This window comes from Megalobrama amblycephala, linkage group LG4 (assembly GCF_018812025.1).
Source record: "Megalobrama amblycephala isolate DHTTF-2021 linkage group LG4, ASM1881202v1, whole genome shotgun sequence".
Taxonomy (NCBI): Eukaryota; Metazoa; Chordata; class Actinopteri; order Cypriniformes; family Xenocyprididae; genus Megalobrama; species Megalobrama amblycephala.
In genome coordinates this window covers 11,689,736-11,833,914 of record NC_063047.1, presented here as the reverse complement: position 1 = coordinate 11,833,914, position 144,179 = coordinate 11,689,736, and the positions used below count along the sequence as shown (strand labels likewise).

The following is a 144,179-nucleotide window of genomic DNA, read 5'->3' as shown; positions in this document are numbered from 1 at the left end:
TCACAACCATTTTACCATCTCAAATTGTTGTTTTCTTGGAGTAGAGTAATATTTGTATATGTCTGATATTTCAAATCATCCTGTACTTTAATATATGTATGTGCTTAAAAAGATGAATAATCACTTCAGACTCATCTTATTTCCATAGTAAATGGAGAAAAATTAGTTCCTTCTTGTTCCATGTGCCCACACAATAATCATATTCAGCTATTTTTACCAACCTGACTTTAATCTGCATAAATATTCATAGGAAAGACAAGGGAAATACATGAGTAGAGGCTTAGTCTATTAACCACCATTCAGAATTGAATTTAGAATTCCTTTTAAATTTTCAATTCCATTTCAATTCCATTCCATTTAAGATAGATACGATGGATGGATGGATACAGTGGATTGAAGGATGGATGGATACAGTAGATAGATGGATAGATGGTAAGATTTGGATGGATGGATGGATGGATGGATGGATGGATGGATGGATGGATGGATGGATGGATAGATAGATAGATAGATAGATAGATAGATAGATAGATAGATAGATAGATAGATAGATAGATAGATAGATAGATAGATAGATAGATAGATAGATAGATTCGGATGGATGGATGGATGGATGGTGGAAGGATACAGTAGAGAGATTAATAGATGTTAGATTCGGATGGATGGATTGGTTGGATGGATGGATGGATGGATGGATGGATGGATGGATGGATACAGTGAATGGATGAATATAGTGGATGGAAGGATGGATCGATACAGTAGATAGATAGATAGATAGATAGATAGAATGGATGGATGGATGGATGGATGGATGGATGGATGGATGGATGGATGGATGGATGGATGGATGGATGCAGTAGATAGATGGGTGGATGGTGGAAGGATACAGTAGAAAGATTAATAGATATATGTTAGATTCGGATGGATGGATGGGTAAATGGGTGGATGGAAGGTTACGATAGATAGATAGATAGATAGATAGATAGATAGATAGATAGATAGATAGATAGATAGATAGATAGAATGGATGCATGGATGGATGGATGCAGTAGATAGATGGGTGGATGGTGGAAGGATACAGTAGAAAGATTAATAGATAGATGTTAGATTCGGATGGATGGATGGATGGATGGATGGGTAAATGGGTGGATGGAAGGTTACGATAGATAGATAGATAGATAGATAGATAGATAGATAGATAGATAGATAGATAGATAGATAGATAGATAGATAGATAGATAGATAGATAGATAGATAGATAGATGGGTGGGTGGAAGGATACAGAAGAGAGATTAATAGATAGATCAATACGATGGATGGATGGATGGATGGATGGATGGATGGATGGATACAGTGAATGGATGAATATAGTGGATGGAAGGATGGATCGATACAGTAGATAGATAGATAGATAGATAGATAGATAGATAGATAGATAGATAGATAGATAGATAGAATGGATGCATGGATGAATGGATGGATGGATTGATGCAGTAGATAGACGGGTGGATGGTGGAAGGATACAGTGGAAAGATTAATAGATATATGTTAGATTCGGATGGATGGATGGGTAAATGGGTGGATGGAAGGTTACGATAGATAGATAGATAGATAGATAGATAGATAGATAGATAGATAGATAGATAGATAGATAGATAGATAGATAGATAGATAGATAGATAGATAGATAGATAGATAGATAGATAGATGGGTGGGTGGAAGGATACAGAAGAGAGATTAATAGATAGATCAATACGATGGATGGATGGATGGATGGATACAGTGAATGGATGAATATAGTGGATGGAAGGATGGATCGATACAGTAGATAGATAGATAGATAGATAGATAGATAGATAGATAGATAGATAGATAGAATGGATGCATGGATGCATGGATGAATGGATGGATGGATGGATGGATGGATTGATGCAGTAGATAGACGGGTGGATGGTGGAAGGATACAGTGGAAAGATTAATAGATATATGTTAGATTCGGATGGATGGATGGGTAAATGGGTGGATGGAAGGTTACGATAGATAGATAGATAGATAGATAGATAGATAGATAGATAGATAGATAGATAGATAGATAGATAGATAGATAGATGGTTAGATTCAGATAAATGGATGGATGGATGGATGGATGGATGGATGGATGGGTAGGATTTGGGAGGGTGGAAGGATACAGCGGATGATGAAGGTTACGATAGATAGATGTCAGGATGATGATGATGATGATGAATATTGCTGTAACAAGCGTTTTAGAGAACGTGTAACTGATTATCTTTGGCCTGACGATGGCACTTGGTGTGGACAAGGAATGCTGGTTGATTCTGATGTGTTTATCACACTTGTGCTGGTAACGTGTAGGGGCTGTGGAAGCAGGTCCGATCTGATGTGTAGGATAATGGGAATGTGTCTGTGTCTGCCTTTGTCTGATGGGTTGAGTTGTGACAAGCTGCCAGCTCATATGGCGTTGAAGCAGAGTCACCACCGCCTCACCCCTGGCTTCACTCCACTGCTCTCCCCTCCACCTCGTTTGGGCCATTACGGCGGTGGCAGCAGAAGCCCGCAGACCTCTCTCATCCCCATCTCATCCCCCTCTCTTTCCCCCTCATTGCTCCCACTGTTCATCCCCTTCCTCCCTCCCTCCGCCATGTCCTGTCCCTAAATCACAGCGTTTCTCACTTACCCCTGCCTCCCGGTGACATCACTGCACATTCTTTGCTCAGAGTGTGGAGCGGGATGTTCATCGGACCACAGCAGCGTGATTCAAAATACTATTTCTCTTCGCTTCATCGGGCCGACCATTGTGGCGAGTCCGGCTTGGGAAATACAGGCTAAAGGGTGCTTTTCAGTGGCGTTCATTAAATGCAACTGCTGCAAACTAGATGTGACATTTCACAGAAATGTAATTATTTTTTATTTTGAAGTTAATTTTTAACGTTGAAAGATTATACATATATATTATTTTATTGTTGTTCATTTTCCATGCATTTTCAGTAAATAGGGAGTGAAGTTTATAAAGAGTGCAAACATAAAAACAGTCATCATTTACTAAAAATCTTGACAAGTCCATAACTAGTAGTGATGTCCAATTTGAGGACAAATCATTCTTTTCAGTCATTTATTCAGTTCACATTTGTGTACCACATAAGGAATATGTCACATAAGTCATATGGGTTTGAACAACATTATGTTGAGTAATTTTTAAGGTTGAGCTATCCTTTGAAGAAATTGAATCTGTTGTCATATTCATTGTCATTAAATGAGCAGAATCTTGTGACACTGAGAGAATGTGTTTTTCCATTTGGCCGTAGGGATTGCTGTGCTAGTGGGATAAAGCTGCTCAAGTTTCTTCTAATCTTCTAATAACATCTGTAGAAAAGGTTAGGTATTACCCGTTTAACAATACAGCCCAATTAGTCACAATAATGTGTCATTTAAACCTCCATTATTGCATACTGAATCAGTGAATGGCCCGAATTTTATCTCCTTTCATAAAACACTGTATAGATTACTGCAGTTTTGAATTGGTATTCCAAAATTCTTTACAACTTCTTTAAAATGCTTGACCTTTCTAACAGCACAAAACATTTTATCCTGCTACAATGTCCTTTTCTGAACACATAAATGGACCTCGTTGTCTGTTTCTTTAACAGCCAGATTGTGGGTATGTGAGAGGAATGCAGCACTTGACTTTCTAAAGTGATGACCCAAAAGATGTACCAATGAATGTGAAGGTGTATCCTTGGATTTAATTGGATACTGATCCACAGACGTGTTTGGATGATGAGATGGAGGAATCTGTGTCTCAGTGATTATAGGATGGCCTTGCCAAAGTCGCTGGTTTTATTTCATTGGCATAATTCCTTCCAAAGTCAAAAGGCGATGATAAATCAAAACAGTGCTGCATGACTTATGCTTATCCTTCAGTGCTGAATTTATGAATTTAATTTTGTTCCATGCTTAAAAATGTATGATTGTAACTACTGAAAAACAAATATGAGGGTCAAGAGAGTTCACCCAAAAATAAAAGTCCTGTCAACTTCATTTTGTTCCAAACCCAAATGATTTTCTTCTGTATAGAACAAAAGGATACATTTTGAATGATGCAACTCTTTCTTTTTTTCCATATAATTACAAATAATGGGGAGCTTTTTTAAGCTTTAAAAAGGATGCACAATCAGCATAAAATATTAAAGCATACTAGTCCATACTTATGCACTATATTCCAAGTCTTATATCCTCCATCCTTGATTCTTCTCTCATGAACTCTTGTGATCATAGCAACAAGATTTTCAGTGAATCAAGAATTCAATTTTAGCCTGTTCCTCAAATATCGTGATTGTAAGGCTTCATAGGACTTGGAATATTTTGCACAAGTTTTATAGACCACTTTATGATGCTTTTTAGTCATTTTGGATCTTGATAGCTCTGGTCCTCATCACTTTTATGATATTGTAAAGAGTGACCAGGATATTCTTCAAAACAAAATTCACAGATATTTAAGAAATGAAGGGCCCTATTTTAACAATCTAAGCTCATGGTCTAAAGTGCACGGCGCAAGTGCACTTAGGGTGTGTCAGAATCCACTTTTGCTAGTTTAACGACAGGAAAAATGGTTGCCGCCTGGTGCATGGTCTAAAAGGGTTGTCCAATTGTCCAAAATTACCAATTGTAAAAGCGCTATATAAATAAATTTGACTTGACTTGACTTGTCCCTATTCTCATAATGAGTAAGGGGTGTGTTTTGGGCATAACATGCAATAAACCAATCAGAGTCTCATCTCCCATTCCCTTTAAAAGCCAGATGCGCGTCCCTGTGTGTGTAATAAGCAGAGTATACGCGCATTGTGAAGCCGCCTATAGGCGCATATTACTAACGCGCTCTTTAAATAACATTAGAAAAAAAAACATTGCGCCATTGACTTTAGACCAAGTTTCAGTTGGTCAATGACGTAGTCTGTTTCAGTTGCCTCAAAATAGCAACACGCTAACAATGCGCCTGAACACACCTCATTTTCAGACCAGCATGCCCATGAGTGCACAAATAGGTGCAAATGCATTAAAACATGGCACAGGACGTGAAAATGATAATTGTGTCGGGCTGAAACTAGCAAAAAACACTTGCGTTGCGCCTTGAGCCTCATTGCGCTGGGTGTATGATAAGGCCCAGTATTTAGAGTATACTGTTATATTTTATTTTTAAGTCATTAATCAATCATTTTAAAATGTTTTGCAAAACGCAACAAAAAGCTCCCTCTGCTTTGTCTGTTTTTTTCACTGCTGACCTTTAAAAAGTGTAGCAGTTAACAACATTTCAGATGAAGTGAATTAGGATTAGTTTTAGGATGAACCAGTACAGGTTAAGACCTGGCTTACACAGGCCTTTGTTTCCTCAAATCATAACATTATTGGGCAAACGTGGCTTAACTTGTGAAGAGGCTCAGAGCTCTGGCAGTGAGCTGTCTCACTGATACGGTCAGGCTGCAAGAACACAGAGAACTGTCTTACTGTGACTGGAGGTGTGAGGAGTGGAGGTCTGCCCGAAATGACAAACCATGTCCGCTCACCCAGAAGATGAGAGAAACATTTGTCTCTCTATTTGCGTTTCTGGGATGTTTCCGGTTTATTTTGTTTTCTAGTGCTTTATATGGAATAATTTGTACTGAGAGAAGTTCCAGTTGAGCGAAGCCAAGTAAAAGAAAACAATTATTTGACCATATTATTAATTTAATCACCCTGTTGAGTATGATATAGCTGTATAGGGGGCTGGTATTAAAGAGATGTGCTGCTTAAACAAACTGATTTGGACAGTGGCTCTCCTCAGTGATGGGAAGGAGCCTTAATTGGGCTAATCAGAGGGCTTTCAGCGACCTGCTCATTAAGAGAGGGTGTCTTCTTGCTCTTAATGCCAGTCAATAGCCTGCCAAAACTATAAACATGAATCACTCAACTGCATCACTGGACCCAACAGAATCCCATGAGAAAATGCCAGTCATGAAATTCAAACATTAGACTGTGTGGTCAGTCTTTTGTCATCTGTGTCATTTCTCCATTTGAGAAAGTGTCACAGGTTTGGGTGGTGTTATAAGTTGTCAGCAGGCCCACATGGAATCGTTGGCTGTAGATTTCCACAGAACTGAGCCTCCACTAAGCTCCTAATAGGTTTTTTTATGTGCTCATAAATTTATTTGGTAATACTCTCACATTGGCTGGAATAAACTGTAACAAATCATTTTTATCAGCTGTTTTTCTTTAAAGAAATTGTTCAATTACACTACTGTTGGAAATATTTATAGAATTTAAAATAACAGTTATATTTTAATCAGTTTTAAAAATTTTAACATTCCTGTGAAGCCAAAGCTTTTTTTTTTTTTTTTGTTATCAATGTTAAAAACAGTTGTGCTGCTTAATGTTTTTGTGGAAACTGTCCGTGATATATATTTTTCAGGATTCTTTGATGAATCAAAATTTCAAAAGAACAGCAATTATTTGCAATAGGAATCTTTATTATACATTATAAATGTCTTTTTAAAAAAATCTTACTGACCCCAAATTTTTGAATAGAAAAGCTTCATTTGAGAAGAAAAGCTTTGATTGCAGCTGATAACATTAGTCTAACTGTCCCACGATGCATTTACTATTTGTTGCAACCTCCTTACAGAAAAAAACGAAAGCAAAAATATAATAAGGTGAAAAGCAACATTTCATTCACAATTCAATATTTTAAATGTGCCCCTCCCTGTACTTGTTCACTTATTAAATATTTTGACTGTTTTTTCCTTTAGATACCAGTAATAATTTAATCTCAGTATACCACATTTTACCATTTTTGAATCTATTCCACAGATTTTTCCCTAAATTCAACATTGATGCCATCTGGGCCTAGTCATTAGATAAGAAAGCTCTTTCACTCCAATCCAGGTAACTGGTGCGAAAAGCAAAAGCACATTAGCGCACCATAAAGCATTTTATCGAGATTACGGTGACTCGTGATGCGAGCATCGTTATGACGCAACAGGCTATTGGTATTGAATAAGGCAGCCTTTTTGTCTGGTAATGAGAGAGAAAGTGTATCTACAGATTTCTGTCTCTCTCTGTCCTCCACTCACCTCCATCCCATCGCCAACAGTCCCCTCCCCATCTACCCACTCTCATTAGGGCCCTAATTACTCTGTGTTTTTATAAAGTGTTGAGTTTAAAGAGCTCTAACCGTAGCACTTGGGCTAATCTCCTTGTCCATTAGGATTCATTCCTGTTATTTGAAAAAATTATGTCTGATCATGATATTGTGAAATAAAGAAAATATGATATTTTACAATGTTTACAAAGTTTCAATTTGTGCATGATGATGACGCACAACATTTTTACAGTATTTATTAACCTATGTTAAGTTATTAAAATACAATAAAAATGTTCACAGTTGTACTATTCTTCATTCATGTTAGTTCATAATAAGCTACCACTTAAAGTTTGGGGTCAGTAAGATATAATATATATATGTATAGTAAGTCAAACCTCAAATCTTCCCACTTAATTGATAGAAATGTGAGTGTAGTGTAGTACATTTCTATATCCTAATTATTGTTAATATGTAATTCATTTTTCCAGGAGCTCATTGCTTCTACCTTCAGTTAAACTGCTAACAGTGATTGTAAATTAATTGCCTAAATTATTACATTATTTGCTAACTACATTCTTTAAATTGTAATGTTGACATGTATTCTCTGTAAAGCTGCTTTGAAACTAAATGTATTGTGAAAAGCGCTATACAAATAAATGTGAATTAAGTTGAATATATATACAGTATCTCACAGAAGTGAGTACACCCCTCACATTTTTGTAAATATTTTATTATATCTTTTTATGTGACAACACTGAAGAAATGACACTTTGCTACAATGTAAAGTAGTGAGTGTACAGCTTGTATAACAGTGTAAATTTACTGTCCCCTCAAAATAACTCAACACACAGCCATTAATGTCTAAACCGCTGGCCACAAAAGTGAGTACACCCCTAAGTGAAAATGTCTAAATTGGGCCCAAAGTGTCAATATTTTGTGTGGCCACCATTATTTTCCAGAACTGCCTTAACCCTCTTGGGCATGGAGTTCACTAGAGCTTTACAGGTTGCCACTGGAGTCCTCTTCCACTCCTCCATGACGACATCACAGAGCTGGTGGATGTTAGAGACCTTGTGCTCCTCCACCTTCCGTTTGAGGATGCCCCACAGATGCTCAATAGGGTTTAGGACTGGAGACATTCTTTAGCAAGGCAGTGATCGTCTTGGAGGTGTGTTTGGGGTCGTTATCATGTTGGAATACTGCCCTGTGGCCCATTCTCCGAAGGGAGGAGATCATGCTCTGCTTCAGTCAAGTCAAGTCAAGTCAAGTCACCTTTATTTATATAGTGCTTTTTACAATGTAGATTGTGTCAAAGCAGCTTTACATTGATAACTGGTACATTATTTTGGCTGCACAGCAGCTCTTAAAGAATAGTGTCAATGCAGGCAGATCAAAGCACTGTTGAATATCAAATGTCAAGTCAAATGTCAAGTGTCCCCAACTAAGCAAGCCAAAGGCAACAGAGGCAAGGAACCCAAACTCCAACAGGTGACATCAGGTGGCAAACAAGTGGCAAATAGGTGTTAAAATGGAGAAAAAAACCTTGGGAGAAACCAGGCTTAGTCGGGGGGACAGTTTTCCTCTGGCGAACAGTGCTTTGTTATGATTCAGGTAGCTATCATAAGTCTGATAGGATCGCAACATTCAAAGTATTTATTTCAGTTCCATCCAGTTGAGGATAGTATTCATCACGCCGGTATGGACGGTTGTTGAGGAGCAGTATGTCACAGTACATGTTGGCATTCATGGTTCCCTCATTGAACTGTACCTCCCCAGTGCCGGCAGCACTCATGCAGCCCCAGACCATGACACTCCCACCACCATGCTTGACTGTAGGCAAGACACACTTGTCTTTGTACTCCTCACCTGGTTGCCGCCACACACGCTTTACACAATCTGAACCAAATAAGTTTATCTTGGTCTCATCAGACCACAGGACATCAGACCTCAGACCACAGAACACATTCCATGTCCTTAGTCTGCTTGTCTTCAGCAAACTGTTTGCGGGCTTTCTTGTGCATCATCTTTAGAAGAGGCTTCCTTCTGGGACGACAGCCATGCAGTGGTTTGATGCAGTGTGCGGCATATGGTCTGAGCACTGACAGGCTGACCCCCCACCCCTTCAACCTCTGCAGCAATGCTGGCAGCACTCATACATCTATTTCCCTAACACTACCTCTGGATATGACGCTGAGCACGTGCACTCAACTTCTTTGGTTGACCATGGCGAGGCCTGTTCTGAGTGGAACCTGTCCTGTTAAACCACGATATGGTCTTGGCCACCGTTCTACAGCTCAGTTTCAGGGTCTTGGCAATCTTCTTATAGCCTACGCCATCTTTATGTAGAGCAACAACTGTTTTTTTCAGATACTCAGAGAGTTCTTTGCCATGAGGTGCCATGTTGAACTTCCAGTGACCAGTATGAGAGAGTGAGAGCGATAACACCAAATTTAACACACCTGCTCCTCATTCACACCTGAGACCTTGTAACACTAACGAGTCACATGACACCGGGGAGAGAAAATGGCTAATTGGGCCCAATTTGGACATTTTCACTTAGGGGTGTACTCACTTTTGTGGCCAGTGGTTTAGACATTAATGGCTGTGTTTTGAGGGGACAGCAAATTTACACTGTTATACAAGCTGTACACTCACTACTTTACATTGTAGCAAGGTGTCATTTCTTCAGTGTTATCACATAAAAAGATATACAAAAATATTTACAAAAATGTGAGGGGTGTACTCACTTCTGTGAGATACTGTATATACACATATATGTTTGTAATTTATTCACCAAAGATGCAGTAAACTGATTAGGTGTGACAGTAAAGATTTTTACATTGTTACAAAAATTTCTATTTAAACAAAGTTTCCACAAAAATGTTGAGCAGAACTGTTTTCAGCATTGATAATAATAAGAAATGTTTCTTCAGCACTAAATCAGTATATTAGAATGATTTCTGAAGGATTATGTGACACTGTAGACTGGAGTAATGATGCTGAAAATTCAGCTTTGCCATCACAGGAATAAATTACATTTTAATATATATTAAATTAAAAAACAATTATTTAAAATTGCAATAATATTTTATAGTATTACTGTTTTACTGTATTTTTGATCAAATAAATGTAGCCTTGGTTAGCATACAATGCTTTTTTCAAGAACAATAAAAAAATCTTTGCGACCCCAGTTGTTTGAACAATAGAGTACATTAACGATAGTTTATCCCAATATTAATTTGAATCATTTAACTTAAAACGTAAATGTACTGGTTTATGTAGAAATTAACATTGACTAAGATTAATAAATGCTATAAAAGTATTATATTTCATTAGCTATTGCATTAAAGGGTTAGTTCAATGAAAATTCTGTCATTTATAAGACCTTCGTTAATCTTCAGAACACAAATTAAGATATTTTTGATGAAATCTGATGACTCCGTGAGGCCTCCATAGGGAGCAATGACATTTCCTCTCTCAAGATACATAAAGGTACTAAAAACATATTTAAAACGGTTCATGTGAGTACAGTGGTTCAATATTAATATTATAAAGCGACGAGAATATTTTTGGAGCGCCAAAAAATCAAAATAACGACTTATTTAGTGATGGCCAATTTCAAAACACTGCTTCATGAAGCATCGGAGCATAAATGAATCAGTGTGTCATCCTCATTTTGGATATAATTCTGTTGTGTCACTAATAATGCAGTGTTGTTTGTTACAGTCAGAATGGATTTATTTGGCCACTCCCCCTCGTTGACATCATTAGCCTGTTGACTTCTCTGGTCAGTGCAGCAGTCATAGCGAACAGCATCATTCCGAGAACAAGCATTTACTGTACATTTTTGTGGTTGCAAACGTGAAAGACTCAGGAAGCAGTTTTCAGAATTCCCACGTGTGTCGTTTTCCCGAAGACAAAAGAGTATTTCATGTTCTTGCACTGTAGTTGGGGATGTTACCCCTGCTGGTACTAGGTCAATACATTGTTTATGTAAAACAAAAGGATAAATGTGATGTCGCGTCTAGACAAAATGCAAATGAATGTTAATAAACCTTTGTTTGCTAGCGTGTTTTCTGAAGGCACGCAAACAAACTGCATACAAACTTATTTATGATTTTATATGTTCAGTTATGACAATCGTGAATATTACGCAGCAATTTTCAGCTTGCTATTTCTCCTGAAAAACCATTAGGATGAATTTGTTTCGATCCACACACATTCTGTAGATTACCCATGATGCCTAGAAAACATAAACTGGTAAGTCTATTAGTCAAAATGATAACAGCATGCTCTTTTTAATTGCTCTGAACTTTGCCCTTTCTCTTTTTCAGTCTGTCACTGTGACAACTATTACTGCATATCCCTCAAATGCAAGTGGAGGATGTGACGGCCTAATCTGGTCTTTCTTTGGCAAGCTGTCTATCACTCTCAGGTTTCACTATATTGTTTCTTTGTACTCTACACTGATCCTCAAGCCATTAGAGTCTATATCTCTGTCCATCATCTGCTCTGTTTCTTTTGATGGAGCTTTTCACACAGACAGCTTTCACTTCAGGTATAGGCACTTTTTACTTCTAATAATAAATAATGTACTCTGATTCAGCACTGATCATGACTGAAATGATCGCAAACTGAGTCATCAGCAGCTCTTCTTTACTGAGCTGTCTGTTGTTGATGAGGGGGTCGGGAAATGTTAATGGTCGGGATTAAGATGTATGTTCCTGTCCAAATCCTACTTGTCACTTAGACGCTTCATTAATTCACACATGTATAGCAGCTCATTATTAGGGTAGACAGAGGATGGTTATGGTACTTTTTAAGTTTTGGTACTTTTTAAGTTTTTTTTTTTTTTTTTTTTTGGTGACATTTACAAACTTATAGATTTAATGTTGAACTCATCTATATACACCAATCAGACATAACATTATGACCACTGACAGGTGAAGTGAATAACACTGATTATTTCTCTTCATCACGGCACCTGATAGTGGGTGGGATATATTAGGCAGCAAGTGAACATTTTGTCCTCAAAGTTGATGTGTTAGAAACAGGAAAAAGGAGCAAGCTTAAGGATTTGAGTGAGTTTGACAAGGGACAAATTGTGATGGCTAGATGACTGGGTCAGAACGTCTCCAAAACTACAGCTCTTGTGGGCTGTTCCCGGTCTGCAGTGGTCAGTATCTATCAAAAGTGGTCCAAGGAAGGAACAGTGGTGAACCGGCAACAGCGTGAGGAGTGAAGGTTGGCCCGTGTGGTCCGATCCAACAGACAAGCAACTGTAGCTCAAATTGCTCAAGAAGTTAATGCTGGTTCTAATAGAAAGGTGTCAGAATACATAGTGCATCGCAGTTTGTTGCGTATGGGGCTACATAGCGGTAGACCAGTCAAGGTGCCCATGCTGACCCCTGTCCACCACCAAAAGCGCCATCAGTGGGCATGTGAGCATCAGAAATGGACAACGGAGCAATGGAAGAAGGTGGCCTGGTCTGATGAATCACATTTTCTTTAACATCATGTGGATGGCCGGGTGCATGTGCGTCGCTTACCTGGGGAACACATGTCACCAGGATGCACTATGGGAAGAAGGCAAGCTGGCGGAGGCAATGTGATGCTTTGGGCAATGTTCTGCTGGGAAACCTTGGGTCCTGACATCCATGTGGATGTTACTTTGACACGTACCACCTACCTAAGCATTGTCGCAGACCATATACACCCTTTCATGGAAACGGTATTCCCTGGTGGCTGTGGCCTCTTTCAGCAGGATAATGCACCCAGCCACAAAGCAAAAATGGTTAAGGAATGGTTTGAGGAGCATAACAACGAGTTTGAGGTGTTGACTTGGCCTCCAAATTCCCCAGATCTCAATCTAATTGAGCATCTGTTGGATGTACTGAACAAGTCCGATCCATGGAGGCTCCACCTCGCACCATACAGGACTTAAAGGATCTGCTGCTAACATCTTGGTGCCAGATACCACAGCACACCTTCAGGGGTCTAATGGAGTCCATGCCTCGACGGGTCAGGGCTGTTTTGGCAGCAAAAGGGGGGCCAACAATATTAGGAAGGTGGTCATAATGTTATGTCTGATCGATGTATACACACACTACTGTTCAAGATTTTTTTAAAGAAATTACTACTTAATACTAACAATATCAGCTCAACAAAATTGACTTTTTCTACTTGTCCAATTGGGCCAAGTGCTTCATGATTTACTTGCCCATTCACAAAAGAAATTTTGTATTATTTTAGTACAATTTAGAAATATATTTTTATATTTTTTTCATTAAGTGTACTTTACAAAATTCTTTTACAATTACCTGTACATGATACAGCTATCATTGCTAATATATAAAAACTTTTGCAATGGACATACAACGAAAAACATTACTGATTGGTTTTGTAGTTTCCAACACATTTTTACTAATGCTTCGTAAAGTAATTTTTTCAATTTTGAAAATTCTGGATGGCAAGATGTCATAAGTTTTGTTCCATTTGAGGTTAAATTTGAAGATTTTTCAGTGGATTGTAGTTATATTTGTATAACAGCATTGCTGTAATTGATATTCTATGATTGATCTTTATTTATTTATTTGGTGTTCATAATACAACCCAGAAGTAATTTTTGTTTTTGTCTAAATTGTTAGTTATTCCTTAGTTCTGATTGGTTGGAAAATGTTAGAGTTCACACCGTATTACAACCATCCCTGGTCTCCCCTATTTGTGCAGGTCTTCTTCAAAATTTAATGTCTAATGTCAGAATGGGAACAGAAGGTTTAGATGTATTGCAGATGATGAGTGTACAAGAGATACAGTATGACTGGCAGCCTTTTTTAATGAAACATCTGTGCTCATATGTCTTTATATTTCTCATATTTATCATCTGGCCTCACAATTATTTAACACAATTACTGAACAATGGCTGGTCACCTTTAACACCCTAAAGGTTGAATGATCAGGGCTTTGCAGGTGCAGCATTTCAGCCGCACCGGATATTTAAGATTATTCTGTCTGTTTCAGCAGTAAATGTGAAAGTTATCAGTTGGAGAGATGATTGGTCAAGGCATGCTTTATGAGCTTATTTATCATGACATTGAATTATTGATCTGTTTAGAGATGGATTGTTTCAGTGACTGACCGTCTCTTGTCATCCGAGAGCAAAGACAGACAGATGGCTGTCATTGTGTGAGCGCCGTTTTGCACATTCTCATAATGGCGGGAATGAAACGCAACAAACATATGCACTGCCCAGCAGGACCCAGCCACTGTAAGTAATGTCCATGCATCTGAACCCCCAGCACACACACACACACACGTGTGCGGATACACACTCAACGTACACATGCTCAACAAATTAGACAGCCTCCTGAGACAAGAGAACGTGTTTGGATGCAGATTCAGTAGATGATATTTTTAACCCAACATTAATCACCTAGTCTTTTGATAGAGCAAATTCCTGTGATTGAATATGTAAAGACCGACACAGCCTTGATCTGCACATCTCATTTTCTGAGAAGCTGTAGAACATGAACATTTGCAGACACTGATGATGAAAGCTACAGCTTTTATTTCAGGCACATTTTGTATTCGTTAGTTCTTCAGACTGTGATACTGAAACTGATTTTCTCCTACAGTACCTTGAGCTATTGTTCTTGATGGCATTAAAGTTTCCTTCATAAGTTATTTATGAAGCCTATAGTGCATCAGTTAAATGCTCCCCTAGGATTACAACGTCTACTCGCTTGTAAATGAAGAAGCAGGTTGTATGTCAGCATCTGATATCTTTTATAGTTTTGCCACTGAAAGCACATGAACTTCAGTCATGCAACAGTTACTGATGCAACTATTTTGCAATATTTCACATAGTTGAGGTCCAACAATGCAGTGTTTAATACTATATAGGTAAGGATACAGTGTTGAGGAGTAATTATACTAGAAGTAGTGACGCTGCTAACTTAACATGACTGTACGATAGTTTATTTGTTTTCATTTTTACAAGTAGCAAGCTAGTTTTATTGCTTTTTTAAACATGTTTGTCTAATCCACCTACTTTTTACTCTATCATGTTGGGAATTTGATTCATTGAGAAACGGTTTGTTTTGGATGGTTTATGAATCTGTAAATGAACCGATTAAAAAAAAATCACAGCTCTACATTGCATTTCTTTTAATATTAAATTATTTTATTAAATGCTGCTGTTTGTTGGTATGTTTCGGCTATAATGTAGGGTGCATTATGGTATTATGTCTATTTTGGCTAGTATAGTGTATAGGGTGTAAATTTCTCAATACATACTGTATAGAGCTTTAATTTCATTTCATTATCATTTATTACATTTAAAGGTAAATGTATCGGTACACAAATTACAACCTGCTAGTTTTTCAGCTTGACAATAGTTTGACTCATTTAAATTATGAATAGCTTGCTAGTTTAAAAGTAACTTCCCCAACATTGAATTTACAGTATCAGCCTATGGACGAAAGGTCTTGTGGTTGTAACTTAAGGCTGGAATACACTACACAACATTTGACCAGATTTTTCTTTTTTCTTTTTTTTTTTTCAGTCTGGACGAGTCAATGCTAGTTGCCAAATGTGTAGAGCCAGTCTTCAGAATATATAGTCAGAGTTGGCAGCTTTCAGAGAAAATCGTGGTGTATGATGGGCATTGGGCACATAGTCTGATTTTTTTCGTTTCAGACTATGATTCCGTCCAGTCGGAGGATATCAAACATGTTTGATATTTTGCGCTGGATTTTAGAACACATTGTTTTCTGATATAGTTGTTTAGTTTATAATGCAGTTTTATTTCTGTAACCTTTTACAAAGTCAGCATGTGAATGATGCCTAGACTTTTAAAATCTGTTCATATTTTATAAGTCATGTAGTAAATTCCAGCCTTTACCCAGGCCTCCCTCAACAGTGTGCGGGGTTCAAGTAACAAATGTGATTTGATCCACTTTTGGGAATTTTTCTGGTAAGTTTAATTGCAAGAACTGTAGCATTCCTTATTCCATACAAGTGCTCTACCATAGTGACTGTATGTAATGATGAAATTGTTTGCGTTTTCATATACAGTTTCATGACTGGTACATTCGCCATTGGCTGCTGTAACAAAAAGTTAATTTTGGACCCTGAGTATGTGTGAGTGTCTCCAAATAGGCTGATGCAAAATTCATGAGAAAGCATGTCTACGTATCAACACGTGTGCCAGTGTAACGTCCCCCAACAAGAGGCCTTACCCGCCTCTCTCTCTCTCTCTCTCTCTCTCTCTCTCTCTGTTTCTGTTCTGAGTGCCTAACTGTAGCTGACAGGCAGCAGCTCATTAGAGAAGACGCTCATTTTGTTTCTCTGTCCGCCAGCGCCCTGGGACTCTGCTGAAGGGAGGGGCTAGGCTGGGACCGGCTGCCCCAAACAATGCTACTGTTTGTCCGAGACAGGACAACCTTACATCCATAGTTTAGGATTTGGTCAGAGGAAAGGGGGAGTGTTGGGGGGGAAGGGGGAGTGGTTGTGTGAGTGAGTGTGTGTCTGTTTAGGGGGGCTGTTCTGTACTCTTCTGCACAAAGATATAATTAATGAAATGGGCAAATGGTACGAAAAATTGGCTCTTGAACATTCAGTGCTTCACTGACGTTACTATAGAAACGATAGTTTTTGTGTGTGTGTCTGTGTGCATGAGATGTTAGAGACGGCTGAGTGACTGTGTTTTTATAAGTATTTGTCTTTACAGAGAGAGACAACTCTAGACTAATCTGTGGATAACTTGGGAAAAAGAAGGAAAATATGAAAACAGAAAAACTTTAGCAAAGCATCTTTATTTTGATTTATTCAGCTGGTATGAATTCTGGGCCCAGCTGTTGTCTCGCTGTCATAATTAGTTCAGAATTTTATAGGTCATACTCTCAGCAAATGTACAAAAACATTATAGATATTATATAATTTCAAACTAGTGTTGATGTTTTGCAGAATTTACATAGTAGGAGATAACAGTATCAGCTTCACAAAAATTACTTTTTCTACTTGTCCATTTGGTGCCTTTCACAAAAGAACGATCCATTTTTATTTTTTGCAATGTACTTTTATATTTGCTAAAATATTTTCATTTTCATGAATTGTTAAAGGGATAGTTCACCCAAAAATAAAACTTCTCTCATCATTTGCTTACCCTCAAGTTGTTCTAAATCTGTATGACTTTTTTTGTTCTGATGAACATAAAAAAAGATATTTCTGAATAATTTCTGAATAATCTGGAGCCAGACATGTGTTGTGTTTTTAAGTGAGTTGGTGTAAAGTTGTGTCCTTTGACATGATGGGTTTGTCTTTATGCTTCTTTGTGTGTGTGTGTGTGTGTGTGAGAGAGATACTACCATTATAAATTCACATGTTCTGGAAAGCGATGGACATACAATGCAAAACATTACCGTTTTGTATTTCTAATGCATTTTTACTAATGCTTCCACATTACTGAAAAAGTCTCTTTTGCGATTTTGAAAAAACTTGGATGGTAAGAGTTTTGGTTCATTTACAGTTACATTTGAGGCTTTTTTTGTGGATTTTAGTACCATGTTCATAATTGTACAACATCATTGCTGTACCTGAGGTAAGACGTAATATGATTCCACTTTAAAGTGTTATTGAAAGCTAATTTTGGATTATAAAATAGCAGTATACCAGTAGTTTGTTAAATGACCCTCTACGAAAGTAATTAACAGAACAAATGAAGCAAAATTGAACAGAGTTATAGAGTTGTAGAGCATTATAGAGTTCACACCAGAATATAGAGCTATTTTACCATTATATAGCCTATGCTATATCTTACTGAAAATTTGACAATCACACGCACACACACACTCTCTCTCTGTCTCTCTCTTTCTCATTCATACAAACACACTTCTTTATTACCTGAAATGCTTAATATCTGGAGCTGAAAGCTCAACGTTGTGTTTTCAATGTCCCTGAGAGAGCTCTTTGCCCTGCAATTAACATTGATTATAGCCTCTTCACTTCCTATTGCTAGCACACTTTAATTTGTACTTTAATTAATTTTAATGACATAACACTAGGCTCAAAGCACAAGTAAAGAAATGGATTGAACTGTACAAGAAAACAAAAACACAAGTTTTATGTGCTCTGTGTCTCTGAGCATGTTAAATGAATCGGATAATGTTCATTTATACGGTGGAGTTCTTCTCATCTGATGGCTGTTGATGTGCATGGGTTTTAGAGGACAACATCAAAGGGATGTAAAGCAGGCCTTTAATTAACTACTCCATGAGTCAACCTAGCAACAACAGCAGCAACAACAAAAAAAGATATTTTTACAATACCTGAAAAGAGCTGCAATATCTAATCCCTTGCCTGTTATTATCTCAGCTGTAGTGGAGAAACTCTCATTTTGTGATGTGTTAGTAACAAAAGATAATCGATAGAAGATCAATTAGTGGCGATGAGAGATGGACAGATGTCAAGGACAAACCCTGAGAGCCAATCGATTAATGAGGGGGAGTTTCAGCTGGGTTCCATGGAGGGTATTTGTTAGTGTTGATTTATTGCATAATGACTGCAGTTGAATGTGTGTTAGTGGAAATGTACCCAACCCTTCTTCACAATTCAGTTAGATGATTGTTTTCTGCTTGATTTATGTTTATAACATCGAAAACTATGTGCTACTCTCAGTACAAAGTGACTGATGAGTAATTGGCGAAGTCTGGTCAATCTGAAACCAACAAACTTTTGGTTGAGCATCTGGAGCCAGAGATGTGTTGCGTTTTTAAGTGAGTTGGTATAAAGTTGTGTCCTTTGGCATGATGGGTTTGTCTTTATGTGTGTGTGTGTGTGTGTGTGTGTGTGTGTGTGTGTGTGTGTGTGTGTGTGTGTGTGACAGATACTGCACCCTCCTCTGTTCCCCTCTCTTCTCTCTCTCAGCCCCATGAGCCAAAACAACAGGCTCCAAACAGCTTGAGCCTCTCCTTATCAGCAGAAAAAAAAGTGCCCCATTTTCACAGCTTTGAATCTGACATTTTTGGCACATTAAGTATTGGACATTAATAAATTAAATGTAATGAAGTGACATGAAAGCAGAACAAGTCAGATGGTACAATGCAAAAAAGTAGAAAGGAAGAGGGAAAAAAAACTTTCTTTAAGCTGCAATTAGCTAATACTTTTTTAAAGTCATCTGAGAGTGTTTTTCATGTTCATTTATTCAGGCATATAGTGAATAATTAAATGGCCAGAGATGTAAGGAAGAAATACAAGTGAAGTTTGTGCCAGTAAATTCCTATTTGTGGACATAAACCAGGGATCATAAATTCATTTTATTTGTTGTTTATCTTAATTGGTCAACCGGAGGGTATTTTGCAGCGCTGAAATAATCATAGGCATATTCTGGGTTGGATTAATATTTGTTTCTGTTTTGATTCAACCAACAGTGTTTATGTTGATCGTTTATCACTTGTAACCTAATAACCTGAGGAAAGTAAATCATTACTTTAAAAAGATATGCAGAAGGGGATGATTTAAAGGGATAGTTCACCCAAAAATTAAAATTGTGTCATCATTTACTCACCCTCAAGTTGTTCCAAACCTGTATAAATTTCTTTGTTCTGCTGAACTCAAAGGAAGATATGTGGAAGAATGTTTGTGACCAAGCAGATCTCACCCCCCATTTATTACAATAGTAAAAGAAATATGGCAGTCAATGGGGGGCGAGATCTGCTTGGTTGTACAGCAGAACAAAGAAATGTATACAGGTTTGGAACAACTTGAGGGGAAGTAAATGATGACAGAATTTTCATTTTTGGGTGAACTATCCCTTTAAAGGAGCCCACACTGTAAAATATGACCGTGATTTTAACAGTAAAAGACTGTAAAAATGCTGCGGTGAAAAACTGTCAATTGGTTTACAGAAAGTTTCCGTACTATATACGGTGAATAACTGTAATAGATCTAACGGTACATTTAATGTAATTTTACGGTAAAATACCGTTAAATTCACAGTTTTTGGAAGTGAAAAATAACAATTCAATTCCCTGCGTGACACTTCACATTTGATATATTTTCGTTGAACTAACTATGTTTCTTCTTAGTTTTTCTCATTGTTTTCTAATCAGTTATGTACATTAGAGTTTTATGTTACACCTAATGTTGTTAAATTAATGTTTATTGCATTTTTAAAATGTCATGTGTGTTACCATGATGGTGTTTAGTGTGTGTGTGAATGACACTGTGTGCACCTTCTATATGTTAGTATTGTCCTCCTCAGCTTGTGGAAAATCTGCTTGTGATGAACTTTGATTCATCATGTGACTCTTATCACCACTGTGTTTGGTGACTGTCAGTGTATTATAAAGGTACAAAACAGATATTAGTACTTCATTAGGTTGGTAAATTAACATTATTTCAGTTAATGAAATACGTTATTTTACCGTAAATTTAACAGATTTTTTTTTTACGTTGCTACTGTATTTTTTACGGTAAAGTTCTGGCAACCACAGCTCCCGTTTTTTTACCGTAAATTTTACTGGGATTTTTTTTTACAGTGCAGCACAACAAAAATAAACAGATAAATATAGTTCAAAGCAGATGAATGAGTCAGAGTTGTAATCATCTTACTGAAATCATTGTGAACATCAGAATTATAGTCAGAAGCCTGATTATAAATTAGTCAGCAATTTATACCAAAATCCATTTATTTTATATTACTGTTTTATTATATTTTAACATAATAATAATTAATTATAAAATAATAATTGATAAAAAAAAAACAATATAATTTAAAATTAAATGTTTAATAACAGCCCTTCATTAATTCTTCAAAATTGTATTATCCAATTTCCTGAAGCATTATTTCATTGGGAAAAAAACAACAACAAAAAACTAGAAAATCTCAATTTGTTTACAAAGCACAAATTATATCATCTTGCCAAACATGAATTGTTTATGAAGCTCTATAAGCCTGCAGAAGTTTCAGGGCATATGGAGTATGTCAGCTACGCACCGAGGGCGCAAGTTTAGTAGGAAGTGGGTCTAAGCCTTTGGGCCTTTGAATGAGAAGGGTGGATGGAGAGATGCTCTGGTAGAAGGAAAGCAAGAGAGCCAGAGCCAGGACTCTCTGCAGCGGGAGAGCGACTGGACCAGCGGCACGGGGATTAGGGAAGTGTGTTGATGAAAGGATGGGGCTGCGTCCATAGAGGAAGTGGAGGGGCGGAGAGATCAGGTCAGCACTCAAAGCGAGGGAACGGCGCGGAATCAACTTCAAAAAAACAACAAGGAAAAAACAAATAAACAAACACAAAAAGAAGCAGAAAAAAGAAAAGAAGAAACAGAGGCTCCAAGGTCCTTTTGCTAATTACCAGCACTTGCATTTATTAATAAGGTCTAATGAGCACTTTCTCAATAGTTTGTTTTCCCCTAATATGAATATTTCCTTTTCATTAACATGTTACATGCGCATGGATTCTTTCCAATGATCACACCACAGCCTTTTCTTTCCCAAATGTGCGCCTGCATGTGTTAATGTCAACATTAAGTGCGAGACGACACGTGAGAGTTTTTAGACAGATTATAGATCAGTGCTCAGTGTGTTTCAGTGTTTAAGACTGTAGCTGTGCTTGTGCAGCTATGTGCTCAACTTTCCTATAAGTCTTTGCATTATCAGAATTGCGCTGGATCATATTGACAGAGTGTGTGGGGGTGGGGGGCCAATCCAAGTGCCAAGTTCAGGCAGATGGTTTGCCTTTAAACTGCCTGATTGGAAGCATGTAGCCATCATTAAAGGTACTAATTTCAAAAAGAGTCCATATTGTACACATGCTTAATTAATCAGCCCCTGGCTTGCTCACTAAATCACCACTGCTGGTTCTGTACTGATATAAACTATACACAATCACAAACATCTTCTTTTATTGGATCAGGAGGTTGTGGATTTATTTTTGTGTTTTAATGAAGTGACTGGTCTGCACCGCTCATGACAGCAGCATCACTGAAAAGTTTTGTTTTGTTTGTTCCTGTTTGCAGTCTATTCACTGCAAGGGTTCAGTGATATGAAGAAAATTAGGATAAAAGGGTTTTTTTTTTTTTTTTGTACTATCAAACAACCAATCCAAGATAGGGCTTTGGTATTTTCAATATTTTCAACATATCAATTAAAAGAAATAAATAAATAAATAAAATAAAAATAATTAAGTGTTAAAATACTGTGTGGGAGAATCTTCTGTGCAGAATTTGGCTGAACCGCAGTATGACAGTGTTTACTGCTCCTTTAAAATAAAATACAGATTTATCGAAAATATTTTTTCGAGAATATTAACTTATTAATTAGTTAATATTCTCGAAAAATATTTTCGGAAAAAGCCTAATTTGAGATTATTCTCAAAAACGTTTTCTGTGAGTACGTTCATTCAATGAATCACATGTATGCACATCTGAGAAAAGATCGTAAGATCAAATTTAGGATGGTTTCTGCACAACATTTTATAAATGAGGCCCCAGATCTCTCCATATCTCAGCAGAGGAGGATTAAACAACTCCACAAACAGCATTACAGCTTCACATATTATACTAACCATACTGACTTTATTTCTGTCATTTATTTTCTTTTCATTTGTAGTCACCATAATAGTGATTGGTGTTTACATTACTTACATTAACTCATATAATACATAACTCTTATAATAGTCATTACAAAATAGCATGAATTATTGATATTTTCTGCACTTAAAACATTTAAATTGCAAACCCTGTTTTATTGAAACATGAGATCACACTGTATTGAAAAATCAGTTAAAAATGAGTAAAAAATAGTAATCTTCTATGACAAACACAGATGTGAGCAATCAGCGTATGAATCTCAACAATGATGACAACAAAATATTCAGACAAGCTCAATTCTCACAAAAAGCTACTAAAAGACAACAAAAATCACAGAAAAATAAAAGCAAACAGTTAGAATTAAAGAAAATAATAGGACAATTCCGCTGCATAATTTATACATGCTGTGATGCATGCTGGGAGTTTTGTACTATTGTTCCCAGCATGCATTGCGGCATGATGATGAAGAGGTTGACATTATCTAGTAGTTTAATCTTACTGTTTTTTTTAATCATGTAGATGTAATGCAGTTAATTTCAATGTAATAATAGTCTGCTATATAATGAATTGCAGCATGAAGCATGTCACCATTGTTGAGATTTATATTTCTATGTAAGAGGGTCTATGGTTGGAAAGATACTTAAGAAGCCCTGTAGTAGTCAACCTGAAGTTTTCATCTGAAGACTCATAGAAGCTAAGCAGTGTTGAGTCAGCGTCTGGATGGGATACTTTCTGGGTGACTTGGTAGTTGTGGTATTACCGAGACCAGTGGGTTCTAATGCTCCAATACAATAGCAATAAGCTGTACTATATAAAGAGTGTAACCCTGGTGTAAAATAGTCCATACAGCACATCGCCCAACACCTCAGTACAGTTGGCATAAACTACACATAATCTCTACATTATATCACATACCATGCAAGTTAGTGATGCAAAGTCCGATTCATTTCTGTGAACTGGTTCAAAAAGCCGATTCATACGTTCTTAACGTCATCATGCTATGATGCCACTATGCATTTCCTGCAACTCAGTGTCATATCAATGAAACGTTCAAATAAAGTCATTGGTGTCAACGCACATTGAAATATTAAAATAAAAAGTTATTTGTGTGAATGCATATTGCTGATTATTGCCTTTCATTCACTTAAATGAATAGAATTTGTGTTTCATTCACGGATCCTTTGTCTGACCAATATTGAGCAGCCTACATCTTGAATATGATTCGCAACTACAGCACACATTTGATGCACAAACACGGATATGTTCTATATGTCTAAAGAATAGAAAGAATAAACTCATTGATTTCACTTAACAACTTAAAATATAATTTGCATGTATAATAAACCATAGTAAAATTTATTTACATCTCTCGACAAAAGGGTTTTTGCAGGTTTTAATAAAATGTTATTTAATAACAGCAGTCTTTAATAAGCATATTTCCAGCACGTGTCTCAGGCTTGCATTGTATCATCAACTCACTCATCAGACTCCTCGGTAATCCTCGGCAAACTTCGACAGCTGGTTGAACCGGCTCATTCAGTTCTTTTTGAGTCAGATGTGCTACTTCAGCTTGTGAGTCTTGCGTCATCAACCCGGAAATAAAGTTCGATTCAGTTCGATTAGAGAACCGATTACTCGACCGTTTACTTTCTATGAACCGGTTTCAACCGTCTCAAAAGAACTATTCGTTTAAGAACCGAACATCACTAATGAAAGTAGTTAGTTTCACATGACAAATGATTTAGTACTTTATTTAGTTCTCACAATTTACATGGAAGCACTCTATTTTTTTTATTACTATTTTTAGTGTTTTTGAAAGAAGTCTCATTTGCTCATTAAGCCTGGATTTATTTGATCAAAAATACAGAAAAACAGTAATATTGTGAAATATTATTACAATTCAAAATAATGGTTTTCAAACAAAACTGACAGCTATTGAAATCTCGTAACGAAACAAAACTGACCATCATTGAAATCTCATAACAAAACAAAACCAACTGAAAATAACCGAATACATAGAATGTATTGTGGCATGAAGCATGTCACCATTGATGAGATTTGTATTTCTATCTAAGATGGTCTATGGTTGGAAAAATATTTGAGAAGCTCTGCAGCATTCAAACTGAAGCTTTCACCTGCACACCCGTTGAAGCTAAATAGGGTTGAGCCTGGTCTCTATCTGGATGGAAGACATTCTGGGAGGTTGGGTAGATGTGCCCAATGTCCCAATACAGTCGCCATAAACTGTACTGAATAAAGGGTGTAATTCTGGAGCAAAAATAATCCCTACATTACATCACATACCATGCAAGTAGTTAGTTAGTTAATTTCACATATAAAATGATATAGTACAAACAAAACCTGAAGTCTTTCAAATTCAACCATCATTGAAATCTCGTTAAGGAACAAAACCGACTGTCCTTGAGATCTCGTAATCAAACAAAACTGACCATCATTGAAATCTCATTAAGGAACAAAACCGACCGTTATTGAAATCTCATATAAAACAAAACTGATAGTCATTCAGAACTCGTAAAGGAACAAAACTGACTGCTATTGAGATCTACTAAAGGAACAAAACCGACCATCATTGAAATCTCGTAACGAAACAAAACCAAAAAGTCTTTGAAATATTGTAATACAACAAAGAAACAAAACTGACCATCACTGAGATCTCGCAACTGAATAAAACCGACCATCATAGAAATCTCATAACTTAGCAAAACCAACCCATCATTGAAATCTCATAACCCATCAAAACCAACTGAAAATTACCGAATGCTTAGAATGCATTGCGGCATGAAGCATGTCACCATTGTTGAGATTTATATTTCTGCGTAAAAGGGTCTATGGTTGGAAAAATGTTTTTAAAAAAACCCTGTAGCAGTCAACCTGAAGCTAAGTAGGGTCAAGCCCGGTCTCTGGAAAAAACTGGCTATTATTGAGATCTACTAAAGGAACATAACCGACCATCATTGAAGTCTCAAAACAAAAACAAATGGCTTTGAAATATCATAAAAGATCAAAGAAACAAAACTGAATGTCATTGAAATATTGCAATTGAATAAAAAAACTACCATCATTGAGATCTTGTAACTGAATAAAGCAGACCATCATAGAAATCTCATAACTGAATAAAACCAACCATCATTGAAATCTCATAACCAAATAAAACCGACCGTTATTGAAATCTCATAACTGAATAACTCATAACACAGAAACATGCTGGAGTTAATGAGATAATTAGGTGATAACGAGCATAATCACAGAAGAAAGTGAAAAAAGTGTTATGACTTTGTGCTGGACCTTTTCTAGAATAACTAAATAGTTGAGTAAATCAGATCAAAATAATATGTACCCTAAAACTCCTGCAAGATTTATTCACACACAGACATCAAGAATCAGTGTATGAATCTCAACAATGGTGACATGCTTCATGCTGCAACATATCTGTGCTGGCTGGGATGTCACCATTGTTGAGATTTATATATCTATGTAAGAGGGTCTATGGTTGGAAAAATGTTTAAAAAAGAAATCCTGTAGCAGTTAACCTGAAGCTAAATAAGATCAAGCCCAGTCTCTATCTGGAAAAAACTTACTTTTTGAGATCTGCTAAAGGAACATAACAAAAACAAATGGCTTTGAAATATCGTAAAAGATCAAAGAAACAAAGCCGAACATCTTTGAGTTATCGCAATTGAAAAAAAAAGCTACCATCATTGAAATCTCGTAACTGAATAAAGCAGACCATCATAGAAATCTCATATCTGAATAAAACCAACATTTTGAATCATTTCAAACATGACTGTCACTGAAAAAAGCTGTTATTGAAATCTTGAGGAGGAACAAAACCAACCATCATTGAAATCTCATAACTTAGCAAAACCAACCATCATTGAAATCTCATAACTGAATAAAACTGATCGTCATTGAAATCTCATAACCCAGCAAAACCAACCATCATTGAAATCTCGTAATGGAGCAAAACCAACTGCTTTCCAATTAAACAGCCGTTAATGAAATCTCGTAGAGGACCAAAACCGACTGTCATTGAAATCTCATAATTTAGCAAAACCAACCCATCATTGAAATCTAACCCGAATGCTTAGAATGCTTAGAATGAAGCATGTCACCATTGTTGAGATTTATATTTCTTTATAAGAGGGTCTACGGTTGGAAAAAAAATTTAAAAAGCCCTTTAGCAGTCAACCTGAAGCTAAGCAGGGTTGAGTCCGGTCTCTATCTGGATGGGAAACAGATCTTCACAAAAATCTTGTAATAAATCTTGTAAAGTCAGTTTTGTTCCTTTATGAGATTTCGTTTCAGAACTGACAGCCATTGAGATCTCATAAAGAAACAAAACTGACCATCGTTGAAATCTCGTAACAAAACAAAACTGACTTTAATTGAAATCTTGTAAAGTAACAAAACCAACCATCGTTGAAATCTCATAAAGGAACAAAAGTGACTGTCATTGAGATCTTGTAACATAAGAAAACCGCAGTCATTGATAACTGACAGTGATTGAAATCTCATAACCGAACAAATTCGGCTGTCACTAAAATCTTGTAAAGGAACAAAAATGACTGTCATTGAAATCATGTAATGGAACGAAACTGACTGCTATTGAGATTTCATAAAGGAACAAAGTGACCATCATCGAAATCTCATAGCAAAATGAAACCGACTGAGGTCTTGTTCACACTAATACATTTTCATTTGAAAACGCATCTTTTTCGCTCCTTTTTGGCCCTTTGTCTATACGGAGATGCCGTTTTTGTCAAGGAAAACTGAGCTTTTTGAAAATGCTCTCTAAAGTGGATAAATTTGAAAACACTGTTTTTGCATTGTAGTGTGGATGGTGAAAATGGAGGTATTTGAAAACGATGATGCATAGTCATGTGAGACATATTGTACGAATAGATATCTACCCTGCTAGAAAGTTTACGTTCCCAGAACATTCTCAGAACGTCCCCACTGGTGTTAAGGACGTTGTCTAGTCTCATGATATGGAGTTCTTTGGTTTGGGGGACGTTATTTGGTGGACCTTCACAGAACAAGACGTTCTCTGAACGTTTAGGGAACCATATTTTATTTGGAAATGTTCTCAGAATGTCCCTGCTGCCCTTGTCAAAAAATTTAATTGAAAATTAGAGCTAAATTGACTAACAAAAGTGGCTGTTCAAACAAAAACTAACAGAAAAAGCTCTTTACAGGTATTTTCTGGATTACTATTATAAAATCCTTTCTTTAAAATGCAAAACTCTTGCAGTAAATCATTAGTTGATAACAGCACATGCATGAGCTAATATAACTGCTGTATCACTGCATCAACAACTACACAGTTACTGATCTTTAAATAAAGCAACGTGCAACAGAACACCAACGTTTCTGGATCATCACTGATCATCCCTGACGGCACAGGCTCTACTCTTCAGCACAATGGTAACCTCACAAAATTCAGGTAACAGAAACAGAACATTAACCCCTTAACTGTCACGGTCCCGCTGGCCGGACGCTTCCCAACCAGCACACCCATATTTAGCACATGGTTTAGCCCAGATGAAATGAACACTACTCAGTGCGAACACTACAGGCTATTAAAGGTAACACTGAATTGGTGTTGGAGTTAATGAGATAATTAGATGATAACGAGCAGAATCACTGAAGGACAGAGGAACAACAAGAATTACTACTTCAGCCACAGCCTTAGATGAAATCAACTGAAGATAAAAGACATTAAATCTCTCAAGATCTGATCAAACAACTCCACAAACAGCATTACCAGCTTCACTTATTACTAACCAGACTGACTTTATTTCTGACACACGTCTACAGAAGTTCTTATTGAGATTACCAGAGGTTTAGATGTTGATGATTTGTTGAAAATAATAGTTTTGTTTGATGTCACCATTATCGAGGTCAGTCTTTGGCAGTTTGGCAGTTTTACTCTTGGCTTTTTTAGGGTTGGTTTTTCTGTGGCTGTTGTAGCTGTTTGTTATGGCAATAATGACAAGAGAAAATGTGATCAGCTGCTTTATGTTAAGAATATAATTGTCATAGTGGCTTAACTGCAGATCAACATCTCTTCACTGATCAAATGACTGAGCTTTATATGAAAAAAATGTTATGTTTGATATCTTCTAAAAAATAAATGTGTTTTAAAACACATTGTACACTAAACACTTTAAAACTCCAGCAAAATTTCCTCACGCACAGACATCTAGAATCAGCGTATGAATCTCAACAATGGTGGCATCCTTCATGCCACAATTCATTCTGGGTGCATCATGCAAAAAAGAATGCATTGCAGCATTAAGAATGTCACCATTGTTGAGATTCATAGGCTGATTCTTGATGTATGTTTGTGACAATCTGTTTTAAAACTCATTCAGATTTTCTGATTAAAGCTGTGTTGGATCAAAATTAATTACAATAAAAATTTGGGCTAAACCACGTGGGCCCTACATGGGTGTGCTGGCTGGGAGGTGTCCCGCCAACGGGATCATGACAGATAAAAGGTTAAACACTAACAGATCTCTCTGCATCTTCACTTATTACAAACCACTCTGACTTTGTTTCTTTCATATAAATCTTCTTAATGAGGTGTTGATGTTTTATCAAAATTTATAAATGTTACCGTTATGGAGGTAAGAGCTTGCTTTAGCTAGGCTCCTGGCGCTTGATGTTTTAACTTTATTTTTTCTCCAGTTGTTGTAACTGTGTTTCTAAAGTGCATTTCTTACAAAAAAAAAAAAAAATTAGAAAAAAAATCTTATTAAATGGCTGTGGTTGCTTATTGTTGATGATTTTCTCATCAAACAGTGGTCTTATTCACCGATCTCTGAATATTGCATTTCTTTCATCGTGTTGTAGTCCTATAATAATGCATAAAATCCTGTCCTGTTTTGAGAGTTTTCACACAGACATCAAGATTCTGCGTATGAACCTCAACAATGGTGACAAAATTTTCAGATAAACAGTTTAACTCTGAGCATCACAAAACAAGCTACTAAAGTCACAAAAAAGATTTTTGTTTATTGTCACCATTGTTGAGGTTCAAACGCTGATTCATGATGTCTGTGTGAGTCTAAAAGACACAGCTCAAAACTCTGAAATTTATGAAAACCAAAAAAAAAAACTAAAAGGTAACAATCAGAGTTCAGTTTCTGGAGAGGAGATCAGTGAACCACAACCGCAAAATAACCGAATTCATCTGATCAGACGTTCTCTTGCATTTTTTGTGCGTTTTGGAAACACAGTCAAAGCAGGCAGAGAAAACCCAATGTTAAAATATCAAGAATCATGAGCCCATCTGAAGCAAATGCTCACCTCCATAACGGTGACTTCAAACTTGAATACTTTCTATAAAACACACCACGAAGAAGGCGACGTTCTTGTGACCTTGCGCAACGTTCCCTAAAAGTTCTCTAAAGGTGACGAAAATTCTGAACCTTTACAGAACATTTGGGACATTGCTAAAGGGGGACATTCCAATTTGGTTAATTTTATGGTCACATAAGAAGAGGACATTTGGGACATTAACTGAACGTTCCCACACGGTCAGTAATGTCCCAATTATCGTCTTTGAAACGTTCTTTTTTGACCATAAAATAACCAAAATGGAACGCCCCCCTAAAGTCATATAAGGAACCATGTTCTCTTTTAGTAGATTTTTGTGATGTCCAGAGTTGATCTGATTGTCTGAATATTTTGTTGTCACCACTGTTAAGATTCATACGCTGGTTGCTCATGTTTGTCATTGAAGTTTACTATAGAAGTCCTATAAGGCCATGGATTATTGTTTTTTCTGTCATGTTTTCTTGAGATCACAAATTACTTTCTTAAGGCTGTGGATTATTATTTTCTTAATTTTCTTGTTGTCTTGACATAACAAAAGTTGTTGTTTTTTTTGTTTTTTTGAGATCATAACCTAATTTTCTTGTCATTTCAACTTAAAAATTTTTTTTTGCTTTTTTTTAGATCATGGCTTAATTGAGCATTCGCCGGGAGTTTGATTGACAAGCGGTTTAACCAATCATAATGCTGAATCCGCCATTTTGTTTGTGTAAATGTTTCAATTATCAACAGAGCATTCAACACATTCAACACCTCAAGCACAGACAGAGTGCCTTCAGAAGGATGTCAGATTATTTTATAGCTATTCTAAAAACTTTTAGAGCTGCTTGGATTCAGCCCACTTTATTTTCCTCATAAGAAACAACATTTATAGGACAGCTCATTGTAGATTTTGTTGCTGATTTGAAATATGTTATTTAATTGTGAGTTGAGAATATATATGTATATATATTGTCCTAAATGATTAGTACTTTTGAGAATTTAAATATTTTAGTGCATTTAAAAGCATGTTTTGAGTATATTTTGTAATGTAATTAAGTATTTTGTTCACAATGAGTGTGCAGTGTGTGTGTGTTTGGGTCTACAGGGATCAAATTGAATGAATGAATCCATCCATCCATCCATCCATCCATCCATCCATCCATCCATCCATCCATCCATCCATCCATCCATCCATCCATCCATCCATCCATCCATCCATCCATCCATCCATCCATCCATCCATCCATCCATCCATCCATCCATCCATCCATCCATCCATCCATCCATCCATCCATCCATCTCCCTTTCTTTAAATGCTCATGAGTCTGTGGCTGTGCAATACTGGAAATTGGTGAGATTGTACAAAGAGACTTTCCAAGTCTGATTTCAGATTTTACTACTTACATTCTACGTTTGTCCATTAGATATCTTCATTCTTGAGTAAAATATGTGGGAATATTAACATGCCAAATAAATGAATATTTAATCTAATCGCTTACCAGAAAACAGACGATTTATGATGCTGTCAAAGTCAATACAGTATGACTAATGTATGATCTAATATAATCTGGTGTTACAAGGGAAAGTAAGGTAGACAGTACAGTAAATAATCTTTCTGCATGAACAAGCTAGTGCTGGTTTGTACAGTAATTAAATCCCGTCTAAGGGGAGAGTGGGGAGCCAGTGCCAGCAGGGCTGGTTAATCTACTGTGCTCTCTGTCTGTAGGCCGCTTGTAATTAGTGATGAGTTGATTGGTAATCTGGCCTGTCCTGGTGCTTTATCTGTGGCGAGTTAAGACGCTATAATCTGGTCTGCCTAGTGTGTGCATGTATACCAATTGAATTGGCTGAATTTTAATCTCAACCTCCCCCTCGCTGGTGTTTTGTCTGTTGCTGGTGCGTGATGCGATGATCTTGGTGAGATTTGGGCATAATTAGTGATGTACAGTCATAATAAGTGTGTCTGGTGAGTACCCCGCTAGAATTTTTACGTTCCCAGAACATTCCCCACTGGTGTTAAGGACGCTGTCTAGTAACGTTCCCAGTACGTTCAGAGACAGTCACGATGTGGAGCTCTTTTAAGGTTTGGGGGACGTTATTTGGTGGACCTTCACAGAACATTCAAGACATTCTCTGAACTTTTAGGGAACTATATTTTATTTGGAAATGTTCTCAGAACGTCCCTGCCCTTGTCAAAAATTTGAATTGGAAATTAAAGCTAAATTTACTAACAAAATTGGCTGCTCAAACAAAAACTAATTTTTCTTAAATGTCTTACAGAAAAAAGCTCTTTTGGATTATTATGAAACCTTTCCTTTAAAATGCAAATCTCTTGCAGTAAGTCATTAGCTGACAAAAGCACATGCATGAGCTAATGTAACTGCTGTATCACTGCATCATTGCAGTCTTTAAATAAAGCAACATGCAGCATAACATCAATGTATCTGGATCATCACTGACTGAAGCACAGGCTCTACTCTCCAGCACAATGGTGACCTCACAAAACTCAGATAACAGAAACATTAAACACTTACAGATCTCTCTACATCTCTGCATCTTCACATATTACAAACCACTCTGACTTTATTTCTTTCATATAAATCTTCTTAATGAGGTGCTGATGTTTTATCAAAATTTATAAATGTCACCGTTACGGAGGTAAGCGCTTGCTTTAGTTGGGCTCCTGACCCTTCCTTGACATTTTAACTTTACTTTTTCTTCAATTGTTTTAACTGTGTGTTTGTAAAACAAATGGATTTGTTTGCTCGTTGTTGATGATTTCATAATCATACAGTGGTTTTATTGACTGATCTCTGAATATTGCATTTCTTTCATGTTGTTGTTCTAAGAAAGTGCATAAAATCCTGTCCTGCTTTGATATTTTGAAATCTTTTATCATTGTGCAGAAATTATTCAGCCATGATCACGTAGACCCACACAGACATCAAGATTCTGCGTATGAACCTCAACAATGGTGACAAAATTCTCAGAGTATAGGATCAGGCCAGTCCATGATGACTCAATCACCATCACTAAATTCTCACAATAAGAATTTCTCTTGCATTTTTTGCTGTAACGAGCATGCTTTACACAGTTAAACAGAGCAAAACACAGTTAAAGCAGCCAGAAAAAATCTAATATTAAATATCAAGAATCATGAGCCCATCTGAAGCAAATGCTCAAACCTCCATAACGGTGACTTCAAACTTGAATACTTTCTTTAAAACACACACGTAGAAGGCGACGTTCTTGTGACTTTGCGCAACGTTCCCTAAAAGTTCTTAGTAAAAATTCTTAAAACGTCCTCAGCATGAAAGTGCTGCAGTTCAAGGTTCCTTATGACTTTAGGGGGACATTCCAATTTGGTTAATTTTATGGTCACATAAGAACGTCACAAAGAGGACATTTGGGACATAAACCGTTCCTACATGGTCCTCTGTTGGTCATTTAATAACGTTCCCGATATGAGTTTAGGGGGACGTTCTATTTTGGTTATTTTATGGTCATGCGAGAACATTACAAAGAGTTACAGAACGTCCTATAGGAATAGTCCCCTAAACATTCTCAGAACGTCCTGAATGTTCTCTGATGGTCCACCAAATAACGTTCCCCAAATCTTAACTCCACATTTGCTCTAAAAAATGCCGGGTTAAAAACAACCCAAGCTGGGTTAAATATGGACAAACCCAGCAGGTTGGGTTAAAGGGCACCTATTATGCCCTCTTTCACAAGATGTAATATAAGTCTCTGGTCTGGTCAAGTTTCAGCTTAACATACCCCACAAAGTTGACCCTATTTGGGGGTGAGCGAAACATGCCTTTTACTATATTAATATATTGCTGGCTAAAAAAATAAATCCAAAATTGGTTGAAAAAAATGGCTGGGTGAAAACAACCCAATCCCTGGCTTTGTCCATATTTAACCCAGCATTTTTTGCGACCATCTATGAACATACTGGGAACGTTACTAGACAACGTCCTTAACACCAGTGGGGACGTTCTGAGAATGTTCTGGGAATGTAAAATTTCTAGCGGGGCTGTCACCTAGTAACGTTCCCAGAACGTTCAGAGACGGTCACGATGTGAAGTTCTTTTAAGGTTTGGGGCACGTTATTTGGTGGACCTTCAGGGAACATTCAGGACATTCTGGGATTGTTTAGGGGACTATTACTATAGGACGTTCTGTTAATGTCCCAAATGTCCTCTTTGTAATGTTCTCGCACGACCATTAAATGAACAAAATGGAACGTCCCCCTAAAGTCATATAAGGAAACTTAAACTGCAGCACTTTCATTACCAAAAAAGGACATTTTAGGAATGTCCCGAACGTTCTGTAAAGGTTCGAATTTTCGTCACCTTTAGAGAACTTTTAGGGAACGTTGTGCAAGGTCCTGAGAACGTCGCCTTCTACGTGGGTAGTGCATGTGCTCTGACTGGAGTTTAAATCTTCATGCAGTTTCTTGCAGTATATTTACAGGTGATGGAACGGAGGTGTGAGCTCGGATACGCCCATGATGGTTGGCTCAGCAGGACACACAGAAATGTTACTAGGTTGCAGAGCTGAAACAATGATCCTGGAGAGCAAGGGTGGGTCCCCTCTCACCCTGGGACAGTATAGAGCAGGAATATATTGTAGCAGAATAATGAGGTAACCTATATATACTCTCGTTGTGTCACTCTAACCTAATTACTGTTCAATACACCGAAAGCATGCGTGTAATGCTGCCCAGCAAATCTGATATCGCCGTGCACCTCTCAGCTTCATTACATACAGCCACCTGCTACGTGTTACATGGGACTCAAACACTTTGCTGTTTTCTGATAAAAATAACATACTGAGAGTCTGAGGACTATATTTATATATTAGAAATTACACTACCAGTAATTGCTTTGCAATTACCAGTGTCAAATGAAATAAATGCTGAAAAAAGATACTTTAATACAACAGACTTTTTTAATGTAAACAGCTGTTTATACCATTTAAAAGTTTGGGGTCAGTAAAAAAAAATGATGGTTTTGAATTAAGTCTCTAGGCTCGTAAGCAATAAACTTGAGACTTGAATTCAAACTAGATACTTGTGATATAAATAATAAAAAACAATATAAATAATTAATAATAAACATTAAATATTGATTTTAAATGATCCTATTATGTGACATGGAAGAGTGTCCAGGAACACTGAACGCAATCTCTGCTAAATGGTACTAATGATTCAAATGATATTTCCACTTAAATATATCTCTCATATACTTCATATACATTCTTTCGGATGAGCAATGCAGTCCTTGTAAATTGTAAATGTAATATATACTGTAATTGAAAAGTTTGGGGTTAGTAAGAGGTTTTAATGTTTTTGAAAATAATCTCCTATCCTCACCAAAGCTGCCCCACGTAGAAGGCAACGTTCTCAGGACCTTGCACAACGTTACCTAAAAGTTCTCAAAAGGTGACGAAAATTCCGAAACTTTACAGAACATTCGGGACGTTCCTAAAACATCTTCTTTTGGTAATGAAAGTGCTGCAGTTCAAGTTTCCTTGTATGACTTTAGGGGAACACACCAATTTGGTTATTTTATGGTCAAAAAAGAACATTACAAAGAGAATATTTGGGACATTAACAGAATGTTCCCACACAGTCCTCTATTGGTCATTTAATAACTTTCCACACGGTTATTGTTACACAGTTATTACAGTCTTTAAATAAAGTAACATACAGCAGAATATCAACGTTTCTGGATCATCACTGACTGAAGCACAGGTGCTACTCTCCAGCACAATGGTAACCTCACAAAACTCAGATAACAGAAACATTAAACACTAACAGATCTCTCTAGATCTCTGCATCTTCACTTATTACAAACCACTCTGACTTTGTTTCTTTTATACAAATCTTCTTAATGAGGTGTTGATGTTTTATCAAAATTTATGTCACTGTTACAGAGATAAGCACTTGCTTTAGTTGGGCTCCTGACCCTTGATGTGTTGACTTTATTTTTTATCTAGTTGCTATAACTATGTTTCTAAAGCATTTGCTAAGAAATTGTATTTTCTATCATGTTGTTGTAGTCCACTGATAATGCAAGAAATCCTGTCCTGCTCTGATATTTTGAAAGTTTTTATCATTGTGCAGAAATTATTCAGACAGAAACGAGACTCACACAGACATCAATATTGTGCATATGAACCTCAACAATGGTGACAAAATTTTCAGATTAACTTTGAGCATCACAAAACAAGCTACTAAAGTCACAAAAAAGATTTTTGTTTATTGTCACCATTGTTGAGGTTCATATGCTGATTCATGATGTCTGTGTGAGTCTAATAGGCACTGCTCAAAACTATGTCCGTATAAAGAATTAAAAATAAAAACCTAACCATTAAATAATGGAAAACTAACAGTTAATACAGTCATAATTTAGATTTTGGTGATGATGAGTGAATCACCAACATTACGTTTTTTGCTATAACTAACGTGTCTTGATAATACAGTTAAAACAGCCAGCGAAAATATAATGTTAAACGTCAAGAATCAAGAGCCCATGTAAAGCAAACGCTCACCTCCATAACGGTGACTTCAAACTTTATTATTTTCTATAAAACACCCACGTAGAAGGTGATGTTCTCGTGACCTTGCGCAACTTTGCCTAAAAGTGACAAAAATTCTGAAATTTTACAGATTATTTGGGACATAAAACGTCCTCTTTTGGTAATGAAAGTGCTGCAGTTCAAGGTTCCTTATATAACTTTAGGGGGACATTCCAATATGGTTAATTTTATGGTCACATAAGAATGTCACAAAGAGGATATTTGGGACATTAACAAAACATTACCACATGGTCCTCTGTTGGTAATTGAATAACGTACTCGATATGAGTTTAGGGGGACATTCTATTTCGGTTATTTTATGGTTGCGCGGTCCCCTAAACATTCCCAGAACATCCTGAATGTTCCCTGAAGGTCCACTAAAAAACGTCCCCCAAACCTTAAAAGAACTCCACATCGTGACCGTCTCTGAATGTTCTGGGAACGTTACTAGACAACGTCCTTAATACCAGTGGACGTTCTGAGAATGTTCTGGGAACGTAAAATTTCTAGCGGGGTAACCTGTCACCTAGTAATGTTCCTAGAACGTTCAGAGACGGTCACGATGTGGAGTTCTTTTAAAGGTTGGGGGACGTTCAGAATGTTCCCCTAAAGTCATATAAGGAACGTTGAACTGCAGCACTTTCATTACCAAAAGAGGATGTTAAGGAACGTCCCGAATGTTCTGTAAAGGTTCTGAATTTTCGTTCTTTAGAGAACTTTTAGGGAACGTTGCGCAAGGTCACGAGAACGTCGCCTTCTACGTGGGAGGTAACCCCGCTAGAAATGTTATTCCCAGAACATTCTCAGAACGTCTACTGGTATTAAGGATTTTGTCTAGTAACGTTCCCAGAACGTTCAGAGACGGTCACGATGTGGAGTTCTTTTAAGGTTTGGGGGACGTTATTTGGTGGACCTTCAGGGAACATTCAGGACGTTATGGGAATGTTTAAGGGACGATTACTATAGGACGTTCTGTTAACTTCCCAAATGTCCTCTTTGTAAAGTTTTCACGCGACCATAAAATAACCAAAATAGGCATACGCAGAACCTTGATGTCTGTGTGAATCTACATGATGCTGTCTGAATTTCTGCATAATGATAAATACTTTTTTATACTGATTTTATACATTACTATAGAACTACGACATGAAAGAAAATACAATATTCAGAGATCAGTGAATAAAAACACTGTATGATGATAAAATCATCAACAACAAACAACCAAACCCATTTGATCAAATTTTTTTTGACCCATTTTTTGATCAGAAACACACTTCAATTGTCATAACAATTGAAGAAAAAAATTAAATCAAAATATCAAGGGTCAGGAGCCCACTAAAGCAAGCGCTTACCTCCGTAACAGTGACATTTATAAATTTGATAAAACATCAGCACCTCATTAAGATTTGTATGAAAGAAATAAAGTCAGAATGGTTTGTAATAAGTGAAGATGCAGAGATCTAGAGAGATCTGTTAGTGTTTAATGTTTCTGTTATCTGAGTTTTGTGAGGTCACCATTGTGCTGGAGAGTAGAGCCTGTGCTTCAGTCAGTGATGATCCAGAAACACTGATGTTCTGCTGCATGTTTCTTTAGTTAAAGACTGCAATAACTGTGTAGCTGCTGATGCAGTGATACAGCAGTTACATTAGCTCATGCATGTGCTTTTGTCAGTTAATGACTTACTGCAAGAGTTTTGCATATTAATCCAGGAATTACCTGTAAAGAGCTTTTTTGTAAGATGTTTAAGAAAAAAAAATAGTTTTTGTTTGAACAGCCACTTTTGTTTGTCAATTTAGCTCTAATTTTCAATAATTTTTTTGACAAGGGCAGCAGGGACATTCTGAGAACATTTCCAAATAAAGTATGGTTCCCTAAATGTTCAGAGAACGTCTTGAATGTTCTGTGAAGGTCCACCAAATAATGTCCCCCAAACCCTAAAAGAACTCCACATCGTGACTGTCTCTGAACGTACTGGCAACGTTACTAGACAACGTCCTTAACACCAGTGGGGACGTTCTGAGAATGTTCTGGGAACGTAAAATTTATAGCGGGGGCATTTATTTGATCAGAAATACAATAAAAACAGTAATATTTTATTGCAATTTAAATTAGCCCTTTTATTCCTGTGATGGGAAAGCAGAGTTTTCAGCAGCCATTACAGTCTTCACACATGATCCTTCAGAAATTTTATCTTTTTCCTTTCTTTCTTCTTTCCGACCCTTACCACACTCTCCCACTTCTGATTTATGAGAATGACCACACATGAAAGGCCATTATAGAAATTCAACTTGGGAATCTCATAAGCAAATGAACCGTAAAGACGGGAATTAAAACTTCCCTTTGGCAGATCCTGGGGGCCTATAGCAATGTGGCTCCACGTGTCCTTTTCTGCACATAAATGTTAGTGCTCCTGGTCTGAGACACAGAAATGCTAAATATGCCCCAATGAAGAGAACGTGCTGGCATTTGGATTTCTAACACTACATATGCTTAGAAAAGAGGGGTTTGCTGTCTTTGTTCATATTTAAATGGGTATCAGACCACAAGAAACACTTTTAGGCTGAGGAAGGTGTGATATTTTTTATTATTATTATTTTATTTTTGTTTGATCTGATTAACATCTGAATCTGTCCTCTGAAATTTAAACCATGCAAACACAGAACAAACATATTGCATTGCTGTGATGACAGTTTCACGCTTTATACAAAGTAAAACAAAAAGCCCAAATGCGCCTTTAACCAAGCAAGATCTGAGACCTGTCATGTTAGGATACAAATAAAGGCTATGAGATCTATTCAAGAAGGATTTCACAACACATACTTAATGTTCTGTGGTAAGTCCTTTCATTTAGTGGGGTAAGATGTGGTAGCTTTTACTTATGTTGTTCTCTAGGCAAAGAGAGATGAGACAGAGGTAAAATGAATACATCGAACTAAGCAATGTTGTGCAGTAAATTCTTCCAACTTGGTATTTATTATTTAGAAGTTTTTTTGATTTGCTTCTTAATTTCTGTAACTATTTTTTCCATTTAATTTAGAAGTAATAATTCACATTTTTAGACATTTAAGCAAACTTCTAAGGAGCCACAAAAGGAGCATAACATGGAAACTGATCACATATTTTGGCAGATTTTGTTGTTGTTGAAAAATTACATTTTGTAATGAAACAGAATTATTGTCCAATCTGATCCTGGACTGAAGTGCCGCACAAGGGAACAGCTCCCCATGCGAGACTATTCAACATTCCAGCCATCAATGCTGCCAGCAAATTTGAAGTTTTGTTGCTCCTTGAGTTTTTTTTTTTTTTCTAGCTTTTTCAGGCTGAAATATCTCTTTACCACATACATTTTTGAATCATGAACAATCCATTTTGCAGCTTCTCAATCAAGCCAATGTTGGGGTATCTCTTTCATTTAGTTGCAAAAATGATTTGCAACATTGCGTCCAGAAAGCCTCAAGACAAGAAAATATGATGAGGCATATCTCAGCCTCGGATTCACCATTACAGTGGTGGGTAATAAAGAGAGACCACAGTGTGTTGTGAGCCTCAAAATATTAGCTTCTGAGTATGAAGCTGAACAAGTTAAGGCACCATTTGGATACTTAACATCAATAACACAAAGAGAAGCCTGTTGAAGTTGAGAAGTTGTAGTACTGTATTAATTACAATACTGCAAGCAAGGTCATATGTGATATTGTCTTCATGTGGGTGAATGCAGGTGGGGGACTGTCTACAAAAGAGGAGCCTGGCAGAAAAATTTGGGAACCACTGGTTTAAAGTTACCTACAAACAGGTCTGAGTCAGTCTTGTTGACAAATTGATTTTAATAATTTGGCAAGTCACTTTCTGGTCGCCTTTTATTGAGAAGTATTGTGATGAGATTGCAATATTGAATAGTTTCTTCTGACTGCATCTAAAGAGTTCAGATGCAAAAACAGATAAACGCCACCTCCGTCAAAAATGAGATGATATTGGGCGAACGCTCTCCGCACATAGGCTAGTAGACTATATGTTCATCAAATACTTTCGCTTCAAATCCACTAAATCCCAGCGTCAGCCCATTCAGAAATACCGGTTTGTTTGCAGAAACCTCTAAACGCCACTTCCCTTTGTCAGAAAAAAGCCACAGAAGAACCAATCGGAAGACACAAATCGAATTATATGATTTCAAGATGAATGACGGTGTGTGTATGAGCCAGCTTTCAATTGCAGAGCTGCAATTTTTCACCATGTTTTGTCCATCGTTACAGTGGCAATTACTGGATTTCGTAAGTAGCAGGCAAACACTTTTAGTCCTTTTACTGCAGTAAAACTGACAGAAACTGACGATTTGCTATGTCTTGTTGTCCTAAGAGGTGGACTTAGATTTTGTAAGAAAAAAAACAACAACACATGGACTTAGCTGGTCCAATGAAATAACCTTTTCTTTGCTTTTAAAGTGAAATTACTGAACCTAAACATAGGGGCCTGCATGGTTAAAAAATGCTTATTTAAAAGCAAAACTATTTACTCCATGTGTCCAAATGAGGGATAAATTCTGTGCTAGCCCATGTCTTTGTCCGTTTTTAGACAGATATAGTTACTGAATACATTGTTCAGCACCTGACTTCATTTCATTTATGTTCTACTGGTAGGACAAGACAACAGACATGAATGAGACACTTGGATATTGCTTTACTGAATGACAGTTCAAGTCTGTGGAGAATTATTAAAAATATACCCTGTACTCAGCTGTGGCTTTAAGGTTTGGTGTCTTTCAGTGATGTAATGTATTTATACAAAATATAGATCTGTATACTTTGACACATTGTCACATGCATATAAGTAGAATTAGAATAGGGTTAAAATAGGGATTCACAAACACTGTGGCTTAGGGGGACATGTTTGACCTGCAAGGCAAAATAAGCAAGCAGGAGATACAAATGGAAATACGTGTAGAAAGCTTTTAAGTTCAACAGAGTGAGCTTTATGTAGAGGAATGTCTAGACTGTCCACACTCCAACAAGCCAGCAGTGAAACCTAGTTCTGCCTCTTTCAGCTCAGTCCTTTCAATGCAGTACTTCTGCATTATCTGTCTGTCAGCCGAGGCCTTGGGCAAACTCTACGCTCGTGTGGGGGTGGGCCGGACCAGGCAGAGCGTCTCTAGCCCTGTGGCTTAGGGATTGAGACTAATTCATCATCAAATCAGCAGACTCTTACTCAAACCGCAGCACTCCATTTACTAGACTATACTGCAGGGTTGTCACAGTCATTCTGTCTTTAGTTTCAAAAACATTTCAAGTAATTTCCTCTTACAGTTGATCTCTAGACCTTTGAACGGCATTGTTGCTCTTGGTTCATTCATTTATTTGGACTCAATAATTTATTATATATAGTCCTGTAGTTCAGATTTGTACTTCATATTTGCCCCCACCACAAAAATCAAATATTTTCATTAAACACGTTTTCTTTTTACACACACATTTTGTTACATTTTCAATACACATAATTTAATATGATTTCTAAGCCTTTAAAAATGTCCCCACAAGGACAGGGATTTCGGATATTACCATCTTTGTGGGGATGTTGTCCTCATAACATGGGTTTACCAGGAACACACACACTCACACACGTTGTGTTTTCATGGTGAAAACGTTTCACGTTTGTGACCTGTGCTCGCAAATTTTCAAAAATTTAAAGTATTGTTATCCTTTATTAAAACCCCTTCAGGTGTATGATTTGTTGGAATCCAACAAAAAATGACTGAGCTACACCTGCTTGAATTGATAGTTTCAGAAAACATCAACTTAAAGTTACTTAAGGTTCCAAAACAATAATCACCTAGTAACCATACCTTAAAATCCCTGGTAATACCACCAAATTTGGCACAAACCAAGTCAAAACCCATATCTATAGGGAAAAAAAATATATATATATTCAACTTTTTTCCATGATTCCACAATTGTTTAATATTAAAGAAACAGACAGCCTATATATTAAGACCTACTGTACCACACAGATCTAATTCTAAGATGTTACACATCAGATGTTTTTCCCCAACAGTTAACCAAACGTTCACTTAAGACATAACAGATAATGTTTGCGTGAATACTCACCAAGACAGATTTTTTGAAATACTATAATTCTGTTTATATGTGCATATTGAGATTGCACGCTGTCTGAGGCGTCTTTGTGCACGTGCTACGGTTTTGTTTACATCAAAATGAGTTTGAAAATCACATTTCATGGGTTCAGACTCATGCCATCGAGAATTCCCCATGAATATTCACAAAGGTGGAATGCTGTGCTTTACAACATCAAACTTGTGCTGAGGGAAGTGCCAGTAGTCCAGAAGCAAGCAGAGAAAAACAGCATTTTTCATGGTCAAAGGAAAGGTACTGCTCTCAGAAAATGTACAAATAAAGATACTTTTAGATGTTTAATTGCTATTTGTAGCATTGGGATCGCTAGACAAGGGCTTAATGAACTCATTTTTGTGAAGACCAAATTTGACATTTTTCACTTGTTTTGCCTGTAGCTTGAAAGTAGCCCGTGCGCTTGCTGACTCATTTTGCCAGCACGGGTCACATTTTATGAAGACTTTGATGATTTTTTTTTACTGTACAAACTATATATTCTATCCCCTAACCGCAGACCTACCCATCACAGACAACTTTCTGCATTTTTACATTTTCAAAAAACACAATTTTGAATGATTTATAAGTTGTTTTTCTCATGAGGACCAAAAATGCTCCCACAGGGACAAGGATTTCAGATATTAGCATTGTTGTGGGGACATTTTGTCCATGACACATTTAACTTAAAGGCTTAGTTCACCCAAAAATGAAAATTCTGTCATTTATTACTCACCCTCATGCCGTTTCACACCCGTAAGACCTTTGTTAATCTTTGGAACACAAATTAAGATATTTTAGTTGAAATCCGTTGGCTCCGTGAGGCCTTCATAGGGAGCAATGACACTTCCTCTCTCAAGATCCATAAAGGTACTAAAAACATATTTAAATCAGTTCATGTGAGTACAGTGGTTCAATATTAATATTATAAAGCGACGAGAATATTTTTGGAGCACCAAAAAAAACAAAATAATGACTTATTTAGTGATGGCCGATTTCAAAACACTAATTCAGGAAGCATCGGAGCATGTTTCAGATTGCGTGTCAAACTGCCAACGGCTGAAATCACGTGACTTTGGCGCTCCGAACAGCAGATTTGATACACTGATTCATTTGTGCTCCGATGCTTCCTGAAGCAGTGTTTTGAAATCGGCCATCACTATATAAGTCGTTATTTTGTTTTTTTTGCCGCTCCAAAAATATTCTTGTCGCTTTATAATATTAATATTGAATCACTGTACTCACACGAACTGATTTAAACATGTTTTACCTTCATGGATCTTGAGAGAGGAAGTGTCATTGCTTCCTATGCAGGCCTCACAGAGCCATCAGATTTCGACTAAAATATCTTAATTTGTGTTCCGAAGATTAACGAAGGTCTTACGGGTGTTGAACGGCATGAGGGTGAGTAATAAATGACAGAATTTTCATTTTTGGGTGAACGAACCCTTTAAGCACATTTAAGAAAAACAGCTGGTGTTTGCCAAAGTGCTACAACACAGGGTCACATGTTGGGTTTTCATGTTTTATGAGGACTTTCCATAGACATAATGCTTTTTATGTGCAAACTGTATATTGTATCCTCTAATCATAATCCTACCCCTATAAATACGACCCTAACAGAAAACATTCTTAATTTTTACATTTAATTTTTTTTTTTTTTATAAGTATAAATGTATAAGCTGTTTTCCTCATCATGTCTTAGAATCTTTTTCTTTCTTTCTTTCTTTCTTTCTTTCTTTCTTTCTTTCTTTCTTTTCTTTCTAATCCCTGCATGGGCAAAAAACTTCCGGAACCAAGGCTGCTGAAAAAGTGGGCGGTCACTTTTGCACTCTGGCAAATCAAACACGTAATTTAAACGGCTTAAGATTTAACGGTTTATACCGTTTTGCACTAGAGGGCCTTTCTGGGCACACATCAAAAGCAAAACATAGAGTAAATCAATCTGAACAAAATGAGACATCCTGTGAGGTCATCCCTTACTGTAGTCTGTGACTGAACTGGGGTCTATCTCTGAGGCTGCCCAGCATGAGAGGCCGTTGAATATTGTGGGGTGCAGATCTATAAGGTAGAGACCCCTTCTGAGTGGTGAGTCCTTGACGCAGCAGGAGAGTAAGTTCCCACTCTCATGATTGGAGACATCCATTATTGATGATGTCCTGATGAGATTAATCAAGCTTGAGAGTCTTTTTCTTCCTCTTTTCTATTTTTTTTAATCCAGAATCATGTTCAAACCAATAACAGCATCATGACATCCTAATCGCTGAGTAATGAATATTTATATCAAATGGAAAATGATGCGTTCCATATTCATGACATTTCTGTTTTTGTTTTGTTCTTTCATCTATCAGGCTTTTATTTGATTTATTTATATTATTATTGAAAGTGTATGTTTCCGAAGGATATAAAAGTGCTGCATATGGATGCATGTTTTAATGCGTACGCTCTTTCATTCTTGAATAAATCTGTGCGTTACTGATTGTCAAATTATACTGTATCTGTTTGAGTTCTTTGCTTAATCAAATATGATACATCTTTCTGTTTTGACACAGCAACAACCACAAGCTCAGAAATATTATCTTACAAAAATAGCTTCTCATCACTATACATGCTGTCCAAACACATTAATTACATAAGCTTCCTCTTTCATTTCATAAAAGACAGAAATAAAGAGGCTGTCGTTAAAATACATGTGAATACATCTGCGTTCATCCTCAGTTAATGCTATTTTTGATCAAGGCTTGAAGCTTTTTTCTTACATTCTTTCCAAGAAAGCTATGTAAGACTTAACTATTTCAGAAACACTTGGTTGTGTGAATTATTGATTCAGAGACTTTTTTTTTCTTCGTGCCTTTCTGTTTAGCCCCCTCAGCTATTAACTCTCCTCAGAGTACTTTATCGGTTCATTCACAAGCTAAAGCAGGAGGACACACTTGTAGTATCCAGTGTTGTAGTGTCCTTGTAGTAGTTTACAATATTTGTAACTATAAAAAGCAAAACATCCGACTGCAGTCCATGCTTCTTTTTTCATAAAGCTCAGACGTTGTTGTCTGCCAACGTCCACAATGACACAAGTGCAGTGGCTTGTGTCTCTGGTACAATGCATTCTGTGAAAAATTCTGAAGATTGACAATAGGGTTGGAATGGAATTCTTGTTCAGAAACAATTTTATTTATAAAATTACAATGATGTATGACATACTATTCTGTTAATAGTTCTTAACGGTACAGTACATTATTTTGGTGATGCAGATGGAATACCACAATAAAATACTATTTATTCAGTGGTGCCACAACACGTTACAGATTCTAGAGCATGAAACGGGTAGAGTGAGCAGTGTAGTCTGATTCCCAAAAGCATGACTAGTGCTTTCATACTAGCACTTTTGGTGTACACCCTGGTTTGTTTGACTTCAGGGTTCAGTTCGTTTCAATGACGAGAATGCTGTTTTCCGAATTCAGGAACACAGCCGCGAACTGTACCCGAGTCCGCTTTAAAAAGGTGATGAGTGCGGTTCGTGTGAACTCCGTTACGGTTCTCTCCTGACATGAACACAATCGAACTTGGGTTCAGTTCGATTCAAAGCAATCGAACCAAGTGTGAAAACACAGTTAAGAGTCGGATCTTGCAGTGAAAACAAAATCAGTCTAGTCTGATACCTATTATCAGACTAGACTGATAATAGACGTTATTTTTGTTTTGTTTGTGTGCACAAAAAGTATTCTCGTCGCTTCACAACATTAAGGTTGAACCACTGTAATCATGTTGACTATTTTAACAATGTTTTTACTACTTTTCTAGACTTTGAATGTGGTAATTTCGTTGCTTTCGATGGAGGATAAAAAATCCTTTCAGATTTCGTCAAAATATCTCAATTTGTGTTCCGAAGATGAACAAAGGTCTTACAGGTGTAAAACGACATGAGGGTGAGTAATGCATGACAGAATTTTCATTTTTGGGTGAACTAACTCTTTAAATCAGAGTCACAGACTGGTTGTTCATACAGTATGATGACATGAAAGTTTTTTCAGTGGTATTAAATTTTTTGTTTAGTGTATAGTTTTAAGATTGTGAAGCTAATTAGATTCTGAAAAAGGCAAAAAAGGTTAACAAAAGTCAATTGAAATTGAAACCCTTTTATGGTCAACATTCCCCTGAATATGAGAAAAAAAAAGAATGTGATGTACTAATGCATATTTTCATATCTACTCACATTAAATATACAGCCTCTAGGAGCAGAGGGGAGCAAGACATTTGTTGACATGGTGACCAGGGAAAGGTCTCTGTTTGCCTGTGGTGTCTCTTTAAGCACATATTTAAATGCAAAAATGCAGATGAGAGATTAGAGCACAAAAAAAAAAAAGTAGTTATACCATACTCAGGTCCATGTCTAGAGTCAGGAAAACAAGAAGAGGAAGCTGTCATCAGTAGGTTAATAATCTGCTTACCTTGCATGGATTTATGCGTGTTTGACATTGCCGTGTGATACATGTGAGTGTGTTTGTGTATGATGAATGGCAATGAAAGAACTTTCAGCTTTTCTTGGGTAACAGGAAACATAAAAGGTCTGATGCTGGACCCCTCTGCCCCAACCATTTGTTCAGTGCATGCCCATGTGTGTAAGTTTGTCTATGGAAGGTGAATGGATCCCCTGAAGCAGTGTGTAATAACCAGCGTGTTCTAGGTAGGAGGTACAGAGGGGGAGGGAAATGGATTATATGAGAGCCATTGCAGGACATGGTGTGTTAAAGATCTGCCTCCTGGCTTTCCTTAGTCTCCACCGGTGCTTCTGTCGCTCTCTTTCTCTCTTGTGCATTTGTCCATGGCAGTGGCCGTGAGCCGCAGATCCCCTTGTTCGGCCGAGAAGCAGCTCTGTCAATAAAGATACATCAGTGGTTCCAGCCCATAGAGGATCCACCCATTACCCCCCTCTCTTTACTAAACATGCACTCACTCACTCTGTAGCTACACTGCCAGGGGCTTCCATTAGTCCCACCACCTGCTGTGCCAAGGCCCCCCCAAACACACACAGTCACTCATTTTTTTTTTTTTTTTTTAGAGGTCTCAAAGTGAACCGTCCATTCGGTTTCTCTCTCTCTTGCTTTTTTCTCATTCATATAATCAAGTATATCACCTCTTTAAACACTTATGTACACAATTTCCATCTTCTTTACAAGGAAACGAGTAGACCGAGACAGAGAAGAGAGAGTGGAGATCCCATTGCTGCATCCCTCACCCCTCCCTCTCTCTTGGACTCACTGAGCGAAGACAAGGCGATGCGGTGCAATTATTTTAATTGGTTGTGACTTCTTCATTTACATGACAAGTGCATGCACATCCTGGGAAACAGTGGTCTGCTTCTCCGTCAGAAGAGACCCCTCGGTCAGCGTGGGACACTGGGTTTTGGGGCTCTGAGGTCCTGAGGGGGGCGAAGGGGTGATATTGCAGGTCTTTCTATGAAATCCCACAGTCTGCTACCAGACTAGCATGTCCTATCCAAACTCCAGCCAGCCTAACGTGGCCTAGTCCCTCCAATTTATCCTTCTATTGTCCTCTGTTGGAAGTCACCGCACCCCAAGCTTTATACTTAAGTGGTGAAAGTACTCATTAGGACAGCAGTGTGGATGCGATACTGAGTGGTGTTCATGTACCATTACGAGACTACTCAGCTGAATCATTATAATGATAATTAGTTTGGCTTGCTAGTGTTGTCTATATAGAAAATGCATTGTTTACCCCTACTTTGGTTTTGATTGATGTCCACCTAGCCACCGTCACCTCAGAGCTAACATATCAGAATGAATCACATTTGAATGTTGAATTTGTACAATAAACATTCCATAATTGTATTTTTTTTTTTAAGTATTTAAATAAAAAAACAGCAAAAACAACCAAAAAGCTGTAGAATGTCCACGCCAAATACTGAAGGTGTTAGTAGATAAAGATTACTTTACTGTTTAAGCTATAAAAAAAAAAACATTTTAAAGTGGAGCTCGCTCACATAATAGAAGATTTAAAGGTGCCCTAGAATTAAAAAATTTATTTATCTTGGCATAGTCAAATAACAAGAGTTCAGTACATGGAAATGACATACAGTGAGTCTCAAACTCCATTGTTTTCCATCCTCGTTCTTATATAAATCTCATTTGTTTAAAAGACCTCCGAAGAACAGGCGAATCACAACATAACACCGACTGTTACGTAACAGTCGGGATCATTAATATGTACGCCCCCAATATTTGCATATGCCAGCCCATGATCGAGGCATTACACAAGGGCAGCCAGTATTAACGTCTGGATGTGCACAGCTGAATCATCAGACTAGGTAAGCAAGCAAAGACAATAGCGAAAAATGGCAGATGGAGCAATAATAACTGACATGATCCATGATAATGTGATATTTTTAGTGATATTTGTAAACTGTCTTTCTAAATGTTTCGTTAGCATGTTGCTAATGTACTGTTAAATGTGGTTAAAGTTACCATTGTTTCTTACTGTATTCACGGAGACAAGAGAGCCGTCGCTATTTTCATTATTAAACACTTGCAGTCTGTATAATGCATAAACACAACTTCATTCTTTATAAATCTCTCCAACAGTGTAGCATTAGCTGTTAGCCACGGAGCACTATCAAACTCATTCGGAGTCAAATGTAAACATCCAAATAAATACTATACTCACATAATCCGACGCATGCATGCAGTATGCATGACGAACATCTTGTAAAGATCCATTTTGAGGGTTATATTAGATGTGTAAACTTTGTTTATGCACTGTTTAAGGCAAGCGCGAGCTCCAGGGGCGGAGAGCGCGCGATTTAAAGGGACCGCAACCTGAATCGGCCCATTTCTAATTATGCCCCAAAATAGGCAGTTAAAAAAAATTTATTTAAAAAAATCTATGGGGTATTTTGAGCTGAAACTTCACAGACACATTCAGGGGACACCTTAGACTTATATTACGTCTTGTAAAAAAACATTCGATGGCACCTTTAATAGTAGATTTCTTACAAAAAAAAAAAGAAAAAAGACAATAAGTGTGTCCCAAAGCATAGTATGTTGAAAAGAGTATGCCAAAAGTCCCCGGATGGTCTACTATTTCCGGTAGATTTTCGAAGTGTGGATCCGTGCACACTATAGAGGCTAATATTGCCCACAACCCATTGCGCATTGGACGAGGATTCAGTTCAGAACTACAAACACGAGTAAAAAGTGTTAAAAAACTACAAAACATGGCGGATATACGCAATCGACGCTGAGAGATTTGAGTGACTAATAATCAGTTTAACCTGATAGAAAATATATATTTAATGTTACCCGTGTTATTTTTCATCTGCAAATACCAATGTGGACTTTTATAAAGATCCGAATGGCCATTAACTTTTAAATGCATCATTATGCATTAATATGAGGAGAGTTCTCCACATGAAAGACCCGCGACTGCAGATCAACGTGCTGCATTTCTCTCCGATACGGTAGGAAATTAACTAAATGAAATGTGGAGGATGTAAGATGATTGACAGGCCAGTTTACGGTGACAGGATGCGACAGAGAGAAAAGACGCGATTGTATGACGTGTTAGTATGTCCCAAAGCTTGTCTACTCTTTTACTACACACTCAAAAGTAAGTACTTTTTGTTCACAGAAAGAGTACATACTTTTAGGGCGTAGTATAAGTAGGCGAATTGGAACGCAGCATAAGAGATTTTATTTTATTAGAATATGTTATAGAATATGCCTTTGTTTATAGTTGTGTATTTGTTAAGTGCTCTATATTTATAGAAATTAATTTATCAACCAAAACAGTTTAGATTTAGAATTGTTTAAGCCTCCCTTTGAGGTTTCTTTCTATGTATTCTGCTAATAATCTTTTCTTAAAATATATATAATATTCATCCTGCCCCATAATGTTGATCATGATAAATGAAATCACATCCTGTGTTTACAATTTATCTGTCAGCTCTTCTCACATTAGGTGGTAAATGGCTTCCTGGAATAATTTGGTCGAATGCTGAGAGAATGGACAGAAAGTCATGTCGAGTCAGGCTTTATAAGTTTATAGAGAGTAGAATATTACAGTACTTATCCTACCACAGTGATTTACATGGAAGAGAGTACTTGCTTTAGAAAGTAACTAATGAGTTGAAGGCTCAAACAAAACAAATTGTGCTTTTCATTTTTATGTTTGTATGTGTTTTATGTTTAAGGAAGAATTTTACTCTATTACAAAAAAAAAAACTTCATATGCTAGTAAGTTCATAATGCAAGTTTCATGAAGTTTTTCTTATTATATATCTAAGATTGTTTGATTTGATCTCATAAATCCATTCCACAGTAGAAAAGGTAATGAGGAATGAATGCATAATATCACGAGTGTGATTGTTTGGAACAGACTGTCTGTATATCCTTGCTCTAGGTGCAAGTTTGGATTAACTCAAATGAAAGGAAATCAATTCAGTTTGGGGACTCCCAGGGGTGTCGTCTGACTCTGGCTCATGCATACGCCACCATCAAAACATGTTGGCAGTAAAAAGACGCGTCTTCACATACACGCCACAAAGCCGCCTTTGTGCTGCATGTGAGGGAATCTTTTAAAACAGGCACTTCATAAACGGAATAGCGAGCGATACAGAACTTCTCTAGTCTACATTTTCAGCTGACAATGAGACGAGAAAAGCACAATGTGAGTGATAGGAGCGAACAAAAGAGTGGTTTTCCCTCACAGAGACGCCGGCGCTGCCAAATTTATGGTCCAAAACAAGAGGCAGATGAAATTCTAGGCTGGTGTTTGGGTTTGATTCGGTCCGGTGTGGAGTGCAGCTGGTCTGTTCTCACGCCCTGCCGGGTGTGTCTAGCGGCTGAGGGAGTGGCTGTCCGACACCTAACACAGCTCTGAACTCTGTGTTACCTGTCCCACAGAGCCAATTTCACACAGAAGACGAGGAAGATGTGTATGATTTGGGGTCATTGCAGGTTTTTAGCTCTTTATTTTGATTTTGGAGACTGTTGTTGGACTTAGGCCATTATAACTATGGTTAAATGTAATTCTGCACTCATCTTTCCTGTCTGACACAAACAAAATGATGTAAACCAAAACTCATGTGCGTTAGCTAATGCAGTCTTTTCTTTGACAGACTGAGGGGGGATGTATTTGTGGCCGCAGATAGTGTTATGATGATGATAAAAAACACCAAAGCACCAAAGCAGAATATTAGAATGATTTCTGAAGGATCACATGACTGACGACTGGAGTAATGACTGCTGTTTTGCTAAGTTATCTTAAATTGTAAATAATATTACACTAAATTACTGTTTTTACTGTAATTTTGATCAAATAAACGCAGCCTTAAATGGTGAACAAAAGAGAATCCGGTAACACATTACAATAAGGTTCATTAGTTAAACATTAGTTAATGTATTAACTAACCTGAATTAACCATGAGCAATACATTTGTCACTGTAGTTACTGTATCATTAGTTAATGAAAATACAGTGGTTAATTGTTTGTTCATGTTAGTTCACAGTGCATTAACTAATGTTAACAAGATTTTAATAATGTATTAGTAAATGTTGAAATTAACATTAACAAAGATTAATAAATGCTGTATAAGTGCAGTTCATTATTAGTTCATGCTAACTAATGTAGTTACCTAATGTTAATTAATGAACCTTATTGTAAAGTGTTACAGAGAATCCTTTCAAAAACAAAAAAATCATACCAACCACAAGTAATAAAATAATTTGTATTAATATATATTAAATATAGATTTCCCTGTTGATCTAAAAGAAAATATGTGTAACTCTATTGTATATTGTTTTTTTTTATTATTATTTATAAGTATCTAGTTTGAATTTGTCTTGTTGATTACTTATGAGTATAATTTGAATATTTTTTTGTGACTTAAAGGGATAGTTTCAAACCTGTTTTTTTTTTTTTTTTTCTTCTACAGAATATATTTTGTATATATTTCAAGTCTGAGTCTCATCATCTGTGATCCTGTTTACCTGAACTGGCTCTTTAAAATGCAGAAACTTTGTTCATATAGTATACAACACATGTCTGGATATACTGTATGCCCATTTATAGCACTATCTTCCATCATTTGATCATCATTTGATGAATTACTGCTGCCATGATTAAAAGGAAATATACACAGTCGTCTTTTTAAAATGAAAATCCATTTACCACCGGCTCTCTGAGCCTTTTTTGTTGAAATACCTCACACAAAAGTGGCACACTTGTTTAGTGAATTTGCCCTAGAGTATACGTGTGTGTGTGTGTGTGTGTGTGTGTGTGTGTGTGTGTGTGTGGACGTGATCGCATTTATTACCTTGTTGGTTTATTTGATTGTCCATTAAGGGAACATTTGAACATTTCTGGTGTTCTCCATTGTCTCTTTCTGTCATTAAACATGCTTGTATTTTATTAGCTCGGTCCCAAGCAAGGTCATTAATTGCAGCTGGGACCTGGGGTAGCCCAGCTCCACTAAGAGGTGAGAGAAAGAGAGAGCGAGAGAGGATGGGGAAGGATTGTTAACGTGTTACGGCACAGGCGTCTTCTGAGATTGCCTGCTTGATTGCTTCATAAGGACCCTGTGGCACACAGCAATTAGGAGCCGCAGAACCGAGGAGCACTCCGATGATTTCACTGAGACTCTTCCTGTATCAGTCCAGCAGATCGGCACACTCAGCCTTCCCCTTACGGAGCGAGAGTCTGAGAAACGGGGTGAGAAGAGAGTTTCGGGAGAGGTTAATGACATCTAGAGCAGGGAACATGTGCTGTGGGTAATTGGTAAATGGTGGTATAATGAAAAAATTATAAATGTTGTAATGACTGTGCTCCTGTGAAAAGAGGAGTGAGTGTTTACACTGGAGAGGCTCAGGGAAAAAAGGGATAGATTGAGAGGTGGAGAGAAAGAGGTGGAGGAATGGATGAAATGATGGCTGGGTGCAAACAAAGCATTGATACTGATAAGTGTGAATCATTGGAGTTTAATAGAAAGGCCTCTGGCTGTAGGAAAGCTCTGAGGATCCATTATATGCTCAATTATATCAAGACATATATAGCTACAAATAGTATTCTCCCCCGAGTGTGTGTGTGTGTGTGTGTGTGTGCGTGCGCACATGCGTGTGTGTGTGTATGCGTGTGTGTGCGAGGGCAGTGTTATGTGGTCTAATAGCTAGAAACATAGGAAATATTAGGATTAGACTGATACTGATAATAAGGTCTTGTTTAATGCTTACCATATGATGCCACACACATTATGTCTGCTCTCTAGCTGCAATTCATAGTTTTTCAGTCACATGACTGGCACAAAGACCTAGAGGGCAAAACATCTATAGAACTGTAGCACAGGCCTGTCAATTTTCCATGTTTCAAGCCGCAGAAATTTAGATCAAAAGAAGAAAACCAAATATATGCGAACAAACTGCAAGTTTTGCCCAAAATATGAACACATTTTTTCATAGTGATTTTGGTAACGCTATGCAATAAAGTCTCATTTATTAACATTAGTTAATGCATTAACTAACATGAACTAACAATGGGCAATACATTTTCACAGCATTTATTATCCTTTAAAATTACAGTTTCATTGCAACTTCAAAACGTTCTACACAATCCCAGACAAGAAATAAGGGCCTTATCTAGAGAAACCATCACTCATTTTTAAAAAAAAACATTTTAACCATAAATGCTAATCTTGAACTAGCTCTCTTCTTCTTCTCTATTTGAATTCCAGCAGTGTAGACCCTGCTAAGTGTATTACTGCCCTCCTCAGGTCAAAGTTTGAACTAAATTGTTATATACTTGCACTAGCATATTGTATATGACAATTAGTTTAAACTTTGACCTGTGGAGGGCAGTAATACACTTAGCAGTGTCTACACTGCTGGAATTCAAATAGAGAAGAAGAAGAAGAAGAAGAGAGCTAGTTCAAGATGAGCATTTATGGTTAAAACGTATGAAATGTTTAATTTTTTTTTTTTTAGAAAATAAGCGATGGTTTCTCTAGATAAGACCATTATTCCTCGTCTGGGATCGCTGTAAACTGTAATTTTGACCTTCACCTGTTTGGAGGCCATTGAAGTCCATTATATGGAGAAAAATCCTGGAATGTTTTCATCAAAAACCTTAAAGGTGCCCAAGAATGCTTTTTCACAAGATGTAATATAAATCTAAGGTGTCTCCTGAATGTGTCTGTGAAGTTTCAGCTCAAAATACCCCATAGATTGTTTTTAATTAATTTTTTTAACTGCCTATTTTGGGGCATCATTAACAATGCACTGATTTACACTCGACGCCGCCCCTTTAAATGCTCACGCTCCCTGCCAAACGAGCTCTCGACTATATTACAGCGCATTTACAAAATTCACACAGCTAATATAACCCTCAAATGGATCTTTACAAGATGTTCGTCATGCATGCTGTATGCATGCTTCGAATTATGTGAGTAAAGTATTTATTTGGATGTTAATGTTTTATTCTGAGTGAATTTGAGGCTATATGCTCTGTGGCTAACGGCTAATGCTACATTGTTGGAGAGATTTATAAAGAATGAAGTTGTGTTTATGCATTATACAGACTGCAAGTGTTTAAAAATGAAAATAGCGATGGCTTTTATCTCCGTGAATACAGTAATAACCGATGGTAACTTTAACCACATTTAACAGTACATTAGCAACATGCTAACGAAACATTTAGAAAGACAATTTACAAATATCACTAAAAATATCATGATATCATGGATTATGTCAGTTATTATTGCTCCATCTGCCATTTTTCGCTGTTGTCCTTGCTTGCTTACCTAGTCTGATGATTCAGCTGTGCAGATCCAGACGTTACTGGCTTGTGTAATCCCTTAAACATGGGCTGGCATTATGCAAATATTGGGGGCGTACACCCCGACTGTTACGTAACAGTCGGTGTTATGTTGAGATTCGCCTGTTCTTCGGAGGTCGTTTAAACAAATTAGATTTATATAAGAAGGAGGAAACAATGGAGTTTGAGACTCACTGTATGTCTTTTCCATGTACTGAACTCTTGTTATTTAACTATGCCAATATAAATTCAATTTTTGAATCTAGGGCACCTTTAATTTCTTTTCCACTGAAGAAAGAAAGACATGAACATCTTGGATGACATGGAGGTGTGTAAATTATCAGAAAACTTTAATTTGAAAGTGAACTAATCCTTTAATGTTAGTTAATAAAAAGTCCAAGTTGGTTCACAGTGCATTTGGTAATGTTAACAGATACAACTTTTGATCTTAAAAATGTACTAGTAAATGTTGAAATTAACATTAGGTTAATAAATGGTGTGCAAGTGTTGTTCATTGTTAGTTTTTTACCTACTGTAGTAAAGTAAATTTCAGGGTTCGATAATGTTAAAATGGCTCTTTAAAGTAACAGTTGCATTTACAATTTTTAACAGTGTAAAGTCAGATTTTGGCTTTTTAATACCAGAACACTCAAAGTATCTGTCTTCATTGTTCATACTGAAACTGCAGGCATGAATATGTGTCTGTGTTTATATAAATGAGTACAACAGCACGTATACAAAAGTGACAGTACTTTATTATTATTCAGTTATATCACTTAATTTAAAAAAGTATTAACAGCTTTTAGATGGCTTGCTGGCTGAAGTATGTGTCAGTAACTATCTTCAATCCTGCTGTTCTCATAGCATGTTTTCTGTGTAGAGTTAAGTAAAATCTTGACAAATACAAAACAATGTGTTGTAAATGAGAATAACTGTGTATAGTGTCCCTAGGAAACGTATCTAATTACATCCTTAAGATAAGTACAGTGGGAGATCATCATGTTTTCAGAGGCGATTACCCAAAGCTCAGTATGAAGATGATGGGACACTTCATTGATAACCATGACTCCTGGGCGTATAAATACAACACTATATTATGTAACTGCTGTGGCTTTTTGGGAGGGGTACTGAAGGTTAAGAAGTGGAAATGACCCTGAATGATATATGACACATCTTGTATACAAGTATGCATCTTGCTAGCTAAAAAAAAAAAAAAAAAAAAGGTTATATATATTTTGAAACATTTGCCTATATTTTACTAGTATAGAATTGACCAGGATTATGTCTGTGTGAATTCTGTAGGCCTATTTGTTTTAAACCAGTTTGGACTGTTTTGTTTTATTTTAATTTATTTATTTTATTGTCAAGAAGACATCACCAAAACTACTTCATTGGAAAGATAGTGCTAATGTATTTGCCATGGTTTAATCAAGTGTAATGTCTGTTACAACTCGGTTGGTCATTTCCAGTTAGTAACTGCAACTCCATGGGCGTTCCGGTATCAGCGCCGCAGGGTGTCTTTCCACACCCTTCCCCCGCCCTCCCAAATACACACCCACATACTGCCACACATAATTGACAGTGTGTTTAACCGCAGCTGATGAATGCCCTTGATTTCCCGTGTGTCCGAGACACAGCAGGAAATCAAGGTTGTGTGTGAGGCTGACTCGAATGTAACCGCCATTCATCACAACCAGGAGGATGTGAAGGGAGGATGACCCAACCTGTACCAACAGCCACATCACTCACACTTTACCTAGGCAAAATTAATAAATTACAGTGAAAGATGTTGCACTCCTAAACTCTTTATAGGAGCATTCCTTCTAATTGAGTTCTTTCTGTTAGCTTCAAAATCTCACCAAATCAGTGTTGCTTTCAGTGCTAGCTAATAGAGTAATGCTTTATTGTCTGGTATTGCATATCTCATCCAGTTATTTACACTAATGGGTCCGGCTTCAAAGTGATGGATTACCGTCGATCTCAGACTTGTATTTCTTATCATAAAATCCCATCATTTTCAGATTGCTATTTTTCTAGAGGTTTGTAAAATCTAATAAACAAATGTTTTCCCAGGCTCCTGTTCATGTTTATATACTGCACTCGTTCAGTTCCTGTAATGTCGATGCCTAAAATCTGTTATAAACATTCAGATATGAGTTGAATGAAATGTTCCCACAGCATACTGAAGTGTACAGAAAGCTCTGGCTCAGAAGGTTTCTGCAGGCCTATACAGAAGATCTCTGACAAAAGGGATCTTATACACAATAGGGGAAAAAAACTCTAGCAAACTTAACAAGGCAAAGTTAACTATTTTCATTTGAATAATGCTCAATCTAAACTTTGTTTTTTTTTTTTTTTACATATATTTATTTATTTCCACCTTTTTTTCCCCCAGATGCAAAAAGTTGCACAGAAAGTGAAGTGAGTGCTGCTCCTGTGGCTTGGGTGGCAGAATAATTTTCTTTTAAAAATATTCTTTATTCATGTGTTATTTGTTTATGTGGATAAATTATTAAAAATTTGCTGGATTTTTGCAAAGGTTCTAGTTTGCAGTTAATGATTCCCCTCCATTCTCTCCCGATGGGTATAGTTCGTAATTTTCTTGAATATAAAAGCTGCATTATTCATGTGTATCGGCAGACCACATCTATTAATTATGTCTTTCTTTTTAGGTGCTTACATTTTTACAATATGTTTTTTCCTGCTTAAAAGCCGATAACTACATCGGAAGTAACGGAGTGGCCCTACAGTAAGGTTAAATATCACTTTAAAAGTTTCAGTAGTTCATCGGAACATTAGTTTTAAAAAATAAAGGCACAAAAGCAAAGAACAGAGAAGAGAGAAAAAGAACAGAGAGATAGAAGGAGATATAGAAGTTGGGAAACAGAGATGTAAATGCCCCTGTTTAGTAATTTATAGATGTGGGAATTGAGTGAGACTCTCTACAGAGTCATAAACTATTGATGTGTCTAATCTTTTAGATCCTGCCAACATAATAATCATGATCTGGATGACAGTGAGAGGCAGAGCCACACCCACTTCCCTTTACCCCCACAACACACACACACACAAACACACACGCTCCTCCATCAATGCTGTTGTGCCTCTGACTTTCTGTTAAAACACAAGCTTTGCTCTGTTAAAAGCCAAGCTTTGAAAACACTACACATTTCTAGTAAAATCAATAAACACTTCACTCCACGTTAGCTGCACAAATGTCCTGTGGCATTAACCATTTGCAGTGTTTTTTTCGTTAAAACTAACAGTCGCACTGGAGTTTGAGGCATGCTCTAATGATTTACTTTTGCACGATGGCTTTTAAATAAAGTTAGCTCAGCCAAAGTATGTATCATGATTGCCCATAGGAAAGAAAAACACAAATGAGATCTCCTTAATATCTCACTGGGTCTCCTGGGCAGCAATGAGATTTTGCTTAATTCTCATGCTTTTTAATGAGAAAAAGACCAGTTCTAGTTCTAGTTTCAAAAGATATCTGAATAAAGTGTGTGATTACAGTATGAACTTTTTTTTTTATCTTTTTTTATAAAATTAACTGCACTTTAATTTTATTTTAGGAGAAACATCTGAAAAATAGTTGATGCAGTACCTAAATAAAACAATGGAGAAGCTATCAGAGTAACCTTCCTTTGGGTGTGTAAAATGTTTTTGTCAATAAGGAGAATGAGAGAAATTGATTATTTTGTAAGAGAAAAACAATATAGACTTCAACTGCATTAATGCTTTTTCTCACAGTATATTCCCTCCTGATTGAAGAGGCTGTCTGGTCGAGTGTTTCAAAAGCCTACTAAAGTGTGTGATTGGTTTTAATCTAAGTTTTTCTCTTGTAGTCACAATCAGAATGAAGCACTATTGTCAACCGCTATGTCAGAGATTTGGCTTTCATAATATTTGAGAACATCTATAATAAAGAGTGCCATGAATTATAGAGAGTTGTTTACATCTCGTAGCTGGAAGGTCCCCTGTGGGTTCAGCAAAGAGAGCATCACTGCAAAACAAATGAAATGCTTGGTCTTTAACATTTGACATCAGCCATTAATTATTGACCGACATTTATATGCACTATTGTTACAGTGCCTACAATCACATGAGCACACGCTGCCTTGGAGAAACACAGCTGAATTGGTGTTGTTCGTTGTCCATGTGTCTTTGCTGTGGGCCTCTTTGGCATGTTCAGTCTTGTCCATCAGACAAAGGGACGAAGGTCATTCATGTTTCTGACAGAGTTTGATCAGTTTGGAGTCTGAGTCACACATAGATGGTAGTTTTAACTGGAGGCTATGAGTTTCTCAGAATGGGCATGTTTTTGTCCTGCCTTTGCATCCATCCATCCGTCTGTCCGTCCGTCCATCCATCCATTCATCCATCCGTCTATCTGTCTATCTTAACATTATGTATATTATATTCATATCATTTTCATTGTCTTATTCAGACTAAAATGCATTAACTTTTTAACTTTTAGCAAAGCGCTTCATTTTAAAGTTGTTCAGCTTTTTCAGATCAAGTGGATCGGTCGTGAGGCCCGTGAGACCTTCGCTCGTTCGATTTTTGATAAAATCCGATGGCTCAGTGAGGCCTGCATTGGCAGCAAGACAATTAACACTTTCAATGCCCAGAAAGGTACTAAAACATATTTAAAACAGTTTATGTGAGTACAGTGGTTTAACATTACAGTTTTTTACAGACGTTAGGACACATTTCTCAATACTTAGGTCACTTTTGCAAAACTCTTCACACAGTGAGCACAACAGAAGTCTATGTGGGCTAAAGTGAGGATCAATTATCATTGCTTTGGCACAAAATGCATTCAATGACTACATCTCTCAAATTTCATGAATTCTTTTCTCACTCAGACACAACAACTCCCAAAACTCTTTGTACGTACAGGCCAATTTGCACATGCTTACATACTGTTTTCAAAACTGTTAAACTTATGTTCAAAACAATAACACAATACAAAACTGAATAAGACAGCAATTTGCTACATTTATACAGTAATATTGTAATGAAATATATGCTGAATCTAAAAAATCAAATACTATCAAAGCAATTAGATGAAACTGAACACCTACACAAGCATTCATTTTTCAATTTCATTATCATCCATTCAAAGAGGAAAACTTCGGAATAATTTTATACTGTTATGTAAACAAGGTTCATGTAACAAACTGCAGTGAATTATAAACAACAGACATTGTTATTCTTGTTTGTTAAGAAATTTTACAAAAGAAAACACTGTATAATGAACACTGTATAATGATACCTGATGTTAGTGTTTTTAGGTCAGTATTTTATGACTGACAATGTGTGTTTGCTGGGTGAAAACGTTTGCTAGTGTTCTGGAAGAATGAGTTGATTTGAGACATGTATGAAGTTTTTTGGTAGATTTAGTGAATTTTGAATGTGAATTTAACTGCTGTGCCAAGATGAAAGTTGGTTAGGAGAACTGTGTGAAGAGTTTTGAAAAAGTGACCTAAGTATTGAGAAATGTGTCCTAACGATTGTAAAAAACTGTAATGTTATGAAGTGATGAGAACACAATCATTTTGTGTGCCAAAAAAAGTGATGGATGATTTCAAAACACTGCTTCATGAAGCTTTACGAATCTTTTGTTTCAAATCAGTGGTTCGGAGAGCACATCAAACTGCCAAAGTCACGTGATTTCAGTAAACGGGGCTTAGTTACGCCACAAGTGTTTCATAATTTCAATGGTTCACCACCGGGGGGCATGACTTTGGCAGTTTGATACACACTCCGAACCACTGATTCGAAACAAAAGATTCGTAAAGCTTCGAAGCTTCATGAAGCAGATATTGATGGCACAGATATTGTTGAATAAAGTAGCTATTTTGGGGAGGGGTGCACAAAAAGTATTGTCATCGCTTCATAACATTAAGGTTGAATGTCACATTAACTGTTTTAAATACGTATTTAGCTTTCTGGGCATTGAAAGTGATAATTGTTTTGCTGCCAATGGAGGCCTCACTGAGCTATCAGATTTTATCAAAAATACCTTAATTTGTGTTCCGAAGATGAACGAAGGTCTTACGGGTGTGGAACGACATGAGGATGAGTAATTAATTACAGAATTTTCATTTTTGGGTGAACTAACCCTTTAATTTTTTTTTTTTTTTTTTTCATTTTTATATTTTATAATTAATTATAATAATTCTGTATTCTCTTGATGCATCTTCTCTAACTATTCTTCTACTGTTGTGAATATGAGCAGAAGTGCACAAATCATGCAGTAAATTTTTGCAGTGTATAAGGTTTTTAAGATGAAAAATGGCCTTTATATTTGGAAATTAAGTTGCATCATCCATCTCATCGGTTTTTAACTGTTAAAAATGGGAATAAAGTCTATAGCATGCTTTTCACAACTGAAGTATTTTATAATTAGCTGTAGATACCTAAATTTATGAAGTCTTAAAATCAAGCATCATGACCTGAATTATTAACTGTTAGTTTTGTAAATACAGTAGCTGTTTTATATTTGATGTATGAGAGCAATATGAAACCCTCCCAAGGTCTCTTTTTTCCCCTGTCTTTCTTTTTCTGTTTTTCATCTCTCTGAAACATAATGGAAACTCTTTTCTACACAGTGATTATATGATTTGCTCTGCTAAGGCCTGTGTGTTATTGTCTATTAATGGACAGACAAATTATATAAATGCATCTCAGAAATAATGGTGCACAATGGCTGATGCATGTAATAGCCATCAGCGTGGCAGACCAGTGGCTCGTCGTGAGGGAGCAATACAATGTTCCCCAGCTTGAACAACGGCGGATGACTACCTCTGAACCCACATTACTGCTGATAAAGATAGGGGGATAGAGACAAGACAGGGAGGGGATGAGGGATGTGCTTACACGCAAGGTCTCAGACCTTTGTCATATCTATATTTCATTTAGCCTTTGTTTGCAAAATGCCAAATGAAATATGCATAGTCTGCTTGAGATCTTAAAGTTTAATGGTGGACTTGGGGGTGGAGGCTTCAAGCAGGAGTATAAGAGGGCAAATCAAATGTGGGCAAATATGAGTAATAGACCTGCATTTTATGATACAGGAAGACTAAACATAGAGGGACATGATATCCTGTAGCCTAATGAATTGTGAGAGTGGGCTAGTTAAAGGGATGGTTCCCTTAAAAATGATAATTCTGTCATCATTATTCACCCTCATGTCATTCCAAACCTGTATTGCTTTGATTCTTCTGTGGAGCACAAAATAAGATGTTTTGAAAAACTTTTTTTGTCCATACAATGAAAGTCAGTGGGGTTCCAAATTTTCACTGCATGGGAAAAAAAAGCATTCTTCAAAAATGTGTTCCACAGAAGATTTTAGAGTTATACAGGTTTGGATTGACATGAAGGTGGGTAAATGGTGACAGGATTTGGGGAACTATCCTTTTAATGACTGAAATAATAGCTGGTGATTAATATTTTAATTTTAAATTTGTATAATTTAATTAATAGCTTTTCAATAAACTCACAAACCCTGACATAATGTAACATTTAATGCATTTCATGTTGTTGACAATATATTTTATTTCTCTTTGTATTTTTATATCAATATGGTACAAGATTATCCTATTCAAATAAATGTGATAAAATTAGGTCAAAAGTAATCTCAAAGTAATCAAAAAGTAGTCCGATTATATTACCTTAACTATGTAATGTAATGGATTACGTTACTACAATTTTTGTAATTTAATTTTGGAATGAGTAAACGACTACAATTTGTTAGTACTGATTATAGAAGAATTATGAACAAATGAGGCACACGGTCAGTAGTCATTTATGTAGGTATTAATCACACTGGGCATATAAGGTTCTAGTTTTTATACCTCCTCCTCTATACGAATTTTACAACACAGTGTAATTTTTGCTCTAGGCTTTGCATGCATGACCAAGCATGCCTGCTGTAAAAGAGAGTGGATGCTCGTAGCTCATTGTAATCTATAATTAAACCTGGCGCTAACAGCTAAGCTCTAAACCTACACACAGATCCGCTAACGGCTAGCTACCCTGGCAACTGCGTTACCGTAGGAGTTGCATGATGGGACCTGACAGCACCGCCCGGGGGGTTCCCCTGAGAGGGTGGAGCCTAGCAAGGTGGCAGCAAGGAGGGGCAGGGCGTTTGAAACGAGCAGCCAGACTTCCTGTTAAAGAATGTGACTGTATAAGGAATTTTTGAGTTGATCACAAGCAGCAGAATTTAAATGCACATGTGCATATGGAATAATAATAATAATATAAAAAATTAAAAAAACATTTTGCACAAAGTCATGTGAAAATGGTATGTGTGAAATTGCTTAATTATCATCACTGATGTGTGCACTCAGATGGAATGGAAATAATTAAATTAAATAATCAACATACAGACAGATTATTACAGGAGAATATTGTCTCACAGACACATGCAGCGTGCAGTCCACGTGTGTTAATGTGCTTTGACAGGTCATGGAGGGCTTTTTTTCCCTTCAGCTGTTTCTCTCTAACATTTGCATTTGAGTCATGGTTTCGGCACTGTGCCAAACATATTCAGACGCTCCTTTAACAATGTGGTCAACACCAGGTTACAAAAGGCATGGAATCATGAGACATTAGGTGATTTTTTGGTGAATATCTCAGAATATGTAAAATATATTAAATGTTCAATGGTGTAAATATATATATATATATATGTGTGTGTGTGTGTGTGTCTGTATATGTATAGAGTATATGTGGACACCTTTGAATATAGCTGATGGATGTTGGACCTTGTCATTTCTTAGTTATGCTGCAGTAAGAGGGTGAAAGGTTACTTAGGGTTTTTCCATTAGTGAGAAAAAACAGTGTCTGATAGCCATGAATAAAATATCGTAAAGTATGCCAGACTGTAGCTTTTACCATCTCAACCCATGAGAGACGAGAAAGAGTGAGAGAGCAAGTGAGAAAGCGAGAGTTGGAGGCAAGAGAGGAATGGTGGGGTGGATAATACATGAAAATCAAATTTTGAAGTCCTTCAATTACATTTTTTTGCTCATCACATATTTTTCACAATAAAGAACATTTGTAAATTGTGATCATTTGATTTTCTATTAGATTTTTTTTTTATTTCCTAACCCGTTTACATAAACCCAAATCAACAATCCAAGGTAAGAGCCTTATAAAAAGCCTTATAATAAATAATGAAACCATTTTGCATTTTTATATTTTTATTAAGACATTGTTTAGTATGATTATACAGATGTTTTTCATGTGGAAACGTTTGTCTGGTCCCAACATTTGAAATGATTTCAGGTTTTACCTTGTGAGAATTTGGTCTCCATAACGTATGCAAAACCTGACCTCACAGACATGCTTAAAGTGATATGCAGTTTTATCCTTTGCATAAATTAATATTTCAGTGTTATAGTTAGAAACTAGCTGACGTTGCTAGGCAGATTGGGCCACCAGATTTCACCTACACTTACTGAATATTAGCTGTGAATATGAGCGCTATTGTACACTCGCTGTCCACAGATTATTTTGTGGGTGAAGAAAATACATGTTGCATGCGCTAACTGCACTGACTGAGTTTACAGACTGATATTAGGTGTGACAAGCATTGATGGACAGAGCGTGATGACAATAATGGATGGAGCTATCCGAGCTACAGTGATGACGGATTTAAACAAAACAGTCAGTTAGCTATTAATGCTAAGTGAGAACCTCATACATGCCAGCTCTTTTACAAGTACTTAGCCTACATGTTTTGTTTTCCCAGCCCACATTTGACCTTTTTTGACCACAACTGAAATCAAATACAGAGAGAAGTTTGTGTACATTTCTGCTGGGCTGTCAAGTTTAGTGTGAGTGTTGAGTGAGTTTAAGAGATACACGAGCATAGCGCAAATGCTCATCTCACCTGGGGCATCAGAGGAGGGTGTGTGCTCGCAAAACTGCACAGAAACCGTCAACAAATCTGGCATGCATATTTGCCAGCAGAGCAAATTTCAATGGCTGTTTTCTAAGCTGCTAATGATTAAGACCCCAGGATGCCGCACCCTAATGTAAATATCACATGGCATTTTAATGACATTTTGGCAAATCAGACAGTTCAAGCAGTTTGCATGAAGGCTCGTCAGATATTTTACTCTTTTTTGTGGTAGTGTTTGCGAGCACTGTTAGCAGCAGAGTTTTGACTGTGCTGGTCAATGTGCACAATTCTGTGACTTCATGCCCTGAAGACTGAGTCTAGACACGAGCCAGCCAAGCTGCCCTGATGACCTACATCCCACTATTACAGCCATCATTCCATTCACACACACAGAGAGAGGGTGGGTGGGTGGGTGGGGTGATAGGGAACATGTGAGAGAGTGGAGGGAGAAAGGACAGAGTAAGGTGGGTAGGAAAAAGAGAAAAGTGGAGAGGAGCATAACAAAGATGTGGAATAAAAAAGAGAAACCAAACAGAGATGTAGAGTTTGTCCACAGATAAGGAGGTGATATGGGTGGTTTAGGGTAGTTTTAGCCAGAAAAGTTATATGTAATAACAATTAAAGGACTGAATAAATTAATAAAATTCACCCTCATATCTTTAACAACCTGCCACTGTAAAACCCAACGAGTTAAGGTAACTCAAACCATTTAAATTTAAAAACTAATGAGTACGAGTACTGTGAACTCACTCTGTTCACTCTGCCGTTTATGTCCAGCGCTTCCAGGCTCTACGTCAGAACGCCGGCTCATTATTGACTGGCTCCTGCGTCAGCAGCACATGCATGCGTTGTGCTGCTCATGTGTACAGCGTTGTCCAATACTGAGTCGGCGTTATGGCGTAGAACCTGAAAGCGCTGGACATAAACAGCGTAGCAGAAAGACAGGGGATAGAAGATATTGTTGAATAAAGTTGTTATTTTTGTTTTGTTTTTGCGCACAAAAGTATTCTCATCACTTCACAACATTAAGGTTGAACCACTGCAGTCATGTTTGTTTTAAAGATGTTTATACTACTTTTCTGGACCTTGAATGATGGTAATTATTTTGCTTTCTATGGGAGATAAAAAACCTCTTGGATTTCATCAAAAATATCTTAATTTTTGTTCCGAAGATGAACAAAGATCTTACGGGTGTAGAACGACATGAGGGTGAGTAATTAATGACAGAAATTTCATTTTTGGGTGAACTAACCCTTTAACAGTATTTAGCCAATCCTCTGCCCAACCACAGGTTCTATTCTTCACCACAATGGTAACCCCCCAAAACTCAGACATATTAGAAACTCTTGTAAATTCCAACATAACATTAAACAGTAACAGATTAAGTAACAGATGTAAATTTTAACATTTACTCTCCTTAAATGTTGGAAGCAAATCATGCTGGGAATTAGAAACCTGCTGTGACCCATCCATTTGGGTTCTGCTTAATGTGATCAGTTATTGAGTTCACAAAACTTTTTTTCTAATACTTTAAGTAATATTTGAATAAAATGAACTTGTTTAAATTTGTAAATCTGACTGTTTTACATTGTAATCTTTCTTTTTTTTTTTTTTTTTTTTATAATACAAAAAGAGAAGCTGCTCTTTTCCATACAATGAAAGTGAATGGGGACTACGGCTGTCCTAAGCTGTTCCCCACATAAAGATGACTTGGAATATAGTGCACAAGTTTAGACTACTTTTATGGTGGATTTATGGTGCTTTTTTTGTCCTTTTTGGAGCTTGACAGCCCTGGTCTCCATCCACTATCATTGTATGAAAGAGAGAGTACCTCATGAGTACCTTAAGTAACTCATGACAGAATTTTTCATAATTTACTCATGGTTGTTTGGGTGAACTGTTCTTTTAAGAATCAAGCATCTAGACAGAAGGAATTGCAAATAATATGAAAAATGACACAATAGCAAACACAACAGACTTACTCTTGTTTAGAGGAAGCAAAAAGATGTGTGTGGGGGGGGGGGGATGCGCTTCAAGTCACATAACCTATTAAGTTTAAACATATAGACTTAAGAGCACATATTTCACCCATGTTTTTCAGATGAGGATAAAGGATGCAGACTGAGACTGTCAAAGAAATTTCACTTTTCTGCATTCAGTTTCTCTATGTATTGAATGAGTCAGTTGGAGTGTGCTAATGTGTATTTGTCTGTGTCTGTGCGTGCTTGCGCGTATGAGTGTGTGCGTGTGTAAAAAGATGTTTTTGAGCTCAGACAGCATATAAAATCAGACAAAAGTGTGTGCGGGTTTGAGGCATACGTTAAAGCAGACATAATACCACAGAAATAAAGGCTTACATCCCCTACATATGGAGCTGTGTATCCCCCAACCCCCCCACACCCACAACCCATTTCCTCCTCCCACAAATACAAATGATCAAATAGCTACCGCAAGAGACATTGTAAGATTATGAGTGTTTGCACTTGAAAAATAATTTCGTATGATGTCGCAAATTTGTTTACTTCAGTTATCACGCCATTTGTCATGTTTGCAATATCAAAAATGTCAAATTTGCTGTTGTTGTTCAAGTGAATCAGCTATATATAATAAACGTGTGTATAGTTTGTTTCAATAAGAAAGCTGAGAAATTTTCTCCATCCCTTTATTATTGCTCTACTTCCCCCTCCTCTCCCATATACACACATACATATACACACACAGTTGTTAGAGTTGTTGCTACTACTTAATCCTCAAGATTAGCAATTGTTCCTCGTCTGAAACAAAGACAAACTGAGATGACAAATGATCTGCCTGGCAGTCAGCCTTACAGAGAGGAAGGAGGAAGGTAAAGACAGAAATACGTTCATAAATGAATACACAACCGTTCAAAAGTTTGGTGTTGGTAAGATTTTGTAATGTTTTTGAAAGAAGTCTCCTATGCTCATCAAGGCTGCATTTATTTAATAAAAAAAATATAGTAAAAAGCAATATTGTGAAATATTATTACAAATTTTGTATATTTAAAAATGCAATTTATTACTGTGTTGGAAAAACTGAATTTTCAGCAGCACATTATTCCAGTCTTCAGTGTCACATGACCTTAAAAATGAAAGGTTAGTTCACCAAAAAATGAAAATTCTGTCATTAATTACTCGCCCTCATGTCGTTCCACACCCGTAAGACCTTCGTTCATCTTCGGAACACAAATTAAGATATTTTTCATAAAATCCGATGGCTAAGTGAGGCCTGCATTACCAGCAAGATAATTAACACTTTCAATGACCAGAAAGCTACTAAAGACATATTTAAAACAGTTCATGTGACTACAGTGGTTCAACCTTGATTTTATGAAGCGACGAGAATACTTTTTGTGCGCAAAAAAAACCCAAAACACTGCTTCATGAAGCTTCAAAGCTTTACGAATCTTTTGTTTCGAATCAGTTGTTCGAAGCGTGTATCAAACTGCCAAAGTCATTCCCCCCAGTGGTGAACCATTGAAATTTTGAAAAACTTATCACGTAACAAAGCCTCGTTTACTGAAATCACGTGACTGTGGCAGTTTGATAGCGCTCCGAACCACTGATTCGAAACAAAAGATTCGTAAAGCTTCGAAGCTTCATGAAGCAGTGTTTTGAAATCGCCCATCACTAGATATTGTTGAATAAAGTTGTTATTTTGTTTTTTTGAAGCACAAAAAGTATTCTCGTCTCTTCATAACATAAAGGTTGAACCACTGTAGTCACATGAACTGTTTTAAATACATCTTTAGTAGCTTTCTGGGCATTAAAAGTGTTAATTGTCTTGCTGGCAATGCAGGCCTCACTGAGCCATCGGATTTTATGAAAAATACTTCCGAAGATGAACAAAGGTCTTACGGGTGTGGAACGAGATGAAGATGAAGGTGATTAATGACAGAATTTTCATTTTTGGGTGAACTAACCCTTTAAAGAAATTGTTCTAATATGCTGATTTAGTGCTCAACAATTTATGATTTATCAAAGTTGAAAACAATGTTGAAAACTGCTTAATATGTTTGTGAAAACCATGATAATTTTTTAAGGATTTTTTGATGACTAGAAAGTTCAAAAGAACAGCAAGCATTTGAAATAGATTTTTTTTGTCACTTTTGATCCATTTAATGCATCCATATTGTATAAAAGTATTAAACACAGTAGTGTATAGTGACTCCAAAAAGTTTTTGGACACATTTAAAAATCAGCTAGGACACCTGTGTTAACACAAAATGACTTCATACATCCACTGAAGTCACAGCTGGTTATTGCAAAAATGGCTCAAAAAAGTGAAGTTATTTCTGCGAAAAGCTCTAGCATCATTTGTTTGCAGATGCCACTTGATTTGATTTTCAGCATTTAATTCAATGACATTCAGACATTTTAAGTCTGGATTAAGTGTCCAAATATAACCCCTGCAATTGCTCTGTAAACCAGCTGAATTTATCAGAAACAGTGCGGAGGACAGGCTTCTCCCAAGAAAAGAAGAAAAAAAATCAATCGTGTGTTTTGTCTGCATGTTTACATGCTTGTGTTTTTAGCATCAACTAATTGTGTATAAAAGATCATTATCACCCAGCAGATTATAATATTCCTACAGCCATCATACGCTAAACTGCTTATATACATAATCTTGGGTGTGTGCAGTAAGAATTGCTGCCTGTTGTGAGATGTTGGTATGGTCGAGTACCCTCTAATCCCTCTCCTAGACTCAGGATTAAGCCAGCTAGGGCCGAGAGGGAGGGAGGAGTTAAAAACAGAAGGTCTCATCACCCCCCATCATTGTCATTAGAAACACACACATGGCACACACCAGTCCCCCTCAAACTCCCAAGCGTACACTTCCACACTACAGTTCGAGTGAAGATTAAATTGCAGTTGTTGACTGGGCAGACACTAAGAGGATATAACAAGACCCCAGCCCACATGATTTCTGATGGGGTTCAAGTATGATGCCCATAGCCAGAGGGTAAAGGTCACGAGCACTGTTTGGAGATTATATTGTTTCTTCAGTCACAGTTTTCAAAGAATGTGAGAGTTGTACTATGGTTGCATCACTAACATATTCCTCGCTTTTATGGTATCTATATCAAGGATGAAAAAAGAAAGACAACATCATCCTCTTCCTATGGCTCTCTGAGACTCAGACTCCATTGAGAAGCCCCATAATCCCCCAGCGGTCCAAGCTGTCAGCGGCACTCGGATGTTTGCTACAGTAAATATGTCTCTGTTTGTGCGTTTATGAGTCTGGTGCCCCCCACATCCCTACAAGCATCCTGACACTACTGTAATTTCTCCTCAGCACTGGCAACAAGTTCCCCTTTGTTTCACGTTTGGCTCGTGAGACAAGCTGTCTGTAAGCCTTTCTATACTCTCCCAGCCGAACAATAGGGAAGCTATGCAGCCTCGCTTTTGTCTCTGTCTGTGCTCTTGTATTGTAATGCTACTTTATTTGTCCGCATAGCCTAACTCTCAGCTTGCACAGGCAAGATGCCCATCAATTCATTAACTTAATCTGTTTTTCATGAGCGAGAGAAGGAAGGCGGGAGGGAAGGAGTGCTGGAATCCGTAACGGTGTTGTGTTTTGTTTAAAATCATGCCAGGAGATTTGGATTGGTCATCGGCCAAACGTAGCCAGGAACATGTTGAGTTTAACGGTGACAATCTGTGGAACTAACAAATGGGAGATAAATGGCAGACATCAAAGTGAAGAATGGGATGTTAAAACGCAGGGAGACTCTTTGAAAATGTGCACACGACAGCAAGTTGCTCATCAGAGAAGAGAGAGAAACTTAGTCTCACTCCAGACAGCCAGTAGTGTGTGTGTGTGTGTATTGCGTGTTCGTGTATATTGCATCAGTGGATCGAGTGAATAATTCAGCTACTGCAGGCGTATGTTCCATTACCTCAACCCCACTGACTCCAGTCTTCAGCCCCTGAGGTGACTGTACTGCAGCCATTAGCCTCTCCTCATCAGACACTTCCTCTTAAGGGTGTAGAGAGGTGAAGGTCTTCCCCATTAGATCCGTCCCTTTAGATTCATAAATTCGAAAGGCCAATTTGTGATAATGGTCCCTTAAAAATGATTGCGCAAATCAAGTATGTAGGTGTGAATTATTAACAGCGAGTTATGTCCGTGGATGAATAAGGAATGTTAAATTAAGGGTGTATATCTGTGGTAGACTAAGAAGTTCTGAGAAGTGTCGATTTGTTTGAACTTGGCTTATGTAGGACACTGAGGTCAGGCTTTGACACAGAATCTGGTCGCTTCGGGTGACTCTAACTGCAACAAATGAGGATTTGAATTGGAATGGGATTTTAAACCTACAACTAAATTGCGCTCCGCGTCGGAGTCCTTATCACCCTGTCAAGGTTTATTTTGAGATAATGACTGGCTGACTGTACATTATGCCATGTATTTCACATCTCACCAAAATAATAAAAACGTAGACATGAAATACTGATTTGAGTTGAAATTATTTAATAATCTTATCTGTATGGTCTATTATCTTAAAGCTTCTGCTACAATATATATATATATATATATATATATATATATATACACACACACACACACACACACACAAAACAATCTGTAAAAAACCACAGGCCAAGAAACAAAATGAATAATATTACTGTAATATTAAAGGTGCCCTAGAACGTTCTTTCACAAGATGTAATATAAGTCTAAGGTGTCACCTGAATGTGTCTGTGAAGTTTCAGCTCAAAATACCCCATAGATTTTTTTTAAATTAATTTTGTAACAGCCTATTTTGGGGCATCATTAACTATGCACCGATTCAGGCTGCAGCCCCTTTAAATCTCGAGCTCCCTGCCCCCCAAGCTCTCGACTATAAAACAGTGCATAAACTAAGTTCACACAGCTAATATAACCCTCAAATGGATCTTTATAAGATGTTCGTCATGCATGCTGCATGCATGCTTCGGATCATGTGAGTATAGTATTTATTTGGATGTTTACATTTGATTCTGAATGAGTTTGATAGTGCTCCGTGGCTAAAGCTAACATTACACACTGTTGGAGAGATTTATAAAGAATGAAGATGTGTTTATGCATTATACAGACTGCAAGTGTTTAAAAATAGCGACAGCACTTGTCTCCGTGAATACAGCAATAAACGATGGTGACTTTAAAGGTGCTCTAAGCGATGTCACGCATTTTTAGGCCAAAACATTTTTTGTCACATACAGCAAACATCTCCTCACTATCCGGTAGTTGCCTGTTCCTTCAACACACTGTAAAAAAACGTGGTCTCTGTAGTCGCCACAAGCTCCAAAAACGGCAACAAAAACTACCTGATGCAGCCTGGACCACGAAACATAATAAACATGCTCCAGCCAATAACCGACAAGAATGATTTTAAATGCACGTTCATGACTGTTTCAGGAAGCACGGTGGGGAGGGGGAGGAGGAGGAGGAGGAAGGGTATAGCTAGCCTCTGTTTTGTTTGACAACACTTCGAACGTCAACAGGAAGTTACTCCACCCAGGATCACTTAGAGCACCTTTAACCACATTTAACAGTACATTAGCAACATGCTAACGAATCATTTATAAAGACAATTTACAAATATCACTAAAAATATAATGTAATCATGGATCATGTCAGTTATTATCGCTCCATCTGCCATTTTTCACTGTTGTCCTTGTTTGCTTACCTAGTCTGATGATTCAGCTGTGCACAGATCCAGACGTTAATACTGGCTGCCCTTGTGTAATGCCTTGAATATGGGCTGGCATATGCAAATATTGGGGGCGTACATATTAATGACCCCGACTGTTACTGTTACAATGGAGACACGGAGGCAGATGTAAAAGCAACACAGGTTTGTTTATTGGTGAAACAGCAGAGCAAAAGGTAAGGGAGTGAAGTTTAAGCAGTTCTTGAATGATGATGAGAGGGTGATACTGTCCTTATGTTGTTTTCCAGATGCGGATGGAGACTGGCGCTGGAGGATGATGGCGGAGACACTCACACACACAGGCAAGTAGGCACACGAGGAGAACAGGAGACGAAGGAGATGAAGGAGACGACTGGAGCAGGTAAGTATAGCGTTAGGAGTCCTTGAGGTAAGCAAACAAGTGTTCGTAGTGCAAACGAGACCGGACAGTGAATGTGTGTGAGTGTGGAGGTTTTATGCTGGTGGTGATTGCAGTGCTGATGAGCTTCAGGTGGCGGTGATCAGTATGCTGGTGATTGAGTGCGTGGGTAAGGGAGTGAGGTGGAACCTGACGTGTCTGTGACAGTACCCCCCCCTCCCACGGCCCGCTCCTGAGGGCCGAGGACCCTGACGTCGTGGTGGTCGTCCTCTAGGGCGTGGGGCAGGTCTGTCCGGGTGGTTGGTGTGGAAAGTCTGTAACAGATTAGGATCAAGGATATCATTCTTGGGGACCCATGAGCGTTCCTCGGGGCCATAGCCTTCCCAGTCAACCAGATATTCCAATTGACCACCACGGCGCCGGGAATCCAGAATCTCGTGAACCACGTAGGCAGTACCATCATCCAGGATGAGTGGAAGGGGGGGCTCGACGGCTGCCACGTCAGGTTCTGTGGAGGGAAGAACAGAAGGGTGGTGAGGCTTTAGAAGTGAAACGTGGAATGTGGGATGAATTCTTTTGTACTGTGCAGGGAGTTGGAGGCGGTACGTGACGGGGTTGATCTGTCGGATGATGGTGAACGGGCCAATGAAGCGGGGACTCAGCTTCTTGCAGGGCAGACGCATCCTGATGTCTCTGGTGGACAGCCAGACCTTCTGCCCCGGTTGGTAGATTGGGGCGTCGGAGCGCCGAAGGTCGGCTGTCATCTTGCGTCTGCGCAGGGCTCTCTGCAGTTGGTGATGAGCCGAGTCCCAAACCCTCTCACTCTCCCGGAACCAGTAGTCGACTGCCGGAACGTTGGAGGGTTCCCCGTCCCAGGGGAACAGTGGGGGTTGGTAACCGAGTACGCACTGAAACGGTGTTAGTCCAGTTGTGGCTTGTCGGAGGGAGTTTTGTGCATACTCGGCCCAACCCAGGTACTGGTTCCAGGAGTTCTGGTGGCCGTGACAGAAGGTACGCAGGAAGCGGCCTATCTCCTGGATCTTCCGTTCCATCTGCCCGTTCGACTGAGGATGGTATCCGGATGACAGGCTGACGGTCACACCCAGGAGGGAGAAGAACGCCTTCCAGACGTGGGAGATAAATTGGGGCCCTCTGTCGGAGACTATGTCTTCGGGGATTCCATAATGACGAAAGACCTGGTTGAATATCAGTTCTGCAGTGGTCATGGCAGTAGGTAGACCCTAAGTCGCTTTGGATAAAAGCGTCTGCCAAATGAATAAATGTAAATGTAAATGTAACCCTCCAGGGGGATCAGACGGCAGGATTTCGAGAAGCGATCTACAACTACCAGGATGCAAGTGTGACCATCAGACTCGGGGAGATCGGTGACGAAGTCCACTCCCAGGTGTGACCAGGGTCTCTCAGGAACGGGCAGAGGATTGAGCTTGCCGGTGGGAAGATGGCATGGGCTCTTGGAGATGGCGCACTCCCTGCAGCCCTGCACATACCTTCTGACGTTGTTGGCCATGTTGGGCCACCAGAAGCGTTGTTTAAGCAACGAGAGGGTCTCATTGACCCCCGGGTGGCCAGTGCCAAGTGAAGAGTGAGCGTTGTGCAGAAGTGGAGTGCGACGTGCCCGTGTGACGTATTGCAAGCCTTGGGGGCAACCCAGCGGAGTGCGTGAGGAGGCATTGGAGGAGGGTAAGGTCTCTTCCGACCACTGGATGGGGCTCACGAAGATCGATTCAGGCAGGATAGTTTCAGGAGTTTCCGTCTTTTCTTCTGGGGCATGGAGACGAGACAGAGCACAGAAGTTGAATCTTGAGAAGAACATGGCCCAGCGAGCTTGGCGAGGGTTGAGTCTTTTGGCAGCCTTTAAATACTCAAGGTTCTTATGATCAGTGAGAACTTGGAAGGGATGGTTAGCCCCCTCCAACCAATGCCTCCATTCTTCCAGGGCAAGCTTGACGGCCAGGAGCTCACGGTCACCGATGTCGTTGTTGACCTCCGCCGGGTTGAGCTTGCGGGAGAAGAAGGCACATGGATGGAGTCTACTTGGCGTCCCCTGCTGCTGTGAAAGGACCGCTCCCACTCCGGTGGTGGAGGCGTCCACTTCCACGACGAAAGGTAAGTCTGGGTTTGGGTGGACGAGGAGGGGAGCGGTGGTGAAGGCTCGCTTGAAGGTCTCAAAGGCGTTGGTGGCTTGTTGGGACCAGGACAGAGACTTGGGCTGATGACGAAGCAGGTTGGTGAGTGGACTGACGTCGGTACTGTAATTTTTGATGAAGCGACGGTAGAAATTGGAGAATCCGAGGAAGCGTTGGAGTTCTTTGATGGTTGTTGGAGTGGGCCAGGTCTGGATAGCGGAAACCTTCCCCTCGTCCATCCGGATGCCACTGTGGTCAATCACGTACCCCAGGAACTGGACATAGGGCTGGTGGAAGGAGCACTTCTCTGCTTTGAGGAATAGGTGGTATTGCCGTAAGCGTTGAAGGACCTCCGCAACGTGGTGGCGATGTTCGGCCAAGCTCCGGGAGTAGATGAGGATGTCGTCTATATATACCAGCACAAACTTGTGGAGAAACTCCCGGAGCACCTTGTGTATGAAATCCTGGAATACGGAGGGGGCGTTGACCAGGCCATACGGCATGACAAGGTATTCATAGTGGCCGGTGGGCGTGACGAAGGCAGTCTTCCACTCGTCCCCCTCACGTATCCGGATGAGGTTATACGCGCTGCGGAGGTCCAACTTGGTGAACACAGTGGCACCGCGGAGATGTTCCAGGGCCACTGGGACGAGGGGAAGTGGATAGCGGAACTTGATGGTGATCTTGTTGAGGGCACGGTAATCGATGCAGGGCCGCAAGCCTCCGTCCTTCTTAGCCACAAAGAAGAAGCTTGAAGCAGCAGGGGAAGTAGACGGGCGGATGTATCCTTGGTTAAGGGCCTCTTTGATGTATTCCTCCATGGCCTTCTCCTCCGGTAATGACAGGGGGTAGATGCGTCCCCTGGGCACTGGCTCACCTGGTAACAGATCGATGGCACAGTCCCATGGCCGGTGTGGAGGTAGCTTGGAGGCGCGTTGCGGGCAGAAGACGTCACTGAAGGGGGCGTAGTCAGGTGGAATATCCACGGAACGCTTCTCTACAGGACTTTCGATGGACGTGGCATTTATGGAGAGAGTCTTGGAGAGTGGAGAGTTCGGAACAGGAAGTACTGGGAAGCAGTCGAAGATAATCCCCCTCGATTAGATTGAGATCTGGGGAATTTGGAGGCCAAGTTAACACCTCAAACTCGTCGTTGTGCTCCTCAAACCATTACCCAAAGCATCACACTGCCTCTGCCGGCTTGCCTTCTTCCTATAGTGCATCCTGGTGCCATGTGTTCCCCAGGTAAGCGACACACATGCAACCGGCCATCCACATGATTTAAAAGAAAACGTGATTCATCAGACCAGGCCACCTTCTTCCATTGCTCCGTGGTCCAGTTCTAATGCTCACGTGCCCACTGATGGCGCTTTCGGTGGTGGACAGGGGTCAGCATGGGGACCCTGACTGCGTAGCCCCATACGCAACAAACTGCGATGCACTGTGTATTCTGAAATCTTTCTTTCAGAACCAGCATTAACTTCTTGAACAATTTGAGCTACAAAGCTCATCTGTTGGATCGGACCACACAGGCCAGCCTTCGTTCCCCACGTGCATCAATGAGCCTTGGCCACCCATGACCCTGTTGCCGGTTCACCACTGTTCGTTCCTTGGAGCACCTTTGATAGATACTGACCACTGCAGACCAGGATCACCCCCCAAGAGCTGCAGTTTTGGAGTTGCTCTGACTGAGTCATCTAGCCATCACAATTTGACCCTGATCAAACTCACTCAAATCCTTCCATTTTTCCTGTTTCTAACACATCAACTTTGAGGACAAAATGTTCACTTGCTGCCTAATATATCCCACCCACTATCAGGTGTCAGAGATAATCTGTGTTATTCACTTCACCTGTCAGTGGTCATAATGTTATACCTGATCATTGTATATTGTTTAGTAGCTAGTCTTTATGTTGTGTTAGTATATGGTGATTTGAGATGTGTTTTCAAAGCCAAGAGTTTTAAAAGCAGTGTTTTTGTACAAAAGTCTCTCTCAACATATACGACATCAACATTTATTAGGCTCTGAAAACTAAATCAGCAGGAGAAATTATTTTGAGAGTTTGCCTAAGGGCATATGAGGATATTCTAATGTGTCATACAAAAAAACCTACACACTCAATGTAACATTAGATTCAATATCTTAATAGCTTTGTTAGAAGAGAGTGAAAGAGAAAAAACATGGATTAAGAAAAAAATCCAATTAAAATCAACTGATTGGCAGTCTTCTGTACTATGTTGATGGGAAGGCAGTTATATTTTGCACGATTGGTCTTATTAAGAGCTTTGATGAGAAATCTGCTTATTACTTGCTGATACAGATGAGATCGGCTCCAACTTTATTAGCCTTGCAATAAAATTATAATACAGTCCCTTTGGCTTTATTTGGGTCATTTTGACAATCAGCTGAAATGATTCCATATACTAGATCTGATCATTTATTAGTGTGCAAAACTTAGACCGTCTAATTATATCAAATTTTACCCATACTTTTGATAAGTGAGCTGTCAAGTTTTACAGTGTAATTATGTATGGAAAAAAGGTACATTATTCACTCTGTTTACTATGAGAAAATTGCAGCATTTCTATAAAAGTGTCAAAGCAGTGTAGTACGAGAACAAAACTGTGAATAAAGAAACGGTATAGATTGAATTATTAGTTTGATTGTGTGTGCTTGTGTACATGTGTGCATCACAAAATGTGTGTGTGTAGGGAAGTTAGTGATCTTTTCCACTGCCATTTTTCAAGGTGACACGACTCGGCTCCTTCAGGGCTTTCTTTCCAATTCTTTTTGGGATTGAAATTATGATGAAGTAATTTTTTCCCAGAAAATTGCCTCTGTCACTTGTGGTATCTTTCTGTAAATTTCTCAAGTGTATTTTTCCCCTCTGTCTCTCGCTCTCTCTCTCTCTCTCTCTCTCTGAAAGCCAATGTCATTCTCTCTCTCTCGACTCATTACCACAGCAAGGATTTTGTCTGAGATTCAGTATGTTGACATTTCACATGTAGATTTGCAAGGGGAGACAATTATTGAGTGAACTCTGATCTACATACCTAAATATCATGTTGAACAGAGATAGAAAGAGATTCAAACACGAACGCACCTAACATACTGCATATAAATAAGAATCATGTTCTGTAGACCTATATGATTCTAAATCAATTTCCCAGTAAAACATTCTCTTTTTCAAAAACACCTGCTTGTTTCCAGAGTACAATATAAAGGCATGTGTCATTTGAGAGTTAAGGGGAATCCCTTTGAGAAATAGTGCCCTAATTTTTATTTTCAATGGAAAGTTATCCAATTATATTTAAGTTAACTTCCTGATGGTCGATTCAAGGACAAAGGAGTTGCACAAATATGCTTTAACCTTAAAACCAGGGAGATCTATCAACTCATTTAATGCTTCTATCTTTAGACCTTGGTTTTGTCTTCTCTCAAAAATAATGACTAACAGTGAGGTGGCCTGACCAACAGTCCAGTTAGAGGAGAACTATGCACTTATGTGAAATAACATCACAATTTAGACATTCATGAACTATCCTGTTTGACAGCAGTATGTCATAAAAGTAGACAAATGCAATGGAATAAATAGGAGAGAATACACAAGCTTTCCACAACAAGCATGAATACATAGTGCTACTCTTTCTTGAGCCTTTGAACAGTGCCAAAAATGTTTACCTTTACTTTGACTGGTTTTTAGATGCCATATGGCTGCATCCGTCTTTGGATCATTAATTTATTCCTAGGTCTGCTGTAAATCTGCAGCCCTGTAAAAATATAATACAGTTCATAATGTAATTGTGTGTCAGAATGACTTTTAATTCTGTTTATGATAAACATATTGCATGTTGATTTTACAAAAGACATGCACTTTAACCTATCTATTCCACTTCACAGGTCACATGTATTTCTTTTTGCAACACTCAGCCCTTTTCGTGAATAGCCAGAAAAAAAGCTTTTTGTTCAACAACAGTGCTGTCACTCCAGGACAGTGCTTTACAATCTCCAATGGACTGGTCTGGTTTTATTGTCATGCTTGCTTTTTGTCATTACATCACAGTTATGAATTTGTTCATATAGGGGAAATGGAAAATAAAAAAGGGGGGAAAGAAATGTAGGTCAGTGGTGATGTGCTCTGGGCAGTTAGTCTCTGCCTTTCCCTGTAGCTCAGTCTCTGTCTCCACCTCCCCCCATATAAACACACAGGCAGTGGGCAATTTCACACTCTCCTAGCTATTTGCTGTTTAAATTGATGGCTCATAGATGAACCTTAATGAAAAAGTGATTTAACATTAAGTATACTTATTGGTTCATCAGCCAGATTTATAGGAATATGAATCCATGTTATGCAATTTTTTTAAATAAAAATGTTTTTTTTTACTGCACATTAATCAAACATCCTACATGTGGACTTCTCAAAGAAAATATCAGTGGGTCATTATGATATATATATATATATATATATATATATATATATATATATATATATATATATATATATATATATATATATATATATAGCCTATATTCTGGTTGCATTCTGTATTCTACTATACATTTTATATACTGTACATACACTTTGAGAGCCAAAGGTTGAGAGCAAAAGGTCCATCATTAAGACACCAGACATAAAAAATACTTTTTTTTTTTTTTTGTCAGGATATCAAAATTAGCCCTTGTATTTGTGGGTAGGAGGAAGATAGGCTACTGTCTTTTAAGGCAGTTTGCTCTCTCTACCAGGCAACATTTCTAAATCATAAAACACAATAAGTGTTTAACATGGACTTACAGATCTTGAAAGTGTGTTTGAAACTTAAATACATAAAGAAACTAAAAAAAGTATGCACATACTTTTACTCCGTTATGACCAACAATACAATTCATCTGTGGTATTCAGACAAACTAGGCCTACAAGTAATAGCTATTTCTACTACTAACAGTAAAAGCAATCCGCAAAAAGTAAAAACCGAAAAGGACAATAACACGGTAGGTACAAGAAGAAGGTTTTTAATTGTTTTCTGTTGACTTCAGTCTGTGCATGAACTCAAAGCCCCGCGCCGCGCTCGCGTACGCTCAGACCGCACAGTGTCCGTATCTGCTCCATGCCGCTGAAGACGCTAGAAAGTGGGCGGAGCGAAAAGTGTCAGCCCAATCCGGGCAGCCGTAAGCCTGCTGTGCGCTCTCCCCTGCGCTCACGGAGGCAGTGAAAACCTCCGTTGGGTATATGCGCTCGCAGATGTCATGTGAAAACCCACATGCTGGCCTTACAGCACAACTGAAGAGTCCGAGCACCGCTTCACTCACCTCTGGAATGGTTTTGCACAGTAGTCTCCCACTTTGACGAGACCAAACTTCACCACCGAGGATTTTGTTTTTTTACTCTGGTTTATGTTTGTTTCTTCATGACTGACGCGCTCGGGAGCGAGTCGCCACCACTATGCGAGGTAGGAATACAACTGTTTGTGACAGCTCATTTGAATAATGAAGTCTATGGTGTCTTTATAGCCTCATCCCAGAGTCCTGTCCGCACAGTTCGTCCATCCTTCTTGGTTCTGTCTGTTTCATAAAGTCATACTGAAGTGAAGTGATTTATATGTGGTCTATAATACAGAACTCTGTCAGATTAATGTGCGCATGGATAAAAAAGTGTGGTCAGCTGAATTTTTATATTCATGCGAGCATAAGACATCAGAAGAGAAATAAACCGCACATCATTCCCAGTCTCGTGTTTATGGAGTGATTCTTCAGACAGTTAATCTTCACTTCAACTTCACTTCAACTTTCCTAAAGAGTGGAAATTTATTTATGAGCCTATAAAACTTGGTACTGAAAATGCACAATTATGTATCTTACTCTGAGCCTTGGGCTTTGAGTTTATGTATGTGCGTGTGAGAAATTGCTGCTTTTTTAGACTGTTGCAGGTTATCACATGTGGGAAACAGTTGCATCAAAACTTATTAGTGTTATTTTTGTAACTGAGGTAGGTAGTATTTTAAGGCAGACGGTCAAACCACCACGGTGTGGGTAAAGTGGAGTTAGTGTCGTGCGTTCTACTGACCCATTTCCGTCAGTCAGGCGCCGCTGCGCGCTGAAAGCGTCGAAGTGCAGCAGCAATGTCTGCGCGAGACGAGTTCACACGCGTGGAGCAGCGCGCACTTTGCCCATCCCTCGCGCTCTTTTCGGACTTACTGCAGTTACACCTGAATAAATGAACGCAAAAGTGTTTGCAGACCTTTTTGTAAAGAAAAACGGCCGATATGCTTCAATAATAAAGTACAAAAAGGACAGAATGTGTCTTGTAATTTTCATTTAAATGAAGTCAGAACACTTCAATTAATGTCGTATTTTATGGTTTAAAGTGTAAACAACTAATGCTCTGCCATATTTGTTACAATACTGTAAAGATATTTTAATTCATATTCATGATAATGGATGAAATTTTGAAACAGACATAGGCTAAGCCTACCTTTTCTAAACATTTGAAGATATATAGATTTTTTACAGTTCGTTGCAGGTCTTTATTGCTGCATCGATAAATTTATTAAGATTATTAAAAAAAAAGAAAAAGAAAAAGAAAGAACTAGGCTACAAGCCTAATTAAAATATAGATTAAAAGATTTTGCTCATTGACAACTGACTGATTTAAATAACAACATTTATTTGTATCTTCTGCTGTTATTTCGTTGATCGACTTTCGTTTAAAATATCAAAACAAATACAGCACACAGTGCACGCGCATGACATTACAAGAATCAACACATCCTGGTTTCTTTCCAATATGCCGAGTCTTGACTTTTTACAAGTAGCTAAAATCTGTAAGTTTCTAGGCAGCTTTTTTCCCGCTTCTTCATTGGGGAAAAACGGTTGAGTGCGCGTGCCCTGGCTGGGAATCACCAAAAACTCAGTTTCTCCATCTCTGTGTCACAACCTATACACGCCCCCAGAGCACCTCTCTGCTTCTCTCTTTCTGTGCCCCAAAGGACCGTGTCAGAAAGAATCACATCAGTATCTGGGGCCTCTGCAGAGCCAGAGTCTCCGACATTGACATCAGCCTATAGCGCGGACATCATGGTTTTAAAATAACAATTACTACATCTTCGTGAGGTAATCTAATATACAAACGAAATCTTCTTTCAAACTTATAAAATATCCAGTTATGTTTGTAGCTTGCATGGGCGTTATGTTTAGAAACACGAACCAGACGTAGCCTATGTTTTATACTAGATTACGGTCTACTTTCAATGTCAGTGACAGGACGAAAATAATTGCTACTATTTGTTTTAATCAGTACTGGGATTAAGCAATTTAAACTTTTTTTTTTAAATAGCTTTTTGTACTTACCCTACATTTTGTGTGGCTCAAACGCCTGACAGAGAAACATTGTAGTCGATATAATGAGAAAAACAAAATTGCGTAAATCTTTCACTGATTGTTGATATACAGGTAGTAAAAGTGAAACATATTAATTATTTCTAGTTAATGGTGGGTGTTGATTAGAACATACTGAATCCGTATGTTTGTTTATAACTAATGTATCTGTCTGTTGATCCCACATTTGAGCTAATTTTGGTCATGCACAACTGTTAGGCAGCAAGCTTTTTCTTAAAGGGCCAGTTCACCAAGAAAAGAAAAAATTCTGTCATCATTTACTCACCTTTATCTTTTTTCCATACAATTATCAAAGTAATAGTGACTGAGACTGTCAATTTACCCAACATCTCTTTTCATGGAATAAATAGTCATATGGTGTATGTGTGAGATGGAATTTTCCATTATGGGAAACTTTTAAGTGTTGGGAACAGCTATGATTTAATCTAAACATCTAGAGTAAATTTTGTTTCATATTTACTAATAGTTTTTTTTTTTTTTTGTGAATATTAAATATTAATTGTAGAAAATAGTTTTTATAAGAGGTAGAAAATGACTGAATACTAAAACTGTCTTTATGGTGACTAACACTGTTAGTGCACTTGTTTGTTGTTTATGTATTTGAGGGTGCCCTGTTGGTCAAAACATCAGTTTGCTTCATTGATCAGAGATGAACTTGCAGTGTCTTCCAGTGCATATATCTGATGGACTGTGGTACCCAATCTAGTAACTCTAGCTCTACATCCGCTCCAAACTTCGTCTTCTCCATTACAGTGCACAGAGCTGCTTCAGGGCTGGTGTTAGTTTTCCCACAACTCTGTCACACGCAGATCATGTTAAAAATGCGTTTGCACACACACACACATATGCAGCACAAGAAGTCTTAATTGTTTGACCGCCGTTTTGGTTGATTGTCTTTAAACAACAGCACAGAAACATATCTGGCCTGTGTTTACTTCATATCTGATCATGATTTTCACAAATGTCTCTGAGCCGCTTTGTCCATGCTCATTTCAGTCCTTGCTGCACCCCTGAAACTGAGCAACAGACACAAAGAGAGACGGTTACGCATGAACTGCTAATGCCAATAGCTTTAAGCATCACATTGGCTTCCAGAGTGAGAGGCCATCTCTCCATCGACCTGCTTGATGTTGCGTGGCTCAGCTCGCTGAAGAGCAGGATCAATATGCATGGCCCGCTCAACCATGACCTTTATTCCTACTGTAAACTAACATAAATTGTGTATATAGAGATTATAGCTGTGTGAAGTACAGGATCCAGTCAACAATTTTTGAATGTACTGTATAATATAGCTTACCGACGAGTTTTCTGTTCATTTTAAAAGTGTTTTTCATATGGCAGTTTGGAGGCAGATCAATAAGCACAGCGTTGTTTGTTTGTTTGACTGACAAAAAACTGACGCACTGAAAACTGCTCCAATTCTCTAACCAGGCAGTAGGCCATTGTTAACTAAAACTATCAATAACCAGCCATTACTGCTACATCCGATGTGTTCAGTTAAATAAAAACACAAATCAAATCTTAACATATATCTGACTGTGAAACTGCACACCGGGTCTGTCCGATCTTTCAGTTTGAAGGCCAGGTTTGTATTGGTACTAATATCATCTGGTCAGTTGTTTGTAGTAGCTGCTAGTTTTTGTCTTTTTGCTTCGTTGACTAATGGCTTGCAATTACGTAACCTCAGAAAGATTACACAAAGAAAACCAAGATATGTAATCCCCAAAAGTGAGGCAGAAATAGAGTTGCACAGCTAGCACAAAACTAATCCATTCAGAATGTTGTGTTCTTTATTTGATCTATTTTACTCAGTTTTATCTGTGTTTACACTTTAAATAATAAATTCTGGATGCAAAGTAATTGTATTGTACATACTGATATCAGAGGTGAACTTTACTTTCTAGGTGCCTACATAGCACCAACCAGATAGTGTCTTGACATCTATTTCCGAGTGTGACCGTGTCGGCTTTTGTCCCCTGTAGTGTTTTTGTGAACACGTCTTGGTATCGACTGAGAATGTGTAGACTAGAGTGTGTCGTTTGTTTGCAGCACCCTTGTTTGCGATTGTTGAGTTTGCATGAGAGAGAAGCTCAGAGAGGCTAAACATGTCCATTTAGTGTTTTCATTTTGCCCTCCCTGTGGTATTTCTGCATGTTTTCTCTGCTTTGCTGCGTTTTGGTTTTATTAGTTCTCTTTGACTGGTCTCGCCCCTTACTAGGTGTTCATTCATTCAGTAATGTGTGCTTTGGAAAGTGGCACCTGGGGCTTCTGATATGGTGCAGAAGGGGAGCTAACACCACTGGGACCATTCCTCTACATGACAACAATTTTGCTTCCTGAACTTACAATACGAATTTCATGGGGGTTTTTTCTCTATGATTTTTAAAATGGTGCTGGTTTTATCCCAAAATCAGTTTAGCGTGATATATAGTGTCCAGAAAGCAACTTTCCACTGAAAGGCTTACTGTTCTACCTCAGGCATGGAGGAAGGAGAAACTTTGTCTTGCGCTTTAGAAAGAATTAAAACACATAGTTATGTAACACAGAAATCGGATCTAGATTGAGACTCTCTCTCTCTCTCTCTCTCTCTCTCTCTACTATAGTGTATGGGTTTGTGTGCCCACTGCTCACAGTTAGTTTCCACTTCTTGCAGTTGCATCAGACAATTTGTTTGCACAGACTTGTTTGGTCATACATGTCAAGACAGACATGTCCACGGAAAGGTCTATAGAAATGTCTGAGACCTCTGCAAATGCTTTTTTTCCCTAATAATATCAGCATAATTTGTGTGACAATTTGAATTTCTAAGTATCTGGGTTTTTCCCCCTTTTACTTTAATTGCAGCAGCACTCAAAATGCATGAACTCCACAAGTTTGTGTAAAACCTGATGATCTGAGAGTGATCCAGGGAGCATCTTGTGATTCAGTGGAAGCATGAATATCTGACCGTCTATACAAAGGGTCTCATGATCAGTGCCACAAATTTGCTTATTTAATTAACAACCTGTTAGTGCAGAATATTAAATACATTTTCTATTCATTTTTAAAAACTTATTATTTCCATCTCACATTTAAACTTCACTGTATATACATAGAAAGCTCATTAGCTCAGATCCATTGCACCTTCAGTCCTCCTGACTGCATGCACGCACTTACACAGTGAACTCTTTGAACCAGATTTTTAAAGCATGCTAATGTGATTATATCTGTTTTAGGAAGCCACTAGGAAAATTTCATTAGGAACGGCATTGAGTGTAAAGAGGAAATGTCAAACAAAAAGGTGTGTAACAGAAGAACTGTTTGTGCGAGCTTTTGAAACAGAGGCCCTTAAAGAGATTTAGATGAAGAGCAAGAGTGATCTTAGAGAAAGCTTAAGACAGATAAGGATACTGAGATGGAGTGTTCAAGGGAGATGAACGAGACAGAAAGAAAGAGAGAGACTGCGCTCTCAGGTGAAGAGAGACCCTTAGATTGTGATCAATTTGCTTCTTACAGAGAGGGGCTCCTGGGGCCACTTTGGGGAAGGACCTCGTTACATAGAATTAAATTGTGGCCTAAGGCAAGCTATTACCATCCCGTCCTGAGAGGGAAGCCGTAAAGAGGCATGCAGAACACACACACACACACGCACACTACGAGATACCAACATTTTGATGGCATTTTGATGATTATCAGGCCAGTTTATAACTATAAATCTATATTTAGCTGCTGGCAGCACCAGCCATTTCCATAGCATGTAATATTACAAAAATGCCATAAACCAATGAATATGTACAGATATTTTAAAATGGTAATAATCAGAGGCATGTCAGCTGCGGGAGGCACTCAAGAATTACCATGAGTTTTATCAAATGTTAACATTCTAATTTGAGAGAGAATATTACTTTTGCTGTTTTCAACCCTGAACACTTTTGAACATAAAACCTGTTAATTTAAAGAATACCACATTAAGCATTTTTTTTTTTTTTTTTTAAGTTACCCAGCAAAACTTTTTTTACAGTGTGTTGTTTCTGATTCATTAGCTCTTTATCTAAAGTAATCTCTTCTGCATTACAGTGCATCCATATTTATACTTCCTTTGACCAATCATGTAGGATTATGTAATTCTGAAGAGAGAAGAGTGAGAGAGGGCACTGTCCAAACACCCAGATATGACACGGCTATGCTACCCTTAGGCTGAGTGACTTACTAACCCACTTTAACAGTTTACACACACAAACACACACATAACCCATTGGTCCACAGTGACAGACCTCACTCTGTGAACTTTTGCATTCTACAGTATACTGTAGCTGTCAACTAGAAACAACCTATAAATGCCTATCAAAAACATTGTAATGAGATGTTACTCATACCTATCTGGGTTATTATTTATTATCTTTTCCATGACTTTAAATAAAATAAAAATTAACTGAAAAAAAGGAAATTATTAAATAAACGTCACATTGTTTTATTTAAGCTAGTTGCCAATGCAACATATGTCATCTGACGCTGTAATAAAGAGCAGTGATGGTTATGTCTAGCTGATGGCTTTTCAGAGTGAAAACACCTGAAATTATTCATTCCAGCTTTCCACATGCAGACGCACACGCACGCGCACACACACACACACACACACACACACACACACACACACACACACACACACAGGTTTATTTTTGTGAATTGTGGGGACATAGGCGTAATGGTTTTTATACTGTACAAACCGTATTTTCTATCACCCTACACCAACCCTACACCTAAACCTACCCATCATAGGATACTGTGCACATTTTTACTTTCTCAAAAAAAAACAAATTCTGCAGGATTTATAAGCCTTTTGAAAAAAGGGGTAATATGACCTCATAAGTCACCCTCTCCTTGTAATACCTATGTTATACCCATGCCATTATACAAATTTGTGTCCTGAAATGTCACAAAAACGTGCACACACACACACACACACACACACACACACACACACACACACACACACACACACACAGTCCTAAAGGAAAGTTCAAAGGTTGATGAGGTCAATGAGTTTGTGTTGGTGGAGGGCGGGCAGGTCATAAAGGTCAGACTTATGGAGCACGAGTCGTTTTGTGGCTAGTAAATGGTTACACCCACAGGATCAGAACTGACTTCCATGCAGTTTCGTAATTCTGTTTCCTGGGTTCCAGCCATTCAATTCTGTGAAATTTTCTGAGATAAAAGTTGAGGCTCTTCACACTGACAGCGATAAAATCACATATTACACACAGACACAACAGGTGAATAGGGTAACAACAATTAAATAATATTTAAATGAAATATAAGATATTGCTATGAAACTTCGCTAAGTTAGTGCATCATTATCATTTTTGATAAATTGCCCCCAAAACATGGTAATACAAACATTAGACAAAGTATTTAAAAGACTGGGAATTTTTGCAATGTTTACACACAATGTGTAAGTAAGAGAGAAATAAATATTATGTTCAGGAATTAAATATTTAAAACAAATCAATCTCTCTATTTTTCATAATATTGGAGAACCTGTGTGGAAAGTTGGTTCCTTGATTCATTTGTTTAGTGGAAGCTGAGATGTCAAAATGCTAAAAAAAAAAAAAAAAAAAACACTAATTTTGGTTAAATGCATTTAAAGTACAATTACTGCAGCTAATTCATACATACAGTACACTAATGTGTGTACAAAAATAGAACAAATTCAACAACTTTTTCAGCATTTATTTCATAAATGTTACAGAGTGAAATTTCTTAAAAAATGCTAAAAAGTGATTTGTGAACCAAATTCCCTTAAATTTCCTGATGTCTACTTAGGACATACAATAAAATATGAACTGTATTTGTTTGTTAGTTTGTTCGTTTTTTAAAGTAATTAATACTTTTATTCAGTATTACAGTCGCCACACAAATAGTAAGCAGCACAGCTCTTTTAACATTGATAATAAGAAATGTTTTTCGAGCACCAAATCAGCATATTATAATATGTGATGCTGAATTTTATAACTGTAATATTTTAATAACAATATTTACATTGTTTTTACTGTATTTTTAATCAAATAAATGCAGTCTTAGTGAGCATAAGAGACTTCTTTCAGTAGTGTAGTTTTACTGGTATCTCTTCCTAATGCTTTCTGTAACTAACTGCAATACTGAAATTCAGTATTATAATATACATTGACTGGTTAAACAAGCAGAGTATGTAGTATAGAGTGTAGGTTCAGATATATGTTGTTTTATATTGTTCAAATTGGATGCGTGCCAGCGTGTCCCCTTCTGTAGCCTCATGGAGGCAGCCAATCACATCTCAGATCAAAGATGCCCGAGTCTGGCACAGCTGATGACAAGCCAATGGGGAAATGCCTGCAGCCTCATCAACAAATACTTATTAGAGATATAATCCCAGCAAACTCTCTCACACACTGTGGTGGTGCAAGATGATTTGGGAATGTTGCTCATACAGTAGAGAGCACTTTCTAGTCAGTGTTCACTGATACACTAATTAGTATAATTGAGATACTATTATAGTTTTTATTAATATTTTGAATTTGTTTTTAATTGTATATTTTTAGTATTTCAGTTGTTGTTATTTTTGTATATCAAGTTAAACTAAATGAAAAAGAGAAATGTAGCCTTGGCACAGGTGCATAGTTTGCAAGGGACAACCGATCTGAAACAGCCACATAAACTACAAAGACTGAGGAAAAGAAAAGAAAAGAAAACATCATCCTGCACCAACATAAATTAGAAAGCTTTTTAAACAATTCATGACCACCCATACTAGAATTTATCACGTTTTTATTATAGCTATTTATTGTTGTAAATTTTGACTAACTTTAAATTCTGGACCTTCTTGAATTATTGACTAAACAATTTGTTTTCCCCATGTGTAAAATGTGTTCTGTTCTAATGTTGACTGACAGGAAAAACCTGAGCTTCAGAAATTCTGAGAGATGACATAGCCAAAATCATTAAGAGCCTGATGAACTGTTAAGGATTAGGAAATAAACAATTTCAATATAAGAAAATGGTAAGTAAAGTTAGTTTGACTTCCCATGGCACTTTGAAGTAGAAAATTGTGTCAAACTGATAAGGTTCCGGAGCTTAAATATTATAAAACACATAATATATCATATGTAAACATGTAATTGTTAACTAGGCTATTACTTTTTTATGTTATCAACCAACTTTGCATGTGTGGATGGTACCACAAAAAACAATTTTGCAAAAATAAATAAATAAACAACCAAACAAATAAATCTCATGAGCATCTCAGGAGCAATAATTTGTATTTTTATTTTATTTTATTTCAAATAACAATTTTTTATGGTTTTAGTTTTGGTTAAATATAATAATCCTGAATGGGGTTACGGGTATTATTACCCATAATGCAACCGTCTTTGTTTGACATAACATAAATGAAGGTGTCAAAGGGGCATCTGAAGCTGAGGGGTCAGTGATAAAGTTAGTCTATACTATCATAAAAAGTTTTACACAGCAGACTAAAAAGATTTCCAGTGCAAGCAGGTGGCACAGATTGCTTCACCAAAATGGTCTGAAATGTACCACAAAATTTAACCGAAATTAGTATATGTTAGCATATAGCCATAAACATTCATTTGAATAAATGTCACCATGTTAAACAGATGTGCTGGGGTACTTTTTTGCTAATCAATGAGATGCAGAGCAATTGCATTCTGATGGAATATTAAACAATCCTGGGTTTCACAACAATATACGCTAATTATTAGCTCATTTACATGATTTACTGAAACCCAAATGCTAAGAATTTTATGTCAAGGATTATATCAATGAACCAAGAGGCTGTCCGGAAGATTAGTTATGCTGTAGTGGTTTCATACGGATGGAGTGGGTAGTTTGGCTTGTTAGGCTGCATGTACAGAAGCTGATCTCTTTGAAACTTGAAGACTTTATAAGTGATAATTAAGTAATGATAATGCAAGAGGTCAGATACATATATCTGAATATTTTAAATCACTGAATGGTGACTGGGTGGAATATCTCTTCTATTTCCCTGTGGAATTGTCCTAATTATTTTCTTAGCAATACACAGTGGGATCAATGTTAGAATCAGAATGCTAATGTTGCTGACAGTGAAAGCTGTTTAGTGTCTAAGTGCCCAGGGCCTTCATCTCAGAGTCCTTCCCTGAAGGAAATGATGTAAAACATGGATGAACACCACATGCTGTCGCAGGCTGCCCCTCTGCAACCACTTCCCCCTAGGCCCCTGTCAATCTGGACAATGTGCCACCTAATGGAGACAAGCTGCCATTACAGCTACCCTCTCACCCCAGCTCACCTCTAAATCTTCAAAAGCACATGCACATTTGTCTGCGATGGACAATCTCAAGCTTTCCGAGTATGACTGCGTCCTCTAATGTTTGTCTGTATTAAAGAGACGTGGATTGTTGACATGCTCACAAGTGTGAGTGCTGAAGATAATCTCCCACCTACACGATGTATTAGTATCACTGTTTAGCATATCCCAAAAAGGCTTTGGAATATCATTGGGCCAGATGCCAAATGACAAAACAACATCTTATCATATGCATACAGGCAAGATTTACAACAAAGACTTCAAATGGCCTTCCATCTGCAGGCTAAAATTAAAAGACGGCGACATTATCAGTATATTCACCTGAAGGAATGCTGCAAACAAGGTTTGTGGATATCATTGAGGCAACTGCCAAATATGATCGTCAACTCATCAAACTAATACACAAAAATAGGCAGAAATCAGAAGGAAGCTGTTGTTACATTACTGTTAGAGTTATAACTCACAGCTCACAGTGAAGGTATTATCATTTAAATTATGAATTACAAAATTATTGCATTGTTGGCCATGTTGGTACACATCTGTCACCCAGACAGCTGGTATCGACAGCAAATATTTATTAGTGTTCTCCAGTGTGTATGGGACGGGTGTGCATGTGTGATGATAAATTAAGTTGCAGGGGTGCTCATATCCACTTTAATGAAGCTAATTAAAGAACTATTTAGAGAGAGAGGGAACTACTCCTGGGACAGAAAAGAGCTTCATATCATTAGGAATCAATTATACAATCCACGTGTGTGTGTGTGTGTGTGGCTCTTTTTTCACTCACACACAAATTAAAGTAATAGTTTGCTAAAAAAAATGAAAGAAAATACCCTAATGTTGTTACAAACCTATACGTTTTACTTTCTTCTGTTAAACATACAGTAAAAAGTAAATATTGAAGAATATCCTGGCCACTCTTCTCCATGTACACTTAAAAATAAAGGTTCCAAAAGGTTTTTTTTTTGGCAGTGATGCCATTAGAAGAACCTTTCAGTTTTTCTTACTGTGAAGAACATTTTATGTATATGAATGGAAAGGTTTGTTATGGATCCATCAATGCAACTAAAGAAACTTTATTTTTAAGAGTGTAATGAAAGTGAATATGGTTGTCAAGCTGCACAATGATAAAAAAAAGAAAAAAAAGCACCAAAGTATCATAAAAGTGCTTCAAATGATTCATATACTACATTTCAAGTCATTTGAAGTGAGACTGAATAAAGACAAATTTCAGTTACAATTTTTAATCACACATTTGTTACTGGATGGCTTCAAAAGACTTGAAATATAGTACATGAGTCATATGAACTTGTTTATGGTACTTTTATGGTACCTTTTTCGTCATTTTACAGCCCCACTGTCCATTTGCTTTCATAACGAGAGTGAGTAAACAATGACAGAACATCCATTTCTCAGATGTACAGCATATAGCAACATTATTGATGCAATATACACACAAAACATGTTCTCCTTATGAATCTTTTAGTTCCTACTCAGTAACTTGAGTGTGCTAAGCTTCTATCACTAACTTTGAGACTAGCATGTGTGCGGTTTCCGCAGCTCCTGTCTGTCCTCGGCTAAGCCTGCAGGGCTGAGCTCCTCTTAACCATGGAATCGCCAGCGCTGCACTCCCTCTCTTACGTAACCCTCTGATAGGCCTAACCCTTATGCGTAACAGCGGACAGGTGCAAGGAGCCTAGCAGTCTGCAAGAACAACCACATGCTTGTTTTTGTTAAATAACAGCATCGTTTATGAATGTATAACGTGTGTACACTAATTCTGATTCCTTGGTTCTGCACTGATGCATTTTGACAGATGCAAAATGCACGCATCTTGGTGCAGATAAATAGAAAACAAATTTGCAAATCTGTAATGGTTTTAGCAACACCAAGATGTTAACATTTAAAAAGGTAGTTAAATCCGTCGCTAACATCCCTCTAGGTTTTTCTATTTACATATTTCATCTCGTCCTTTTAGGTTTTTAATCCTTTAAGGACACAGAATCTCTATAGCTACCACAATGACAAATGTGCAGCGTTGTTGTATTGGTAGGGATGGCGATGACATCATGTCCTGTTGGAATGTCATGGTGGTGTGGATGATTGTTCTGACAGGCAGACTATACAGGCCTCCTACCCACAAACCCAGGGAGGCTGTGGTCGTCCTGGCAACAGTGACACAGACACGGACGTCTCCTTATTTCATATGACAGGTCTACACACACAGGCCCTGTGGCCATTCTCACACAAACAGACATATCCAATATATTCATTCAGACCAAAACACTGTCATATGTAACACACAAAACGTTTAAAAACACACATAAACTGAATATCTTTCATCTGTAATGCATTCCTTTAGCTATCGTGTAGATCCAAATTTTCACTTTCTAATAGTAACTAAACTAGTTCTAACACGACATAAACATGCGTAGCAAAGCATATTTTATCGGTGGTCAATACTTCCATGGCCTAGTGATCTATCGCCCCGCTTTTAAAGGGCTACTAATAAGTCTGTTGTGTGCCGTTTAAGGTAAAAGAGTATTTTACAACACCGTTTTGTGTCTGATTGCGTTCACAACAGGTTCAAGTCTCTGTGCTTGTTTGACCCAGTTTGGCTCTGGCACTGGTCAAAGTGGGTCATGAGAGGAACCGGTCCAGTGTTCTGAGTCTGGGGCCAATCACACAGAACTCACAGTCCTCGTTACCACACACAAAGCCTGAAGATTAAAGGACCAGGGCATAAAACACCATGCTGTATTATTTGACCTTAAAAGCAAGGACAGGGTGTGCTAGTTTTTCTTTTTGAAAACTATTTTCACATGTTTTAATGTGAACCACAGTCCCTGCAGATGATAGTATTAGCGCCTCAAGATGAAATGCAGTGATTACAGAGTAATTGATCTGTCTGAGGAGCCCTTAAAGTGTACATAACTCATTCTATAATGGAGTACAATTAAAACACTCAGGAGCATTCATAAGTTACTATTAAAAGTTACTAAATTGGAACAGATCAGGAATATTTATTTTATTTGCCAAGACATTGAAATGTAATAAAAAAATATTCATTCTTAATATTACATTTACTGTATTATCTATCTATCTATCTAAAAGGTAATAAAACAATTTGCCAAAAATTATGACATTAAAATAAAAATTACATAATTACAAAAATTGCAATAATTTTTCACCTGCATAATTAAACACATTTTTTTTTTTTATATAATAACTTATAATATTACTATTGTACTGTAAAATAAAAATGTACATATTAAAGATTAGATTTATAAGTAAATCAATTTGCCCCAAAAATAATACATTAAAATGTATTAAATTATTCAGTTATATTTACTGCAAGTTTTTAACATTTGTTTTAATATTTTGCACCCATCAGATTAACCTATCCCAACAGAACACTAAAATGTTCCTCCGGGTATTTCGTTGTCTTGTAAAAATCTAGCTAGAGTTGTCAATACTGCTTCAATTTTCATATAGAGGAATAAACTCAAGGTGACATTGTCATGGAAACGACCTTGCTTGTGCTTCCTGTAGCTGAGGGTCATTGGGGGTAAACACCCACCCCCATAACCACCAAACCTACAGACACTGTGGCTTAAGTCGAGTGGGCTAGACTGAGACAGGAAGAGCTACTACAGCCCAGACTAGTTAACATATATGTGTGTGTGTTAATCCCATTACATTGCCCACAGTGTGTATGTGCCTTTACAGCAAATATAAACTTTTCATTTTTTAATAAATATTGCATAAAAGTAAATATTCATTTATAAGATGTGTACATATTCACAGCATGAAGAAAAGATACAAACTGGCCAACATATAATATATACACTAGTCAGTCTTATATTCTCCCAGTCAGATTAGCAGCACACACACAAACACACACACACACACACACACACGCATAACTAGAGATGCACTCACATCTCCAAAGCTCTGAGCTTCACACTGCAGTCTCGAGTCAGGTGTGTCTCTACAGTGCTTCTGTCTGAAAATGAAGACAGATGTTGTAGGTAAGACAACATTTCAGGTTTAAAGAGGTCTTAGTTTGTTTTGCAGTTTAAAACTTTCACTTCACGTTCAAGCAAGTTCAGTTACATTTCATTTAGTACTTTTATCTAAAGTAATTTGCTACTCTTAATAATGAATTTGGCAGGTAACAAAAATAGCCTTTGTGTTTTATGTATTTTGAAACATTTTGATTTCTAAAAACATCTTATTGTTTGATTTTGTTTTTATGTATTGTCTTATTCTTTAATTCAGTTTCCTGTAAACTGTGATGCAGAGACGGAAATAAACAACTCACAAGTGAGGAACAAATGTTATAATTTTGATCTAGAATCATAGCTCAGATGCATATTTTCTATGCTGAACTGATTTAATCTAAAGCAAAAATGTGTGTAAACTAATACTGCAGTTAAATCATAGCTCAAACTGCTCATTATATGACATTATTAATATTGCGGTCGTTTTTGGCGAGTTATATTAATGCACGCAGTGATGGATCTGGCATGGAACTCACTTTGTAATGGTCTCTACTTCTAAACCATATCAGAATTGCATCTGAGACTGCTGTTGCAATGTATTTGATTCATTTAGCTAGGTACTTGTACTAATTGGGAGTTCCGTTGCTCCTAAAGTGAAAAAAAAAAGTACAATAATAAAATTACCCATAACAGTAGGAGAGAAATATAGCATTTGTTCTTTTTTGTACAATTTTTATGTCATTATAGGCAGATGTGAATTTGCATTTGAGTGCAGGAAAGATTAATTGAGAACTGCTGCATCAGATAAGCCAGTTGAGAGCAGGGGAACAAGCATGTGTAGAAATAATTTAGGATTAGATTGGGTGGCTAATCTCTTTATTGTGAGTGTGCAGTCTCAGCAGGGAGATGGGTTTCTCTCTCTGTCTTCCTCTCCCTCGCTCTGTTTTGCTCTCTTAAAGGTTTTCTGTCTCCTTTTATCTTTTCTTTTACATTTCCTAGTGACACGTGCAAGAGACGGAAAGGTTGGAGCTGAGCCTCACGGCCATGTATTTGTATTCGGTTCCTCATTAAACAACTTGCCATGTTCTGATTACGTAATTCAGTGTGTACTGTAGCTTGCTCCTGCCTTTGCCTTGTACATGTGCAAGGTTGTTTTCATAAAGGCAGCATCTCAAGCACTATGCTTAAAAAGGATAATGGAAGAAAAGATTTTGACATAAGCACAAGTGAGAATTCATTCTGGTTTACTGGTGAACCTGAGAGAAACATCAAGGGGTTTAGACTTTGAATCACCTCTCTCAGCTGGTCTCTCGTCTCTCTATTTGTCTGCCAAGAACCGTAGGTTACAAAATGTCACAATGTCTTGTGAAAATTGTAAAAGGCACATCCTGGTCCACTTTAAAAGTGACATCACTCTTAGAATCAAGGTGGTCAAGGTGCCAACTAAGAGGAGCCCTTATCTACAGTCTTTATCACACGAACAAAGGCATATGGTTATATAACTGTATTTTTTTTTTCATTTTTGTCTGTTTTCAGCCCAAATTGAAGTCATACCATGCAAAATCTGTGGAGACAAGTCATCAGGCATCCACTATGGAGTCATCACATGTGAAGGCTGTAAGGTCAGTGAAAGATATTCCTTGTCTTCTGTGCATTAGTTAGTCATTGATTTGTTTCATCCATCCATGGACTTTTCCAAAACATCCTACAATGTAATAAATATTTTCCAGTAAAACTATCTAAGGATTCTTAAATCAAGATAAACTTACTGAGAAGTAAATTTGCATAGGATAAGACTTGTTTTCAGAGAATCAATGATTAAAGGATTAGTTCACTTTCAAATGAAAATTAGCCCAAGCTTTACTCACCCTCAAGCCATCCTAGGTGTATATGACTTTCCTCTTTCTGATGAACACAATCGCAGAAATATTAATAAATATCCTGATGCATCGGAGCTTTATAATGGCAGTGAATGGGATCAATGAGTATGAGCTGAAGAAAGTGCTTTCGTCAACATCCATCCATCATAAATATGTGCTCCACACGGCTCCAGGGGGTTAATAAAGGCCTTCTGAAGCGTTTGTGTAAAAAAAATAAAAAAAACCAATATTTAACAAGTTATGAAGTAAAATATCCATCTTCCGCACAAGCCGCCTTCCGTATTCAACGTACGCAGAAAGTGTAAAACTCTTGCAAAGCTTCCGCTACATCCTACACCTTCCCTATTCAACTTACAGAAAAAGTGTAACTGACGTGATGCCAGTTTACACTTTTCTCGTAACTTCAATATGGAAGCTAGTCTGGTGGAAGGTACATGTTTTACTTCATAACTTGTTTAAATATGGATTTTTTTTTTTTCTTTTTTCACAAATGCATCGCTTCACTTCAGAAGGCTTTTATTAACCCCCCGGAGGCGTGTGAAGCACATATTTATGATGAATGGATGTGGATGGAAGCACTTTCTTCAGCTCATACTCATTGATCCCTATCACTGCCATTACAAAGCTTGAATGCATCAGGACATTTATTAATATTTCTGTGATTGTGTTCATCAGAAAGAAAAAAGTCATATACACCTAGGATGGCTTGAGGGTGAGTAAAGCTTGGGCTAATTTTCATTTCAAAGTGAACTAATCCTTTAAATATTTTTTTTTTTTTGTACATTTTTACTAAATAAAAAAAATTAAAGTCAAGTCACCTTTATTTGTATAGTGAGAAACAGAACAATAATGATCAGTGATGCAAACAGATTTCAATTCTGCTGTAAAGTCAAAGTCAACAAAAGACAACTGTCATTTTTTGGCTGAAGTCAGTTCAGTGTTGATTCAGTTCAGTTCAATTACTGTGTAAAGTTTACCAATTATGAAATGAGTTCAATTCAGCTATAAGCAGCTCTACAGAAGGCGAGTCAGTTCAGTGTTGATTCAATTCAGTTCAATAACAGTGTTGATGTTGCAAATCATCACAAAACAAAGAAATATATATTTGCAATGTAATAATTTTTGCCACTCTTTTTGTTTTAGACACTATAGATATGATTTTTCTGCATGTAACATATCTAAATCTTCTGGTTTTGTTGTGTCCTCTGTAGGGTTTTTTCAGGCGCAGTCAACAGAACAACGCCTCCTACTCCTGTCCCCGTCAGCGCAACTGCCTAATTGACCGAACAAACCGCAACCGCTGCCAGCACTGTCGGCTCCAAAAGTGCCTGGCTCTGGGCATGTCCCGGGATGGTGAGATATAACATTCTAACAAACAAACATACTAATCAGCAGCTTGTCAACAGGCTAGATTGATCTTACTGATATCTTTAAAACCTGCACTAATCTCATTTGTCTTCTTTCGCCTTCTCCCATCAGCTGTTAAGTTTGGCCGCATGTCCAAGAAACAGAGAGACTCCTTGTACGCAGAGGTTCAAAAACACCAGCAGAGGCTGCAGGAGCAAAGGCAGCAGCAGACGGGCGAAGCGGAGGCCCTCGCTCGTGTTTACTCCTCCAGCCTCACCAATGGCCTCAGCACCCTCAACCACGAGATTGGAGGGACATACGCCAATGGTCACGTTATAGACATGCCCAAGGGTCAGCCGAATGGTGCTCCTGGAGGTTACTACGGCATGGACTCCACACAGGCCAGCCCGGATCAGTCTGGACTGGACATGACCGGAATGAAGCAGATCAAACAGGAACCCATATATGATCTCACCCCTGTTCCCAACCTTTTCACCTACGGCTCCTATCAAGACAGCCAGCTAGCACCTGGAGTGTCTATGGGGGAATTAGGTAGGACTAATAGTGAAGCCAGTTGGAAAAGACTAAATTTAGCTAGGGCTGGACAATAATTCAATATCAATATATATCGCAATATAATTTTTTCCGATAACGGTGATATGATTTTTAAACATATTTCCGGTATTTCGATATATACATTACAGCATCACTGACTTGAGGCGCAGCCGTTAGAAAGAGCAGAACGCGATTGGCTATTTGCGTGATGACGTACACCACAGAGACATTAATCACCAGCCAGTGCTCAACAGTTGTACGCTAAGATCAAACGCGAACGCGGCAAGTTTTACAAAATGAGTACACCTGATGCAAATGCGACGGAACAAGCTTCCACAACTTGATGAAAATATGTGTGCATAACTACACCGTGCTGGTGAATGTTTGGTGCAGGAGAATGTGTGAAATAAAAACTTTAAACACGGATACTTTATTCTATATGAGCTATATGTGTCACGTGGCTAGTGTTATTAAACTCAACGCGGAGCTCCGTGCTGAAACCGAGCATATGCGCGCTCCGCCTGTATATCATAAAAAAAAATCGTATTTTTCATGTGTTCGTATTCAAATTCCAGTTCTGACCGAATCGCGAGCAAAATACAAACAACACACGTGCTGTGCTGAGGTAAACAGCCTACGGCTTGCGTATTTGAACGCAGCTAGAGCAGGCAGAGGAGAATGAGCAGCACTTTTGTGACATTTAAATTCTCCGCTGTAATGCGATCTCATGCGAACATATTTTCCATTTGTGCTGGTAGATTACAGCAAAACAATCCACTTCCGAGAGAAGTGATGCTTACTCATGCATAATACTGCAATTATAATCTTATGCATACTACAGCACAGTGATTGGATTAAATGAGCTTTATGTCATGAATATATATGTCGAGATTCGCTCGAAATGGTCTACGTCAGCATGTTTGACCATGCCCATACTTGGGCCAAATGTACACGATTACGTCAGATTTTGTGACGTTGCTCCGACTCAGCTTTTCAAACAGGAAGACAGAAATCGATATGAAAAATGCAAAAATAACTACTTTTCACTTAATGAATAACATTGAGTACCTTTAGTGTTTTCAATGATGTGCAGCCTATACATATCTGTTTACATCTCAAAAAAGTGTTTAAATTTAGCCCTTGAGTTGCATGGTTCATGGGTGTATGCTTAAGACACTTTTACCAGTATTTGATTTTCTTTTCATTGTACTGTATTTAAAACTCAACTGCAGTCATTCCCTTCTTCTCTTTACCAGACCGAATTGCACAGAACATCATAAAGTCCCACCTGGAGACGTGTCAGTACACAGCGGAAGAGCTTCAGCAATTAGCCTGGCAGACGCACTCTTATGAAGAGGTCAAGATGTACCAAAGCAAGGTGCGAGGTCACTCCCTAAATGAGCAAAGAGCTCAGTTTACATGCCAAACACTTCCCCCTGTCCCTGCATCCCACTCATGACGCCAAGTTCTCAGTCGTACATTCATTTACATGCTTTTACACCTGGTGCTGACTCTCTCATCTCTCACTCTTTCACTCCTCTTCGCTCCTACTTCGTTCCCTCTTCATAGTCAGATTGCACGCTTGAGATCAGAGTTCATTAGAGTATCTCAGCCCCCTGGAGCTGATCCTATCCAGCTTTCGCACTGATATGAAGAAAAAGAGAAAGCGAGAGAGCTAACGGATTTAGCTAACGAACACTCAAAGCACAATAGGGGAGGGTGCCAGACGTACTACAAGCCCTCTTCATTTCCCTGTGTCAAATGGATTATGGGTAATTACCGAGAAGCCCTTTGAAATAGTGCCTATGAAGATTCGCTATACAGGGAGAGAATTGCAGAGCTCACAAAAGCAATTTGCTGATATCACATTTTCAGTATTCTGTGTGCTCTATAAGGATGTTTCATAAATGGAAAACTACAGATTCTGTCTTTTTTGTTGTGATTTTTCATGATGAGCACTGAAAATTTCAATCATTACTTTTTAAAACTAAATTAAAGAGTAAAAGTGTAGTCTACTTTAATTTAATTTAGCTTTTATACATAAGAGTGCAGAAATTCTTTTCACCTCACCAATCGGAAGACTGGAGTAATGGCTGCTAAAAAAATCTGCTTTGACATCACAGGAATAAATTACAATTTAAAATAGAAAAAAAGTGTCTGAAATTGCAATAATATTTCAAAATATTACTGTTTTTACTCTATTTTTGATCAAATAAATCCAACCTTGGTGAGCATAAGAGACTACTAAAATGAGCAATTACTGCTATTAGTAACAGAGAAAAGAAAAAAATTATAGTTAGCATAATAGTTTCCCAGAAACATGCAATAATTTGTCCAGAACAAAACAGATGACAAGCAAACCTATGAGGCCTGTGTGTGTGTGTTTCAGACACGGGACGTGTTGTGGCAGCAGTGTGCTATACAGATAACTCATGCCATTCAGTATGTGGTAGAGTTTGCTAAGCGCATCACTGGCTTCATGGAGCTTTGCCAGAATGACCAGATATTGCTACTGAAATCAGGTAAAGAACAACCTCTGACTGACTTTTTGGATCCACACTATGAATCTGAATGGCCAATTATTCACATATGATATATACTCTATTGCTATTACACACTGGTTAAGACTGTAGTACTGTAAATACTAATTTTGTTATTCAAATTGGCCTGCTTAACACTTTTGTCTTAAAATCAGGTTGTCTGGAGGTAGTGCTGGTCAGAATGTGCCGGGCATTCAACCCTCTCAACAACATGGTTCTGTTTGAGGGGAAATATGGAGGCATGCAGATATTTAAAGCTCTGGGTACAACTATTTCTCAAGCTTAATCATTTATATTACAATTTATGCATTACAAAATGTACATGCTATAAATATGGTTTAACATCATGTTAATAAAAGCAACTGCATTAATTATACATATTTACCTCCTGCAGGCTGTGACGACCTGGTCAGTGCAGTGTTTGACTTTGCCAAGAGTCTGTGTTCACTGCAGTTAACGGAAGAGGAAATCGCCCTTTTTTCAGCTGCAGTGCTCATTTCTACAGGTCAGACCCTCACTACAAACCTGTCAAATCTTAGTTGGAACATAAAGATATGTTCATTTAGTATTAATGTGGTCAAATCAACATTTAGTACTTATTTAATACCAATTTAATACCGATTTACAGCAGTGTTTCCACACCAGCAGATATTAATAGATAATTCTCTGCATTTCTAGACCGGCCGTGGTTAATGGAGCCCAGGAAAGTGCAGAAGCTGCAAGAGAAAATCTACTTTGCCCTGCAGCACATCATGCAAAAGAACCATCTGGACGAGGATGCGCTGGCCAAGGTAGGATGTCTCAATTGACCATGACACAGTTCAGACAGGAATTGATCACATGACTGATTGAACTTAAATACATGCTGTTTTATCATGTTTAGTCATGTGACCCTTATACCACTGTAACCATCTTTTTTTTCCACAGCTGATTAGCCGGATCCCTACTCTGTCGGCTCTGTGCACTCTCCACACAGAGGAGCTTCAAGCCTTCCAGCAGCTCCACCCAGAGACGGTTAACATGCTCTTTCCCCCTCTCTATAAGGAGCTCTTCAATCCTGACGCCGCTGGTGTCATGCCCAAATGACCAGACACGTTTACCAACACACTTCATTCAACAATTGACAGGCTGTCCTTGGGAGTTGTTGCAGAGAATGAACACTGTGTCGCAGCATCCACAGATTTTGCAGCCACAACAACAACAACAACAACAACAACAAAAACAAAAAAGGAATGTCCTGCACTTCAAAAATCCAACTCAATTTCACCGGTACAGTCATAAGAATGTATATATGCGGCAGCAGCAAAAGGCGCCTTCAGTTTGACAAGAAATGTACAGACTTTAGGACAATTTAAGCTGTCTATAAATTGGGTAAGTTAATTTGTTTGTTTGACTTCTCTCTTTTTATATAAAATATTGTTATATTGAAATGAGAAGGTGGGGAGTGCATTCAAAAATGATAATGTAGTCATTTCTCTAGTACAAAGCGGTATTCCAGTATTAAATTTTGTTCTGTTAATATTTTAGTCATAATTTAAAAACAATGGTGGCCTCAAAGGCCCGTACCTTGTCTATGTAATTTTTCGTATTTGTTTTGTAGTTTTACCTGTACATAATATGTGAAGTTGAAACTGGTGTAAGGTTAACGCGGGACTAACTTTGTTTGGCCACGTTTTAAAGCCTTGTCTGGGCTATGTAGATATGTATAAACAGCACCACAACATTAATCCTACAACTAAGGATTTTTGAAGTGGAAAAATAATTGTTAATGGATACTTTTCCATACGAAAGTATAGAGATATATATTTTACAAAAATTGTATGACCGATTACTATCTTGTCAGTCATAGCTGCAATAACAGTTTCTGTAACTGCTGAAAAACAACCCAGTCAAATGTGACATTATGGGAAGCCCTCAGACCTACATCGAATCTATAATCCCGTTTGCTCTAAATGCCTCAAAATGCTGTTCTTACTGCCAAAAATAATACAGCATTAGCGCATGTGAAGCTGCAGTCCTCTGTCTGTGAAGGCATGAATAGCTACTGTAGTACACAATTATTTCTATCATTTACTGCCACTGATATGAAGTCTACTCAACTCTTTTCTGCTGCCTTTATAGTAGATTTTCTGATTTGAGCAATAATTTCTAATCTGTCATTACGTGCCCAGGTCAGGCTGGGTTTGTGGTATTCTTAACCATATGCTAAATGTAAAATACTCAAATACCTTATTTTGAACATACATTTATTTACATATTCATTAGATAAAATATTTTCTTTTTTTGGCAATACTTAATTTAAGGTGAATATCTAAAGACATCTAAAATGAGTCATTCTATTACATTTTTTTTTTTTTTTTTTAAAGATAACAGTAATGGGATTTATGTAGATATGGGTAGAAAAGCAATCAGTTGGAGCATTGTTTCAGGAATCATATTTTATCATAATCAAATAGAAATTCAACAAAAATAAAATAAGATCCTACTGGATAAATGGAAATCCCTATTTTTGTTTTTATTTATGTATTAATTTTATTTATTTATTTATTTTTGCATAGAAAATTACTTAATTGGGAATAAAAAAGGAATATAATTCGGATTAGGTGATTGTCTTGGAATTTAGCTGGTTAAGAAACCATTTTAGGAAAGCAGATTTAAATATGACAGCTTTAACAGTCATTCTTAAGCACAAGCACAAAGATGTTTCCTGTCACTCAATACAGTGAGCATCCTTAAATTGCTGTAATCCACTGTTAAAAGACTTTATAAAAGCTTAATGCAAGTGGTAATGACAATCATCTTTGAGTACTCACATTGCAGTATAGAACCATGAATGCAGCTACTGGAGGAAGACTAGTAGCTCAATTTGAAAGAATTCTAAATGGGCAGTTTAAGTTTGGACCCTTTTGGTCCAAAGATAAATCTCATAAAGTACCATCTCATACCACCAGGTGGAGATACTGAGAGTGCTTTTCCCCTTCTCTTGACCTGTACTCACAGGATGTAAAGCCATATGTCAGTTTCTGAAGGAAAAAACATAAATACGCAAGCTAGGACATTCGGTTACAACGATCAGTGAATTTTTAGTACATCTTGATGCATTTATGTTGTAAAATGCACTTGAAAGCACTTATTTACTGTATGAAGGAATAATAATACATGGTATTAAATACATGCACAAATGTTGTCTGCTGAGAAGCAATCATACTACCTGTTCAAGTCCTCCTACTGAACCAAACGCTCTCAGTCCAACTTTAAGGGAATGTTTCCAACTCCTTCAACATTAGTTTCCTGTTCAAGACAATCATTTCTGGGTGCATTTGTTCTTGACACCCATCTCAGGGACTTCTCTTTTAATGTTTTCAATAGAAAGAGAGTACTATTTTAAATGAAATATGGACATTTTTAGGGAATTAAATACAATCACAGCGGTTTCTTCACATACAAAACCTACCCAGACAAGGCTTTGGTGTGTGTATGTATGTGTGTGTAAAGCGTGTACCCATCGTGGAGGGGTGAAACAGGCACATTTGCCACACTGCATCGCTTGTTGCACGTCCCAGCAAACAGCTCTCTCTCTCTCTGTCTCTGTAAATATCAATGTGCAGCAGTGTACCAGCAACGGTGCCAGTGCTGAGCTCCAAATTAAAACATTGTAATTATTAAGCATCTCCTAAAATTAAATGGATTTTATGTAAGTTAGATTATTTATACAGAGCATGAATAAGCTGCTCTCTATCTATTTCTATGCTCATTACAGAAAATGGATTCAGTCAGAAATCATTTTAAACATATGATGAAGGCTTTTTGTATTAGACTGTGAATTGAGGGCGAGAGGAATTTGTATCTATATGAAAGATTCAACACTGTTAGGTACTGTAGCAATAACTGGAAGCATTTACTACAGTCATCTTTGCATTCTAAGATTATTTTTATTTTATTATAATTATATTATTATTATTATTATTAGCCTATTGTTGTTCAGTTTTTCTTGCATGCTGGTTCATAATAATGAAACCTTTGGGCTTTTGTGTTTTCTTATGTGTTGCTGAGAGGGGGTGGGCAACGGGGGTCGGTTTCGGGCTCGTTTTTATTCTGAATGTTTCTGGGTTGATGTTGACTGGAAACACCACAACCTCCTCATTCTGTTCGCACACACTGACATAAGCACAAAGTATTTCTTACTGTGTAGAATAATATAAGGGCACTAACGGTCAAAACATACATGTAAACGCAGACGCAAGCTCCATTAGCTGTCGCCGTATGGGGCGTTATTATGGCGCGAATTAGCGAAAATATTTTCTTTTGCGGTCTGTTTTCTCTTTTAGGTCTGTCATGGCAGAGCTACAGTTAGAGTCTGTTTGTTTGTGGCAACTTACCTGAATGTAACTTTATCTCTCCCTTGAGTCTTGTTACCGCCGCCAGATCAATTTTAAGAGCAAGTCACTCGCACATGCGCAGCTGTACGCGCACAGTCCGCGCGGTCAAAAAAAAATTGGGCTGCACGTGCACGCGGACACTCTTTATGACGAAAATTACGTCACACGAATAGCGTTCAGCGGAATGTCGCTGAACGCGGATGGCCGAAGTATTCTTTTGGCTGTCAGTGCGTTGACCAAGCACTCGCGTCTGCGCATGCGTATGTTAAATGTTTTGGTCATTACAAGTTTACTGAAGATTCTGCTAGACCCGTTTTAATATTTCAGCTAGGCATAAACTAGTCCTACACTTAACATGAAGGAAATAACAGATGTCTGTGTGTGTTTTTGAGTTCTAAACTCGCGTGCGACCACAGATGGCTAAAGTGTACGTTCTTCTACTGAAGTACTAATGCATACTACACATTTCTATTTTTTTCTTCTTCTTTTCCTTTTCTTTTTTTTTTTTTTTTTTTTTTTTTTTTTGGTTAATTAATGAATCAGAATGTGTCTGTCTCCCTGGATGAAAAACAAAAAACAAAGGTAGCATCTGTTACCAAAACCCTTAAGACTGTACTTAGCGTGCAGAATCTTTTTATGTACTAAATATGTAAACGAAACATTTTTGTTTTCAAGTGCCATAGCTAGTGTGAAGTGAAGCTGAATGGCATATGGGGTAGATGCTTTACTGTACAACTTGTTTACTTGAGAAGCAATCAAAAAGTGGAATTCAGATGCAAGTGTGAATATTCAGACAACCAACTGTTTGTTGTTCATGGAGAACGGGCTCTGATTGACAGAACTTTAGCACATGTCCACAATACAAGTAAAGCACATGTAGCATGGGAGGGTGGGGTTCTGTTAACTTGCCAATTGTGTGAGTGTGAGCATATGTGTGTGTGTGTGTATGTATATATGTGAGTTTGATTGTAAAACAGTCTATAAGAAATGGGTGAATAGCACTTTGTGTGATGGACTGAATATGTCTGCTTGTACTTGTATGGGGGGGGGGGGGGGGGGGGGGGTTGAGCTTGAGGTGCAAGCATTGTGGAATGGACATGCAAAAGTACTGATTAATCAAGACCTTAAAGTGTCTCCTCCATGTTGTATATACTAAGTGAAGGACTTAAGTGATTTTTGTTAAATTCTATATTTTATGGCTTTTGTAGACATTTCTTTGTGGGATAAAAAAAATAAAGAAAATTTTATGGATGCAATCTTGTCTTCATTTCTTGTGTTCCAATAGAATTATCGAAACATCCTTAAAACAAGATACATTTATTTTAGAAGCAAAAGTGTGTAAGATAAGAGAAAATTAATAATAATAATACTGTTTAGATTTATGCTTAAATCATTTTTAAAAATCATTTTAAAATAAACTTTGAATAAATAAATAAAATATATATTCAGAGAACTAGTCTTATTACCATGCAGTTAGCGTATGGAATAAATTGGAAAAAATAAAAAATATTTGTATAAAAAAAATAATATTGTTTTTAACCCAGCATTTTTTAGAGTGTAGTTGGTTAAGTTTGATTCATAGGTTTTTGATTGAACTCACAAGCAAATTGCAAATTTAGAATAATTCACTTAAAATCATAATGAAATTGTATTAGTTTTGAATAAAATGCATTTAAAATATTTTCATTACTTTCTCTAATGTGTCTTGAGCAAGAAAAAGAAACTACTTCATTGCACATTACCCTTGCATAATCTGCATTAAAAGTAAGAGGGATCATAAAAATGTTGTTTTTATTTAGTACTGCTGTTCTAAAACAAGCCATTTCACATAAAATATGTTTATATAGACCACATGACCAAATAATAACTGAATTTACACAAAAGACCCAGTTCAAAATTTTACATATTGTTTCTTAAAACTTGATTCTTAATTACCAGGATGATCAAAAGCTTCTTGAGCATCAATGAATGTTTGCACCTTTCGTAATAGTTGTGTACGAGTCCCTTGGATCTCAATATCATACAGTCTCTGTTGGAAAGAGTCAGTGAAGGGTTTTTTTCTGAATGTTACGTCCATAGGGACGTAGGGACTCATTTTTTTTTTTTTTTATGAATTACGACTTGTGTATCTTTTTGTTTTTCTCCCTGTGTTTTTTTTTTTTTTCTTTTTTCTCTATGCTGCTCTTGCTCCTCCTGTTTGCTTGACAGGCTCATGAGTGCCACCTGAATCCTATTGCAGCTCGTTAGGTAGAGTATAAATGAAGCTGAAGACTTCCAGTCCAAGAGAGAGACTGAGGCTTTCCTCTGAGAGATACTACCATCTTCTGGTCCCAGTGCTGTTGGTTTCTTTTGTGTATATTTTGCCTGTAGTGTTCAGGTAAAGAGCTGTGATGTGTTTCAGCTAATGGGTGTATACTTAAAACTTTACAACAATTAAGTGGGCTTCTGTTGACTGGTTTACCTGAGCTGTCTGTGTTTCAGCTAATTTTTCCAATCCTGAGACTTGAGTGTAAGCTGAGCAGCATTGAGTTTTTCAGTTAATTTAAGAGTTATTTGTGAACATCAGTTATCTTATTTTGTTGTCTTAATTCTCTTGATATTCTAAGTCTTTTCTTTTTAGTTATGTAGGGAGGTGGATGCCTTTATTTTATTTAAGAATCATATTTTCTCCTGTTTATGCAGAAAAGGGAAATTGTGTTTTGTATTTTTATTTTGTTTTCTTTTGGTAGGCAAGTTATCCCTTAACTTTATGAATCCTTTTGTTTTTTATTTTTGGCCTCTCCCCTCCTAAAGTCTTTTTGTTAATTCCTACCATTTGTTTAATAAATTTTGTTATCTTTGAATCTTGTGTTACTGAGCATTATTGTACCTGCCCTGGGACCTGGAGACGGCAGTTCTCTCATTTTCTCCACGTTTTTTTTTTTTTGTTTTGTTTTTTGTTACATGCCTCTTCTTACCCCTAGATTTTAAAGAGGGGCTCGTAAGATGAAGAACAAATCCTGCAGGTTTTTCTGGAAAAACAGTGAGCAGTTTAACTGCTCAGGACAAACAAGGGACTCTTGAACTATCACAAAACATACATGGTTTATTTGGGTAAATTCAACTATTATTTTGACTATATATATTATGTAAAAAACAAGAAGCTTGTTCAGGGCAGTACTACATAAAAAGCAATAAGCAATTTATGATATCTCTTATTTTTATAAATTATTAACATTTTTGCAGATTCTGCAAGGTAAACTTGTGACCTCAACTATACAGAAAGGCTATTTTGAAAACAACTAAGTGTGGTAATATTTTAGAACTGAGCAAAGTGGAGTAAAACTATTCCTTATAAAATTATTAAATTTTTAAAGGTTTTATTTATTTCCATGATATCCTGGAAACAACTATTTTAAAATGCCCTGGAAATAGGTTTTGCATGACCATCAATGTATCAATGGTTTGAGCGCTTTGAGTAGACAAAGCAATTTTGAGAGAGCAGTCATTTGTTCACGTGATTGTGGTGGGTTTCAGGGCATTGCATATTATATTTTTATTTGTTTCTCTTTAAACATAAAAATATATTTTAAACAATGTACATTAATATAGGTACTGACATAAACTAATAAAAAAAAAAGCTGAAATAGAAAAATGTCAGTTCTTTGAAACCAGACGTCCCTTTTCAACTGCTGCACCACACATTACTGTTTATCATAAACAAGCATTAGCTATAAACAACACAAATGAATGTTTTGTCACCTTGAGCAGCTTTATATATATATATATATATATATATATATATATATATATATATATATATTTTTTTTTTTTTTTTTTTTTTTTTTTTTTTTTTTTTTTGTAAAAACTGCAAATAGAGATTAGAGAATGAATGTGATGTGAAGACAACGAGTTCCCCTGGAAACTGAGCTGTGACTTGGACAGTCTTTGTGTACCCTCTGTGGATATTGATAAAGTCTACTTCCAGGACAGAGGTTAAACTGTGCTGCTCATCTCATCAAAGGCAGGAACCAACTTCCTCTGGCTGCCGAAACTCTTCATATCTAAAAAGCCAAACACATTATACACAATTGCCATGCATATACATAATTTATCACAAAGAGATGCTTTTCTTAAGATCCAAAATGAAATTTGTGGATTGTACATTAATAATTTGTTTTGATTTGATGTGGTTCTTGGAGGGGACGCAAGACGAATAAAAAACAAAGCACCTTTGAAATATCAAACAAATGTGGCGGAGTGGTTTTCGTTTGTTTGTTTATTTTTTATCCCTGTACTTCTGAAGCAAAGCCTCCCTCTTGATACAAACAACAGGCATCTCATATGTCTTCCATGAGACAGTAATTAATATCTAATCAAAGTCAACACTCTCTAACGCACAAAGAACTATTAAATATGTAATCAAAGAGAACACTCCACATGCCACAAAGGAAACCACGCCCCTCTTCTGCATGCCTTTGCTGTCATGGAAATGAAATAATTTCTGCCTCATTACAATTTTTTCTAAACCTTCAGGCTTAATTAGACGGCTTTTCCTGTTCATTTTGAAGTTTGCTCTTTTCAAACGAACTATCAAATCACTTCTAAAGTTGGAAACATGAAGGTATGCCATGCGGACGTATTTGCAAGATCTGCCACTGCAGGAAGTAAAAAATAAACGAATACTGAAAGTTACAGCCCTCAACCTGTGACATGAGTGTTACCTCACCTGAGAGACCGAGCTTCTTACAGCAGGAGTTGCAGGTGTGCTTGAGAACAAAGCTCTGGATTGCATCATCACCCAAATTAGCAGGTCCAAATGCCATCTCTCCAGAGGAGCTACAACAAGAGCAAACTTCATTTAGGAGCAGAATAAACATTTCCCATTTTAGTAAATATATTTAAACATTTATGATGCTACATATTTGTTGTGCTTATTTACCTTTTATCATCTACTCTGATCAGTGAGGGGTCAGTGAGGTCCGCTCCCACGCCTTCAGCCAAAAATAAAGATTCAGCTCATCAACTTTCCAACAGAATCCATTTTCCAATAATAACAATCATACAAGCTCTTAGAGTAAATTTATCTATACCTTGTAGATCCAGCACTAGCAATTCCTTGTTGGTGTACTCGTATGTCCAGTGAGAGAATGCTAGAATTGCTTCCTCTAGACCAGAAGAGGGCGAGATCTCCTCTCCGGTATTATTGTTGTATTTCCTGAAATGACCACTCATGTTTTTCTCAACAGTCAACCACTGGCCGTCAGAGCGCCAGTGCAGCAAGGAGACATCCAGAAACCTGCACACATACACATGCTTGGACTTATATATACATAGTAATGGTAAAATCAACTTTTTATCATCATAATAATGCAGACAGAAAGAATTCATAATGCTGACCTAGGACTGTAGGGAACACTGCTGGGTTTAACTTGGTTGAAACGCTGCATGAGTTTTTGTGCTGCTCTCTGTTGTTGGATTTCCTACAGGTTGGAGAGAAATTATTATATAGAGAAGCAAAGAGAATAATAATTATGACTTATCAGAAAATAAATAAACATTAATGTAATAATAAATATTACTTTTAAGTGCTGTGTTTAAGTAATATTGTCATATAACAGTAATACTGTGAAATATTATTACAATTTAAAGTAACTTTTCTATGCTAATAGATTTTAAAAATGTAATTTATTCCTGTGATGGCAAAGCTGAATTTTCAGCATCATTACTCCAGTCTTCAGTGTCACATGATCATGATTCTAATATGCTGATTTGGTCCTCAGTTATTATCAATTGATTTTCGAGCTTAATTACTAATAATGGTTCTTATTACCAATATTGAAAACAACTTTTGTTACTTAATATTTTCATGGAAACTGATACTTTTTTTTTTTACATAGAATTTTCAAAAGAACAGCATTTATTTGAAAAGTATTAATTTCTTTCTCTCTCTCTATTTTTTTTTTTTATACTTACCACAAACTTTTGAATGGTAGTGTATTATGGTTTATTTCCACAAAAATGTTAAGCTGCAAAAACTGTTTTCAACATTGATATTTCTTGAGCACCAGATCAGCATATTAGAATGATTTCTGAAGGATCACACAACACTAAAGACTGGAGTAATGATGTTGAAAGTTTAGCTTTGGCATCACAGGAATAAATTATATTTAAAAAACAAAACATAATTAAAAACAGTTATTTTAAATTGTAATGATTTGTAATAATTGTAATATTTTAAATTCCATCAAATAAATGCAGCCTTGGTGAGAATATTTCTTTCAAAATCAAAAAAAAAAAAAAAAAAAAAATCAATTATTCCAAACTTTAGAATGGCAGTGCATATACTGTACATATACTGTCTGTAAATGATAGGTGATGATCAACAGATCAATAAAATGATCAGACAATAAAAGTTACATAACTGCATCAATTGCAGAATTTACAGTTTATTTACACATCTGTTCAAAATATTTCAAAATGTCAAAGATGTACCCGCAGACAGAGATGAAGTGAAGTGCTAATTGGGAACACTTTCTGCCAGATGCGAACCACCTCTGGCCTGAAGGCTTTGACCACATACACTGAGCCCAGCTTTAACACATCACCCTCAGCCCAGGTACACACCACCTTGGTGGCCCTGCGCAGACCCCCATCCAGCACCTCCTGGTGGGCTAATGGTTGAAGAACAGCTGTACGTCCATGCTGAAGCCAGGTGGAGATGCTAGAGGACCTATCTCCAATAGAAGACATTGCTTCTGTCTCCTCCAGTGTATAAATACAGACCTCAACGCCACCTGAACAGAGCAGAGGACATTTGTGAAAAGAGCCAAATCTGTCTATTACTGGTGAAATAAAACCATGGTTTGATTATTTACCCAATAACGACACAGGGGTAAATGGTATAGAGTGAGCCAGTCTCATTAGGTTGTTCCTCTCCATTGCTGGAAGGAAATAAATAAATAAATAACCAAAAGACATCAACCATATAAAAAAATATATAAATATGTTTAAGGTAATACTCACCTGAGTAATGCTGGCCTAAATCATCTGTCAGTTTAAATGTAGAGCTCCTTACTAACATCAGACAAAGAGAGAACACAAAACACATATCCTTCAACAAAATCAAACCCATGTAATTTACTCACATCATAAACTGACTTACAATATAAAGTAAGTACAATTACCTTCTTGTGTCATACTGCTTACCCTACAAGAAGTAGAGAAATTAAGTGAATAGTTAAAAATGTTTCCTGTGATGAATTAAAATGTCTCATCAAATCAAAAAACGAACTTACGAGGGCCTTTGACTGATAGACCTGGCCCAGCTGCTTAGAAGTGGCTGCCCGGGACTCACAGTGTTCTGAGGAGAGATCATAACACACAGCCAATCAAATGTCTCACAAACAGGGAAGAAATCAAATCACCTTCATGATATGAGCACTACAGGTGAACTTACCAGCCATGATGGGGCCAGTTTTGTGAAATCCACTTGGTCAACATCTAGTAAATAAAATGAAAAATTATCCCAGAGTCACTTTGTGGGTGAGTGTCATTTCATTTCTGCCAGTATTTCCAGAAATAAGAAATAAAAACTAATAATTTCGAAAAGCAGATTCTAAGCAGACTGCTCAATTGCTTGAAATTTAACAGAGAGATGAACTTGGCTTCTGTTTTTAGAAAATAATGCCTTGTGTTTTTGTGACATATACCAGGGGTTTTGGGGAACTTGGAAAAGTTCAGAACAAAAATAAATAATGATAAAACAAAACAAAACAGGGGTTCCTTCGCAAGGGGATTATCATAATTCAGTGGTATTCTTGGGCATCAGAAATTTAAAAACACCCAATATTTCACTGTAAATGTATTTAAAAAAACATACTCAGCTGGGTTAGACTGACTGAGGTTCTGAATCTTCGTTCAAACAGGCCTTTTACTTTCCTCTTCCTTTTTCTGCGTGGGTCAAACTCATGCATGCATCCCCGCGTTTCATCTAGTTTTACCTAAGAGGAGACCATATGTCCATCACTAGTGCTACATGTAAGACCACCACTAGTGGACAACTTGCATACAATCAAATAAAACAGACACAGCAGGATGGCTTACAGTTTCAGGAGTTCCTGCTTTAGTCTTTATGGACTTTTTACCAAATGATTTTTGCCTCCTGAAGATCTTAGATAATCCTACAGAATACAGATAGACATAAACTGGTTATTAAACAGAAACTGAGGTTGTTACTTAGGACATTGTTATCAAGTGAATCCATTATACCTCTCTGGTCATGGCTGTGTTGTGGAGGCATCAGAAGTGTTTGTCTGCCATGCTCTGATGCTGCTGTAGTAGGCATGGCCATAGCCTCCACACTAGCTGAGAGTGAGCGGCTCTGCTCCAGATCAAAGGCCCATTTCCTGCCTAAAAGTCCTTGACGTCTTGTGAAGTGTTCGCCATCATCAAGCCTGTAGAATGCCGGGTTTCTGATCCCAACTGTTCTGTCTCCATCACTCTGGGAGTCCGCAAGCAGGAATGTGTGGCTGGAGGCTCTGGATATTGCGTGCAAGTCATCCTCATCGTCCTCTTCCTCCATAGACTCCTCATGGCTGGGTTGAAGCTGGAAGTCCCTCATCAAAGGCATGGTGGGAGAACTGGCACGTGATGGTTCCCCAGATCCCTTGTCCCTCCATCCAGTGCATAGGTGAGGTAAAGAGAGATGGTATTCCACTGATACACCTTCTTTTGAATCGCCACGCTGCAGGGGCCACCTAAAACTGTAATCTTCTTCCTCAGGGTTTGCCAACATGCATTTGCTCCTGACCTCAAAGGGTCCGACACTCCCTGGTGGCAACTCCAGGGAAGGACGCTGTCGGCCAGGCCCCAAACCTCGGAGCAGGGAAGGTGGCATACTCCGGTAATGCTTTGGAGATGGAAGCGCTTGGCTGGGCGCGACACTTCCACCAACGCGGAGACAGCAGCTATGGGACACTTGCTCATGGCGGCATGTAATTGGTTGGCTCTGACCAAGACGGGCCACTTCTTGCTGGTGATTGTCTGTGGCTGAGAGGAGGTTTAGAGTGTCTACTGCTAATGCAGACAAGTCTTGCAACTGACCCAAGTGACCATCTAAAGTGCGCAGATTGTCCTGGATGATATTGACCTTCTCAGCAACCTCAGCTAATATTCCAGCCATCTCTTCAGCCCTTGAAACAAAAATCATAGAAGACAAACTATTCTACTATTCCATTTAAGACAACCAAAAACGTTTGGGTCAATTTTTAGGAAATATCAGATTGCATACCACTGTTGTGCCAGTGACACACAATTGCATGTCCCATTACACCTGGTTGATAGGTCCTGTTCCAACATTAGTAAGAGTCTTGAAGATGTAAATGGATGGCTAAGAATTTTCTCCACTTAAATGAGAGCAAGACTGATGTTGTTTTTTGCCCTCTTAGCTCTAATCTCTAATTACTTGGGGCCCCTCTCTAGAAATGTTCACCCATATGCAAAAAAATTCTTTTTTAGCATCCCTTCATTGGTTACCAATAAGATGTTGGATTGATTTCAAGGCCCTACTATTAATTTTCAAAGTTTTAACTGGTCTAGCCCCCCTAATATTTATCAGATCTTTTATTCTACACCAGCCAGTTAAGGTAATAGTAATAGATTTAAATGGGAATTCAGATGCTTCATATACAAAGTTCAATCAATTGATAGATTAACTAAAACAAAACTGATGTAATTTCTTGCTGCATCCAAATGACTTCTGGGAGATGTACTCACTTGTCAGCTGCAGAGCGAATCCGGTTGATTTGGCTGCCTTGTTGACTCTCATTTTTGTCTCTGAAATATCCAGCGACACACTTCTCCTCAAACTCATGCAACTTCTTCAGATCATTGGGGGCCAGGAGTAATTCTGTAAACATACAGAACCAGCAATACACTTAACTACGTATGTGATATAAAAATGTACATAAAAATAGGATTTTTAAGAAACAACAGTATATTCTATTTTTGAATAGGATCAATAACAAATGTACATTCATTTTTGTGCAAAAATCAATTTGAGACTCTGAATGTAATTTTTTATTATTTTGTATTATTTTGTAGATTATTTTGACTATAGTGCAACTATAGTGTCTTTTTAATTTATTTCTTCAGCACATTTTTTAGAAATAATTTTGAATCTCTCCAAAATAACTGAATTGGATTGAATGGTGACTTGATTTGAAAGGTGATTTGATTTCTTCCCTGTTTGTGAGACATTTGATTGGCTGTGTGTTATGATCTCTCCTCAGAACACTGTGAGTCCCGGGCAGCCACTTCTAAGCAGCTGGGCCAGGTCTATCAGTCAAAGGCCCTCGTAAGTTCGTTTTTTGATTTGATTTGACTGATTTTCAGAACAAAAATGTACAGCATTAATAAACAGATCTGCTTCTTAGTCAAACTCTGATCACAATAATCATGCAGTGAAGAATACTGTACATAATTTGTAAGGTAAGGTAACATTCAACAAACAATATGTACTTTATTTGTGTTTGTTCTATTGTAATACTGAACATATCCATGTCTGCTGGAATTTTTTTTTTTTTTTTGTATTGTCACAATCCTACCTATGTGTGTTTATTTTGTAAGACATAACATAGAGGGCTATGATGGTTAATAAAACAAATTACATAAAAACACGCACTTACTCAGACCAGTTCTTCCACGTTTGGATGCCTTGGTGTGCTTTTGCCACATTGAACTGAGACACAGAGTCATGTGACTGAGAAGGATGAGAGGGGGTGGCAGCCACGGTTTCTCCTGATAGGTCATGATGTAACGATAGCGGTTATATTTCCACAGCTTACGGGATATGGAGCTCATGTCAAAGTAAACATTGCTGTGAAGTGGATAATAAGGCAAAGTAGGTTAAACCATCACAAAGCAACCAAGACTCAACAATACATCAACGCTGTAACACTCTTCCAATCTGGATGCCATGGCGTATATTAGTCCAAAAATTATCATCACACAAGGAAACAGATCAAAATATGTGAGTGAAAGATGAAGTGCATACTTGAAGAAGGCAATGAGTACATTGACCATGATGATATACTGAATAAAAAGGTAGACAGCCTGCAGGAAGGGGGTGAGGAAGGCTCCAGGGACACAGGTTTCAGGTTTACTACATGCTGGCAAAAACAAAAAAGATGATCACAATAGAATATAAAATAGAAAATGTCTTACAAATAAGAATAATAGAGTAAATCATAAACAAGATGTGAAGAGTGGCCTGACAACCAAACTGTGGGAAAAGGTTTTTGTTTTACTCACCATCAATTTCTCCAGCATACACCTCCCCAAAGATCATCCAGTAGGGCTGGAAGACTACATCTCTGAGCAGACTCCAGGATGGATCCTCATCAGGGGACAGGATAGACTTTCTGGACGTTCCGAAACTGACCAGCACAATCGCCATAATGACTACGATATAGAACATATTGCTCATCTGTGGGAAAAAGACATTAATTTAATATACAAAATATACATTTTGAATTATATTATCTATTATTGTGAAATACATCTCAAAGTTATAAAAGACCTTTTAATTCTGAAAAACATGGTAAATGTTTTAGGAAGACTTATTTACTAATACATTTAAATTACACACCATTTTGGTGATCATGGTCAGGTAGGGTCCTGCATGCTGATTCAGAGCAAACAGGTCCAGAAGCCTGACAGACCAGAAGATAAAATCCAAAGAGTAGACAATGTGACTGGCTAAGCGTGTTTCTTGATGCCACCGGAGGGAGACCCCGACCAGGAAGAGGAGGATGCCCATGAAGTCATTGATATTCCAGTACTCACTGAACCACACCTTCAACTTCTTAGTCAACTTCCTTGGCTCCAAAACCCACACCTAGAAAACACATGGAACCCATTATCATAACAACATATATCAACCTAATATACTTAATATGTCAATCAGTGGCTCACAACTGGTTGGTTATGAACCAAAGTTGAGTAGCAGGTTTGTTCTGAAGGGTCGCAGACAGCAGAGAAAAAAAATGGAAATAATTAAATGTTCCTAACAATCTAAAAGATCAAACACTCCCTGTTGTCATTCACGTACAATATTATGCAAGAAATCAAACAGTACTGTGTTGTGGCACAAAGTCATCTTTCACTTGGTAAAAGCTAGCCAATTTGACAGATACAAATTAATAGGTTAACTGACATGCATCCTTGATAATCAAGAACAAAACTTTATGCAAGTTAAAATAAAATATGACCCAGTCAAATTTAATAAGATTAACTAACAATAAGAATACGGTTTGTTTATGATGGTTACTGTGAATTATTATCTGTTGAGCACATGAACACTAAAATGACATATATGTCATGCTAATAATTTAGCATTTTGTTGGGCCTATGCACCTCACAGTAATATTAAGGATGTTTGTTGGAGCAGATACCCTTGTGGACAGAGCTACCATCCATCTATCTATCCTTTTTTGTATAATAAACAATTTTGTACAGTGTTGGATCATAATTTGCAATGTAAAATATGGGTCATTAATAAAAATTTAGGAGTAAATTCTATTCATGAAGAATCCCAAATATTTAAGAAATATCTTCAAAATAGCAGAATAGCCTAACAAAATAAATTAAAATAAATAATGTGCTTTTCAAACAAATGTCTTTTATATTGTGTGTCTTAAATCCTTACAAGTTATATGTAGTTGCATATTCATTGGACTGCTATTGAATATTATCACTATTTTGGTGCTGATTTAAAGGAAAGGACAAAAAATATACAGTACAGTCCAAAAGTTTGGAACCACTAAGATTTTTAATGTTTTTAAAAGAAGTTTCGTCTGCTCACCAAGGCTACATTTATTTAATTAAAAATACAGTAAAAAACAGTAATATTGTGAAATATTATTACAATTTAAAATAACTGTTTTCTATTTGAATATATTTCACAAAGTAATTTATTCCTGTGATGGCAAAGCTGAATTTTCAGCATCATTACTCCAGTCTCCAGTGTCACATGATCCTTCAGAAATCATTCTAATATGACAATTGTACAAAATATTTGTGTACAATATTTTTTTTCAGGATTATTTGATGAATAGAAAGTTCAAAAGAACAGTGTTTATCTGAAATCTAATCTTTTGTAACATTATAAATGTCTTTACTGCCACTTTTGATTGATTTAATGCATCCTTGCTGAATAAAAGTATTCATTTCTTTAATTTCTTAAAAAAAATTAAAAAAAAAAAAATTCTTACTGACCCCAAACTTTTGAACGGTAGTGTATAATGCTACAGAAGCTTTGTATTTCAGATAAATGCTGTTCTTTTGAACTTTCTATTCATCAAGGAATCCTGAAAAAAAAAGTACACAACTGTTTTCAACATTGAAAATAATCATAAATGTTTATTGAGTAGCAAATCAGCATATTAGAATGATTTCTGAAAGATCATGTGACACTGAAGACTTGAGTAACGATGCTGAAAATTCAGAAAATATCAAACATATAGTCAATGGCAGAACTCTGTTAATAATTCCCACCAATGAACTGCTGCTGAGTTCATAGATAACGGAGGATGGGGGAGTCGGACAGTGGCATTCTCAGGGTCAACTTGAAAACACATCCTAATCAGAAAGAGATAGCACCTTCCAGAAGACCTTTGGAATCCAGCTTGGTTAAGATAAGACTTTTGAAAGAAACATTTTATTCTTTAATTGCTCCGAACAGCTGCAAAGGGCACTGAGCCAACCATTCACAGACAAAAGCAGACATTGCATATTTCTTTTACCTCTCGAGCTTTCTCCGCTGCCATGGTCAGGATGTAAGTTATGACCAAGCACTCCTGAATGTTGGGTTTCTCATCCAGCCTCACCAACACAGTATAAGAGAACATCATGAGGAAACCCAAGAATGCCATCTGTGTGGACAAAGCAGATCTTCAGAGATGGAAGGCTGAAAATGGTGAAAGATGGAGCGAGAGGGTGTAATGAAAGAATGGGGAAAGCTCTGGGGAATTAAGGGGAAACCTACTGTGTGAAACCAGAATTTGACCACCGGAGCAGTATAGAAGTCATACACCTTTCTGGTCCAGGGGCAAAGACATCTGCTCCCTTTCTCCTCATCACCCTGAATCTAGAGAAAGACCACTGTCAATGTAAATTACACACTGTGCCATAAGAAGTCAAAGAGTGAGTAGTGTGTTAATAAGTTTGCAGCAGTATTGGGGATTGACTAACTGAGATTTGTGAGGTCATAGCATGACTAGTTTACCAGTTTTCAAAATAGCGCAACTTTTTCCAGTAACGGGTAACTTTTTTTCAGTAAGTAATAATGTGGCATTCCTGTGTACATTTTTTTACGTTGTATTGCGCAAACAGTTTTACAGCAGTGTGAGCTGAGGAAAGAAACAAACTCTTCAAACTATCCTCTATGAAGGGTTGTTCACACCAAGGATGAAAACTATAATGACAACTATCAGCCCTCTAGTGAATCGGTTCATTTGGACAGTTCAGGCAAATGAGCCAGTTGAATCGCCAATTGAAGTTCCTGCACAGAATTAACTAGGTTAGTTAGCGAGACAGATAAAGATTTAAATGTAGTTATTTATTGTATCTAGCCACTTCTCGTAAATAGCTTTACTGTAATTTATACAGCATGACCAGTGTAGTTTGATTTACAAATGAGTGGCTCTCTTTATTCTGTTCTTTTGATAAAATAGTCAGTCAAAAAGAGTGGTCAGTCTGAATCAGGCTAACAAACTAAATGGGCTCCCCTGCTGCAAAAACATAATTTGAGTGTAATGTGTCAGCATGGTCGTAAATGTATTGTTACAGTGAGTCTGTCTAGATTACTTACTGCATTTGCTGCCCCTTCTTGCTCTGATGCCCCAGGGCTTCCTGGGTCCCACCCAAACTGCAAGGCTTCCTGGGGCTGAGGAACATGGGACATCTCTGCCTGACTCTTAAACTCTAGCATCTGAATGGCCACAGGCATCAGAATACTGGCAATAATCTGGACATGAAAGGATGTGGATTTGGACAACAGCCATTAAAAAACAGATCTGGGTCACAAATATGCTGTAAAATGGTAAATGTCAAAAGAAAGAAAATAAAATAAATCTGTATATATGGTAAATCTCTAAATCTGTAGGCACATGGCTGCCAGCTTAACAAATATGTTTGAAATGCAAGTTATTTGTGTCACTTCCTTTCAGCTTCTAGGAAAGCTGACCCGCCTGAGTAATTTCTTAGTTTTATTTTTGCCTCTTTGAACCATGGAGCTTACAGCAACAAATGAAACTTCTGTAGTAAGATAGGGGGATTGGATCAAAACATGTTGCAAGCCAGACTTAAACCTGCATTTTCCAAGTAAACACCACCTTTAAATGCAATCAATTTCAACAGAGATTTAACCTTTCTGCAGCTTTGTAACTCAGAAAATTAACTATTAAAAGATGGTTCATGCACGCTAAGCTATATAAATTAATTTATGTTACTGAAGTCACACTTTTCAGACACAATTATCAGGCAATTCAACACACCTTGAACCAGGAGTTCTTACTCATGTTGAGGCGTCCCATCCACAAGTCTGTGAGGAGCATCTGAGTGCAGTTGTGAGCCACAAAGGGCCTGAGTCTTGAGGAGACTGCCATTTGCAGACAGGTGAAGTTACTCCAGTCCTTCATCTCCCAAGTCAGCAGCTTCATTGCCATGCGCTCATTCTCTCTGAAAGCCTGATCCAAGAGATCCACAGCCAGCTGTCCAAACTCTCTAAGAGATCAGTACAATTACATTACTTTTTAACCAGTAGACAAGTTTCAAACACAAAAACTTTAAACTCAGCATAATCTTTTGAGATACAGTTCCTTCTAATCCAATGTAATCTCCATTACATTTAGCACATGGAGTTTGTAATTAGCTTTGGAATGAGGAAAAACGCAAACTGACAGAGACTTCTTCTTCAGCTCCTCGGCCATGCTGTCACCCAAATTGCTCTCCTTGGCTTCCATTGCCATAGCGCGGTAGAGCTTGCAGGCTACAACCGCCCTGGCCATAGCCTGCTCTCCATGCTGCCACAGGAACAGAGCCATCTCTTGCCGATGCTTGAGCACTGCCCACACAAACAGGTCGTTAAAAGTGCATACAAAGTCGGGGCTCTGGGCTGACTTCAGGTCCTGAGGTGCTACCGCACCCTCCTGCAAAGACACAGTTCTGGGTGTTTTTAATAAATGGAATGATTGTGAACGTATTCGTAAGTGCATGACTCATTGTTGCGTCTATGAACAGAATGAAGAAGTACAAAGGACCTGGTGTCTGAACGGCTGAGCGGTTCTGTGGAAATGGGAGCGAGATGAGGAGGCCTCTGGAGTTTTAGCTGCTTTCCTGGCCTTGCTGAAGGGGCTGGATGTCTCCTTACCACCCTCCTATCCCAGATCAACATAGCTCATTACATTTATGTTAGATAATGTCTAAAGAAAATGAAAATACATGGCCAAAAGATTTCAAAACACAGAAATGTATGGTTATTGGCAAAAAATTGTATATGAATGAAACATCAGAGATCAATAACACAAACAACATACAATATATTTGTCATTATATAGCAGCTGGATGGCAGAAAGGAGGCAGACCTTAGCTGGGCTATGGAAGCGACTATACATGACTCTGAAGCTCTTGCGTGTATATGTGCTTCGATAAGCTCCACCAATCAAGTATTCAATCACCATTCCGATGTCAATTAAAGATATCTTATAAACAGCAGGCAGACGAGTCTACAAAAAAACACAGAAAATGCATATGGAAACACTTATTCTGGTCAAGGGCCCCTTGGTGGATCGACAAATGCAGCAAAAACTGAGTTACATTTTAAGCATGACCTACAATAACATGCATTTATTATCATATTAATATATGTTTACATACTGATGTTACATTTGCAAAGCCATTCAAATAATTATTATTAACATAAATACAAAGTTCTGCCATGAAACTCTAGATGGCGCAAGCTAATAGGTCCTTCAACTCAACCTGCTCGTAATCACTTCATTATCTATAGGACACAGCTGACTGGTCCCTGCTGTATCAGTAGCCAGTGAGCTCGCACGCTCAAACTTCAAACACATGGGTTAGCAGTGCAACTCGTTTTCAAAAACCCTCCACCTTCCCCAGCTCCACCTGTATAGATCTGATATGGGTAATTCATGTATGCTATATTGTACAGCAGTAGCATGTCTTACTTGCTCACAAGTCCCGTACTTGCTCTGCAGCAACAGCAGCAATAACCTACGGCAGCAGCAGCAGCAATAAAAGCAGCAGCAGTATAGCAGGGGCCTGTACCATGAAGCTGGATTAGCTGACTAGCCAGGTAAATTTCAGATTAGTTTGCGCCAATCCTGGGTTTTAGGTACCATGAAAGTAACTTGACTTTTAGCGGTGTTCATCGCCATGGTAACTTACGCTCCACGGCTAACCTGATTCAGGGCAGGTTAAGTTCTGCTTCAGAGATCAAACTGAAATTGGACCAATCAGATGTGAGCAAAGTGACACTAACACACCCAACGCAATAAAGTCACTCCCCCAGTTTCTCTTCCTCCAAATTAAAGGTCATTATATAGTAAAAACAAATATTTAATGATGAAATTGTCTGGTTTTAATGATAATTACCTAGAATTATTTTATGATTTATGTATGATTTGTATAATTATATGATCTATATTTTTATTAATCCATTACACACACGCAAGTTTAGTTTAACAGTTGTTATTTAGCATTTAGTTTCAATGAATATTAATATATATAGATCATATGTAATATAAATAAGCTGTAAATAAACTTTAAATATGACTACATGTGACCTTGTATGTTTGAGTCTCTATCGCTATATATTATCAACTATATAAACTAACTTCACAAAGATCATTTCTTTTATTTGTCCTCTTTCACAGACAAGTATTTTCCATTAGTGTGAATGCGTTTAAATTCTTCATTTTCAGCAAAAGAGTTTGAATGGTGCTGGCTCTCTCGCGAGAAGTGAATCAGAGTTCATCTCTGCTGCAAGGCATGTGATTGGCTGTTCACCACTGATGTCATGCATTCATGTGCATGCGCTCCACAAACTCAGGATCAAAGCCTGAGTTGACAGAGAAAGTTGATGATCAGCATCATGGTACCAACAAAGCCAGATTGGAGTGGTTTGGTTTTGTCAACTCGAAACTAATCCTATAACCCTGAGTTTGTTCATCTACCATCATGGTACAGGCCCCAGATCTATTACGCCAAGACCAAACATTTCAACATTGTCATACCCGTTACCATGCCAAACACTCTATATAGTACATATAGTATATATTTTGGGGTTGGTAATATTTTTTATGTTTTTGAAAGAGGTCTCTTATGCTTGCAAAGGCTGTATTTATTTAAAGGTGCTCTAAGTGATCCTGGTTGGAGTAACTTTCTGTTGACTTTCGAAGTGTTGTCAAACAAAACAGAGGCTAGCTAGACCCCTTTAGAGCACCTTTAATTAAAAAGACAGTAAAGAGAGGAATATTATCAAATATTACTATAATTAAAAATAACTGCTTTCTATTTTAAGATATTTTAAAATGTAATACATTCCGAAAATGGCAAAGCTCAGTTAATTAAGTTATTTTAATATCACATTTTCGTTTAACAAAACAATTTACCAACTGACAACCCTTGACCTATGAAATTCACAATGCAGAACAGATTTTTAAAGTTTTACTCTACACAAACCTGTTTGGCATCCTCAATGATGTGTCGAAGGAAATGATCTGATGAGCCTTTATGCTAGAAAATACAAATATAGTCATCATAAGAAGGATAAACAGATACTCACTTATATCAGTGACAAAAGCTTCATGTAAATGGTAAATGAGAATTACTATGTTGTAGAGCTGTTCCAGACGAGAGATGGTCAGGAAGTGGTTCATGGTCATGCCGTTTTCAATCAACAGCTTCACAAAACTGACACGATCCATTACAAGTGCATCCAACATGGTCTGCTCCAGAGATCCCACCTACAAAATCCAGTGCTGGATTATACACATCTGTTCTAATTTATAAAAGCCTTAATCCTGGCTGTAAAATAATAACTTGTTTACTGTACCTGCCACTGTTGTCCGTACACCAGAATGTGGTCCTTTGCGATATCAGCCCTGTCCCAGGCCAGTGTGATACTCAGCTGCTCCTCAGGGGAAGCTCTGGTACCTGTATTTTCATTTTTTGAGGGAATTACCACATTATTCATATATACATAAATAATATGATCATTATTATTATTGAGCATTACTGTACATACCTCTCAGTGATGTAGACAGGATTGCAACATCTGCCTCTTGAAGGTCCTCAGATTCTGAGTCAAAAATGGTGATCTAAAATGAAAAATTGTTGAAGTTTGACCACAATAATAATAAAAAAAAGTCCATAAGTTGCACATAAAAAAAATAATTAATTTTAACCAACTGAGATGGTCAGCATTAAAACAGATTTTTAAACTACTGCCACTACTGTTGTGTCGTGTTCAATATAGCCAGCAGTTATTTATTTTGTTTGGTATTAATATGAAACCACCAGCATCCCATGCCAATATATAAATGCATGTAACACTATAAGACACCCAGAGGAGATGTTGTTCTCTTAACATGCCTTTGGCATTTCGTCTTCACATGAGTGATTCATACCCAATCAAAGAATCTGTATGCCTGGGGACCAAATTAATCCCTTCTACTCGATTAATATGGAAATACGTTTCATGCGCCATCATTCCAATTATTCTGTTCTCTCTCAATTTAGAAGCTCAGAGATGTGGGATGGGTGTGGTAAACTACAACATTCCGTTTGATGAAGGCTTAGCATCAGAGCTTTCGGCATAGTGACAGAGACCGATACACAGCAGGCATCTTATCACACAAAACAACCAGTGTTTACCGCCAAGTAGGAGGAGAGAGGAAGAAGAAGACGGAAGAGGTGGAAACAGCCAAAGAAATGCAGAAGGGGATTGGAATATGTTGCACTAGGTTCACAGTTTAGAGGAAAAGAACTTTGCTGATGAGTGAGGAGTTCAAGATAGTTAGAACTGAATAACATTTCCTGAACTGACGATTAGAATCTGAAAATAAACTGATCGGTATCTCCTGAGAGTGGTGAAACCAAGACGGATGCCACTATTTGAAATGACTGAGTACATTTTTTTATTTTAGCACCTTATTTTAAAAATGTTTCTTTGATGGGTCAGAACATTTTGGTGAGCACATAATTAAAGAGATCAAGTAATCCATTATCATCTATCCAGTGAAAAAGACTAAAAAATTAGGAGAACATTTACAGACAGATTAAATAAACACTAGAGTGATCAGGATCTAGATATGAAGCTTATTACATTTTAATTCTGTTTAGCCGTTATTCCATGAATACTTGACAGATGAATTCCATAATTGACCAGTCAGAATCAAGTATTCCAAAAAGATCTAAAATAAGGCTATTTAACTTACAAGCTCTCTATGTTCCATGCATTCCATAAGTATGTTGAAGAGTTCGGTGGACTCTGGTCTCTCCACACCAAACATATCCTGAATCCTCAGCAGGACATCCTCTTTAATATCGGAATCTAATTTTCTGTGACAAATATATGTTCACAAGCCATACACAGAAACAATGGACAAAATACTCATTATAATAGCACCTAAACTATATCAAATTCATATACATTTACGTCAGACACACCTGTCTATAGCTGTTTGTTTGTGTATTAAAGCCAGCAGGTCTGCAGCTCTGCCTGTTCCCTCAAACACCAGCACAGGCACAGGAGAACTTCTGTGCACATACTCCAGCACCACAGAGAGGATGGCAGGACCCCCCTCGACTATAACACACACTAAAGGCACATGCTGAGGCAGCCCTAAAATGGACACACACAAACACATCACACATGCACATATCATTTAACTTAAAGACAGAGATCAAAAACAGTTGACACAGACTGAAAACACTTACTAGGGTGGATCTTCTGAAAGTGTATATGCCTTTCCAGTCTCTTCCTCAGGTCTATTTGACAACCTGATTTACCCATAGTCCCATCATCAACTAACAGGAAGTGCGAATGCATGCCATTCAGACTGGCACGTTTACTCAGAGGATTACCCAGAGCCTGGTAGTGCCTCAGAACCTGACATAGGACCATAAACCCCAACATCAATATAGCAGACAGGAATAAAATGCAGGAAATGATAATATAACAAAATAACATTTAATAATAATTACAATACTAGATGCAATCTAGATGCATTACAACACAAAGAACAACTGAACACAGAATATTGTCGTTTTATTACACACATCCAAAAGTCTGAGGCCGCTAGTGAACATTCTCTATTGAAAATTTTTATAATTTAATGCTTTTTGTCAAATTATATTATCAGTATAAACATTTAAGCAAAAAGTTGAATTGAATAATTCATATTTCAGAATATTTGGTTTGTCCCCATTTTGCACTAAAGACAGAAGGACATGACCCGCTGTCTGGTCGGATTTCTCTGTCAGATAAAATCTTGAAAATGGGTTGTTCATAAGAAAGAAAAAAAAAGGATTCGGAAATCAGATTAGATCACAAAATCCAATTGTCAGTTTGTGTTGTTCAAAACTTTTTAGTAAGATTGGGATGCCTTTGATTAAAAAAAAAAAAAAAGGATTATCCTGATCCCAGTAGAAGGGAGGATTTCAAAACACAAAAATGTACTAAAACTTTAAAACTGGTCAAATCCTTTGTATCATGTAATATATACACACTTGTATTTTTTTATTTTGCTCTTTATTAGTTTAACTGTTAAAAGAAATAAATTAGATGTAGACATTGGGCAACCTTTCAAGGCTTTCAGTTTTGGTGCCATTAAATAATCCCCCAAACAGCTGTCAATATCAAACAAAAAATATATTTAAGTTTAAGTGTTTTTTAATCACTGTCTCTAAAATACATTGAAACATTCATCAGAGGTAAACCAGTTAAAAGTAGTTTCTAACCAAGTTTCTAACTTCCCTATTGAATGTATATTTGTTTGTTTTTGTTCTGAGTCACATGAGGGGCTACAGAGCCCCTAAAGGGACATGGTGATTGGGAGGAAAAATATGAGATGGGAGGAAAATGATTTTTAATGCTTTTGCGTTCTCTCAAGAAACTTTGCATTCACTCTCAAAACTTTTAAGTTATTTTTGAATTAACGCAAAGTTTCTTGGAGGAACGAAACTTTTGTGAGAGAATACAAAAACATTAAATATAATTTTTCTCCCATATAATTTTTTTCCATCATCATGCCCTTTAGTGCCTCTGTAGGGGTCTGGGGTCGGATTTCCATGTTTATCCAAATAAACTTTTTGAACAACTGGGCCCTGACGATCATGTTTTACAGTAGTATTTGAGAATGATCTAAAGAGATCTACTGCAACATCTGACCATTGATACAAAGAGTCCAATAATCAATGTCACAAATGCACTTATTTACTCAGTTATGCAGAATTTTAAATATTTGTTTTATATCATAACATTTCTTTGCTCCTCGGGATTAAATCTTATTTTGAATTCCACTGACCTCAGATCCCACTGTACTTTGCAATATAATTCAATAATATAGTGTAGAAAAAAGAAAAAAACTTACATCCCGGCCTATGAGGTCACTGTTATTCTCAATAATCCCCCAGGGTGTGATCCCTACAACATTCCTCTTCCTGTGGTCATGTGACCCATATATTTTTACAGCGTCACCAACATACTTAGACACACCTGGAAGCAAGGAGAAATAATATCCAGTTGTTCTTTCTATTGTTAACTAAAACTATTAAAACTTGTTTTCAGTAATTAAAATAAAGCTGAAATAAAAATAATTAATAAATATTAACAAATACTACAATAGTATATAAATAATACTACAATAACACTGATAAGGTCATAATGAATTATAGGTATGCATAAACTCTCCTTGATACCAAAGAAGTTGAACTTCACTAGAAAATAGTGTGATGGCAAACAAAAGACATTTAAAGCGCATTCCACATATACCACTAGCACTCATAAACACAAACCTGCATTGATCCCATCAGTCAGTATCCATGCTCCAGTGCTCTCTGTAGCTGTGATGAGCCCAGTGCTGAAGGCCTGACACACCCGCGGTGACAGAGGGAAGCTATCGGTCCCTCCATGCACGGAAATCACCAGCTTGGGCATCTCCATGTGCCATTCTCTCAGCATCAGCTGCACCAGCAGCTCTGGTGGAGTGTCACAGGACAGACGCACATACTGTAGAGAAAACAGCACTTTATTTACTGTGCATGATTCTATATTATATATGCACTGTTAATAGGAATCTACATGACAAGTTTTTTTGTCCATGTATGCACCAACCTTGGCACGACATGTGCGCTTTGTGCTGCCCTGGAAGTCCAGCGACCCGAAAGCATCGGTGGGGCTGATGCTGGTGTGCCGCAGCACTGACCACTCCTCCTCATCAGCAGAGTCAGGCCCAGGGCCATGTCCCAGCAAGCCAGAGTATGGACCCACATGCTCCGCGATAAGCCTCCCACAACAACATCTGAAGACAGAGATGACATGAGCCATGTCTCTTTGAGAATGTTGAAACTTCATATTTTCAGGTTTCTCACAGCTTTTGACCAGTGAATTACTATGACTTTTCCAGTCATGATTAGTGGATAAGGAATTTAATTATTTTATAGAGACTGCACTCACAAAGAGCAATATCCACACAATGAAATATTTTATGGCTGAGTATGACTATACGGAGCTCCGCACATGACACAGCAGAAAAAAAATAGGTATATCGTGGACACAAATTAACAATTTAATAAATTATGGGAACGAATTCTTAATCCAAAGCCACAATTTAACTAAAATGAACAAGATTTACTAAAACGAGAGAATGAATTCTTATATATACACTATATTATATTATATATATATATATATATTATATACATACACATATATTATATATACGCACGTTATATATCCCTGAATTGATTTCTAAAGAATTTTACAAATTTCCATGACTGAGCTTTCACATAAAACGAAGGGAAAAAATAAATAGAGAATGTATGTACTGATGATCAACATAAATACTACCTTACTAAGCTTTGGCACACTTGACACACTGGATAACACCTGCAAAACAGTAAAAGTTGCAATTCATATTGGTCTTTTAAGAAAAAAAAAAACTAAATTACACCTGATAAACTCACATTATCATCACTAAAAGATAATAAGTAGATATGAGAACCAAGATTATTAAGCACACCTGTGATGATCACGTGAGGCTGGCAGAAATTTGACACATTCTCTCTTGTTAAAAGTGGCCTGGATCCAAGTGTGTCTAGACTGAAGGGAAAACAGTTGTATAATGTTTGTCATATTATAGGCCTACTATTATGAGTTATGATAATATTATTATCATAATATTATCTTAATTTTCACTATTTATATAATAATAGGCCACTATTACCACGTGTGTTTTTATTTTTAACTATTTATTGTTAACTATATTAAAATTCATTCATTGAAATAAATGTGAAATAAAATATTAGAAAAAAAAGAGAAATGTTGACTTGGCAACTGACTGAAATAAAATAAAGCGAAGCTGAAGTATTACATTATTAAAACTAAAATTGAAATAATAAATTAAAGCTAGATAGGAATATTAAAATAACCAATACAAATGACATAAACATCACAAAATTAAATTAAACTGAATTAAAATGAAAATGAAAACTGAAACTATAAAAATTAAAGCTAATTCAAAATATTAATAAATACTATAATAGTTTATAAATAATACTAAAATAACACTCTTCAACCTGAATGCAAACTGACTCATGGGGACTCGTGTCACCGTGGAAACATAAATTGAGGTTCTCATAAGAAAACAAGCTTATAAAATGAGTTTTGTTTGTTTGTTTGTGAAAATGTAAAAATGCAGAAGGTTTTCTGTAATGCAAAGGTTTATAACCTATCCTATCCCCTTCAATCTCCTTACACTAACCTACCCAGATTAGTGTAAGGGGATAGAATATACATTTCGTACAGTATAAAAACCACTGCGTCTATGGAGAGTTCCCACAAAGATAGTAAACCAGGTGTGTGTGTGTGTGTGTGTGTGTGTGTGTGTGTGTGTGTGTGTGTGTGTGTGTGTGTGTGTGTGATGTAACATACCATTTCTCCTCAAATCTCCTTTACAGTAGAGTCAGTCAGTCATAAATACGTTCAGGCAGTCCTGAATACTTTCAGCGTTGCACATCTTTGCCAGACAAAAAACAATGCTTTAGCGTGAGGTGGAAAATTACTTACATACATCCTTTTCCGGGAATTATTAGGTGAAATTATGAGACTTGAAAAGCAAAATTCCTAACTTAGAATACCGCCATCTAGCCGAAGAAAGGAAAAGGAATAAAAGGGTGGAGGGTGTCCTCAACCAAAACAGTGATACTTTTACTTACTGTACTACAACCCGAAGAGCCATATAAACATATCATGTCAGAAATACATTCGTGCGTTTGAGGTCGCAAATTCTTCTAACTACGCATACAAAACAACAGTCCTGTGCGGAATGGGGGATGAGATAACTGAAACACAAGTTTTAACATGCCTTAGAAAAAAGCCCTCTAGGATATAACTTTTCGTTTCATTACAAAAGCCAGCTATTAGCCTAGCTGAGATAACACGCGTTAAGCTTAGCGCTTTATTTACCTGTGTAATAGTTTTGTTTTCCCAGTCATGCTTCCCATAACTTCAGCGTATTTTTATTCCAGCATTAAACGTGCATAATTGAAGAGGTGCGATTAGCTAGGAAGTGGGTGGGCTTACCAAGGGCTGTAAGTGTCGAGTGTGGACACGCAACTGGAACTTTAACTTGTTTCTTTCTGGGAAGCTTGTGCTTGTTCAAGAGAGACCAATTGCAGTTGCATAACATAACAAATGTAACTTCATTCTTGACTTCCTTCCAGTATCTGTTTCGAAATATTTTTCAGATGCCATGAGATGGAAATGATTTTTTTTCTCGCCTTAAGTGTTATATGATTTCGCACTGGTTTCAAGAGCAGCGGAGCGAAAAGGGAAAATAATGTCTTCGTGAATGACTAACTAAATGCGCGCAGGCTTTAAGGAGGAGCGCAAACGATGGAAAGACCGACGTCAGGCCAGACCTCAGTCACGAGATCGCATTTTGACAAATAAACAATGTTTAGTTATGAAAATGTTAATTGCGGCATAGTAAGTAGCAAACATAGTTGCAAGTACCAGTCATTGGGTTTATTTGCAGATAAGCTCACGATTATTTATATTTACAATACTATTATTAATAGCTAATAATTGTTTTAACACCAAATCCGTTCCATTTAGATGCTCTAGTGGCATGTAAATTGTTTCACACTGTTATAGCGCCTTCTTCTGTCCAAACAGGATGAAACGTTGCATGGTTCCGACCCTACATTGGCCCACCAAGTTTACTGACAGTTTGACGTTGTTGATCTTATCTAATATCTTATGAAATCGAATTGATGCATACATACACATACATATACATATATACATATATGTATATCAAATATGCTGTTGTGCACATATATCCATTTAGGCTCTTAAAAATGTGTATTCATTTAAACAATAATAAATAAAAAAAACTCACCTGGCATCAGAGGTGTGGAGCTTGATTCTCACATGCTTCCATTTCTGATTCCCAAAAAAAAAAAAAAAAAAACCCGAACGTGCCCTGTTGCCACGCACCACTTAAGTCTAAAACAAATTTGTCCAGTATACTAAATAAATGGAAAGAGGAAAACAAATTCTACACTGAGCTCAATATTGGGTCTTGAACAGATCCATAAAATGTCTCTAAAGAACTGAGCTGTTTCATTAGCTTAAACCCTAACAAGACTGCATGTTGTTTTCATTTTTCATGTACATCCAATTTACAGATATTCCCAGAGGACCACCTAAATGGGACAAAGTATCAAAACTTGGCTTACCATTGTAGCACTTTACGTGCATGCTTATTTTAGCTTAGCAGATGAGCAGGGTTATCTCTGCACGCTGATCAATGGCGATGCAATCCCCTGATAAAGCTGGCATGCTCTCAGCCCTTATTCCCTCCTAGAGCAAAGGTCTAGAGCACCTGACACAACAGGGTGGAAACAGGTATGTCTCACTTCCTTTGGATGAAGAATGAGGAAAGAGATTACACCACTTAATGTACAGTAGTTAAACTGTAAAGGTAAATATAATGTACTTCACTATGTCAAAAAGAAGAATCATGAAATCAGACAGGCACCAAAGTCAATGTAAGGCAAGCCAGTATCATGTATTAAAAAAAGACATTTTATTGCTGTTGGGCAACTTCAAAAACACTGCAATTACAGGTCACTGGAACATACAAAGCACTTGTTCCTTCTACCAAGTTCAGAAGCACCACATACTGTTGTCAAAAATATAATGTTGTTCAGAGGAAAGGAACACAGCCCCAAATTTTATAAAAACAACATTAACTAAAGAATAAAATTGACTAATACCTACTGAACACCATAAACAGTGCAAAAAATCAGGCTCAGTCCAAGCAAAAGACTTGTGTTACCTTCAAAAGTCAATTGCTTTTACAACTACTGACAGAAAACAACAACAAAACATACATGATCAGTCCAATATGCAGCATTATGTGTTCACACTTTTGAAAACATGACCTTTGTAGAAGAGGAATGAGATCACATGACCATGATGTGTTCCCATCAGAACGAAAGCTTCTGCTGGAGCCTTCAAACTATACAAAGCACAAGACTTTATTCATACATTCATCTAGTGCAGATCAGGGGAATCATCTCATCGTGTCCAGTCAGGTAATTTGGCAACACCTATACAACAACGAGCCAGTCACTGTGCGCTGGCAATCTCCTCAGGTTTCCATCGCCTCCAAATCTTTGGCAAAAGAGGCTGTGTAAGACCCAGTTGAGGGTTCAGATTCCAAGAGAGAGATATCCAACTCAGGAAGTGGAACCCGCCAGAACTGGAAGGAATTGAATGGAGAGAGGTCCTCCTCGTCTGTGTGCATCACCTAGTGGGATATAATCAAAGCTGAAAACCCAAAGCATCCACTACAGCAAGCACATGTACCAACAAAAATAATGTTTAATAGAATATGCTAAAAGTACCTGAAAGTTTCATAGTCAAAGAAAGAGTGACCATAGTGATGTACTGCCACCATATGTTCATTTGCCATCATTACACAGCATTCTACGGGACACCACACAGCAACACTTTGCTCTCAGGTGCATGCACTTGTATGTTTAAAATTTTACCTTGTCTACTGCAGTAAGGTTATTTTCTTCTTCTGGCTGTTTATTTGACTCCATTTGACGCGCGCAAGATGAGCGTCGCGTGACAGGTCTACCAGCATCCTCGAATGTTCTAGACTTGCATGTGTTCTTATCTGCCAGCACTGAATCAACCCTGTTTGCAGCCACTTTTCTCGGTAGGTTGTCGGTATCCAGTGGGTCTTCGAGATACTTCGGTCTTTTCCTGCAGTGCTGTCCAACGAATGACAATAACGAGGATGGCTTAGCGCTTTGGACCACATTCACACCTACGACAGGTTTTTCAATGTTGGAGAGAGAACGAAAACTTCTTTTAATGGGGATTTCGGGAGGCAAAATGTTCTCTGCTCTCCGCTTGGTCATGTGTGCGACCTAAGTTTTCGAATTCAAAAAGAGTAAAACTTAGCCTATACAAAAGAGCGGCAAGACTTTTTTTTAGTACGCAGAGGCATTCACGACAGTTGTGTCGTAAATAAAGTTGAAACGCATGTTTGAATACAGCGCCCTCTGTGGCAGAGAGGTCGAACAACAATAACAACGTTTATTATGTGTGGTGAACAATAAACAGTCTTAAAGTCTTACAACATTCATGTGTATGCAACAATATTCCAATTTTTCTTGAACGTAAAACAGTTTTATTACAATATGTACAAGATCATGAAAATCTGATAAGTTTAAAACAACTTTATTTTAGTGCTGCCAACTATTACAATTTTGATGGCCAGCAAGTTTCCTCAGAGGGGCTGGAGTAACGGCACAAGATCCAGAGTAGACTCTGCAAATATGATTTTAAACATGGAAACTGTGATAATGTAAACAACTGCAAGAAAAACACTGAAACGTATGTGCAGAGTGACAAGCGCCATTAGTAAGATGTAAAGTAGCACCCGGAACCTGAGGAATATGACTGAAAAGCAATGCACCAAAACATGACATATTTTTGGTGAATATCTGAAATAATTCAGTATATAATAAAGCTCCAGTCTTATTGTACTACAATGAATTTGCTATAATGCTGACATTCATGATTAAAATCATCAGTTTATTGTTTCATCCAGCCTTCTAAATGTCATGTCGAGTTTCTTGTCTGTAAAGTATCCTCAATCTGGTCATCTTTAGGTGTCTGATCTCCATTGATCAACTGTTCTGCAGGTTTTCGTACGATAAAAAAGACACAGTCGTAAAGGTACTTGAGCATGGAGCGATCGTTCTCTGTGTATGTGCTGGGAACAGACTCTCTCTCAAACTGTGGAGAAAAATACAGTAAGACAGTTTATAACAGTACTATTATTAATAGTAATTTAAACAGATGATAATTAACCATTTACCTCCAGGACAAATCCATATTTTAAAAGGACAGCCTTTATGTCCTCATAGCTCAGCTCAATGGACAATTCATTAGCCATATTCTCATAGTGGTAAAGTAGTGGACCTTTGATACAAAAAAAAAAAAAACTTTCAACCACAGCTGTTTTCAGCCTTTCATATGTAGATAACATCTGACTGTGAATAATTAAGATTATACAGAATATGACTAACCCAAATTTATCCAGACACCACCAGGTTTTAGAATAGTCCAGATGGTTTCAATGTAATCAAGAACATTGTGGGCAGTGTCAATGAAGAAACAAGTAGCAACACAATCCCACATTTCTGTATGGGAGATAAAACTTCAAATGTTCAAGGTTCTTATCTGTCCCTGTTCCCACTTAAGAGCAATATATAAATTTGTTGATGTTTATAAAAAGCAAAAATCCCCCCCCCCCCCCCCCCCCCCAAAAAAAAAAAAAAAAACTCACCCGGGTCACTGTATACTTCCTGGAAGTCTCCAGCAACCATAGAGAAGTCTGAGTCTGCTGGAAGACTCTGTGGATTGACATCAGGAAAGGACACAGGTCTTGTTTGATCTGAGGACATTTTGTTATTACTGAACTGGTGAATCCAGGGATACAGAGTCAGAGCATTCTCCTCATCACACCTAAGAGACAAAATATCAGTTAGTTTTCTCTTTACTACAGATGTCATGATTGATTCAAATTTGCTGTCAGTGTCATGTGCACTGTCCTAGAAGTCAAAGAAGTTCAACCAGGAATACAAGTATTCTATACTATAAAGTATAGTATACTTTACCTTATCCTCTAAATTACACAACGTCACTAATAATAAATAGAGGCCGTTCCCCAAATTTAGAGGATATTATTTCAACATGTTTTTGAGACCAAGAGAGAAACATAATAAATATAAATATTGCATGTATATTTTATGTGAATGGTATTACTTAAATTTTGAAGATGTTAATGTGTTGTACCTATTCAAAACAAAATTAGAGGAGAAGAGCATGAAGAAACTCCACTCGTTGCCTTGGCACGAATAGCCCAGACGAGCGATTTCCCATGCAAGTCGGCCTAGACCGGACCCGGGCACTAACACTCTGACCTGGGACAGATCACTGTAGAGAGAAATTTATAAATCAATATAAATTGAGCCCTTTTGATAAAACAGATATATATTAATTAACTTAATATATAAATTAATTTAGCAGAAATCCCCCCCCCCCAAAAAAAAAAGTTTGGGTCAATATTTTTATTCAGCAAGGGTGCATTAAATTGATCACAAAAGATATCTATATCCAATAAATGCTGTTGTTTTGAAATTTCTATTCATCAAAGAAAATACATCAGACGGTTTTCACAAAAATTATAAGCAGCACAACTGTTTTTAACACTGATAATAGTAAGAAATATTTCTTGAGCACCAAATCAGCATATTAGAATGATTTCTGAAGGATCACGTAACACTGAAGACTGGAGTAATACATTTTACATTTTAAAATATATTCAAATAGAAAACTGTTATTTTAAATTGTAATAATATTTCACAATATTACTGTTTTACTGTATTTTTGGTCAAATAAATGCAGCCCTGGTGAGCATAAGTTCTTTCAAAAACATTCAAAAAATCTTACTGACCCCAAACTTTTGAACAGTAGTGTATATATACAGTACATACTGCACATGCACCTTAAACTTAGACAGTAGACCATATACTTGCTTCAGAATGACATGTTCATCAAAGTATATTTACCACTGTTCAGGAGGAAATAGTCTCTTGATTTCATCTATAATAGGTTTATAGCAGCTGTCCCTTTCAGCCTTTCCTGCTTCACTCCAGTCACGGACAAACTGCTTAATGGTTGACTTCAGCTTGTCCATGTCAAAAGTTGAGGATGGCCGTACTTTCCTTGGCTCACCCTTTGAAAAGCAAGAAAACAATTAGATTAAATTATTTACTAATACACTTCTGTCATCACAACAACCAAATTAAAAAATACAACATTATTAATTGTAAGACCTACTGATTGCAACCTACATCCTGTCCATATTCCATGTTCTCAAACATATCGAGGCAGTTGTTCACTATGGCCTGCAGCACCTCTTGGTTTCGGTCGACACAGTAGCGGATCTTGCTCAGATTGGGCAAGAAATTTGTCAAAAGTTGCTGGTGGTGATCTGGAAGGCATCGGAACTGCCGCTCGGCTCGATTCACTCGTTCGTGAACGTGAATTCTGAACACAGTGGGAGACGCAATATATATGGACAGAGGAAAAAGTAAATTAAAGGTAATTTATATATATATATATATATATATATATATATATATATATATATATAAATTAAAGGTAATTTATATATATGTAAAGTTTATATAAGTAAATTAAAGGTTTTATATTTATATATATATATATATATATATATATATATATATATATATATATATATATATATATATAAATAAAAGGTATATATATAAATAAAAGGTATATATATATATATATATATATATATATATATATATATATATATATATATATTAAAGGTTATATTTATCCATGTATATACATATATATATATATATATATATATAGAAAGAGAGAGAGAGAGTAAGAATTTTATTTAAAAAAAATAAAAATCTGGACTTTAATTGAAGGCGCCACAGGCGTTATTTTACATTTCAAATCAAAATTTATTAGAAGTGGAGATCAAAAACAGAATTCTATACGGATATTTTCATGCTCTCGCATGTTCAAAATTAAAGCGCAAAACAGTGGCTCATCTTGTGTTGGTGTGTTGAGCAGATGAGATGCTCCAGCAATGTTTACCTGTAGTATTTAAACGCGTTTATGACATTCCAGAAATGCTGTCTCTCTAACTGCGCCTCTTCCTCTGGTGAACATTTAATTCTGTCCCGATAGTTGTAAAATACCTCTGGTTTGGAAGCTGCTACTGTTTCATCCTTGCCGTCAGCCATTGCCGTACACTGTAGGCGTAAGTAATCGACGATCGACAACATAACTGAATACAGGAAGAGTAATGGAAGCCTGCACAGTCGATTTTGGTTCACTGATTGATTCGCTAGTTTGTTGTGTGTGTGGTGTCAACTACAGTCATGCTGCCTTCACGTGTTCTCGGAATTATCATAGGTAAAAAATGCTCTCCCATTTCGAAACTTGAATGCGTTGAGCTGGTAATCACGAATTCAGAAGTGGGGAATTTCCGAAAGCACGTGAGGCTAGCATTGTGAAAAGCAACTTTGTTTATAAAACGAGGCTGAATCCAGCTTCTTATTCGCAGCTTCTTATTGACGCTATCCGGTCCACCTTAAAAGACGCGACGCTTCCGCGTTTGTAGCTTCTTATTCACGCTCAGTTTAGGGACAGTGCGGTTTTTCTGTTTTCTGCTTTTTGTGTCTATTTTCAGGATTAAAGGAAAATAAACTATTATGAAATGCAAATAGCACTGATATATCAGCGAAAATATGCTGCAAAAATGTAAAGGCACTTAAAATATAATTATAGTATTCTTTGTTTATTGAACGTGTCATCAGCTCAACTTGAAGGACCGTGTGGTTTTTCTCTTGTTCACGCTTTTTATGCTATATTGTCTATTTTTAGAAAAAAAGAATAAACTATTCTGAAATGTAAATAACACCGAAATATCTGTGAAAATTACTGTACAATTACAAAGGTAGCCTATATAAAAACAATTACATCATTCTTTTTGCACGTCATCATTTGAATGCATTAATGAATCAATTGAATAAAAAATTTATTCATGCAAATATTACAGATTTCAATATCACAAGGTAACTAGAGACTATCAGCTCCAGCTCCAGCTTGGATCCAGCCTTTTATGAAGACTTCAGATGAAGGACTCCAGAACATCAAACATGGATGATTATACAAAATGATCATGTTATCATTGCTTTGCATGCACACTACTTTTTCTTAAAAGAAGTAATATCTTAATATCTTAATAAAAGAAGTAATATCTTAATATCTTTTACGTTCTGATATCATCTCATAAAACAAGACTATTGTGTAATTAAATTACCTTTCAGGGTGCGTTAAAACTTGCACTGGGGCATTATTCCCAATGTACTTGAATGTCAACATGCACATTTTCAGACATTTTTACTGTAGCGTTTTAAAGTTATGGACCCATGAATTTGACAAATGTGACAATACATTTACAGGAGAAATTGCACTTTTGGCCCAATTGGAGGCGCTATATCTCAGCTGTCTTTATGGGTGCGTTAAAAGTTGCTCTGGGGCCTTATTCCAAGTGCACTTGACTGTCACCATGCACATTTTCAGACATTTTTACTGTAGCATTTTAAAGTTATGGACCCATGAATTTGACAAATGTGACAATACATTTACAGGAGAAATTGCACTTTTGGCCCAATTGGAGGCACTATATCTCAGCTGCCTTTATGGGTGCGTTCAAAGTTGCTCTGGGGACTTATTCCAAGTGCACTTGACTGTCACCATGCACATTTTCAGACATTTTTACTGTAGCATTTTAAAGTTATGGACCCATGAATTTGACAAATGTGACAATACAGTAACAGGACAAATTGCACTTTTGGCCCAATTGGAGGCACTATATCTCAGCTGTCTTTATGGGTGCGTTAAAAGTTGCTCTGGGGCCTTATTCCAAGTACACTTGACTGTCTCCATGCACATTTTCAGACATTTTTACTGTAGCATTTTAAAGTTATGGACCCATGAATTTGACAAATGTGACAATACATTTACAGGAGAAATTGCACTTTTGGCCCAATTGGAGGCACTATATCTCAGCTGCCTTTAAGGGTGCGTTCAAAGTTGCACTGGGGCCTTATTACAAGTACACTTGACTGTGTCCATGCACATTTTCAGACATTTTTACTGTAGCATTTTAAAGTTATGGACCCATGAATTTGACAAATGTGACAAAAGTTTCATGAGAAATTGCACTTTTGGCCCAATTGGAGGCGCTATATCTCAGCTGTCTTTATGGGTGCGTTAAAAGTTGCACTGGGGCCTTATTCCAAGTACACTTGACTGTGTCCATGCACATTTTCAGACATTTTTACTGTAGCATTTTAAAGTTATGGACCCATGAATTTGACAAATGTGACAAAAGTTTCATGAGAAATTGCACTTTTGGCCCAATTGGAGGCGCTATATCTCAGCTGTCTTTATGGGTGCGTTAAAAGTTGCTCTGGGGCCTTATTCCAAGTACACTTGACTGTCACCATGCACATTTTCAGACATTTTTACTGTAGCATTTTAAAGTTATGGACCCATGAATTTGACAAATGTGACAACACATTTACAGGAGAAATTGCACTTTTGGCCCAATTGGAGGCGCTATATCTCAGCTGTCTTTATGGGTGCGTTAAAAGTTGCTCTGGGGCCTTATTACAAGTACACTTGACTGTGTCCATGCACATTCTCAGACATTTTTACTGTAGCATTTTAAAGTTATGGACCCATGAATTTGACAAATGTGACAAAAGTTTCATGAGAAATTGCACTTTTGGCCCAATTGGAGGCGCTATATCTCAGCTGTCTTTATGGGTGCGTTAAAAGTTGCTCTGGGGCCTTATTCCAAGTGCACTTGACTGTCACCATGCACATTTTCAGACATTTTTACTGTAGCATTTTAAAGTTATGGACCCATGAATTTGACAAATGTGACAATACATTTACAGGAGAAATTGCACTTTTGGCCCAATTGGAGGCACTATATCTCAGCTGCCTTTATGGGTGCGTTCAAAGTTGCTCTGGGGACTTATTCCAAGTGCACTTGACTGTCACCATGCACATTTTCAGACATTTTTACTGTAGCATTTTAAAGTTATGGACCCATGAATTTGACAAATGTGACAATACAGTAACAGGACAAATTGCACTTTTGGCCCAATTGGAGGCACTATATCTCAGCTGTCTTTATGGGTGCGTTAAAAGTTGCTCTGGGGCCTTATTCCAAGTACACTTGACTGTCTCCATGCACATTTTCAGACATTTTTACTGTAGCATTTTAAAGTTATGGACCCATGAATTTGACAAATGTGACAATACATTTACAGGAGAAATTGCACTTTTGGCCCAATTGGAGGCACTATATCTCAGCTGCCTTTAAGGGTGCTTTCAAAGTTGCACTGGGGCCTTATTACAAGTACACTTGACTGTGTCCATGCACATTTTCAGACATTTTTACTGTAGCATTTTAAAGTTATGGACCCATGAATTTGACAAATGTGACAAAAGTTTCATGAGAAATTGCACTTTTGGCCCAATTGGAGGCGCTATATCTCAGCTGTCTTTATGGGTGCGTTAAAGTTGCACTGGGGCCTTATTCCAAGTACACTTGACTGTGTCCATGCACATTTTCAGACATTTTTACTGTAGCATTTTAAAGTTATGGACCCATGAATTTGACAAATGTGACAAAAGTTTCATGAGAAATTGCACTTTTGGCCCAATTGGAGGCGCTATATCTCAGCTGTCTTTATGGGTGCGTTAAAAGTTGCTCTGGGGCCTTATTCCAAGTGCACTTGACTGTCACCATGCACATTTTCAGACATTTTTACTGTAGCATTTTAAAGTTATGGACCCATGAATTTGACAAATGTGACAATACAGTAACAGGACAAATTGCACTTTTGGCCCAGTTGGAGGCGCTATATCTCAGCTGCCTTTAAGGGTGCGTTCAAAGTTGCACTGGAGCCTTATTCCAAGTACACTTGACTGTGTCCATGCACATTTTCAGACATTTTTACTGTAGCATTTTAAAGTTATGGACCCATGAATTTGACAAATGTGACAAAAGTTTCATGAGAAATTGCACTTTTGGCCCAATTGGAGGCGCTATATCTCAGCTGTCTTTATGGGTGCGTTAAAAGTTGCTCTGGGGCCTTATTCCAAGTGCACTTGACTGTCACCATGCACATTTTCAGACATTTTTACTGTAGCATTTTAAAGTTATGGACCCATGAATTTGACAAATGTGACAATACAGTAACAGGACAAATTGCACTTTTGGCCCAGTTGGAGGCGCTATATCTCAGCTGCCTTTAAGGGTGCGTTCAAAGTTGCACTGGAGCCTTATTCCAAGTACACTTGACTGTGTCCATGCACATTTTCAGACAATTTTACTGTAGCATTTTAAAGTTATGGACCCATGAATTTGACAAATGTGACAAAAGTTTCATGAGAAATTGCACTTTTGGCCCAATTGGAGGCGCTATATCTCAGCTGTCTTTATGGGTGCGTTAAAAGTTGCTCTGGGGCCTTATTCCAAGTGCACTTGACTGTGACCATGCACATTTTCAGACATTTTTACTGTAGCATTTTAAAGTTATGGACCCATGAATTTGACAAATGTGACAAAAGTTTCATGAGAAATTGCACTTTTGGCCCAATTGGAGGCCCTATATCTCAGCTGCCTTTAAGGGTGCGTTCAAAGTTGCACTGGGGCCTTATTCCAAGTACACTTGACTGTCTCCATGCACATTTTCAGACATTTTTACTGTAGCATTTTAAAGTTATGGACCCATGAATTTGACAAATGTGACAATACAGTAACAGGACAAATTGCACTTTTGGCCCAGTTGGAGGCCCTATATCTCAGCTGTCTTTATGGGTGCGTTAAAATGTGCTCTGGGGCCTTATTCCAAGTACACTTGACCGTCACCATGCACATTTTCAGACATTTTTACTGTAGCATTTTAAAGTTATGGACCCATGAATTTGACAAATGTGACAATACAGTAACAGGACAAATTGCACTTTTGGCCCAATTGGAGGCACTATATCTCAGCTGTCTTTATGGGTGCGTTAAAAGTTGCTCTGGGGCCTTATTCCAAGTACACTTGACTGTCTCCATGCACATTTTCAGACATTTTTACTGTAGCATTTTAAAGTTATGGACCCATGAATTTGACAAATGTGACAATACATTTACAGGAGAAATTGCACTTTTGGCCCAATTGGAGGCACTATATCTCAGCTGCCTTTAAGGGTGCGTTCAAAGTTGCACTGGGGCCTTATTCCAAGTACACTTGACTGTGTCCATGCACATTTTCAGACATTTTTACTGTAGCATTTTAAAGTTATGGACCCATGAATTTGACAAATGTGACAAAAGTTTCATGAGAAATTGCACTTTTGGCCCAATTGGAGGCGCTATATCTCAGCTGTCTTTATGGGTGCGTTAGAAGTTGCACTGGGGCCTTATTCCAAGTACACTTGACTGTGTCCATGCACATTTTCAGACATTTTTACTGTAGCATTTTAAAGTTATGGACCCATGAATTTGACAAATGTGACAATACAGTAACA

General features: G+C 37.5%; 4 protein-coding genes across 8 annotated transcripts; 1 reads left to right on the top strand and 3 right to left on the bottom strand.

The window, feature by feature from the left end:
• The first annotated feature begins 80,262 nt into the window (after positions 1–80,262).
• Positions 80,263–106,617, top strand: rorb (RAR-related orphan receptor B). Its single transcript, XM_048187534.1, has 10 exons — positions 80,263–81,168; positions 96,977–97,062; positions 98,532–98,673; positions 98,800–99,219; positions 100,479–100,600; positions 101,612–101,744; positions 101,918–102,025; positions 102,157–102,267; positions 102,441–102,553; positions 102,690–106,617. Exons 1-10 carry the CDS (start codon positions 81,162–81,164, stop codon positions 102,846–102,848), a joined length of 1,401 nt encoding a protein of 466 aa, XP_048043491.1. The 5' UTR covers positions 80,263–81,161; the 3' UTR covers positions 102,849–106,617.
• Positions 106,618–107,915: 1,298 nt separating this feature from the next.
• Positions 107,916–132,378, bottom strand: trpm6 (transient receptor potential cation channel, subfamily M, member 6). Of its 5 annotated transcripts, none has more exons than XM_048187530.1 (40): positions 131,898–132,332; positions 131,364–131,448; positions 130,453–130,532; positions 130,281–130,319; positions 129,546–129,732; positions 129,227–129,440; positions 128,803–128,927; positions 127,148–127,319; positions 126,878–127,052; positions 126,646–126,769; positions 125,454–125,526; positions 125,262–125,362; positions 125,038–125,172; positions 124,889–124,942; positions 122,767–122,907; positions 122,443–122,559; positions 122,084–122,331; positions 121,678–121,906; positions 120,993–121,148; positions 120,168–120,269; positions 119,926–120,054; positions 117,771–118,019; positions 117,434–117,608; positions 117,177–117,291; positions 116,809–116,999; positions 115,898–116,030; positions 114,392–115,314; positions 114,227–114,303; positions 114,003–114,123; positions 113,580–113,623; positions 113,419–113,483; positions 113,308–113,330; positions 113,147–113,197; positions 112,999–113,064; positions 112,616–112,917; positions 111,521–111,603; positions 111,214–111,419; positions 111,063–111,114; positions 110,850–110,959; positions 107,916–110,184 (listed from the first exon to the last, which is right to left on the bottom strand). In XM_048187530.1, exons 2-40 carry the CDS (start codon positions 131,364–131,366, stop codon positions 110,117–110,119), a joined length of 5,658 nt encoding a protein of 1,885 aa, XP_048043487.1. In that variant the 5' UTR covers positions 131,367–131,448; positions 131,898–132,332; the 3' UTR covers positions 107,916–110,116. The 5 variants fall into 5 exon arrangements, 4 of the variants coding, with proteins under 4 accessions (XP_048043487.1, XP_048043488.1, XP_048043489.1 ...); XM_048187531.1 differs by having other exon boundaries at positions 132,015–132,332; XM_048187532.1 differs by lacking the exon at positions 131,898–132,332 and adding an exon at positions 131,648–131,837.
• A 1,124-nt stretch (positions 132,379–133,502) lies between these two features.
• Positions 133,503–135,038, bottom strand: wu:fa19b12 (uncharacterized protein LOC560551 homolog). The gene is made up of 2 exons (XM_048187536.1): positions 134,495–135,038; positions 133,503–134,250 (listed from the first exon to the last, which is right to left on the bottom strand). The coding sequence occupies exons 1-2, from the start codon at positions 134,870–134,872 to the stop codon at positions 134,092–134,094; spliced, it is 537 nt and encodes a 178-aa protein (XP_048043493.1). The 5' UTR covers positions 134,873–135,038; the 3' UTR covers positions 133,503–134,091.
• Positions 135,039–135,178: 140 nt separating this feature from the next.
• Positions 135,179–138,915, bottom strand: carnmt1 (carnosine N-methyltransferase 1). Its single transcript, XM_048187535.1, has 8 exons — positions 138,669–138,915; positions 137,879–138,074; positions 137,594–137,760; positions 136,818–136,958; positions 136,309–136,487; positions 136,049–136,162; positions 135,838–135,941; positions 135,179–135,755 (listed from the first exon to the last, which is right to left on the bottom strand). The coding sequence occupies exons 1-8, from the start codon at positions 138,857–138,859 to the stop codon at positions 135,579–135,581; spliced, it is 1,269 nt and encodes a 422-aa protein (XP_048043492.1). The 5' UTR covers positions 138,860–138,915; the 3' UTR covers positions 135,179–135,578.
• Positions 138,916–144,179: the final 5,264 nt, after the last annotated feature.

Excerpts from the sequence above, each read along its gene's own strand:
- trpm6 (XM_048187530.1), bottom strand. Across the intron at positions 126,770-126,877 it reads AAACAAACAGCTATAGACAG|AAAATTAGATTCCGATATTA; the intron begins GTGTGTCTGACG and ends TATTTGTCACAG. Across the intron at positions 114,304-114,391 it reads ACACAGCCATGACCAGAGAG|GATTATCTAAGATCTTCAGG; the intron begins GTATAATGGATT and ends TGTATTCTGTAG.
- wu:fa19b12 (XM_048187536.1), bottom strand. The coding sequence starts at position 134,872 with ATGACCAAGCGGAGAGCAGAGAACATTTTGCCTCCCGAAATCCCCATT. Across the intron at positions 134,251-134,494 it reads ACCTTACTGCAGTAGACAAG|GTGATGCACACAGACGAGGA; the intron begins GTAAAATTTTAA and ends ATATCCCACTAG.
- carnmt1 (XM_048187535.1), bottom strand. The coding sequence starts at position 138,859 with ATGTTGTCGATCGTCGATTACTTACGCCTACAGTGTACGGCAATGGCT. Across the intron at positions 136,959-137,593 it reads CTATTTCCTCCTGAACAGTG|TGATCTGTCCCAGGTCAGAG; the intron begins GTAAATATACTT and ends TTCTCTCTACAG. Across the intron at positions 135,756-135,837 it reads AATATGGATTTGTCCTGGAG|TTTGAGAGAGAGTCTGTTCC; the intron begins GTAAATGGTTAA and ends TTTTCTCCACAG.
- rorb (XM_048187534.1), top strand. Across the intron at positions 97,063-98,531 it reads TCACATGTGAAGGCTGTAAG|GGTTTTTTCAGGCGCAGTCA; the intron begins GTCAGTGAAAGA and ends TGTCCTCTGTAG. Across the intron at positions 101,745-101,917 it reads GATATTGCTACTGAAATCAG|GTTGTCTGGAGGTAGTGCTG; the intron begins GTAAAGAACAAC and ends TCTTAAAATCAG.